A 144,179-nucleotide genomic window follows, 5' to 3' on the forward strand; every position below is an offset into this window, starting at 1 on the left:
GGGTCTAGCCACACCACTACACACTGCCCACTCTCCATTTCTTGGGACCCATCAAGTATGTTGTCTCAACCCATGAATCATCAGGCTTTCCCAACCTTGTAGTCCAAGAACATACGTGCCCTGGTGTGATGGATCGGTATAATGCCTGGAATCCAAAGATTGTGACATTTTTGGGGTGTCCCACAAGGAACGTTCCTGTCTTTGTTCTTTGTTTCTAGATTAGACGTAGACTTAGCGGGTCCACAATGTTTCTCCCACTGGTAGTATCCTGCCTGTGGTTTGGGAAGCAGTGGTTTATTTAGTTTGTTTGTGTGTTTGTATGTTTCACTTATTTGGCTGTGGGGGGGTACTGGTACATGTAACACATATGTTGATCGGGCCCCTCACCCCGATTGGTGGTGCCTGTGGTCATATATGTCATTCTTATCTGCTGTCTCATATCATAGATATATATCTGTGTATATACACACACACACACACACACACACACACACACACACACACACACACACACACACACACACACATATATATATGTGTGTGTGTGTGTGTGTGTGTGTGTGTGTGTGTGTGTGTGTGTGTGTGTATATGTATGCATACATATATACACACACACATATATATATATATATATATATATATATATATATATATATATGTATGTGTATATATATATATATATATATATATATATATATATATATATATATATATATATATATATATATATAGTGCTGTATTCATATCTAACAACATATAGGTGTTTGGATGCCTGCATATGTATATATCTATATGCGGATATTTATATATATGCATGTCTGTATATGTATACATATGTAATACAGGGAGGGAGAGGTATATATCTATTTAGTTATAGATATATATACACACACACATACATCTACATATTTAGCTACATGTCCTGTAATGTTGAATGGTATTGCTGCAACAGGGTTATGTATATCTGCAGTGGCTTAGTGGTAAATCACATTGCCTATGGTGTGAGGCTCTTGGGTTCAGGCCTTACAGGGACTGTTTAATTTGTTGCAGGCCAGAATGAGGACCATTGGGTACGGAGTGGTTAAAGCACTTTTACACTGTTGTCAGTGGGTTTGCGCGATGGTAACTACTGCTAACTTCCGGTGACATCCACTTACACATGGTTAGCCTCTCTATTGCTTACTCTGTGTAAGCACTGCTTCCCGTCATGCAAACAGACTTGCACCTGCTTAGTCGTGCTTATTTATCCTTTCTACTGCTCTATTTTTGACAGTAATAGTCTACTGGTTCTTGGGGGGAGGGGATATGGCAAGTGTATGGGGTTATCATTGATTACACTGCTTCCTACTCCAGTTCACACATATATGTTAATTATTAGGTTATGCAGCTAAATATATTGATCATAACAGTATATGACATGGAAATGGAATGTACTGCAGTGGGACTCGAACCAGGATTAACTGCTCGTGAGGTGAACCCTCTGTCCACTACAATATTGCTGTATTGCTTCCTTTGCACATATCCTGCATTTTATCTTCCTTTAGCTACATTAACCGTAGCTAAGCGATGGACACACCCATGCACCTATGGTTAGCTTTGATCTGTGTTTTAGATGCTATAGATGGGTTTCATCTTTTAATTTATATGTCCTCTTGCTGTTGTATGCATGGGGGACGGTTGGTGGTGATATGGGGACACCTGTGAGCGATCTCACTCATTTCTTAACAGCTACTGCTGTTCGACATTGCAGGGACATGTTTATTCTGAGGGTTCTGCTCTCAGACACGCCCCCTGCACTCGTACATGCTCCATGTAAGCCTAGGAACTTGGCCAGCGTGCCTTCATTACTATGCGTGGCACGCTGCTGTCCTGCTCCTAAATGGGTGCTTTAGTCCTGCGTGGAAGTTTAGTAAATCCAGGGGATTGTTTTTCATATTTTCTGTACTTACTCATAAATGTAAAAAAAAATATTATTTGTATATTGTGCATTGTTTTATTACATTATGATGTAACCTGGGCTGAGCCTGTAATTGGTTATTGTATAATTAGTGTTCTATCCTGGTAAACAAATGTAAATAAAATAAACATTTAAATCAAATAAAAATAACAAAATAACTAGATAATAAAAATGCCATAAGCATATAATTCTATAGCTGCAGTAGACAAGAATTTAAACTTTGAGCAGGATCTAATAATCAAAGTCAGGAAAGCAAACGCTATAATCTGCCCAATTCTAAATAACACATAAAGTCACTCTAGAGAGATTACTGTGTTACTTTTACTTCACTGTTCTGACACATTATTCAATACAGTTTTGAACTTTGTAACCTTTTGTACAAGTTACCTGAAAAAAAAAAAACTGAAAAGGTACAATAATTCATTAGTAGAAATATAACAGGACTGGAAAATAAACCATGCAGGAAGGCTTCAGTATGTATCATATTCTGTTCCTTATAGGTTACTAGAAGGTGACCTCTGCCTGTCTGTAAGGCAAAGTCTGGGTCAGTTCATTTTGAAAGATTACATGTGGAATACACTTCAGGGGTGTTAATATCAAATCAGGAAAACTAATATTGAAACTTTATTCCAGTAATACAAAAGACATGTGACAGATAAGATTATAGAATAACCTTCCACTTACTGATATGACACATTTGTCAGTCAATCCTGTGAGCTGTGATTCTGCACATGTAAGTCAACAGGTTGAAACAAAATTCACATCTGGTTAAGGTTTTGTAATTAAGTATGCATACATGGTTTGTGGATTTTAATGAGCAAAGAGTGATTTAGTCATTACACACGCACAGTCCAGTCTCCAGGTTTACTTGCTTACTTCTTCTTGTTCCCGGTTAGGGGTTGCCACAGCAGATCATCTGTCCACTCATGATTGTCAGTGGGGTTTTACAGTGTCAAGTTGCCAGCCTGGCACCCAACCTTCCACAGAAGGCAAACACACCTAGGGTGAATTTAGAGTGTCCAATCCACCTACTGCATGTCTTTGGGAGGAAACTGAAGCACCCAGAGGAAACCCACATGACCACAGGGAGGACATGCAGACTCCACACAGACGGCATCCCGGCCAAGAATCAAACCAGAGAACATCTTGCTGTGAAGCAGCAACGCTAACCACTGCACCACCATGGCCTTACTATATAAGTCAAAAACAAATTGGTCCCAAAAGTATTTTGTCAATATCTTATTAACTCCTGATAATGCACTGTTTTAGTCTGAAAGCTCAGGTAGCTGTTTTGGAAAACATATGTTGGTCCAATTAGGATAACAGCTCACCTGGGTATTTCTAGTGTTTTTGGAGTAAACTTATAGCAACATTTTAATTGCATTAGTGACAACATCAAAAGCTTGTTTTGTATAAAGAACTAGCAGAGCATAATTAAACTATTCTTGAAAGAATATAGTAGTAAATTTACTCTGAAATGCACAATGACATAGCTAACATCAAACTTTGTTCACTAGTGGACAGCACCATAAGTCAAAACAAAAAATACAGCCCAGTAAACTTACAAGGTAAAATATTAATGGTTTCATCATCTTAACCACCGCACAGACTTATATATCATTATTATAACTGTGGAAGCTTAGGCTAAGACATTGTTATCTACTGGAAACCTCATTTGTCCATTAAATTTTTTTTGGTATTTTGTTCAGGCCTGAACAAAATAAGGTAACATTTACCCAGAAATAAGCAGCATAGTAACCCTGCAGTAGAGGACAATATAGCAAATATCTCAACAGCAACCATATATTTTCCTTGTGTGCTGAGATAAGCAGGAATGAATGAGAACCAAACACTTAGGAAGACAAGCATGCTGAATGTGATGTACTTTGCCTCATTAAAGCTGTCAGGCAGCTTCCGTCCAAGGAAAGCCACCACAAAGCAGACCATGGACAAGAATCCCAAGTAACCCAGCAGGCAGTAAAAGAAAGCTGCTTGCCCTTCATTGCATTGAATAATGATCTTTTTACTCACTGATGTTGTTTTTGGTTCTGGAAAAGGAGGGGCAGTCTCTAACCACCAAGTACATATCACAATTTGAATCAATGAACAACAGGTGACTGTGCAGGATGGAATTTCAGATCCAACCCACTGTTTTAACTTACTGTTTGGATGTGTTGCATTAAAAGCAATTACTACTGTCATGGTCTTAGCAAGCACAGAAGAGACACTAATAGAAAAAATAATGCCAAAAATAGTTTGTCGAAGAATGCATGTGATTTGGGTTGGCTGGCCAATAAATATCAAAGAGCAGAGAAAGCATAGCATAAGGGCAAACAGCAGCAGATAGCTCAATCCACGGTTGTTAGCCTTAACAATTGGTGTATTGCGGTGTTTAATAAATATCAGGAGAACAAATATAGTCTTAATGAGAAAGGCTAATGTGATGACTGTCAGTGAGGAACCCAGTGGCTCTTCATAGCTCAAGAACTCTATTAGCTTTGGAATGCACTTGTCATGTTCGTCATTGGACCAATGGCTTTCTAGGCAGGTCAGGCAGTTATTTGAGTCTAGTATGCAAAAAAGAAAAAAAAAGTTAGATAAATAAAACATCAAAGAGAATTCTTAACATCTGAAACTCTAAAGAAATGACTTCCTTGAATTTGGGTTGTAATACATTCAATGATTGCAGGAAAATAATAAAATGAACATCCTGTTTTAATGAAATATTCTGACAACATATAGAACTATTGCATGAGACCTTTATAGAAAGTGTTAAATCATTGGCTATTATATTATCTGACTGAATAGTTACTCTCAACTAATAACCATTTCCAGGGGAGACTTGCAGTGATACATCAACTAAGATCATGGTACTATATAAGGACAACTGTATGAAGACATTAGAATTAAATGATGATTAATATACTTTTGGATTAAGCAGACACAGTTCTTCTATATTTTAGATAATGGGCCAAATGCACACTGTTACCCTATAGGAAAACAAATGTTCTCCAACAGGGTATTAATAAGCAGGTATTGCCCAGAAAAGAGTCTGCCACTTCATGGCAGTGTGTAACAAATCACCATGAAGTATGGATAAAAAAGGGAAATGAATGTCATCTTCCTTATGTTCACTAACATGTAAAATATTGTAGTTAGTGACCATAAAATATAACAATAAAAAATATGAAAAACTTCACCAAAAAAGGTAACTACAGCAGTAGTTACAAGGGATTTGCATTTTTCTTTTCCCCACTAAGCACAGCTCTTAAAAATTCATGTTAGTTAGCATAAGAAGGGAAAAAATGAACATTAAAAATAACTGTAGTAGCAACAATTACATTGTCGTTTGTGTGTGTGCCTGTGTGTGAGGCAGAAATGATTTGGAGCTCTCTATATCACTACAGTCAGAGAGATATAACAGTTGCAAACAACTGTCTATAGCCATATGAATATTACTGAAAGCAACTTAACAAAATCTGGAGTTTAGGGCAAGAGGTGGTAAAGTTGAAAATGAAGGTTTATGATGTAGTAATCAGAAGACGGGAGAACGTCCACTGGCCTACTATGCTAGAATGATTGTTATTATTTATGCATTTATTTTTCATTTGTATTATCTAAATATGACATCTGAGGTGTACATAGCCAAGAAAGTGGCTACAATTGCTTGGAGTGTGTGTGTGTGTGTGTGTGTGTGTGTGTGTGTGTGTGTGTGTGTGTGTGTGTGTGTGTGTGTGTGTGTGTGTGTGTGTGTGCGTATGTGCATCTATGTGAGTGTATTATTTATGTAACATATATTTTGGGTGTTTAAATACTTCCATTAATGACAACTACATATGCTACAGCAGCTTTAAAACATTGCTCTAGGTATTATTTTAAATCCAAAATATAAGAAGTATATACTAATAAAAAATGCAAAACAAAGAACAACAGCTAGCCCATTATTTAAGTACAATAATACACAGAGTAGGTGTTACAGACAAATAATGGACCTTCCAGTGGTGGTAAGGCCCTCTGCCGGAGGTGTCAGGCCTTATAACACCCATGGGTGGCTCATTATATCCCCTTTAAAGCCTACTTTATGGGACATTTATGTTTGCTTTACCTAGACTCATTTTCACATTAATCCATGGTATTCTCAAGTTATTGACTATGCAATGCAGATTTGTTTATTTTCACTGGCACTGATTATAAAACTACTTCTTTGCATCCCATCTCCAGCACATTTCTTGAATCATTACTTCATGCACTGCATTTTCTATATGTAATGCAGATGTAATACATATGTACACTATATATTACATCACATGGTGCAGTGGTTAGCATTGCCGCCTCACAGCGAGAGGTTCTCTGGTTCAATCCTTGGCTGGAGTGCCTTCTGTGCAGAGTCTGCATGTCCTCCCTGTGGTCACGTGGGCTTCCTCCGGGTGCTCTGGTTTCCTCCCAAAAACATGCTGTAGGTGGATTGGATACTCTAAAGTGGCCCTAGGTGTGAGTGCTTGCATGTGTGTGTGTGCCTTCCATGGAAGGTTTATAGGTTGGTACTAGGCTATCAGCCCTAGAGCCTATACAAGCCTAGCACTAGCAAGTCCCTGGCTATTTCTTCCCACACTATTTACTTCCCATGATCCCTGTCTAGCAGGGTGACTGACGTGATCCCCGGGGTGAATTTCCTTTTTCTCATCCAATCGTCAAGATTCCTTTTGAAGAAGGCCAAAGAGGCGCTCTGCCTGACATATATGGGCAGTCTATTCCAGAGTCTGGGGAGTCTCTGGGTCAGAAACCTATCCCTCCAGCATGTTTTGTTTATTGTGATGATAAGGTTTAGATTCCTGGAGTGTGTGGCTCTGAGTGACTGGGATTTCTTTAAGTATAGCATGTCCAACAGCCCCGGGTTTGACATGGCCTTGTATGTTAAGCAGAGATCGCTTCTGAGTAGACGATATGCGACAGAGTATAGCTGGAGTTTTTTAAGACAGTTAGCATAGGGCATCTGATTTAGGCCTGTGATTCTTTCAGTGAGGTATTTCTGCAGCCTTTCCAGTTGTTGCAGATATCTTGAGAGGTACATACCAAACGGGGCATTGTATTCTATAATGGGTCTAATGAGGGATGAGTACAGTGGGACAATGGCCTCCTTTTTTCTAGATGAAAAGCCCTTAGTGATGAGGTGTGCCACATAGAAGGATTTCCTGACTGTTGTGGTGATGTGGTTATCAAAGGTGAGACAACTGTCCACCTGTGTCACTATGTCTCTTATCACACTTTTGGTGTTTAGTGTACTGCCACCTATGTGGTAATTCACGGGTACATCTTTTCTCCCAAAAGGGATAACTATACATTTCTTGGCATTGAGCTTGAGCCCATGGCTCTGGCACCAAGCATCTGTTTTTGTAAGGCCCTTTTGTAGAGTATCCACATCATTTGGGGATTCAGTAATGGCTCCCAGTTTGCAGTCATCTGCGAACTTTGTAAGCCAGAGTCCCTTAGCATTGGCCTGTACTTCAGAGAAGTAGATGCCAAAAGAGAGCGGTCCCAGGACTGAACCCTGAGGTACTCCACTTGTCACTTGTCTGGAGCTGGATTTGGAGTCAGCTACTTTTACAGTGTGGGTTCTGTCATTAAGCCAGTTGGCAACCCATCGAGTGACGTAGGGGTTAAGTTGGTAAGTCTATCTATGATTCCAGAGTGGGGGATGGTGTCAAAGGCTTTGACGAGGTCCATATAGGCTGTGTTGACTGCCTTACCCTTGTCCATGGCTCTGGAGACTGATTCGAAGAAGTCAATCAGGTTCAGGAGACAAGATTGGCCCTTCAAGAACCCAAACTGGGTGGAGTCCAGTGTTTGAAGTTTACCAATGTCTTTGTTTATAAGTTCCATGATAATACGTTCCATGATCTTGCAGATCTGGCTCGTCAGACTGATGGTACGGTAGTTCCCAGGATCCAAGGTGGATCCGCCTTGTGTAGTGGGATAACTAGCTGTGTGCCACTCAGTGGGCACAAAGCCTGAGGTAAGGCTATGATTAAACATGACACTTAGGTGAGGTGCCAGTTCATTTTGTAGTTCATGTAGTACACAGCCCGGGTTGTCATCTGGTCCCATGGATGCTGTATTCTTAGCTTTGGTGAGTGCGTTTTTTTACCCGTGTGGCCATTATTACCAGAATTTGGCATTCTTCCGGTATTGACATGGGCCGTTTAGGGGGTGAGAGAGGGAGGTGAAGGTGGCACTGAATTGATCTGCCAGGATATTGGCAATATCCTTGGGATCAGTATATTTAATGCCATTCTTTTGTATCTCAGAGCAGATCTGAGCATTGCAATTTAGATTTTTGACATAGTTATAGAATGCTTTGTGGTTGTCTTTGGAATTTTTGGCAATTTTATTTTCGTAACTAGCTTTGGAGGATTTTATGAGGGATCTCAGCTTCTTACTGAGGCTGGTAAGGGAGGTTTTGCATCCTGGGATTTTCCTCTTTTCTGCAACAGTTTCTTCCTTTTGTTGTAAAGTTTGTTTATGGCAGGGGACCACTAGATTGGCTTCCTTTTTTTGGAGGAGAGCATCTTGGCTCTATTAGCGATAGCACGAATCATGCATGAGTGGGTGTGCTTGCACAGTGCCTTAGTGTAGGATTCAGCAATCAACTTTCAGTTCCTGTCTGCATGGGTGTCATAAAGTTTATCACTTCTGACTTGAGCAACATGAAGTTGGCATTAGAGAAGTTTTTATAGAGGTTTCCTTACTGGGGGATGGGGGTGGGATGTGGATGTTAAGGGTGATTAGCTTATGGTCAGACTTGACCAACGAGGGGGTGACCATAGGTTAGGAGCATTGATTTCCCATGTTGGTAATGACCAGGTCTGGGATATTGGATCCCCTTGTGGGACAATGGGTTAATTGAGCCAGGGCATTGGAATTTATGAATTCCAAGAACCATTAGGCAAAGGTGTTTGTTTCAGTAGTTTTCCCAGTTAATGGCAAGGTAGTTGAAATCACCCAGTATTAGGTTGTTTGGTTGTATCTTAATATTTTCCAGTATGTTTAGAAAGGTGTAGTGAGAATCTTGGGGCATGGTGGGGGATCAGTAGCAAGCTAAAATTTGGATTGCAGTCTTACCTAGTGTTAGTTGCACCTGGAGAATTTCAGATGCCTTGTGTTGGGCAACTAGCCTGATGGTGTGAATATCCTTGGTGAATATGGACACTCCTCCACATTTAGTGTTTCGGTCCTGGTTTGGTGGCCAAAAAGTGTGGTAAGAGTTGTAGCCTGGTATTGCAGGGGTGCTCTCTGGAACCTCGAACCAGGTCTCAGTTACTGCACAGATACTGATATTCTCCATTTTTAGGAATACCTCGAGAGAGTGCATTTTGAGGTTTAGACTTCTAGCATTGAGTAGCATTACCTTCAGAACTGGCATGCTTGTATCTGTTACGGTGGTGGTTTTGTCCTTTGAACCTTGCCTAAAAAGGCACTATAGGCTTGGCAAGAGCCTTAGCCAGTAACCTGAATCTCAGGAGCGACAGGTGCAGACCACCTCTGGCAAAGCATCGTGGTCTGTCGATCATGTCGTCTCAGGCAGACAGATACTGAATCCCCTTTGAATGACACCAGAAGCTTAGCCAATTGCTGAAGTCAATCATTTTGTCCTTATATTTTGGTATCATTCTGGGCAAAGGCAGGATGCTACTCAGGGCTAGGGTCATACCTGCCTGAGCCACATGATCCGAGAGCTCTTCCATGTCTCTTTTCATGTAGTCCAGGGAGGTACGTCTCAAGTCATTCACTCCAACATGGACAATGACAGAGTCATATTTGTACTTGTTGTGGAGTGACTTCAGTGTATGCGTTATGTGGAGGATCCTGGCACCCGACAGGCAGCTGACTGTAATTTTCTCCTTGTTCAGCCTGGTGAGTGAGACATCAGTGTGCCTGACTATAGCATCACCTATGACTAAAATGTTAGGTACATTGTCTTGCCTTAGGGGCTGTTGCTGGGTGGCACACTGGTGTTGTGAGTTATGTGATATTTTGGTTGTGATTGGTGTTTGTTTGTGTTTCAGCTTCTGAGGTCCTTGTTGCTTGGGCAAGTTACAGTTAAGAGCCTCAGCATATGTGGATTTAATGTTGCTATGTGTAGGTGTTGGTGGTGTGGGTTTAGAAGGGCTATGTGTTGCTTGAGGTGTATTGTGGGTGTTAACCTTCTCCTCTTGACTGTCTAGCACAATCTTGGGTGGAGAGAGCTTTGCTTCCAGTTTGGCTATGTAAGTGCATCTCTCACAGGTTGTAGTGTTGGGTGGTAGGAGGAGAGGGTTGTCTGTGTTCATGAGGCAATTGCTGCATTACCCCAGTATGCCCAGATTCACCAGGTGGACAGGAGAAATCACCATAAGCTGACCCTTGGACATGCCTGGTTTTGTGCTTTTTTTGTAAAGTACAGGAGCTGTTTTCTCTTGCCTTAGCAAGGTACATTGCAATTATAGGCTGTTTAGTGCCTACGATTAATTTCTCCTTATTAACAAGGAGAGTTGAGTGCTTGTATCAGTTTAAGGCTTCCTAGTGCTTTCCAGGTTAGGTGCCGGGCTGGAAGTTCAACACTGTGAAACTCTATTGCCAATCATAAGTGGACAGGTGACCTTCTGTGGCGACCCCTAACCAAGAAAAGCCAAAAGAAGAAGAAGAAGAATCAACATAGAGACTGCTATATTTACCGGATCTGGAAAATGGACTGCTCAGTGTGGAAATATATCTGTTAGGGTTATATTTGCCTTTAATTGAGAATGTGCTGAGTGAGAGAGAGAGAGAGAGAGAGAGAGAGAGAGAGAGAGAGAGAGTCACTCAAAGCAGGCAAGTAAGTCTATCTATAATCTAACAGGGAACAAGAGCATTGTGGGTGCTATAGTGGCCACTAGGCAATGTACAATGATATTCCTGAATCCTGAGTTGAAAGAAGAAGTCAAGAAGAGTCTCCAGGATGAAATGAATTGAAAGGTATCCCTGAAGTGAGACATTTGGAGCAAATCCCTGAGGCCAAAAGGAGTGAAAGTTGTAATAATATATGCTGCAGAAAGTCTAATTTTTGAACGGCAACATGTAACTGTGGTGCAGAGTGTTGGTAGAACTATGGGTTTTTCTATAAACTGTGTTTTTCCTTCTAAGGTACACAGTAGTGCTCTGTGGGACTTAATTTTCCCACCCCCCCCAAAAAAAATCAGTCTTCCTAAGTGAATTGCTACAGCTTTTGGCTCCTCTCAGTTGGTGCAATAACCCACATGAGTTTTGTGGGAAATATTTGAATCCATATAGGTTCATAGGTTCATAAGTAGGTACTAGGCTATCTGCCCGAAGGCATTTATAAGCCTAGCCAGAATGTGTTGGCTTTCAACGCCCCCTTAGATTAGTTCCCTGTGCCTCTGTCCAGCAGAGCCACTGAAGTGCAAATAGCATGATTTTCTATAATCAAAGTAATCCTTGTGGCAGTAAACTCCTGCGCCTGGATGGGGATTTGTTCTGAAAAATTATCCTCATGGCAGTGTAAATAGTTGCCTCAAAAAAAGAACAGTAGCTGCATTTATTATTTATGAAATGCATGAGGCCAAAACTTGAGTATGATGAACTGTAATTGCTAAATTGGTGTAAAATTAAGAAAATAATTGAAATATTGGTAAACTCCTCATGGCAGTGTGAGTGGTTGCCTTGAAAAAAATGTAGCTGCCTTTTTTATTTGTGAACTTTATGAGACTAACACTTGAGTATGATTAACTACATACATAACTAGTTATAAATCCCCCTCCATGGATCGTGATGCACATGAGGCCTACTTGACCTGACAGAAGTCAATCCAAATATTGCCAAACATTCTGGTCATGGAGTATTTCAATTATCCCACCATCAACTGGGAAACCTACTCTAGCCCTAACTCACTAGTACAAAAGTTCCTTGACTTTGTTAACTGAAATGCCCTGGAACAAATTGTTCAAACCCCAACAAGAGGACCAAACATACTAAAGCTAGTCCTCATTAACATGAAAAACAGATATATCACTACAATTGCTGGACCCACATTCGTTAAATCTGATCACAAATCAGCCACCTTCAAACTGGCACTAACATCAAAACTCATAAAGTGTCAAGTCAGACTAAAAAAATTCACCAAGCCAATCTATACCCTCCTAAATGCATTCCAAGCCTCACCCCCTACTGAAAGTGGTAACTACGTCAAAGCTTACACTAAAGGCCTATACAATTACTTGTATAAGTGTATAGACTTGGCTGTTCCAAAGAGAATCAAAGCCAGAGCCCCAAGTAAAGACAAGCCACCCTGGTGGACATCCAGCATCAACAAACTTTACAAAAATTGCTAAATCATGCTGTCTAAGAAAACTAAGGTGATACCCCAACAATGGAAAAGCACTCTTCTCAGCCTCAATAGATAACTAAGACAACTTGTCAGATCCTGTAAGGGTAACCTTGAGAAAAACTTAGTAATCACAGCCAAGGATAAACAAAACCCCTTTTACAGCTATGCATGCAGTATAAAAGGTAGGACCTAGGCATGAGCTGAAGTAGTGACTGATGGTGTCACACACACTGATCCCACAAAGATAGCAAACCTGCTGGTGGACAGATATGGTGAAAATTTCACTCCCTTATCGTCTCCAAACTTATCACAAAACTTGCCCCCAACTCCTCCCTACCCTACATATCGGAAGACCAGATCATTAAAGCCTTGTCTAATGCAAAAAACACAGCCTCTTTAGGACCAGACGGATTTCAGGTTGTCTCTTAAACAAACTAAAACATGAACTAGCATCACCATTAAGTACCCTATTCAAACACAGCTTAACCACAGGCTATGTTTCTGTGGAATGGAGAACAGCAACAGTTATTCCCCTCCACAAAGGTGGCTTAGCAACAGACCCAGGGAATTTTATACCCATAAGTCTGACCAGCCTTATCTGTAAGGCCATGGAACATATAATGGACCTCATAAATAAAACATAGGAGACCTCCAAACACTGCATCCGACCCAATTCAGCTACATAAAGGGCAAATCCTGCCTGTTAAACCTGGTGGATTTCTTTGAAATTATGACCAGGGCCAATGATGATGGCAAATCTGTGCACACAGCATATCTCGGCTTGGTCAAGGCTTCGATATAATCCCACACTCAGACATTACTAATAAACTTAGCAAACTGAATGTAAACCCTTTTGTTATAAGATGCATTGCCAACTTTCTCACAAATCAGTCACACATGATAAAGTGGGTGACTCCACATCAACCAGTAGACCTGTCACCAGGGGGGTGCCACAGAGGTCAGTGCTGGGCTCCCTATTGTGTCATATATACTTCTAAGAAGATCAGGCCAAAACTAAGGGGCTGTGGCTGACCAAGTTTGTGGATGACTGCAAACTGGGTGCAATTATTGAATCCCCAAATTATGTCAGTATACTTCAGGAGGGTCTTATGTAGACCAGTGACTGGTGTCTTAGTCACGGTCTCAAACTAAATGCAAAGAAATGCATCATCATTCCCTTCAGTAAAAACAATGTCCCTTCACACTATCAAATTAACAGCAACATCCTATGTACCTACAAAGTGGTTAGGGATTTGGGATCACAAGACTACAACCTTAACTTTGACCACCTTGTGTCTACTGCAGTAAGGAATGATTTCTACATAGCACACTTGATTAGTAAAGGCATCTCCTCTAAAGCAAAGGAGGTTATAACCCCTCTATACTCATCATTAATCAGGCCCATAATTGTGTATAACACCCATTTTGGCATGTACCATATAAAGCATCTGCAGCAATTGGACAGACCCAAGAGTTTTCTAACAAAGAAGATTAAGGGGCTCCAGCATTTGCCTTACACAGACTGACTAAAGTCCCTGTCACTATACTCAGTATCATATAGACTTCTTAGGGGAGACTTATGCCTGGCTTACAGAGCAATCTCCAACCCAAACTTAATGAATTTGCTGCACATCTGTAAATCAAACGGGACTAGAAGTACCCATTCCAGGGACCTAAATATGGCCTGCAACTTGAATAGGACATGCTGGAGGGATAGATTTGTCTCCCAGTGACTGCCATGTCTTTGGAATAGGCTACAGAGTCATGTGAAGCAGAGCTTCTCTCTGACACTGTTCAAAAGGAACCTGGACAAGTGGATGGGGCACTGTAAATTTATAGCAGGGATAGCACCCATAACCCCCCTGGACACGGGCAATCATTACTAAATACAATACTGGGTATTGGCTAGAGTATCTATGATATTACATTGGGACAAAACAGCTAGGCTTGAAATGACCTCTGGATCGATGGCCTAGTAACCTATGATCCTATAACTCTAACAAACTTTTGAAGATCTCAACAACAATTCTTCATGAAAGATATGCAGACACTGGTCAATGTCTGCTTAATCTACAACAACATATATCTTCAAGAGTGATCCAACTATCTACCTCATTGAGAATCCTAAAACTCAATGCAGTTCTGAAGAAGTTCAGGCTAGATGATGATAAAGAAGCATATTTAGTGGCTTCTAAATGGTATGCAGAAACAAAAACTTGGCTTCAAGCATTGTAGGCCAGAGTTATGTCATTCCATTAACAATGGACTTGATGAAAGCTTACAGGTTTATATGTTCATAGAATGATACTAGGCTATTGGCCTGGAGGCTTTTATAAGCCTAGCCAAGAATTTTGCCCATGTTCCCTCAAAGTTAGCACCTGTTTCCCCTGTCCAGCAGGGACACAGGTGAGATCCCAGGGCTATATTTTCTGTTTCCCATCCAGTCATCCAGGTTCCTCTTAAAGAGGGCTAGAGATGTACTCTGCTTGACATGGAGAGTTAGTCTATTCCTCAGATGGGGGAATCTTTGGGGCACAAATCTATCCCGCCAACAAGATCTATTGATGTCACATACCAGGTTAAGGCCTTGTGTGTGGGCTGTGCAAGTGGAGTTTGTCTTTTGGGTATGCAGCAACTCCATCAAGGCTGAGTCTGAAATGGCCTTGTATGCCAGATACAGGTCACCTCTGAGCAGTCTGTATGAGACTGAGTAGAGGGACAGGGCTATAACCTATCTGTATAGGATAGGTGTTTGAGACCCTGGATTTTCCTTGTGAAAAACCTCTGTAGTCTCTCTAACTGCTGCATGTGCTTGGCAAGGTACATACCGAAGGAGGCAATGTACTCGATAATGGGTCTGGTAAGGAAGGAGTAGAGGGATGTTATGACCTACTTTTTCCTGGATGAAATACCCTTATTTATGATGTGAGCCATGTAGAAAGCTTTCCATACAATGGAGGCAATGTGGTGGTCAAAAGTCAGGTTGCAATCAACCTGGGTGCCCAAGTCCCTCACGACTGATTGCATGCTTAGTATGGTGATATTAATGTGATAATTAGTGGGGATGACATTTTCCCCAAAGGGGATAATGATGCATTTCTTGGCATTCAGCTTGAGGCCATGCTTATGGCACAAGTCTTTAGTTTGGTTAAGGTCCTCTTGGAGGATGTTCACATCAGTAGGGGAGTTTAAGACAGTGCCCAGCTTACAGTCATCTGCAAACCTGGTCAGCTACAGACCACTGGTTTTGGCTTGCACCTCAGAAAAGTATCCCAGACTGCAGAGGCCCCAAGACTGATCCTTGGGTACACTGTTCATTACGGGTCTACTACTAGAGTTGGGTTCCCCTACTTTGACTGAGTGGGTTCTATCAGTGAGCCAGTTAGCTACCCATCTGGTAACATATGGGTTGATGCCTAACTGGGAGAGTTTATCTATTATGCCCGAGTGGTGAATAGTTTCAAAGGCTTTGGCTAGGTCAAGGTAGGCGGTGTGCGCCATCTTTCCCTCATCCATGGCTTTGGTGACTGTTTCACAGAAGTCAACCAAGTTTAACAGGCATGATCTCCCGTTGACAAAATCAAACTGTGTGGGGTCAAGCATTTGGAGGTTGACAATGTTCTTGTTTATAAGGTCCATGATAATACATTTCATGGCCTTGCAGATCAGGCTAGTTAGGCTGATGGGCCTATAATTGCCTGGTTCAGTGGATGCTAGACCTTGGTGTAGAGGAATGACAGTGGCTGTCCTCCATTCAGTTGGGATGAAGCTGGTGCTCAGGCTTTGTTGAATAGGGTGTCTAATGGAACTGAGAGCTCATGCCTGAGTTCAAGTAAGATACAGCCAGGGATGTTATCAGGTCCCATGGACACTGTACTTTTTTGCCTTTGAGAGGGCATTAAGGACCTGCTCCCTAGTGATGAGGGGAGGGGGACAGGTGCTGTGGGTGTCCTGGTTTGCTGATGGGGAGACAGGAGGCTGAAGTTTTCACTGAACCTGTCTGCCAGCAGGTTGACTATGTCTATGGCGTTTGTGTATGTGGTGTTATTGACCACCAGTTCAGAGCAGATTTGGGTGTTTATATGGACCTTGAAGATGCTGATGAGCATATCCACCAGAAACTGAAACTAGAACATCTGCTAAGGACTGGAGATTCACTTGAGGCACAGTCTCTGAAATTTCACAGCTAGAGTTTGACAGACCATCCATAACCCCTTTCCACATGGAGTCAGGGTATCATTTCAACAGTGGAAATCACCTAGAACCAAGATTTACATTGCTGGGTGGATAGCCCTACCACTGTAGTTCTTCCACATTACACACTTGCATGCACGTTATGGCCAATTTACAGAGCTCAATCCACCTACTGCATATCTTTGTAATGTGGGAGGAAACTCACATGAATACAGGGAAGACATACAGACACCACACATAAGGCAGCCCAGCAAGAACAAAACTCCAAGAAATCTCTTCAGTGAGCCAACAACACTATCTGCCACACCACTGTGCTAAGATCATAAAAAGGTTGACAATGCATGTTTTAAAATGATGGCTAAAACCTCATAGAAGTAATACAAGCAAATTTATTTGCATTTCTTTTTCCAGGGTAGAGCATTAATCTCCATTGTTCTTTTTCAAACTCAGCCCAGGAGAGGTGTCAAGTTATGTGGCTTGCTCAGAGCACGCATTTAGGCAACTGAAGCTAAGGAAATCAACATTTTTACCACTGGACCACTAAAATAGCTCATTAACAACATTTTAGAAATCTTGGCTGTAGATAAATGTAAAAAGTTCCACCTTGGCAACATAAGAAAATGCGTATTCCAGAATCATTCTAAGTCTACCGCACAACTTGTTGTTTTAGTAGAATATCTCCTGTTAACTGATTATTAATTGAAGCACAATATGTATGTAAGCACAAAGCAACTGGTAAATACAAAACTGAAGTAATATGCATTCATGGAGTCAAGAGGGAGTACTCTAAAATATGAGTAGATGCAAAGCCTTTTAGTCAAAGTGTTGCAACCAGTGGCCATAGGTCAAATTTAACATAATACACTAACTGACATAGGCTCTCTCCCCTTTGAAGTGCTACAAAAGATTATGAAAGAAAAAAGTATACAACTAGATGACACAAAAAGAACTAAAATTTAGCTCTGAGTGGACAGGAAGGATAATGGTGACTCTGAGTCTTAACAAAAAAAATACTCCATTGGCTAAAATAATAAAATGGTTATTGTGGAATCTGTCTGACCAGCCTCATATGAAAAGCCGTGGAAAGACTTATCATGGAACTAATCAATCAGGACATAGGGATCCTCCAAACACTAGACTATCTTAGTTTGGATTCATCAAGAGCAGGTCATGCTTACTCAACCTGGTGACATTTTTTGAAAATTTCACTGAAACAATGGATGAAGGCAACATGGTACACATCACATACTTTGACCTGGCCAAAGATGTTGGCACAATTCCCAATCAGGCATAGTATAGAAATGCTAAAAAAGGGAAATTAAACACCTGTGTCACACACTATATTGCCAACTGGCTCACAGATAGGACACAGGAAATCATAATAGAGGAAGTTACCTCTACAAAGAGACATGTCACCAGTGAGTTCTGTGCTGGGACCCCTCCTGTTTAGTATCTACGTTTCTGAACTAAAAGTCAATATCAAAGGGTTCTGGATAGCTACATTTGCAGATGACTGCAAGCTAAGAGTAGCCATTGAATCCCTAAATGACTTAACCTTTTTGCAGGAAGGTTTGTCCCAAATAAATAACTGGTGTCAAAATCACAGACTGAAACTCAATGCCAAAAAATGCATTATTGTAGCTTCTGGGAAATCAACAACCCTAGGGAACTACCAAATTGACAATATGCCCATCTGATTTGACCCAGTTCTTTGGGAATTGTGAACATATGTGGACAATGACCTATCCTTTGACCAGTATTTATCCATTATTGTAAGAAACTCCTTTTATATTGCACACCTTATAAGCAAAGGGATTATGTCCACATCTAAGGATGTCATTGTCCCATTTTACTCAGCCTTCATTAGTCCAGTCATTGACTATAATGACCTCTTCAGCATGTATCTGTCCAGACACATGCAACAATTGGAATATGCACAGAGATTCCTTATTAAAAGGATATAAAGCCTAAACAACATGTCTTACATTGACTGACTCAAAGCCTTGTCACTGTACACAGTATCCTACAGAATGCTAAGAAGTGACATGTGCCTGGCATACAAGGCATCCTCTAACCCTATTCTGATGGATTTACTGCACCTCAGTGACTCAAATGACATCAGAAATACTCAGTCTAGGGATCTAAACCTCTTCTGCAATGTCAACAGAATAGTTTAAAGGGATATGTATATCTCACAGAGGATATTGCAGCTCTGGAACAGACTCTGCATCTAAAAACAAAGTTCATCCCTGCCCATATTCAAGTACAAATTGGATCTATGGATGAGAAGCCAAAAATTTACCACAGGACTGCCCCTCTGTACCACTAATAGACAGAGGCAACTCATAAATATTTTATCCCATGAATGGAGTTCCTCAAATTATCAATGATATGATCCCAGTTATTCTCATTAGAAGTAATACATAATTATTGACCATGGGATGGGTAAGGCTAATTTCTAACCAAATGGGATAGGTTAATTCAAGCACAAAAAGAGAAACTGTTTAGGCATAAAATGGCCCACAAAGGCAGCCAGCCTAATACTTACCTGTGAACTTACATACCTATGGAAAATGACAGGGAAAGATCCACAGTTAGAATACACTAAGCAGAGTAGGTGTAAAAAGCGAGGACAAGTCAGTTGAATCTCATACTGAAATAAAACAGAATGGAGAACCTTAACAGAATCTTAAGTATCTAATGGATACAACAAAGCAGAGAGCCAATTATAAACAGAAGCTTGCTTGCAAGGGAGAAGAAAAACAGAAAAATGCTTAAGAAGAAAAAGGGCAATTTTTGACATCCTCGGGTGGTAGGAAATATTTTTTTTATTGTCTTTTATTGCAGATGAACTTGATGAAGAGAAGACACCTGTGCTTATATTTGTAGGGGAAAAAAAACACATGATCTCTACTTTTCCAGTTCATGTCGGAATACTGATAAAATAATGCTGACTTGGCTGATCTCCAGGTATGGCATGTCAATTTAAAAAAGGTACAGTGAGAAGATTCTACACTAAGTACACTCAAGAGTGAGAGAGAGAGAGTACAGCAAGGTTAGACAGAGAATCAAAGGAACAGGGCAGCTCCCTACCATACCCATGTTCTGAGGTAAGAAGTGACCTTCTCTAAAGGGGAAAAAAGGAAAAAGAAAAGATACTGAAAAAAGTGATTATATACAAGGTCTTTCAAAACATATGGCATGAAACTAGCACATGGCCACATTTTGGATGGTTATTTAGGAATATCAGACAAAAACTAGGGTTTTAGTAGATTCTACTGGTCTAGAATTATGAAGATCATAGATGCCTTTTTGGCAGCTTGCCCAAAATGTCAAAAGACAGTATACAGCTGAAGGATTAAGGGCACTTTGATACTGTTAGCCATTGTGGATGTCCCACTTGAATGAACAACAATGGACATTGTGGGCCCACTTGTAAAACAGAGAAAGGGCTATCAGAAAATTCTTACAATTATTGATTATGAAACAAAATTTCCTGAAGCAGTACTCCTGTGAAGAGTCAATGTAAGCCCATAGTAAAAGAGCTAGCAAAACATTCCCCAGGATTCAAGAAGCTCGGCACAAGGATGGTTTTAGACTTGCGCCGAGCGTCCTCACTACAGATGGCACAGCAGCGCCATATGAATATGTATGAGGGCACGCCGCCGTACCCTCAACGTGCACAGGAAACGTGTGCGAGAGCAAGGGGCATGTACAAGTGCTCTACAGAGGCGTAAACATGTCCTGACAACTGCACAACTTACTATGCCTACTAGTAGAGCCCGCCCCTAATAGTAAGTCAGTAATTCAGTGTCAGTGGATACCGAAATGTATGCTAAGCATACAAGAGTGTCCACGAACAGTGAAATAAAATTGAAGTAGTAAACACACAAGCACGTAGTGGAATGTTGAGCCCTGTCCCTAGAACTTTCACAAATAGATTCCACGTGTCCCTATTATACATTTGAATTGCTGCAATATCGAACGTGTAAGCAAAGCGCAGCATGTTTGCGCATTGCTGCCCTCCGCCGAGCGTAGCTTACACATCAGATTCATTCAAATAGAGAAAAACATGCGGAAGCAACGTAAATGTCAATAGTGTAGTGTTTAGAGCATCCACCTAATGAACAGGCATTCACAGTTCAAGCCCAACAATAGCACATATCATTTTCCATGTGGAATGAATGTCGTTTTGCTGTAAAACCGACATGAGTATCGCATGAGATAGTTAATTTAAATATCATTCAAGCAAAGTGGCACTGTCATAATGAATAAGGCACTAGTAAGCAGGTGTAAGCACAAATAAGAAGCAGTAATCACATATAACTACCAGTAAGCGAGTCCGAGTGTGCTTGTTCAGGTCTAAGCAGTGCCCAGCATAGGAAATGTAACAAAGAAAGAGCAACGTAACAATAAAGTATACAAAAGGAATGAAAAGGGAATCAAAAGCAACCCCAGTATTATATAGCACTATCAGTGTGTGTCATATCAAGCTGGGCAGGAGTGAGCAAAGCACTGCTACTCACACTACAGGCAGGATATTACCAGTGGGAGTAACATTGTTGATCTGCTAAGTCTACTTTACACACAGAGGGTAGTCCCTGGTGGGACTACCCAAAAATTGATAGACTATTTGGCCATCCAACCATTGCACAAGCAAGGGCAGGTATGTTCAAGGACTAAATGGTGGGAGAGCCTGAGAATACATGGGTTGGGATAACATACGTGTAGGACCCCTAACGCTCGGGAGAGGGCAATGTATGAAAGTGTGTCATGGCTGCGATAACAAGTGGACAATGGATGGTATGCATGTATGTTGAACACGGGTGGGGTGGAGGAACTATGGCTATGAAATTATGGAGCCAGGCATGCCAGGGTTGGATGGGCTGGTTATAATTGGACTGCCCCATGGAGGTCAGCGAGTTCATTATAAGTATATATGCATACACACATGCAAACATCAATATGTAGAAGTACATTCTCTGTAACACATTCATTCCATTTGCAGACATAAATAACATGAATGTACCCTTACAAACCTCGACAGTAGATAGAATAATAGTTTGTGAATAAGAGGGAAGGGATGAAACTGCTAAAACGCAGAAGTGTCTACAGTGTCCGAAGTCAGTGCTGAAAAATATCAAATGTGAGGACTTTCCCACACATGGAATCATTCCTGTGATCTGCCTGCTATGGCAACGCCAATTACTAAACTGGTCTATTTGTAAAATAAATACGCCAAACACGTACATAATTAGGCTCTCATGTGTAATGTGTGTGTTACCACATAGTCATACTTATTAATTTATTGGAGTGTCATGTTAACGGGAGTAAGGTGAAATGAAGTATAGAGTCTAATCTTGACATAAACACATGCGTGTCCCATGTGGGACAACCCAAAAATTGAGAATAGTATTCTTTTGGTCGCTCATGTCACCAATGTTTGTGGACTAAAAGTTTGGGAGTTCTGAGGATATGTGGAGTGAGTCAACTGATGGGATGGGTCTATAGGAGTAGGGAGTGGCAATTGAGACTAGATGCTGGTAAGCCACCCGGGCTTAACGACAACATTAACATCAGTAGTGTTCTTAAGCTCAGGATGGCCCGAATGTAGTGTTCCATTCCAGGTCAGATTTATCTACATTAGATACGATTTCATTTGCATTTAGTAGAAGCATTTCTTTCACCCACTTACATACTTATAACTACACCTAGTTTATCACCATCACTATGGTTTAGTTCTGTTGAAGCATGAGGTCCTATGTTTTAGTACTGCTCAAGATTTATTATTGTTTTTTGACACTCATATTTTTGGGTTTTATGAAAGTAAAAGATCTTAAAGGTTTTTATTGCAATATTTATATATATTTATATATATTTATATATATACATTTTCATAGATTTATATATCAATTTTTTATTATTTTTTTAATTTTTTATTATTTTTTTCTGGGAATCAATAGTGGCATTTAATAGCAGGTATTAGTGTATCTACACACACATCCTTATTTTTAATTGTGGAGCTTGGTTTTACTATTTTAATAGTATTTATTGAAATGCATATATAAACTATCAGACAGTTATTCTATTTATTTATTCAGAATTAGGTTTATCACTTATTCATTGATTTATTTATGTTTTCATTTATTATATACTAACATATTTATTATATATGCATATATTTTAAATACATATTTTTCAATGGTTGTTTCTACTTTATTCATGGTTGTCCTTATGTAGTCAACAATTATAATGTGTTTTTATTGTTTGTGGATGAATTTCAAATTTACAATTGTCAGAATGAGTTAAACAAGCTAATTAATTGATTTAACCACGTGGTTTTTAGCGTATGTATATAATTTAGACCACTTGGTTACTAGAATAACTTGAAAAAGCTCGGTATTATACCGAGCGAAAGCGCTTGTTTCTAAGTGTGGTGCCTGTACCTAATAAAGGATTTATTTTGAGCTGTTGGTGTCGCTTCTTGGGTCGGTTTTCCAGTTTTTAGTTTTGGTTTCCTTTTCTCCTTTTTGGATTTCTAGGAGTTGGGAGTGGCCAATGTGTAGTGGTGTGGATACACCATGAATCCAACTGGAGAATGGATAACTGCAGTGTTAGGGAGGCGTTGGGGTGTGTGTTCGCGGAACCAGGAGCCATGGGTATATGGGTATATATGCAAATGAAGCAGCACAGCAATAGTGTATTGGTTAGAGCAACTGCCTAATAAACAGATATTCCCGTACTGAATCCCACTGCATCACATACCATTTACCATCGGTAATCTGTACATGAACATATTGCGACATCTGTCCGCTGTATAACCTGCAAAATAACAATTAAAAGTTAACTGGAGTGAAGTGTCAGTGTCATAATGAATAAGGCACTAGTAAGCAGGTTTAAGCATATATAAACACCAGTAAGCATGTGTAAGTGCATTTGCACGGGGCATGCATTGCTTTACAGACACATATAAATGTATATATATATATATATATATATATATATATATATATATATATATATATATATATATATATATATGTGTGTGTGTGTGTGTGCGTGTGTGTGTGTGTGTAGATATACACAGATATACAACTATGATAGGAAACAGCACACAAGAATGACATATGTTCACAGGCTATGCCAATGGAAGTGAGGGGCCCAAGCAAGAAACATGAAACACGTAGCATGACCTTCCACCCCCCCCCCCCTCGCCGGACACAGGAAACATACACACAAACCTGCAAACAATGTAAATAGTCCACTGCTCCCCAGACCACAGGTAGGATATAACTGGGGGGTACACAATGCACCTGTGAAATCTAATCTTGGATCACAGACAGGTGCGTCACTTGCGGGACACCCCAAAAATTGCCAAAACCAAAAGAAGGTGATACATCAACCATTCTTGCCTTGTATACATACCTGGAATAAAACGGTGGGAAAGCCTGATGACCCATGGGTTGAGACAATTGTATGATATGGGTCCCATGAAGTGGAGAGTGGGCAGTGTGTAGTGGTGTGTTCAGAACCGACCAGGACCCAGAGTAAGGATGGGTGCTGTAGAGGAGGTGCGGGTGGGAGAAGTATGGGTAGCTACTTATGGGTCTAGGTGTGCAGGTGTTGGCTGATGTGGGCCTATATGGTCAGCCCCAGGGATGTAAGCAAATGTGTTAATTGGGCAGAGGCGTTACCCAATGAGCAGCCACACCCACTACAAGTCCCACTGCAGCAAAGTGTAATCTATATGGCAAGGAACAGAATAACCAGGTGTAGATGTATATATGTTGAGGGAAGTGTGTGTATATCTACCTTTAGTGACATAGAGATAAGCCTCTCCCTCTCTGTAGTACAAATGTATACATACAGAGAAAGAATGCATATACATACCCACATCTACGTATATACATATGCAGGCACCCATAGACCCATATATTGTTTTATATATATATATATATATATATATATATATATATATATATATATATATATATATATATATATATATATATTATACATGTATGCATACATATACAGATATATCTGTATATAGTAATGTATATATATATATATATATATATATATATATATATATATATATATATATATATATGACTGTAAATATACACATGTATATAGCTAGGATATGATGCAGCAGTTACAAGTTACATATGTTCACAGGCCATGCATATGGGGGTGAGGGGTCCCATAAACAAATGTGTAACACGTAGCATTAACTCCCCCCACACCTCAGCTAGGCCAGCGAGACAGACACACAATATAAGTAAACACACCACTACTTCCCAGACCACCGGCAGCATACTACCAGTGGGAGAGACCTGCCAGGTCTAATCTTGAAACATAGACATCAATGTCCCTTGTGGGACACCCAAAGATTAATGATCATCGGAGGCAGTCCTGGTAATGATTCATCAAAGCAGGCTGTAGATGTACACAGACCAGTAGGTTGTGCAAGCCTGATAACCCATGGGTCGACACAACATACATGTGTCCCGACATGGGAAGAGTGGGCAGTGTGTAGTGGTGTGTTTATATCCCACCTGCACCCACAGTAAGGATGAGTGCTGTAGAGGAGTGGCAGGTGAGGGAACTATGGGTATGCAATTATGGGCCTAGGCGTGCAGGTGTTGGCTGGCGCAGTCGTAATAGGACTACCCCGGGGATGTAAGTAATATTCCGAAATGGGCATAGCTGATGCCCATACCTCTCAACCCCTAAGAGCAAATCCACTGGACAGGACATAAACCACTGGGGGGACAAATAGGGACCATACCTCTGAACTGTCCCTGATTTCCAGGGACATCCCTGATTTTGACTCAATTTCTAACTCTGTCCCACTTAATCCCTCCTAAAACCTGTGACTTTCGGAGGAAAGGTGGTGAATTACACGTCATGAATAATGACAGCAATTAAGAGTTATAAACATCATTTACCTTGGAAAATGTGCACAAATTCATATGCTCTGAGTCTATCAATGTGTCAGGTTAATAGCACCAATAATTTCAATGTGTCCCTGATGTTGTTATGACGTGTCCCTGATTCGTATGAGAGGTCTGATAGGGACAGAAAGCACATATTCCACTGACAACCTTAGAAAGATGATAGAATATTAGGTATGCAGTAGCATGACTCGGCTGAAGGATGTGGGTTCCAAAACCCAATTACTTGTTTGTACTGAAGAGTGTCAGTTCCCATGTATTAGCCAGACAGGTGCAGATTGTAAGAGGAACACACCAATAACATGAATCAAACTGTGGACAGGCCACGGATTTTGTACAGTCGAACTGCATGCTTTTGCCTAATGGGCAGCCATTCCTGATACTGCAGGCATGTAATCTGATGTAGTAGGCATCACAAGGTAATATCGTAGTGCTCGCTCCCACCTAGGGGTGTGAGTGTCAGATGCAAACACCAAATGCAGTGCATTTGCAAGTGCGGGAGCAAGTGGGTGTAAGCCTGTTTGGCCGCCAGTATGGAAGTATTACAGTGGTGAAGCAATGTAGAGGCTAACTGCGTGTAAGAAAGTATAACCGGAGGTTAGCATTGCTTAGCTTTGCACAAACCCACACACACCCGCTCACAACTGCTTTAATGTGCCTTAATCACTCCTTATCCAATGGCCTTGTTCTGTCCAGCAACAAAATAAATGGCCTCTCCAAGGCTCGAATCCAGGACCCTGCACACACAGCTATTGTGATTTACCACTAAGCCATGACAGATGTACAAACATCTGATGTTATCACAAACATATCATCCAGTGCAATCATTCAACAGTATTAGAAATGTATTCCACCATGTACATGTATGTGTGAGTTTTTATGTCCAGATATAGATACATACAGATATATATATATATGTATATATATATATATATATATATATATATATATATATATATATATATATATATATATTGATATATGAAGACCATCCCATGTGACAACAGAGCATTACAAAGGTATGAAAAGGGAAACACCAGCAACACCAGTGTTATGCAGTGGTGCTGTCCTATGTAATATCAAGAGCCCCTCAGACAGACATGTGTCATTAATGCATGCAAACATTTGTACATTGGCCAAATACATCACTCTGTGCATTTTATTTACATTAACACTACAGTTCCTGTCTAATCATTATGTGAGAACAGTACTCATGCAAGGTGTTGTGTGTGACATCATCATCATGATAAAGGTAAATGGGGTAACCATAGAGGGACCGATAGTGTTGTGTGTACAATGGGGTCATCTGCATCACATGTACCTGGAACCTTTAGGAGTCATGTGTATACCAGGATTATGTGCCTGAGAGACAGGGGTGAGGACAACTGGAGTATGTTGTGATGCATATTAAAAGGGTTGCATGTGTCCAGTGGGCACGTGTGTGAAATGGACAGCTATGTGTGGGGAAAATGTTCTAGGAACCAATTGGCCTTTTGTTTCCATAGGGTGAGAGTGGGATGTGGGGGAAGGAGAGTAGGTATGCTCGTGGAGGATAGGTTGGGTAGGATGACTGACAAGACAGCATACAGGGTCGGTATATGACACATGTGGGGGGATACATCTTGGACGGGGGGGGATGTTCGGCAGTCACAAGCCCATGAGCCCCCAGATGGAAACAGTGGGATGGAGGCCCCCAGCCATGGACAGCCACCACTGCTCTGAAACAGCCGCAAAGGTGGCAGTGCTGGGGGCTGTCTAGGAGGGGCAGGCTCACCCTGTAAATGTGACACTCTGCCCTCAAGCTGGTGTATCTGACCTCAAAACCCCTTATTGAGCCCCCTACGCACCACGTACAGACTGTACGACAGTGGACATGTTCCTGTCTGGACCTGCTCCCAGGGGGGGACAAGCCCCATTCTCAGTGGCAGTTCCACCAGAAGGTAGTGCAGAGCCAACAGACGTCCAAGGCTGGGCCCCAGATGTGCTGGTGCTTGGTACCATGGCCAGCTGAAGTGGGACAGGAGGTGCTGCCAGGACCTCCAATCCCATACAGCCTATGGTGTTGCAGTTTAAACACAGATATGGCTTAGCAATAGTCAACAGCATTCAGGATTACGTATAACAGCATGCATAGATATGACCATCAACCCAATACAACTGATGGTATACATTTGCAGTGGGAGCACAACACATGCATATATACTGCATGACATCTGTACAAAGTGTAGAAGACTTGTGACTGCAGCTATGAACAGTGGCCCATTATTGGCATGTCACTGAGAACCCCAGACAGTGTCTGCCATACCACTGTTTCATATGACAATGTCCAGTCAGGGATACGATGGCAGTAACTCATCACTATCACCATGTACTGACTGCAATCCTCACACTATGCTCCTGCAGTTTACAGATGTATGTTCAATGAGTAACATAGGAAACAAATGGTTCCACACACTGACCAGTCCACAGATGGCCCTACAGATGGGGGTCCCTCACAAACAGAGCACTGTCTTGTCAGTTTTAAAAAATGCAGAATAGCCATTGCCACACATAACTTGCTAAACAGGCAGTAGTCTCAATGAAGCATAGCTACACTTACATGCTGTAGTCATGTCTGGCACATCAACCTCCTGTCTTTAGGCTATTTCCCACTGTGTATGTTGTTTGAGGAACATCCAGATATCATCTGTGATGCCGTTTACCAAACACCAGATCCAGGTACCACTCACAGCAACTGTCGTGGGCAAACACCAACATGATGTTCTTAGATATTGTACTGTGTTTCCATGTGATTGGCTATGGGAACATCATCACAGCTGTTCCACATGCAATCAGCTAGAGGAGGACTGCAATAGGTGCAGAGGCCATCACCTGATCATGATCATCACTTACAAAATGCAAGCTGCTGCTGAGCAGGTGTACAACTCCACATCCACCAGAGAGTGTGTGGGAGGGACAGACGGAGGCAAAGTACATCAGAGAAGGGCTTGGAGACTAAAACCTAAGCATCGTCTGTCATACACCTTCCAGTACAGGGGTTCAAGTCCCTGGCTGACTAGTCATTAATTATTACAAGTGCATGCAGTTACTCCATGTACCACAAAGCTGACATGTTGGTGTGCTGTAAGAACATATATGTGTGCTGGCGAGTATTCCCCCTCCATATTTCTTTATCCCATTCCTAACGCATGCATGCTCCTTCCTTTCACCAACAGGATTTTCCCCTACATGGCTCTCTGTTGTACTAATTTGACTGCACACTAGGTGGCGCTTTTCCACCTTCCTGTTATCTCTAGCTTCTTTCCCACTTCTCTCCTTATCTCACCCATTTACTTCTTAGATAACTCTTTTTCTGATCCCAGTCTCTCTATCCTCCTTGATATACCTTGTCCTCTTTCCCACTCTATACTTACCCATCTTTATCCCTCACACACCCCTGACCTTCTTCTACTGTTATTTCTCTCTCACTTCCCAACCTCAACCCTAACTTGCTGTCAGGCTTTTTACTTTAGCATAACTGTCCAAACTTACCCTTTGGCTCTCACACTCCACTGATAGTTTTCTTCACATTTTCTCCTTCCTCTGGCTCTGCCCCGCTCCGTTCGCCCTACGGGCTCACTCCGCTCCCCTACCCTGCCCCCAAATCTCACACGCCCCCAGCACCCCTACATTTATCCCTACCTAATCCCCTCCCATCAAAATCACTTATCTAATCACCTTCCTCTCCAAAAAACCACTCCCTTCCCAACTCCTTCCTACCCCACATGACCCATCCCATCCTCCTTACTCAGTCTCTCTCTCTCCCTGTAAAGACTTGAAACCACTTCTACCTCCTCTACCTCTTCTCCTCCTTTACCTATAAAACGTCCTCACATCTCTCCCTTCATTTCCAGTACATTCTCCAACTATGTTTTCACACACCATTAATACTATCCTTGTCCCATACTCCCTTCTTGTGCTATTAATTCCTCTTTACTTTGCTACTTCTTACTCTTTCAAACCTCCCCTATGCCTACCTCCTACACAAACCATCCCATGCACTCACCCTCAACCTCTCCTTGCATCTCACTTCCATACAATAACATCCTCTGTTATCTCCCCCAGCATACTGCAATTATTCCACCCAAAACTCTTCTCCACCACAATAAATACCATCACTCTTAAATCTACACTAGCCCCAAACTACTTCCTTCTCAACAAACGCAAAAGGCTAAAGGTTATTCCCAATAATAACCTAGCCTTATCTGGAGATATCCATCCTAACCCTAGCCCTTGCCACACTACAAACTCCTCCCCACTCCCACCTCATCCACTACAACCATCCTATATTCCCTCTTCCTCCCCTTTTCCTACATCCACTCACAATACCCTTAAGTTCTTCACCATAAATGCCCAAAGCCTTAATAACAAAATACACCAAATACAAGCTTGGATTTCCCATAACCAACCTGACATCCTAGCCATCTCAGAAACCTGGCTAAAACACCATATAGCTGACTCCGAAATCCTTCCCCCTGGATTCCAAATCCATAGAAGCGACCGTTTAAACAGAAAAGGTGGAGGTTCCGCTGTAATCTACTCCAACCGGCTCTCACTAATCCCTCTACAAACTCCAATTCCAAAATTCAAAAACACTGAACTAACTGCCAGTCTCCTACAACTAAATAAACATAAAAATATATGCATTATCTCCCTATATATTTCCCCAGGTGATAACATCTCTACCCTTGAAAATATCCTTCACTGGGCTTCAACTAAAATAAAATTCGAAACCTACATTCTAGTTGATGTCAGTATTGATTGGAATAAAATCAACTCACCTTGCCCCTCCTTATTCATCAACCTCTACAGTTTCTCCCAAGTAATTCATACAACTACACGCCCAAACAAACACCATCCCCCAGGATCCATCATCGACTGGATCCTAGTCTCCCATCCTGATAAAATAACTCTCTCTGGTACTATCCCAGACACATTCAGTGACCATCTCCCTGCTTTCATACATCGCTCAACCAACAACAGTAAACACCAACATCACTATATCCACACTCACAATCTCAGCAACTTCAACCCCACACAATTCTCAAACACTTTTAAATATATAAACTGGCAAATCCTTTATACTCTTCCCCTTGACAATGCAGTAGAATATTTCAACTCTATCTTCCTAAAAACCCTCAACTCCCAAGCCCCTCCAAGAAACAAATGAATCAAGACTAATTCTGCTCCTTGGCTATCCAAGGAAACTAAACAAATCATGCACTACAGGGACAAATCCTGGAAGCTATACCAAAAAAATAAGATACCCTCTACCTTACTTCAATACACCCAACTCCGCAACGAAGTAAAGAAACTAATAACCTCTGACAAAAAAAACTACTACAACAAACTTCAATCTAACAACAAGAACCCAAAACAATTCTGGAAAGGTATAAATTCCTTACTCCACCAAGGATCTAGGAACAATCCCTGCCCTGACCCTAGCTTAACTGACTCAGAACTAAGCTCTCACTTCAACACATTTTTTACAGGATCCATAACTACTCTAACCAAATCTTTTCCCAACAACAATCCAACCATCTCTCTCCTCTACTCACAACACCCCTAATAACAGTACGCTTAATTTCCAACTCAAACCTGTACCAACTACTTTCATAAAAAGACTTCCATCAAAACTAAAGCCTTGCTCAAATGCCCCTGACAACTTACCCTCCTCCTTCCTCAAATCTGCTGCTGATGGTATTGCTCTCCCTATCAGCATCCTAATTAACAGATCTTTAAAAGAATCGTATGTACCCAGACTCTGGAGATCTGCCTTCATTCTACCTCTCCACAAAGGAGGCAAAAACTACAATACCTCAAATTTCCGCCCAATTGCCCTTCTCTCTCCACTTTCAAAAATACTTGAAAAATGTGTCCATCACCAACTCATGCCTTTTTTAACTCAGAATCACCTAATAACTCCTACCCAGCATGGCTTCCGCCCTGACCACAGCACCACTACCACCTTACTATCCTTCTTAGACACAGTAAACCGAGCACGTGACTCTGGATTACTTGTATCCACAATACTGTTAGACCTTTCCAAAGCCTTTGATACCATTTCCCACAGGCATCTTCTCTTTCATCTCTCCAACCTTCATCTCTCCCCTGACACCCTCTTCTGGTTCTCCAGCTACCTATCTGACAGATCTCAAGCTGTCAGATGGAAGAACTCTACTTCCTCCTTTTTGCCAACACCCACCGGTGTTCCCCAGGGGTCTATCCTTGGACCCATGCTTTTCAACATTTTCATTAACAACCTTCACTCAGTCATCCCTGACACAACAGTTATCCAATATGCAGATGACTCTACCTTAGTCTGTACCACCTCCAACCTACCTGAACTCCTGACTAAAACTCAAACAGCTTTTTCTACTACCGAAAAGTGGATGCACCACAACCATCTCTCTCTCAACTCCAATAAATCCAAAATACTTCTCTTTCTTCCCTCTAGAAATTACTCCCTTGACAAGAATGCTTTTACAGTCCTTAGCCAAAACAACTCTGCCATAGAAGTGGTTCCTTCTGCAAAACTCTTCGGCATTACCATAGATGAACACCTTAAATTTGATATCCACATCCAACAAAACATAAAGAAAACCCATCAAAAACTAGGCATGCTGTATAGAAATAACCACTTTCTCTCAAACTCCGCAAGGCAAACTATTGCTAATACCTACCTCCTACTCTCTTTACTATATGAAGCCCCTCTACTAACTAACCTTTCTTCTACCAACACCTCTAAACTTGAAACTTGCTATAATAAAATCTCTAAATTCGCAACTAAATCCAAAACCTCCACTCACCACTGCCTAACCCTACAATCTCTGAACTGGCTTTAACTCTCAAACCTCCTTGACTTTCTCCAACTAACCACCGCACACAAACCAATATTCTTTCCAGAAAAATGCCCAGCCTTAACAAACATCCTTCCCCCATACATCCCAACCAGATCTCTGAAATCTGAACGCCAAAATGTAATCTCTGTCCACAAACCCAAACACCCTGCAGGCCAACTCCTTCTCTCCTTCACTATAGGCAAAAAATGGAACTCTCTCCCTCCTTTACTCAGGACCACACCTAACCCTGAAACCTTCAAAACCCTACTTTTCTCTTACCTATCCACTAAACGTAAATGTTCCTGCTTTCACCCTACTTAAAATCTCACAATTTTACCCTTTGAGCTTTCCATACTCCGGCTTTTCTCTACACTATTACCTCTTTTCTATTCTCCTAACTAATCTAGCTAACTTTCTCAGACTAAACAATCTCTCTCTCTCAACTCCAAGTATTGTATATATTGTAAATATCAAGTAATTCACTGATGCTTATTGCCCAGCGAGTCTAAACTTACTGTTCTGAATGTAAATACCTACTAACTGTTCTACCTAGGTCCAAATTGCATTTCAGTGTTATTCTATCCACCTGTACCTGTCTGCATGACCTCATATATGTATTTAGTAACACTTTATGTAACCTTCGTAACCATGTTTGTATGTATTTCCATTGCAGTATGTAAACCTTTGTAACCATATTGCTTATTGGAGCTTTTCTCCCCGGGCCTCCACTGAAAATGGGCACAACACTGGCCCAGTGGACTTCCCCGGTAATCAAACTGAAATAAATAAATAAATAAATAAATAAATAAATAAATAAATCTGCAACAGAGATATAGTAGACATACATTAGGTGTAGCACAAATGGCTGTTCACATGAACGGATGTCATTGTCAACACAACCACACTCTCTAGAGGACTCACACTGACACTATTTGCCAGGCTCACAAATACACTTCCTAACTACTTACTTTACCACACTGCAGTAATGCACAGGTACTACATGCACCACAGGGGATATCCAGAGGTTCCATGGGCTAGGGCATGTAAATGTGTTTGACATCTGCCGGTATGCCAATGGGAGTTATACTGGGAGTGACTGTGGTTGGGAGCATCATACTCCACATGCAGACACAAGGTGCCATTACTGACATGCATGTGTGCATTTCTTCATGGGTGTGTAGTGGTTGGCTGTGCAAGATGGCTGTACAAGGCTGGGTGAGGGGTAATCCTTGGCATCACACCACCTGACAATGGTGTGCAGTGTGGTACAGGGGTGTAGTGTCTGCAATGTCCCACACAGATGGGTATTGTATGAACTGTCCTGACATCCTGGTTACCATTGTGTATGGCCATAGCTTTGCAATGCATGCCATGTCTGTGCTTGATAGTCCTTGACATAGATATTGCCTGGGATGTGTGCGTCCCAAAATAATGTACAGTGACATGTACAAGTGTACCTGGTTTGGCTGGCACATGTGTACACAGAGAGTTATCCTCAGATATGCCAATACTGGCCTGGTGTGGCAGGACCTGCTTATAGACAGCAGGTTGACCCTGCACCTGCATTGATAGCATGATACAGGTATTCCTGGTGTCAGTGTCATCAGTCCATACAGGGCACATTTGTAAGTCATTGTATGGCCTCTGTGGATCACATGTGATTGCACCACATATGTTGCAGGCATCCAGTGGGGAACATAGTGAAGGCACATTGTCTGCAATTATGTGCCTATTGTACTGCTGTACAAAGTGCCATGCCATCTGTAGCCCACTGCGGTCACACCATGCCTACTATGTGTCATCAATGTGCAGGGTACTAGCAACATAGTGGGATATTCTAGGCAAGTGTGTTTGTGTATGACACATGGGTTCAGAACGTATTCCGGGTAATAGTTTGGTTGCATACTTTGTTCACCAGGCCTTTTGCCAGATGTAGGGGTATGGCTTGCTAACACAGTCCCTTGGCTGACTGACATCTGTACTCCCCGTGAGGTTGACATTGTGACATATACTCACAGACACCATATAGGAAAACTACAAAATCTGCTCCCCAACATGTCCAGTGGTTAGACATTCACAGCCACCTCCACACAAGCTCTGACTGTCAAACATGCACACACACCAGAAATGGCTTGGAATAAAACCCCTACCTAACTACAGTATTACATTACAGTGTTACGCAGTTACAGCGCACGCTATGGAGATTACCGGATTATAGCATTCCCAGAGGTGTATTACTAGGTGGGTGACAACAGCAGGATTGCAAAGGTGGTTATGTGAATTGTAAAGAGTATGCATACTCTAAAAAGTATTATTCCTGTCTCAGACAGATAGTGATACACACACAGTTGGCCTTTCTTGGAATAGGCCCCCTACTTAATGAGTTTTTAATTCTACAGCAATACGCAGTTATAGCACGTGCTACAGAGGATACTGAGTTACAGTAGTCCAGGAGGTATATTTCTAGGTGGGTAACATCAGCAGGATTGCCAAAGGTGGCCATGTGAATTGTAAAGAGTGTGCATACTATAAAAGGCATTGTTACTTTCTCAGGCAGACACACAGTTGGCCTCTCTTGGAATAGAATCCCTACTTAACTAGGTTATCACACATCAGCAATACGCAGTTACAGCACATGCTGTGGAAAATGCTGGATTACAGCAGTCCCAGAGGTGTATTTCTAGGTAGGTGACATCAGTAGGATTGCCAAAGGTGGTCATGTGAATTGTAATGAGTGTGCATACTCTAAAAGCATCGTTTCTTTCACAGGCAGGCAGACAGACACACACAGTTGACCTGTCTGGGATTAGAACACCTACCAAACTAGTTTAACACACTATGGCATTACACAGTCACAGCACGAACCATGGAGATTACTGGGTTGCAGCAGTCCCAGAAGTGAATTCGTAGTTGGGTGACATCAGCAGGATTGCTAAAGAAGGACATTCCAAGTGTACTTTGAGTTGTACATGTCTGTTACCTGCGTGTACCCACTGCTTATTGTCATAAACACACATTTACACCTGCCTTATGCTGTCCTAATTGACAATATCAACAAGGCTTGTAGGTCTGGAACCCTGGACCATGCACACTGAAATCACTGGATGTATTACTAAGCCATCTGGGTTGTATATATGCTCTATGGAGTCTATAATGCACATCTTACTACAGGTATTCCACAGTACTGAAAACAAATGGGACAGTCACTTTGTGCACATATGTACAGTACCCTTGAATGTACTGTACTCTGTGAAACAACAAAGACGTCTACATCTGTACAACTGTCATAAATACACACATATATATATATATATATATATATATATATATATATATATATATATATATATATATATATATGCACCTACAGGATGTGTACACACATATAAGCATATACACAGACACAGCTGTAGCTATATATATATATATATATATATATATATATATATATATATATATATATATATATATATATATATATATATATATAGACATATATATATATATATATATATATATATATATATATATATATATATATATATATATATATATATATATATATATATATATATATATATATATATATATATATATATATATATATATACATACACATATATATATATATATATATATATATATATATATATATATTTGAACACCCTTTGTGACACAGAAGGGTTCCAAAGCAACTGACGTGTACACAAAACAGAGGTATCTCTTGTGTTATAACATTTAAATCATAAGCAGTTCACCAGAGAAGAGATGGTTGTTGTGTATGTGGAGTTTGGGGTGGGGAATGATGGCTAATGTAATCTACCCTGGTGATTGTGGAGTTAGGGTGGGGGAATGATGGGTATGGACTTACACCCCAGTGACCACTTCTGTGTAATTGCTCGACAGTGGCACAGGAAAATAACATACCCAACTGTAGTCGCGCTTGACTGTGTATTCTTTACCATTCCTATGTAATACTTTGTAGACACCGGTCACCAGAGATGACTACCATGGTGTGCTAAAAGACATTACACATGTGTATGCCTGGTTACAGGGTAGTCACACACACAAACATGCACACACTTGCCAGTATTGTGCATACAAGTCTTGCCTATGTAAAGGTAACTAGTACAGTGGTATACAGTTGGGGTATGTGCCATAGAATGCATACAATTACACTTACTCTGATTTCACTTCTGAGCTGGGTGACATCACAGGACCGATTACTTGCAGTGTGGAGGTGGGAAGAGAGAGGTTTAGCAGTTGACAAGGATAAAGGCCAGTGCAAAAGGTGGTATCTCTTTGGAATGCAGCAAAACCCATTGTCATAACAGGATGCAGACACAAATACACACACTCAGCCACACTCAGGCATTTGCTGTCACACACACAAACAGTTGCCAGTGGTGCGAGAAGAACTCCTGCCTATCTACAGATCACTATTACAGTACTACCCAGTTACAAGATGCGCCGCAGAGATTACACATTCCAAAGCACTCAGACTGCCCTTCTAAGATTGAGGACAACAACAGGGAGACTGACAGTCATGAAGTACATAGCTGTAAACCTGTGTGTTTAAAGTAGGTGTCCATTACAACCTGTATACACAAGCAAGACACATCATCTGCAGGTAGGCCTGAGAGGTATAGTTGTAGCACAACAGAAACCTGAACTGGAGTATGGCCATCTGTGGACTGGACAACTACTATCACTATACAGGGTTACAGTGGGCATGCTCATACACTTAGTAGCACAGGGCCGTTTGGGATGCACTATGACTACAACTACACAAGGTTATACTGAGCATGCTCATACACTTAGTAACAAAGGGCTTGTTGGATGCACTGACTCAAATTACACAATGTGGCAGTGGGTACGCTCATGCACTTAGCAGCACAGGGCTGTTTGGGATGCACTCCGATTCTAACCACTGAAGGCCACAGTGTGCATTCTCAAACACTTACATGTACAGAACACGTTATAATGGACTCCTATTGTAAACTCACAGGTTTACAGCTAGGTTCATCTTACCTGTCAGTATATATGCACATCATACTGGTTTACTACCTGATACCTGTATGTGGCCTGTAAATGATATATCTGTGTATGTGCTGTGTGATACACATGCATACATGTACATGAAGTACTGACATATATATGTTAAGTATACACATTCATGCATGTGTGGACATGACAGACAATAGGTTACCTGGGTCACACAGGCAGATGCTACCTACCTGTCACTCACCTTGCTGCCCTGAAAGGCATACATTGACAGCAGGTTGTGGACAGTGATATTTTATGTGGAACAGTAACTTGTGCAAGCATAATGTGTGAGACACCTTGTGTAATGGTACTGAGGTGCAGATGTCAAGATGACCTCTCCTGGCTGTGTTAGTAGTTGTCATTATTAGCAGGACTGCTACCTTAAGTATATCTCACATTGGTCATATACACAAGTTCTGCTGCTGTCCATCACCTTACATGAGGCATTTTCTACCAAGCACATTAATGCCATGCGTAGTGATGTCACGGTATGAGTGGCAACTGCTAGACCAAAACAATGAGCCTATGTCTTGCTGTTATTTTGAGGGTGTCCAGTGTCTGTCATGCTGGCCTGTCATGAATGAATGATGACCCTTCAACACAGAGCACATGCATCCGTGTTTCATGTGTGTGTGGATAATACCTAGGTCGCATTTACCCATATAGCTGCATTCCAAGGCATATGTCTACACCCAAAAGTAACACTCTGACACCTACATGACAATTGCATTGGATGTTTATGCTAACCAGTGCTATATGTGTGGCTTTAGTAATCCATTTGTTGAATGTAGAACCTACAATGGGGAATACTGACATATGTGCAGTGAGGAACACCTGGCTAAAGGCTCTCTAGTGCACAATTGCACTCAGATCCAGACATGTGGGCCATAACAGTGGTATGGACCATTCCAGTTGGTAGTGTACACATATCCATAAAGGCTACTCACATTTAAAGGCCACTATTCCGACATAACGCATCACAGATGAGTCAGGTACAGGTGACAGTGGCAAATGCTGCATTCTAGGGTGTATCTTCATATACATCCACCACCTTGTCCCCAGACTACCAACACACATCCATATGTGGTATGACATAGTATGGTAGACCACCAGATAACCCTCGATTGGTGGACTATACCTAGGCCTACATCAACTGTGCAAAGTACCCATGTGCAGACACAACTGCATAATGTGTTATGTAATGCAATAATACCACTGTTTGTAACCAGCTCAGTTGTACACATACCAGGGTCCCTCGGATGTTGTCAGCATTAACATGGTTGACTGTTGCTGTACACCAGTAAACAACACCCTCTTGGTTGAATATCACCTAACCGTACCTGCCCTGGATATGTACATCCCACACTCATACAACATAAATGACATTACCATAGCTTTTGTTATCCTTTCTACATATAGGTGGCTACAGTCATTACACACATGCACATGGCAGATAGCATGCTAACAGTACATAAGGTTTGATATCTATGTTAACAGAGGTGATATTCCCTCTCTACTAGTCACCCATGACACCTATCATATCATACAACACCCTATGTGGCATGTATGTCTTTAGACATGTCCACCAAATGCAATGCCTACAAACATACCCAAATAACAGGACCATAGTACCTACACAAGGCCTGTATTGACAGACTCAGGGAAATCCAGCTCTGCTCTGTATGTTCCTGAGTAGTCACAGGTGATATGTTTATGACAGCCATGTGTGGCCACAGCTCCTACATATATCGCATGTCAACAATTGCAAGCCATGCATGCTGTGTGCTATCTGGACATTAGCCTTAGTACCACAAAAGCCAGTACATGCTGTGGTGAGATGTTTACAAGCCACAGACCTTGCACATGCTTGAATGAGTGTACTAACTAGCTCTAACAGAGCACATTGCTGGCACTCTTCCAGTAAACATGAGGTGTGTGTGGCAAATACAATGTGCTCACTGTTGACTATTATAGTGCTCTGGCTTCACCATGGCACTGTCAAGTAACAGTTTGTAGGAGAATGACAAGGAATAATGCTGTGTGTGTCTCGCTGATATGTGCTGTTGTAATATATGTACACTTGGCTACTCGGTGAAGGTGGTGGTGTCCTACCAGTACATGACTACAACATCCATTACGATGTAATGCTTGACTATGTTTCACACATGACGTGGGAAGGTGTGGAATGCATTCTCTTGACCTGCTAGTGCACTTACTGATGTAGACCACATATGTATACATGTATTGATGTTTGTGTAGATTCCATGTGTGTGCAGTGTCTGGTGTCTGAAGGTGACTGTTGTTTTAGTACATCATGCTGTTGCAATACAGCCTCAATATTGCCAACTGTATATGGTGATATGCTCTAAGTACAGTAAGCTGTACATGAGGTATGGACAGATGTTTGGACATGACTACTAAGTGGTGGGGCTTCTTTGCAGATGAATGATTACTGAGGACAGCTCACTGGTGTGCTACAACCAGTCCTACAATAATCTGTGTAACTGCTAAGGTCAGTTTTTTTTTAATTGAAGTGGAAGACAGACAATGTGGAATGCTCTAAGGGTGACACTGAAGGCAAACCTCATGACACCTGTAACAATAATACCTCCCCTGTGCATATATTGTGCATATAGCAGCACAGTTGGCAAAGGAAAGAGTCAATTAGCATTGTGCCAGATGCAATGGTGCTGTACTTATGTAGTACCTATCATGAGATAGGGAGGTGTTTGATTCACAGTACTGGCACGTGTGGGTGTGTGGGTCCATATATGTCACATATGGTTGGGAATACATTCCACATGTTATCACTCTCCTGAACACTTGTTGACACCAGTACAGAGTGAAGTATAGAAAGAAAGGCATAGGCAGGTGGTTAAACCTTACACATGTAAAGTGTTTGTATGTGTATGACATAGGTGTATATCTTTGTGAATGCCACAGCGTGTTTGTGTGTGTGTGTGTGTGTGTGTGTGTGTGTGTGTGTGTGTGTGTGTGTGTGTGTGTGTGTGTATGTGTGTGTATGGCTGTCCATGTGTATGGCTGTCCAGTCCCTGGAGTGAGGCTGTATTTTACCATAGTGAAATGTTAATGCCCCCCCCCATTCACTCAATGCAATCTAGCATCCCTGATGATATCATCAATCACTGACAGGCATTCTAACCACCTGTTAACATGCACACCCTAGGGTGTGACCTGTTGTTACATTGCCTACTGATGGACCCCCTCCCCATATACACTCCCTGCACTGTAGTATCCCTGTCGATGTCCTCGATCTTAGGCCATTACAACTACCTGTACATGTGTAATCTCTGTTGTGCATCTTGTAATTGCATAGTACTATAATGATGATATGCACATAGGCAGGGGTTCTCATCCGAACACTGCCAACTGTGTGTGTCAGAGTGTGTGTTACTGTGTCTGTGAATCCCTGAGTGTGTGGGTGTGTCAATGTTTGCATGCTGTCATGGCAGTGGGTATTACTGCTTCCCAATGAGTAGCCAATATTTCCACTAGCCTTTACCCTTGTCATCCGGAATACTACTCTTTTACCTCCTCCGCACTACAGGTAACTATACTTGTGATGTCACCCACTATGGATGTGACGGCTCTGAACACAGTAGCTTACTACACAACTATCATGCTCTTGGATCATTAGAACAGTAAACATAATTGAAACATGGGAGAATATAACTGTGATGTGGGAGCTACAAAATGCATGCAGGTATTCTCATACTGACCTGTGGGTAGTCAACAACACTAACCGCAAACACCGACACCCCCCGGCACATGCAACTACACCTGAAAGACGAAAGCAGAACATCAAGATCAACATGCTGTTAGTGTTGTTGCACATGATACATACTGTTAAATGTACAAAATGCATTCTAAAACTGTACTACGTGGTATGTCTGCTGTCTGTCAACACTATTCAACAATATTAATCTACAATTGTCTACCTAGTATGTTGACCCTGTGCATCAGACCATATGAACATGTCCCTGCACCGATGGTGTGGATGACAGGGATGCGGCACAGGCATCATCATATGCACAGGGTGATAATGTTTGCCAGAGGCCTAGGCTGCACCATTGGATGACATCATGTGTGTGTGTTAGGGTCTGTGATATCATTGGGCATGTGTGGATGTTATGCGTGTGTGTGTTGAGGTGATCTACATTTGTTTCCAGTGTGTGTGTATGCATGCACACAGGTCTGGCATGTGGCTGACCTACACATGGGTATTATTGACAGCTGCAGACTGTACAAGGCAGGTTTCACAGTTCACGGTGTCCGGCCATGGCCAAGTGACCTGCGCCTGCCAGGGGTTGCATGGGCACTACCAGGCAGAGGTCCAGATTGGGTACTGTCTGATGACCCTTGTCCACTGGAATCATGTTGCTGTTGGGACCATCCAGGACCATATGCACATGGCCTGCTGTGTCCTGGTGTGGACTGCACAGCACCAGCTGCTGCTACCACCACTATGGGAGTGGGCATGTGCAGTAGCATGTTCACATAGACCTTCAACAGGTGATGTAGCTGACCTACGTCCACATGCCTGACATCTCATTCCCACCAGATGTTCCTGCATGGACATTTCATGCTCAGGGATTGACATGCCACAGTCAAGGGCTCCCACCATGTCACCCAATCATCTATCCAAAACATCTGCAAGATGACGGTGAGCATTTGCAAGTGCTTGGATGTTGTCACTTAATGATCGGACAGCAGCCCTCTGAATCCTCAGACCTTCTCTGTTGTGCCATTCAGCACATGCCTGTGCTTCCATTACTGCTTGAAACATGCGCCTGGTGACTCCAGCTGATGTGCTTTGTCTCGCAGGGGCATGTTGGCCAGTGGTCCTCCTTTGAGAGGAACTGGGCACATGCCTGTGTGGGACATCACCAGTCAGTTGACTTTGATCATGGTGTGCAGGCACACCTTCCATAGTCACCACACTTCCCTGTTCCATGCTACCACCCACCAACTATCCTTCCTCTATGGCCAGTGGTGATGGAGTATGTGCAGGCAGGGGAACTGTATGTGAGGATGAGACAGGTGGAATAGCAACCAATGACAACCCTGCCTGTGCCGCAATCATACTATCATCATGACTGCTAGAGTTTGTGGCGACACTAACATCAGGCGGACCGCAGGAGGGCAACACACCTACATCAACCCCTGTGAGGAGAAGACAAGAACTGTACATTACAAGTTATACCAGACAAAAACAGACAGACAGAAAGAGACACACACAGACAGATAGAGACACACACAGACAAAGACACACACACACACACACACACACACACACACACACACACACACACACACACACACACACACACACAGACACACACACACACAGGCAGACACACACACACAAATTAATATAGCACACCAGAGGGTAGACAGTTATATAGAAGAATGTTTAATTGATGGTAGAATAGATAAAGATATTTACAAGTTTATCAAAGTAAAGAGTCCTAGGTTGGCTACCATAGTGGGCATACCAAAAATTCATAAAAATACATTAGACCCACCCTTCCGACCAATACTTTCCGGAAGTAAATCGAAAACATATTTTATGGGCAAATATATAGACATCAAATTGAAACATATTTACAAATACGTACCCCATTTAGCAAAATACTCCTGGGATTTCCTGAGAAATTACCCTAAACAAAAATGGAATGATGATTACATGTTTGTTACCATTGATGTCATTGACCTCTTCTCCTGTATACCAAAAATCGAAAGTTTAGAGGCTTTTGCTAACAGTATTAGGAAATATGCTGGAATTCAGTGGGCTGAAGTGAGTTTGTTAATAGAAATGTTGGATATCATTTTGGATTATAATTTCATTTATTTTGAGGGAGAGAATTTTCGGCAGACCAGGGGGGTAGCTATGGGAGCAGCTTGTGCTCCCATATATGCCAACCTGGTCATGCTTGACTGGGAAGACACAAACCTTTTTACAAGTCCATATTCTCAACACATTGTACATTACGTTCGATTTTTGGATGATATTTACATTATATGGAAATCGGATGAAGAGGAACTACTAGAGTTTATTCACTATCTCAATCAGAGCAGTGACTTTTTGAAATTTACATATGCTTACAATAAGATTGGCTTACCCTATTTGGATACTTTAGTTTATAAAGAAGGGGGTGTATTGCATTCTAGAATTTATAGAAAAGACACCTTTTCTAATGATTATTTATCATATTCAAGCTGCCATCCTGAAAAATTAAAGAGGAATATATATAAAGGCCAACGTATAAGAGCTATAAGAATGACAACTGCGTTCAATACATTAGAAGAGGAGATCAAATTTATACACAAGATGTTTTCAGACAGGGGATATCCATCAAGGTTATTGAATGACGTTGACACATATGTTAAAAGTCTTTGGAATAATACTTACAAGCCATTATTAGGTTTAGGAAACAACAACATAAATCCAACTCAGCAAGAAATGGCTAAATTGAGTGAACAAAATGAAAGCAAGAGCAGGGCTTTGATTTTAACTTACAGTCCACATGTTAATTATATTATACAAAGCATTAAGAATCATTGGCACATTATGTACAACGATGTGACAATAAACAATGTAATAGGAGAAAAAACAGGTTTTGTATTCAAGATGGGTGCTAATATGAAAAGAATTATGGAAAAGGGAACTTTGTATAACAAGGCGGTATCTACATATAGTAACGAACACACATCCAAGTGTGGTGCGTGTAGTCATTGTAGGTACATTATTGAGAACAAAGAACTAGTGTTAAACAATGCAATGAGATCCAATATTAGATTTATTAAGGGCAATTGTAACACTAGAATGTTAACATATATTGCAATATGTCAAATATGCTTGTGGGAAAAACAGAGAGAAGGTTAAAAAAGCGAATTTATGAACATATATATTGTATAAAGAAAAAGGACAACAGAAATGCACTGTATAAACACATAGAAATTAGAGGTGAGGAACATCATTTCAAATTTGGCCTGTTGGACAGTGTTAGACATGATCCCAGGGGAGGAGACAACAAAAAAGTACTAAGTTATAGAGAAGCATGGTGGCAAATATTTGTAGATGCCACCACTCCACCAGGTTTAAATGATAACATTTCTCTAAAGGCCATATTAGAAGTCAATACATAGCACAAATATGTTTAAACATTCACGCATGCATAAATTCTAAGGATGTTTCACAGTCCACTAGATAGTATCAAATTAGAATGGTGTATATGTTGAAATTATAGTAGTTTCAAACAGAATTATGAGCCATTAAACATATGAGCATGTAAAACTATTGCTATGGGAATGCATTTTTACCTACTTTCATTTTTATTTTTATATTTTTATTTATATTTACTCAATATACATCATTTCATTATTTTATTGTATATAAATTGGATAGTATGGTTGGTTAGGAACGTATATTGTTGAGTAGTAATTGTTATACATGTATTTTTATAAGTATAGATAATCATTTTTGAAAACACATTGTAGCTTTAAGTTGTGACCTGGTTTGAAATTGGCGCCAAAAAAAGTTTTAAAAGACGGAGGTTTTTACAATGGGATGTTTTGAAGAAGCTCAAGATCTATTGAGTGAAAGCGCTTAACCGAAGTTCATTGGATTATTAGTAGCATTCCAGGTAATTTTTTATGGACAATTCATCAAGTTAGCGTATTTTGAATTGATATGTTTGACACACAGCATACGCTAAACTTTAGTGCATCAATAAGTTTTCATTTATTTATTATTTTACGTTATAGTACGTTTTTGTGTTTAGTTGGCTGAACCTCCGTGCCTTAGGAGGTACAAGCATTTTATTGATTGTTTTGTGCAACAATAAATAATTCAAGCCATTTATAGTCGTTGGAAGTCCTTGAAAAATAACATTCAGTTTAGAGGCAAAGACAGCTGGTCACAATATTTGTGAGAGGAGATTCAAGTTTTGTTTGCTTCATAGTATATTGGAGCGGTCAGCAAGATTCACTTCTTTGTGCCTTGGGGCACAAACACTAATATACGTTGGCTGTTATGCTCAATGAAATAAAGTTTGTTTGGAAGTGTTTGGTGGAAATTTGTGAAAGGAACTGTTTGTTCAACAGAAGGACAGCTGGTTGTATTCCAACAAAGGAGGTAACAACGAGTGGCTGATGCAATTATACTCCTTGATATTGTTTATTTGGAAAATGTTGTATATTTGGTTGTGGTAGTCATCTATTAGCAGACCTAAGAGGTAGATCACTCATTGGAGCTCCGTGATTTCAGACACACACTCAGACAGACCCACACACAGACACACACAGTCACACACACACACACACACACACACACACACACACACACACACACACACACACACACACACACAGACACATACACACACAGACACACACAGACACACAGACAGAGACACATACAGACAGAGACACACACAGACACACATGCACAGGCACACACCAACACACCCACACACACAGACACATGCTACATGCAGGTGATATGGCAGATGGCATTCATCTTAGACAATTATAGTTTCAGCTTAGACAATTATAGTGGTAGTTATCATACATCCCTGAGTTGCACACAACAGCATGCATGTGTTGTAGCAGATGGCATGCAACTTACACAATTATAGTGGTGGTTAGCATACATATCGGTATTGCACCATTTGTGTTAGTAGCCTATGCCCCATGCCTGCAACACAATACATGCACTTTGCACCATTGCACCATACTGCCATGGTGTGTGCAACACACACCACATGTTAACAGACCATCGCTGACCTTTGTACATCTGCCACTGATGCTTTGTGTTGGCCATCACCCCTATGTATGAGGACATGAGCAGTAGGGTATGTCGACTGCATACTATGTTTGCCTGAGCCCTAGCTTGCATATCTCCCCCAAAGCAGTGCATGTCTGTTCCACATTATTCCGCCTACCCCTGAGCTTAGTCTAGACATTGTGCATGTGGCTGTACACACATTTTTGACATGGCTGTCCCTACTTTGCAATGGTGCCACAGACCAGCGCAGGTTTACAGTACACCAGCCTGCTGTGGAGCATATGACCTTGTTAATCACATGTAGTATGACATGTCTTCTGCTGACATGTTGAATGACATGCATACATGTGTAACACAATGGTGTCCTTTCCAATCTACAGTACGGTAATGGTGTCCCAATGCAGGGATGTGTTATACTAATATGGGCCTTCAACTGATGCAATGTTGTCTGTCCACCCTACAAATATGCAGGGACATACTGCACATTGAGCTGATGTGCATAGCCATTGCAGGGCATCATGTGGCTTCACAATTGCTATACAGTGTGAGCTACTGACACAGTCCATAGCCATGACTAAGTTCATATACAATACATATCTAATGTGGAATGTGACCCACATCACTGAGGTGTACACACAATAAACCCTAATGAGGAATATGTGACACAGGTCACAGAAGGGTATACGGATGACACCTCTGCACATCTGCAGCCATATTAATGATGCCTGGCAACTATGCCCACACATGGCTAACTTAGCAGTACTCTATGTCCCACATGCCATCTGTGTACCTCACACACATGAGACGCATGCATGACAGTGATGTCTGACACCAGCAAGGTGAATGTACTGTATCTATGGCTTGATGTATTTGTATGTGTATGTTGTGCAACACATGTATGTATTTGGATACTGTATAAGTGAATGCTTCCATGTCGTGACACACTCAAGATGTTCAAGACATGTTATGTGGTGGCTTCATGTTATGCCTACACAAGCTGTGCACAGGCCTGTATGATGTTTAGTGTTTCACATCTGCAATATCACCATTACACAAAGGCCATAGTTGTATTGTGTTGAGCCAATATACGACAGGGTGTACACACATATACATCGCATCTACTGTGTGTGTTGCTTCATGTGTCTGGCCATCCTCCATGGCCATGTGTACACATGTTCTGTCCAATGGTTGTGAAGGCCATCTTATTTCACATATCAGTGTTATCCCATATGACATACACCCATAGATGTCATATGCTCCACTGAGGACAGGGTTATGCAGGCAAAGGGTGGTATGTATGGGATGTGAGACATGTTTTGCAGGATAGTTGAGCAGTGTTGCAGTCAACCTACTACATGTCATGGACATGTCAGATAGCACATGACATTGTGTGACATTAATAGCAAGGGTATACTCCACAAGGGTATATCCTTTGGACCGGTCATACTCCAGCTCTAACACATTTAGAGTGTGTGCACACATATGCTCTCTGTACAGTCCTGTTGGTATTCCCAACATGTGTAATGCTGATATGTAGTACCTGTCCCTACAGTAGAACACCCCTCCACCATTGTATTTACTGTTGTCCATACATCTGGCAATGACAGGTTGGAAGGTTTAGTGTAGGTGTTTCATATAGTCTTCAGCTGTTTCACAAAGGTAAACAGTGTGATGCATTGCAGGTCTGACCAGTGTCCGTTAACAGGACCACCATACATTATGTGTACGTGTGTTATGGCAGATAGCATGCAATTAATATGTTCCGTGCATTATCAAGCATGGCAAATAATAACAATCTCACCTGACACAGGCTGCTATTGCTGCAAAATGCCAGAGGTACCTAAACAGGAGTGCCACAGCAGTAAGATCAATATCCACACCTGTGTGATAGCTACAGGGTGCAATGTCCATGTTAGCACTTAAGCCAGTACAATACGCTATACTATGGAGTATGCACATCTGTGCATACATAGAGTAGCAGACTATAGTATGTGGCATGTGTGCATACATACCTTGCATATGATGTTACATTACATATTGTACAGTAACACATGTAACTTTGTGAAATATAGTTGTGTTTTATGTGCAGTAGTGACTTACCAGACAACTCCAGGCTCGGTGGTTGAGAGAGACCCACCTCCACAATACCAGCTAAAGCTTGTGGATGGAGGTCTGTAGGTGTCCCCAGGTTGGCCAGTAGCTCCTCGGTAAATATGATTGGGAGCTGGGTGAGTGGCCCCCCACCTGTTGCACCTTGTTCCCTGGTGATTGCATTAGCACGCTGTTTTGCCCATCTTATGAGGTCAGTGCAGTATCAGCACACCTGCTGATAGGTGCAATTGTGACTGCCAACATCATTTACCCTCCTGCAGAGTTCTTCCCACAGGGCATCCTGCTGCTGTGCATTCTGTGGCACACGGCTGAAGAGCATTGTGTAGTTCTCGATTAGGTATGGGACGAGGACCTCATCCTCCAAGCGGCTGTATGCTGGCAGTCTGCTACATGGCATACCTGAAAGACATAATGATGGAGGCAGGTCACAGTAACTCACAGAGAAGTATAGCAGTAATGCTGAACAGACATGTTTATCACATTTATTAAGATTACAAATATGTCTTTGCAAATCTACATGGCACTAACTCAACTGACATGTATAAGTCACACACATTTGACACCTACTGCTGATGTGACATTATCACCATATATGTGTGTGTCATGTGATGACATTGCTCATACACCATGTGGATGTTGTCTTGTCGTGGGCATGTCTGTTTGCCTGTACTGGTGTTTTTACCTATCAGCACATGCCTGGATGTGTTCACATTAATGCAATCGACCTTAATGCTGTGTATTTGTCACATATATAGTCATACCTAGCCATTAGGGACATGACCTGTGACCCAGCAGACATGCACGTTTGTATGTGTTTTGCCATATACATCTACATGGCACTGTACAGCTGTGTAGCATCCTGCCATGTATTGCCTGTGCTGCACATGTGTAACACATGGGACAATAGCTAGCCTGATGGTATTTGCACAGTTGGATATCAACTATAGCATGTATGGTCATAGTGATCTAGTAGACTATATGCCCTGGGCCATTTATGAGCCTAAGCCAACAGGTTACTTAGCTGTAGGAAACAGACAGGTAAGTTTCAGTGCCTAGTTCAAACAGTGCCACAAAACTGATCCACAGGTTACTGATATATTTGGCATGCGGTCATCACACCATGTCACACAGAGGGACGATGTGCAGCTTCGCTGGACAGGGATGCATAGTATGGCAAGAGCATGGTAAGTGTACGGGACAGAGATCTGTCAGGCTTGTAGTGATCCTTGTACTAGAAAGGTGGATGTTCATGATGTATGTGTTTATTTGGGATCAGGATGTGTTAAGTGTAGCATGTCCAACACCTCTGGGTTGGACATGGCTTTATTCAGGGTAGGCTGCATGCTACATAGTGCAGCTAGGGATTGGGAAGGGCAGTGTAGGCCATCTACACATGGACAATAACCCTTAAAGGAAATATGTGATCTATTATGGGTCACATGGGTGCTGAGTATGGCTGAGAAATTATCTCTATATTTCTGAATGGCACCCTGTCATGATTAGGGGTACCACATACGACTAACTGTCTGGTGTAGTGAAGTAACTATCAAAGGAAAGTACTGTCCAGCTGCATCCCATACACACAGTTGCCATTATGTTGAGTGCTGCATAGGTGGTAGTTAATGGGTACAGGGTTTGTAACATAGGGGATGACAACGCAATACTTAGCTGTCAGATTGTGGACATACATCACACACCACACATCTGACACACTAAGGCTCTTCTGTATGCTGAATGCAGCACTCATTGAGTTTACTATTTGCTCCTAGTTCATAGTCATTTGCAAACATCAATAGGCTGATGCGTTCTGTGTTAATCTGTGTGGTATAGATAACAAAGAGGGGGAATACCAGGAATGACCCCTGCATTACTGTGGCTGGCACTGGTTTGATGTGCGTGTATTAGTCAGACACCTTCTGTAGTGTTGGTTCTGCCAGCAGTCCAGTTGCCAACCACTCCTGTGACATAGGAATATACACCTAGTTTACTGAGTGTAGCTGGAACACAGTATGCATGATGGTGTCCTACGACCTGGCAAGGTCATGATATGCAGTGTGACTCAACCCTACTGTCATCTATATCTGTACCGGGTACATCAAATATGTTGATCACGGTTCATGTCCGTACAGACCAGACTCAGCAGTGTAGTTGTGCACTATGTCCCATTATCAATGGTGTCTCCCCCTTTGTGGGGTGTGATAACTGTTACTGTGCAACATTCAGTGTGTACAAAGCCTGGCATGGAGCTATGATTGGGCATGATGTGTATGTGGATAGCTGACTGTTCTTACATTTGTGTAGGATACACCCTAGGATGTTGACAAGTCCCATGAAAGCTGTATGTATGGCTTTAGAGAGTGCAGCTTGTACCTGCATAGTTGTTAGTACAGCTGCCCTGTAGTGCACATGGATATATTACTACGTTTACCTGTTGAGGGGGGTGGGAATGGGTTTAGGTTCTCCAAGACCCTATCTGGATGAACGGGTGCTATTTCTGTAAGTGCAGTACTTCTCATGCCATAGTGCTGTGCAGCACAGCATGTCTTGTCATTACCATTACAATTAATGACACAGCTATAGAATGCTCTGTGCTTGGCCTCATAATATGTGGCTGATTAGTTTCACAGTAACTTTGTGTGGTTTTATATGATGTATCTGCATCTTACTGAGACTGACCAGGGATCACCTACACTCATGTGTGTTCACTCTTGCAACAGTTACTACCTTCTGTGGAACAGTTTAAAGCATGGTACCACCAGTTTGCCTTCTTGTTTGTGTTGGGTTGAATCCTGGTTCTGTTTCAATGACACAATCACTGCACATATGTGACTGCTTAAGGTTCATTTGTGTAGGATTCAGCATTTGCACATGCATTGTCCATCTGCATGGGTGCCATGACAGTCACCACTCTGCTCTTAGGAAACATTACATTGGCATTGGAGACTAACTATGTGTAGCATACTGTTAGCCCTGTTTGTGTGACTACTGTGATCCAAGTCAGTGGGGTCGATGGAATCCAACATGCATTGAGCACAGGTGTTGGTACATGAGAAGTTTTCCCAGTTCATAATGGAATATTGAGAGTAGCCATTATTATGGTTCTGTCTCAGAGATAATCTTCCGCATTACAGCACATTATGACAGTTGGGAAGTCCGCGGGCTGGTGGGTAGTCTGTCTCAAGGTGCATTTTGAATTCCACTTTGGCAAAAAGGTAGTTTCTCAGCATAATGCATCTGAAGTTATGCAAGTGCAACTAGCGTGGGGGTGTACATATCCTTCAGGAATATGGACACACCTGTGGCCCGTGTGTTCCAATAAAGGATAATGGGCAAGAGGTGGGGTATGTGTTATAACATGGTCATGCAGGCTCTCTGGAGCATTGAAACATGTCTCAGCCACTGCACAGATATGTTCTCCATGTTAGGGATTGACATATGTGTGTCCGTATAGTGTTTCTGACATGTATCATTGTATTGCTTGGCTGTCCCTGTAACAGCAGTGGACCTTCACTTGAACCATGCATGATGAAGGCACTGTAGGGGAAGCATGAGCCCTAGGCAGTATCCAGATTCCCAGGGATGACAGGTGCAGGCCCTGTCTGGCAAAGCATCATGGTTTGTCAACAAAGTTATCCCAGGATGACAGATACTGGATACCCTTTGACTTGCACCACTACACTAGACAATTGTGGAATACAATCCTTTTGTCCCTGTACTGCAATATCATTCTGGCCAATGGCTGAATGCTACCCAGGCCTTGGGACATACCTGCATGGGCTACAAGACCAAACAGTTCCTATATGTATTTCCATGCAGTCCAGGCTGCTGCATCACAGGTCCTGCACAACAACATGGAATATGCCAGAGCCATGTGTATAGTTCAAAAGGTGGTCTGAGTGTATTGGTATGTGGCTAATCATAGCAGACAGGCTGCTGACAGTATGTATGCCCTCGTATAAGTTGGTGTGTAATATAGTGCTAGAGTTTACATTCACAAATGAGTATTGTTGGGCATGTTTATGGTCACGTGTTCTGAGGTGTGGCACAATTATGCAAACTATGTCATACAGTTTGTGTATTTCGGTGTCTGTCTCTTCCTGCTTGGGGGGGGGGTCACTTTTTTGGCAAGATACTTATACGCGTCTGTGAATGTGTGTGATTTTTGGTAGTGTGTGTGGGTGTCCTTACTGTGTTCTCATAAGGGTATGTGTTGGTTGTGCTGATGAGCTGCATGTGTTAACCTACACCTCATGACTGTCCACTCATGGCTGTAGACTGGGCTGCATTCCAGCTCACCCCTGTAGCTGCATCCCAAACAATGTGTGGGGCATGGTGTTAGGTGGGTTTGGCAGTGTGCATGGCATAGAGATTACATTCCCCCAGGATGGCCACATATACAAAGCTGACATTGGTAAACACTAATAGCTGACTAGTGGACATGCCTGTATGAGCATTCAGTACTACAAGTACCAAGTACTGTATTTCATTTACATATTGCTTATGAAGATGTTGTAGACAGTGATGCTCACATGTAAATATTTGTGTTATGGACATGACAACACTGGCTATTACGGAAACATTGTAGCTACCTTTAGCAGCAATCCTCCTCTGAGGAGCACATCACACCCTATTAGTTGATTACAGATGATGCAAGTGTCTACAGGTCGGTTTCCTTTTCTGGGTATATACTCATATATCCACCAGGACCATGAGCTCTGATGGGCACAGACACCTACTCTCCAAACAGAGTCATGCATCAATAGATTCTGCTGCCACTATCAACATGATCAGGATATAATCAGATAGTCTGAGCCATCATCTATGAAGTGGCAATTACATATGGGCAGCTGTCTCCTACATCTTACACTCCTACTGCAGATGTTACACTGGAGTTAATGATGATATGCAACCTGTTTCATTACCAGTGCTGTGCACTACCTTACATACAGTATGTGCAATCGGCTGTTAGGTTGGCAATGAGAGGTTGGGCTACACAAACCTGGTAGTTCAACCAGTGTGTCTGTACTCTCACTATCCACTCTATGTAGGTGTGCACATAGCCATTTGGCTCAGCCCTGTAACAAGGGTCACTACACATTTGCATAACATGTACACATGCACAGCTGTTATTGCTTGCAAACAAGACTAGAAAGGTGGATATTACATGTGTCATGTGCATGGATAGTTACCTGGCTCTTCCAATTATCTTTGCTATCATGTTGCTAAACTGTCAGATGAATACAAATGATATGTATCCTGTCATTGAGTATTGCAATTGCCAATAGACATAACTACTGTTTGCATAACATAACAGAACTGCTATGTAGAATAGAATACAGATCTGCCTAGAATACTGTACATTACACAGTTATTGGCGCAATATCCCACAATGCACACCATATTTGCACGGTAAGCCCACCTTTAACATGTTCGTCTTACTTATATACCAATACATATGTCAACTGTTACAATATATCGACATATACTATCCCCTGTTATAGCACATACTTGTTGGATCAATCCTGACACTGACAGTGCCTGGAAACTAATTTGTAGGTTCCAAGCCCATATCATCCCTTGTGGTGTATGCGGATTTTGCCGTGTGACCTACAGCAGTACGCACATAGAATACTACAAGCATTACTATTGCTCAACAATACATCACTAGAAAATAGCTATTTCCGCTATATGCATTGATTACAATGTAATTCTTACAGTACAGGTACTACATACACAGACATACTACATGTTATACATACCATCTTAGTAATCGGAGGTGTTATTGACTAGTATAATACTCGTTTTCAGTTCGTCTTTCGGTGTTTTGTACTGTCCTACAGGTAGATACAGATGGTTTGAATGTGTGACAAGGCAACCTTTTATAGTTACAGATCAGTAACATGTGCTATCCCGATGACCAATTGGTGTTCCTAAGTAGCTAATTACATGCACATCAGCTGCGCTGCTACTGCTTAGCCAATACCATGGCTACAGTGGAGTATAACTGAGTACTCCACTTGGGTGTTGTCCCTTTGCCTTATTTGTGAGGAAGACAGCGTGGAAGTGTTGTTTGGAATTTATTGCAACAGCTGTATGGAGATGAACAGTAATATAGTGTGTGTAATGCCTAGAGGATTTGGGCTAAATGTGAGTACTGCTGTTATATTTCAGAACATTGCTACTTGTGCAGGGTTTGTCTGTACCTAATATTTCTGCATATGTTTCAGTCTGGCCAGGTTGTTTGACCAGCTCAAGGCTGCATATCTATGCATATAATGTTAGGGGGTTTACAGAGTGCTTACCAGACATATTTAGTTTGGTGTTACTGTATATCATACTGTGCTGATAATCAGTACTCGGTAACACTTCCTGGTGTACGAACCTTTCAACCCTCTGAAACGGGATTAGTTCATACAAACCCTGTTACATCAGCAGCTGTTCAATTATATATATATATATATATATATATATATATATATATATATATATATATATATATATATATATGTATATATATATATACATATATGGATTCCTATTACAAGAATTAAAGTTCACTACTTTGAACTTGTAATAGGAAGCCTCACTTCTGCGAAAGTTCACTTTAACGAAAGTGAACTTTTGCATAAGTGCACTTCACCGAAAACACAGCAGCACAGTGGATGACATGAAAAAACAAGCTATGTCCTCCAATATGGTGCGATAGTCACGGACCTTACGGTTAGGGCACGGGTTAGGATAAGGTGATAGTTAGGGCTATCCCCTTACTATGACCGGTGCCCTAACCCTAAGGTCCGTGAGTACTGCACAGAAGTTCAGTATAACACCCGTTCATTGTACTGAACTTCGTGTAAGTGCACTTTCGATTAAGTGCACTTTCGCTGCAGTGAGCAATCCATGCACTATTTCAAATTAGTGAAAATTCGATCTAGTGTACAGAACCTATATATATATATATATATATATATATATATATATATATATATATATATATATATATGTATATACACACACACACACACACACACATATATATATATATATATATATATATATATATATATATATACATATTATTGCATATTGCAAATGTTTATCTGTACCTCCATAGATGTGTAGATGTTTTTTAACCTATCTATATATCTACATATATATATATATATATATATATATATATATATGTAGACCTGTATATATCGACATGTCTCTATGTACCTCTCTCTCTCTATATATGTAAATATATGAGCATACACCTTTAATTAGGTACATGGCGGGTTATGCTATTTCAACACATTCCTCCCTTTTGTGTTTTAACCTGTCTGCATACACAGCTGGGATTGGTACATCCCAGGTAGCTTAATGTTAGGTTACTCTGAAGATGGAGTACATGGTTGCGGGTTCTACTCCTGGAAGGTGTTATTATTTTACCTCTCAGAGTAGGCACTGGTAGGGAAAGTGTGAATAATGCACATTTACGTGGTTGTAAGCAGGTTTGCCCGTGGTCTGCATGACGTTAAACAAAGGTTACACCTGTAAAGCGCTTCTCCGTTTATCATGTTTCAGTGCCGCTTACCATCGCGCAAACCCATGGAAACCCACTTACAACTGCTTAAGAGTGCTTTAATCCACCTGCATCCAACAGCCCTTATTCTGGAACTCAAATTAACCTAACAGTCCTTGAACCCGGGACCATGAACACCACAGTCATTGACATTACCACTAAGGCATCGGAGATATGTACAAATGTTATGGTGTTTAGCATATACATTGTACTACAGACATTCTGTGACAGTCAGTTGGTGTACATATGTCTGATACATGTTAATGTTCATATGTTTGTGAAATTAGGTGTTGCAATATGACATGACAGGGTGTATTATGAATGAGAAAAGTTCATGCTTTGTGTCCTTTTTATATTGCCCCCATACTCCATGTACACCCCACCAGTTCATTTACTGGACATCCGACCCAGGCCATCCTTGATGCATGATTGCATTACCCATCGTTCCTCCCCCACCCAAATCTTCACATACACAACAACCACCCCTTCTATGGTGAATTAGGTTAATATTAAGTGTTATCATAACAGAGCTGCTGCACGTGTTTTGTGTACACTCCAATTCCTTTGAAGTGCTTCTGTTTCACAAAGTGTGTTCATAGCTGTTCATATATATGGCTATTGATGTAACTGTATAATATATATATATATATATATATATATATATATATATATATATATATATATATATGTGCAGACATCACTGACATGCATATATATATATATATTTCATATTAGTTTGTAACAGTAATAGATATGTAGACTGGAATGTGTTGGTTCACAAACTACAGTACATTACAATGTACTGTACATATGTTCACAAGGCCACTGTCCCATTTGTGATCATTACAATGAAATGCATATGGTATAAGGTGTAGTCTCAAGACCATGAAACATGTGTACACCTCGGATGGCTTAGTGGCATGTCCCATGACTATAGTGTGCATGGTCCAGGATTCAACACCTGTGATGCTTTACAAATGTTTTTTACTGCAGAATAAGACTCATTTAAGCAGTTGTAAGCATGTTTAAAAGTGTTTGTGTGACATTATAGCAGCAGTTAAACACAGTTAAACAGACTTTGTAACGTATAACCTGTGCACGTAAACACGGCCACATCCTCTGACTACTCAGGATATATACATGTCAGTGAAGTAACATCTCACTATGTGCTGACATGACATTACATTCTCTGTTGACTGTACTCTCCTGTACACATGGGTTTATATGGGTGATTCAAATGTTTATTATACAGACGATTACTACCTATATATGCAAGCTGTGGTTAAGGTATACTTTTGCACATGATAAACATCCCTGCCTTTATTAGGATTGTAACCTCGAATGTACAGATACTATGCAGATGCTGTAACCATTACACTGTTGACATTAATGTTGCTACTGTCTATTTCCTATTTAGATGATTTCTATGTGTAAGAGAGGCTAAGCAAAGGGCGGAGGCCCCCAAACTCATTGAGCTTCATGTACTCTTGAAATAACAACATATAACAAATGTAATGTGAGACAATACATTACATTCCTAACTACATTAGTCATAGCCCCTCACTGACACACTTCAAAGGAAACCTTGTTGTGTGAATGGGTAACAGACTATACACCCCTGGGATCATGTGTCCCAGAACCATACAGCCAGGGGGTGGGGGAGCCTGTCCAGTCTGATAGCTGCGAGATCTGTTGGGGAATTGAATGGTGTTGAATTGTCACATTAACATGCCCTCTTTAGATCACTAATTGCCCCTATCACCCTCAACAACTCCAGTCTTCAACTGTTTCCAGCAACTCTGCCTGGAATTGCTTCATTGGCTATGCTTGACAAAGGCTCAGTTGCTTCATCAATGGTACGGGGAAAGCCAACACGTTGTAGCTATGCTTCTAATTGCTCTTGGGCTGGTAGGTAGTAGGCTATCTGTGAACCTCTAACCTGCAGGTCATCACAGCCATAATATGTGACTAAACAGACCTTCAGATCACAATATATAGAGAGAAATCACCATGTAGTCAGGAAACAGATAAGTACAGCAAGAACATACTGAACACTTATATGTAGTCACTCCAAAAGCCTATCTTGGAAGCTAGAAGACTTGTATACATTTAAGGCTTTCTATTGCTTACCAGTAGGTAACCTACAGGGGAGATGAAAAACAAGCACAGATGGGGAACATGCATGCAATGATACCATACCGGCCTATGTGTCAGCCTTAGGCTTTGGAATACTGGCCAAGGCTATTGGCGCCCCCATGGTGTCTTATTTAGGAGAGTCTCGAAGGTGAATACCAGCTCCATAAACAGCACAATAGCAGATTAAATGAGGGTTATGCTGCTCAACACTAGGGGCTGTGATCACAACATGCATGCACTCACAGCACTCCTCAGGATGGACAACATCAACATCTGTGCAGTAACTGACATCTGTCTTAAGGCTCCTGAAAGCACATCAGCACTACCAGACTACAACCCATACAGCACATTTCCTCTACAGAACATGGACTGACAGACATGGAGGGGCTGTATCCATATTCATCAAGGATACCTACACCTCCAGGTTAGTGGGGCAGCATGATACCTCTGAGATCATCCATGTGCAACTAACATCAGCCACAACTGCAATGTAAACTGAGGCCTGCTACGGATCACCCTCCATGACCCAGGACCTCCACTCCACCTACCGGGAGACAGTGGAGAACATGACAGTCCTAACACACACCCTGGCATTGGTCGATGTCAACTACCATGCCATTAATTGGGAAACTTAATCCGGTACTCACTTTCAGGCCCAGTGCTTCCTGGAATTTATCACCTCATATGCCCTGTATCAGGTGGTAACCTCCCTAACATGGGGTGGAAGCTCCTAGAAGTGGTAATCACCAACATGGGCAACAGGTGCACCACAGCAGTGGATAACTGGTCGCTGGTTAGATCTGACCATGAGCTATTCACTGTTTCCACACCTAAGCATCTCCCCCACCCATGGATACCACAGTGTATACCTTTCCTACAGCTAAATTTACACTACTAGTGACAGGGTTGGGGTTTCACAGCCCCCACGCTAAGGGAAAACACTGCTCAAGATACAGGCATATTTACAAATGCAGTCTATAAGCACCTACGTGAATGGATCGTGCCATCCCTGGTAAACCAAGACTCACTCCTCCTAGACAAGGACACACATCTGGTGGACCTCTGCAATAAACAGGCTATACTACAGAAGTAGGACAGTGTTCCAGACACACAGCAAATCCCACAAAGGGCAGACATTCATGACAACTATAAGTATGATATGTAGGTCCCTCATAACATCATCCAAGGCTAACATCAGCAGGAGAATACGCAAGGATTCGAAAGATAACCACAAAGCCTTCTTTGGCTATGTCAATGATCTACGTGGTGACACACAGATTTGCACTGTGCCGGTGAAATATAGCACAAATTATGCTGACCCTGCTGATATCACCAACAGCATACTTCACCCCCTAAAGAGCCCACAACACTACCCGAAAGGTACAGTATCCCACACATCAGAGACACACAGGTGGAAATTGCCCTCTCTAACAGCAAAACACAGTATCAATGGAGGCAGATATTGTCCCAGACTGCATCTTGCAAACTGTACAAGACAACCTGCCCCCCACCTAATTACGCTTTCCTCCCTCAGCCTCTCCACAAGCTACATGCCCATACAATGGCACGTAGCAATGGTTATTCCACTCCATCAAGGTGGAATCACAACTGACCATGGTAACTACCACCCCATAGGCCTGACTAGCCTGGTCTGCAATGGTATGGTTCACATCCTCATGGTACTCATTAACAAAGACATTGGTAACCTCCGAACACATGACCCTACTAGGTCAGCTTGGTTGAGTGCAGTTCATGCCTACTGAACCTGTTTGACATCTTACATACAGTCACCAAGACATTAGATGACAGGGGGAGGTGGTTCACACATACTACCTTGACCTTGCCAAGGCTTTTGACACCATACCCCACTCAGGTTTTATTGATAAACACACCAGCCTGTACATACACCCATACATCACAGGTTGGGTTGCCAACGGGCTGACACACAGAACCCACATGGTACAACTAGTGGTCTCCAGGTCCAACTCTTGACCAGTCACAACTGGTGTTCCACAGGTCTCAGTCCTGGGAGCCCTACTGTTTGGCATATACATCTCAGATGTACAGGCAAACACAGGTAGACTATGGCAGACCATGTTTGGCAATGACTGCAGACTGGGAGCCTTGATTGATAGTCCAGCTGACACAGACACCCCTCAAGGGGCCTTACGTAGAACGTCATTGGGTGCCAACAACATGGCCTCCAGCCAAGTGCCACTAACTGCATGGTCATTCTATTATGGAATTAGCACCCACATATTAACACATAAGTGGCAGCCACTCTAATACAGATGCGGTAATGGGGTATCTGGGGACTAAGGATGATAGTGATCTCCCCTTTGACAATCATATCTCCACAGTAGTTAGGACATCCTTCTATGTAGGCCATCTGATTACTAAAGTATTCCCATCTAGACATACTGGGGTTATAGTGCCCCTTTACCCATTACTCATCAGTCCCATCACAGGGTATAATACCCATGTGGGATGTACCTCAGAAGACACTTCCAACAGCTGGGGGGTCTACAAATGTACCTTGCTAAGGGGAGTACTGGCCTCCAGCATATGGCCTATGCAGCCAGACTGACTAAACTCCTACTTTACTCAGTGGCATCTCATTTACCCAGAGATGATCTCCGCTGGCCAACACAGCCATGTTGAACTCAGGCTTGATGGATATGCTCCACCTATGAGAATCCATGTCACAGTGAACCACACACTGTAGTGAGCTGAACCTTGCCACAACAATAACTGGAAGATGCTGGAGGAATGCTTCCTGTCACAGACACTCCCCATACTTTGGAACAACATCCGTAACTACATTATACAGAGCCCCTCACTAACACTCTGCAAGAGAAACCTTGAAGAGTGGATGGGGAACAGTAGATGCACCCCAGGGATCCCACCATTGGCTCTGCTCTACAGAGGGACAGTTAATGAATCCATGGGGTGGCAAAAGCTGACACATTTTGGCTGGGCTTATGAATGGCCTCTGGCAGTTGGCCAAGTACCTACCTATGAATCTATACATACAGTATCTGCATATGCTGATAGCCTACTTTACTGTTCAGGTGTTGACTTACCTTGTGCCAATGGCAGTTGTGTGTGCAATAGTTGAGGGCTGCCTATGTTGGATACAAACAGTAGACTGCCTATACATGACAATTTACAGGTAGTCTTGTGTGTGTGCCATCCATTTTTACTGTGTGTGCATGTGGAGAAAGGTGTCAGTCCCTAGGTGCCTACACTGTCAGTGTGTGTGCTATATGTTCCCTCTTTGCCAAGGCATGGGCATACTGGGCACGTCTCTGTCTGCCTACTGGGATTGGCTCAGAGTGTTCATGGTCTGAGTACCTCTGTGCCTGTGGGGACCTTGACAATGGTGGTGGGCTGTGAGGGCCTTCACCATTTTGTCCCTGCTGCAGCTGTTTCTGCAGGACCATATTGTTTTGCATGGCACACACTATGAAGATATGGGCACATGTGCCTGGAGAGTACTGCAAGGTTCCACCAGATATGTCCAAGCAATGGAACCGTGATTTCAGCATCCCAAGCACATGCTCTATGATTATTCTGGTTTGTGCGTGTGCCTCATTATGGCGTTCCTGCATGGGTGTGTGTGCATTTCTGATGAGAATCATCATCCACGGTTCCAGGGCATAGCCAGCATCCCCCACCAGGTGGCCAGTTGGGATGTCCCCCCTGGCAAATGACCGATACAGCTGTGAGGCATGCCAGATGTGGAAGTCGTAATAGCTTCCAGGGCTGCCACCACACACATCCATGATAATGCCCTGGGCATTGCAGTTGATGGAGGGGTATCCCTTGCGGTTTATGTAGTGCCTACCCTGCTTGCCGGGTGGTGACTTGATGTGTATGTGCGTGCAGTCTATTGCACCCACCACCTCTGGGTATTCTGCCACATGGTGGAAGAGACGCACATTGCTGGCCAACTACTCCTGCATTTGGGGGAAGTATATGTGCTCATTGGCATGTGCTAACATGGCATCCAGGAACTGGTGTAGTACCTTGGATGCTGATGCCTGTGAGATCCCAATGATATCCCCGGTTGGTCTTTGAAAGGTACCTGTAGCTAGTATTCTCAGGCTTACACATGCCTTCATATCCACTGAGATGGGTTCCCCTCTGTTTGTTCTGGCTTTGAGGTGTAGCCGGCATAGCTCCACAAGTTGCTGTAGGATGTCCCTGTCCACCCTGTAATGCTCTACTATCTCCATATCATGTAGCCCCTGGTAGATTAGCCTGGGTCTGAACACTCTCCTCCTCCTCTGGTGCCTGCGGTGGTCATGTGCATCATCCTCCACACCATCTTTAGTCTCCAACACATGCTGGTAGATCAAAGCTATGGCAGCCCCTAACATGTACATAATAAAAGTTCCCCGTCTGTATACACCACTGGTGCAGTGTGTATGGGAATACACAAATGTGTGTGATGTGCTTTCACACTTTATAGTATTGTGCTATGGATGCTGGTGATGTAAGCGGGTGTGTATGAGCTATTCCAGCTGCAGCATGTCTTAATTATGCATTTTGCAATGAGTACTGCAAGTGTGGGGCCTTTACTGTGGTGATCTACTTGCCTGCCTTGATTAATCTGTTACCCTTTAGTTCACCTTTAGACCTGGATCCCCTCCCATTATCAGGCATACATCCACCTGACATCTTTCTTGTTTTGTACTTTCCCTACCCAGTCATGGCAAAATGTGCCTTGTAGCTGATATACTGCATATCGGCTTTGTTCTGCTTTGACACTTTACTGTTTTATTTGCAGTACAGCCCCTCCCCTTCCCTGTTCTGCAGGTAGCTGCTTTCAGCCTTGTTTACTGATGTCAATAGCCCACTGTAGGTTCCTAGGTGTTAGTTAGTCATTTGTACTCCAATTTCACTGCTGCAGCATTTCCTTATTTCTTTCCTATATCCTTCCTGTTTCAGCTGCGGTGCATGCTGTGTATACCCATTTACCGGATTTATGTGCATTTTCATCTCTGTTTACATGCATACTCGGTTACCTTGTGTACTCTCAAAGAAATGAACAGAATATGTAACCCCACAAAAGGGCACAGCAAAATTGCAAAAAATAACGAAGGGCAACAACAGGAAACAGAACACCAGGACCAACAATAAAAAACCTGGAAAATTTAATCACCAATACATCCACCTTGTGTACTCTCAGCTAAGCATAGCTATGGCCAATTCGACACACCCCTATCCTGCAACTTTGCCTAGCTAGAGGCAGACTGGTTTAGCAATGCTCCAATGTGTTTACAGCAATGGCAACACACCCCTCACTTGATGTCATCTTTATCTCAAGGGCACACCTCGGTGTTATAACGCTATGCTGTAAGGTACATCCTTACATCAGCGGAGAATCTGCGATTCACTATTACTCTTCTCATTTGCATGGCATTGCCTACTAATTCCTAGCTATTGTGCATAACACTGTCACTGCCCCTTAGCAACCCTTGCGCCATGAGTATGGTGTAGCATGCCTGCCATTGACTATTATGGGGAAATCCTGATATGTGTTTCATTGCGGTTGTATTCTATATTTTTATATATTCCTTGCAATCCCCTTTGCACACCGCTGCCCTGCGCTTCCATGTTGCGATAGTGCGACTATATATATTAAATGTTAATTTAATATTTTGTACATTTTTTATGCCAATGGCTATATATTTAGCCATTGGCATATATTAACAATATAATATATGTGTTTGGTTGGCTGTCATGACTCCGATTTTATGTTTGCAAAAATGTACACCATTTTCTACGGTTTACATTTCTGCATGCTTACACTATGCCTGCACCACTTCCTGAATTGCTACATAACTTCATTTGCATGCTACACTGCTGCACATGCGGTAATTAGCATACAAGGCTCAGGAGTTGTGCGGGAGTAGCGTATGCAGTTAGTGCACATGGAAACAGCTCGTACCTGAATCGCCCGGTGGCCATCTTTGGTGTTAGAACGCCGACGCTATGCCTGCACATGGCACAAGCTTCATGAATCCCGGAGATTTTCTAGGGTAGAACTTTCACAAGAAATTCTTACTGAACAATGCACCCAATTCATAACAGGAAAATGCATGAACTTATTTTCAAATAGGAAAACAGCTAATGATATCAGTATATCAACTTCAGATGGACAATCTAGTTTAGCACTTTACTAACCCTTCAAAGTATGTTAAAAAAGACTGTAGAACTGGTAGGGAGAAATTCAGGTCATTTGATTTCATATATTCTTTTTGTTGTAAAGGAAGAGCCCTGAACTTCATTTCGATTCACACTACCTGAACTGCTGTTTGACAGACATTCCAGAATTTTGCAAAAAAAAAAAAGACTGAAAGAGAAAAACAACTCCTTTTAAACATGTGATAGAGAATTTTCAGACTTGCAGGACAGGGTAAAAAACATAATGCCCTTGGAAAGAGAACATATGGATAAAGCACAGGAGAGATAAAAGAGACAAAACAGCAAAAAAAGGGCCCTTACATATTATTGCAACCAAATTCCGACAGGGCAAACGACTTATTTCCAAGCCGTACTCCTACCGAGATATATAGTGAATAAAGGGGCCAAAATAGGGACAGGTTTTAAATATTGCTCTTACAAGTTTGCTAGAATAACAGGGCTTATGTCATCATACATTTTCTGGAGGAAATAAAGTCTGAAATGTATGTCATTTAGAGACAGCATTCCTCAGTGATTTGCCAGAAAGACACAACTTTTAAGAGGAACGGACAAAAAATACGAGGCATAAATCTGGACATTCTGCAAAAATCTAGACAGTTGAGAGGCATGACACTGACCTTTCAGGCCTGTCAGATAATGTTTCTGCCATCAAACTAATTGCAATGTTACTGGTCTGTGATTCACTCTGTGATGTTAAGAACAACATCAGACAGTCTCAATCCTTGGCTGATGTAAAACCATCCCGTTTAGTTTTCTCTCCCTCTAATGATATTTTACTGTTGAAATGACATTTTATTTGAAGGATGCTTCATGCTTCCTTCAGTTTTGCTGTCTTCATGGTGTTTATTTTGGATGTGCAAGCAGCTTTTGTACTTGTACATTAATCAGTAGAAACCAAAACATAAATTTTGGTCTATTTCCACTTTAGTATTATGGGTACTTATGTAAACACTATGAGGACAGCAAAACTGAAGGAAGGATGAAGCAGCCTTCAAATAAAACATTTCAAGACTAAAACATCATTAGAGAGAGAAAACTAAACAGCTTGGAAATGAGCCGTTTACCCTGTTTGGAATGTGGTTACGATAATACATAAGTACCCAAAAATGTCCATATTACAGAACTTAAGCTAGTACTTACATTAGTGTCCACTGCAGAAAATAAGTTTCCTGCAAAGTGAGAGGTATCTTTAGAAATTTTAGAAAAATAAATGAAGTACAGTATAAAGTGAAACAACCAGGGAAAAGAAACCAGAATATTTATACCACATATATGTTTTAAAACCTTGGAGAAAAACTTTATTCTGTAGTATATCTGCAGAATAAGTTAAGGTGTCCACAACTTGTCCCAAAGTTAAAAAAGGGAAGATCAATTTCTCAGAAACAAGACATACAAAATTGTACTCAGGAATAAGCACGCCTTCTCAGAGTTGCCAGGAAGAACCATTTTAATCCAGCACGATACAGAAATCATGTCTGATTTGTAAAGAACATTTGGAACTGTGCTGAATACTGGAATCTCAATGCCAAACAGTTAAGAGATACAGAAAATGGCTATACTTGGAATCACAGATGAATCCTAAAGTGAATGAAATTGTCCCACCTTACTGGTCCCACAGTTTGATGAGTCTGTAAGGTTCTACAGCAACTTTAGAAATTTAAATAGCATATCTAAATGTGATTCATGCAACATGCCTGAGTGGATGAAGTTATTGAGAAACTGGGCTAGGCTAGGACATGACCAGAGGGTATTGAAAAATTCCACTGACCTCAGATGTTAAGAAAACATGATTTTGTTCACAACAAATGGACTCTTCTATTGCTATTTATTAAACATTTTGGATTTACTGGCATTGTTGTTTTTTGTCTTCCATTAGAAAGTCCTGTTTTTTTTGCTCTCCACAGAGCACCTGCAATATTCCATAATCTGATAGACAAAATTTTTAGACCCTATACCAGATATGCAGCAGTTAACCTGGATGGTGTGGAAATATTTTCTGAGGACTTTGAAAGTCATCAGTATAGACTGAAAGCCATTTAAGATTACTGGCATCAAGCTGAGTTAACCACTAACCCAACTAAATGCAGGTTAAGGCTTGACAGAGAACCAGTACTGGAGTTATACAGTTTGAAGCAATGAATAATTAACCCATGTCAACCAATAAAAAACAGGTTAAGGCTTTTCTTAGAACTGACTAGCTATTTTTGTAATTTTCTTCCAGACTTTGTTACCATTGCTTGTCCCCATAAGAGAACTGAACAAAAGATAGTTTTTATTTAACTTTAAGTAGATAGTTGAAGCAGAACAACCTTTTAGGCATCTAGAAGCTATGATGTGCTCAGAAACAATACTTATATCTCCAGATGTTTCCAAGCAACGTGCACTTTAACACCTCCGAAGTAGACATTAGCACAGTCTTGCCTCGGACTAGATTTGTATGAACATCTCATCTGCTATACAAGTAAAAATCTCAGTAATGCTAATAGATGCTATTAGGTGAGAAAGAGAGAGAAAGGTCTTTTCATAAAGTGGGTTCTCACCACCTTCAAGTACTTCCACTTCAAGATACAGCATGGTCTAGGCTGCAATTACTTAAAAATGGGTGAGTTGTCTTAGGCCTACACCCCATCGATGCCTGATTGGTGGCTCTTTGCTGGGCAGCCATATTCTACACATCATTACAATATGTCAATTTCAGATCAAACCAAGCCATAATAACTGTCATTTCAAAATGCAGTTAAACCTCTTTTGGCATTGATGACTTTGTCATTTATACATACTTAGTTTAGCAGTTTATCCTAACAATAAACAACAGACTAGTAATACAACAATTGGCTTTATAGGAATTATCATATTTGACAATATGACATTAACTACTACTGTCCATTTGACAGTCCAGGGCCTAGTGCAATGTGAGCTCCTTTCAAAATCATACATGTGGTTGGTGAAATATGGAATAACCTTGAAGGTTTCCATACTGATTGTATGCAAATAGGGTTCTGGTTTGTAATACATTAAATATCTTGTGCTAAATGTTATGAACTTCATTAAGTGAGTTAACTCATCCCATAGCAAAATATGTTCTATTTATCTTACACTCCAGATCCCCTTATATTCCACTTATCTATTTTTCCGGTATTTTTATGTTAGTGCTTCCCACTTACTTAAGTGATATCTCCACTGCCTAAGTTTCATAGTTTTATATGAATTAAATGTCTTGTGAAGGGCTTTGAAATCAAAATCTAGTTCTAAACTAAACTTTATTTTTTTAAGTGGCAATTCACTGATTTGATACATTTTTGGTAGTTTAATAAACTTTATGTTAAGATTTGTTAAGCTTTACATTTTTTTTTACTTTTTATTTATATTCTGGTTATTTTAAATAATTAGTGGGGCAGATTCAATAAAGCCTACATAGTCCGCTAAAACCATGACAGCACAGTGTTTTGTATTCAGTAAGTGGCTTTATTCTCTGTATAGAGCCATGCAAACATGTTAAATATCGTGGGATGCTAATTACAGCATAAGCAGCTGAATTGTATGATAATCAGCCAATCCAGGATGTAGGAACTATTCAACAAGCTATAAAGCAACCATGTAGACTCAGTGCTGGTTTTTCCTGCAAATTCCAAAACCTGTTGAAATACAGCCATGGAAACTAGGCTACATGGAAAGAATGTTAAGAGATGCTGTTGCTGTTATTCATGTATGTGCAACAGGCCCAAGTCCATGCTTCTGCTGTTGCTAATAGATCACAGTCATGAAGGAGAAGGGTAGTTAAACCTCATTTAACTTTTCACAGTCTGCATGAGGTGAAAATAGAGCACTACAGAGTGGATAGAGACACGCTACAGGAACCCTGCAACCTCTGTCATCCTCAACTGAGAGCAAAGGTAAAATGAGGGGAACCAGTCTCAGTGAAGACTAAAGTATGTGTGGTACTTAGAATTTTAGCTACAGGAAACTTCTAGAGACCAACAAGGGACATGTTGGGGTGTCACAGGCACTGGCATCCAGGATCCTTCATCAATTCCTTAATGCTATACTACAACATGCTAGTAAGTGCATATATTTTCCTCGTACACTTGATGGCAGAGCTAGAACTACCATGGCAAGGCTAGCCAGCTGGTGGTGTAAACCTTGGTTCAAGATGATTGTCACTGTTAAAGTGATACCTGGACCCCATATGGAAAATGGGAAAAAAGGGAGTTGAGGATAGATGGATGGACTTGAGGACAGAGCTAGAACTATGCAGGAGTTCTATCCTGTAGCCCAGTACCCTGAAGCCGTGGGTGCCATAGACTGTACACATGTAGAAATCAAAGCACCACCTGGGTAACAGGGAAGGGTGTACATAATTAGAAAGGGCTTCCACTTCATTAACTGCCAGGTTGTGTGTAATGCTAAGGGAATCACCCTGAATGAGTGTGCTGGAAACCCAGGTTATTACCATGACTCACATATCTGACACAACTGTCAACTATATGTGATTTTTAATAGGGAGAATATCCTAAAGGGTTATTTACTGAGGGATGCATGTTATGCACTGGAATCATGGCTGATGTGCTGATGATGCACATCAGAAATGCACACACACCAACTGAAAAGCATTATAATAAAGCACACATTCAAACATCAAAATATCATAGAGTGTGTGTTTGGGTTGCTAAAGTCACAGTTCAAGTGCTAGATACATCTGGGGAAGCCCTGCAGTAGAATCCCCTAATTTGTGGTGAAATATTCACTGTCTATGCAATGCTTCACAATATTATCCTGAGAAAACAGCTTCAGTAGGAACAGCAAGGGGAAGGCCACAAATCCCACCACCACTGGCAAGATCACTATAGCCACACATAGGTGAGGAGTCAGAGGGGGAACTAGCAGCTGTTGTGGATGTAGGTGGACATACGCATGAACTGTATGCCCTCACACTGGCCAAGAGGCAATGGATAGTACACATGCTCACCACCTAAGGGGCTAAAACCTACATCCTATGCACATACATACAGTAACATTGATGCCAGGCAATGTTTATAACCTTTACTTACCCATATAAGTGCTCTGTCCTGCTAGCATCAGGCAGAATCAGCCCTGAACTAAACCTCTTGCAACTGTTGGATTTCTAAGGTAAGTACTGAACCTGAAATAGAAAAATAAATGTCTAAAAATGCACATTATTTCTAATAAAGAACATGCTTTTAAATTTATCATCATTGATCAAGCCAAGTATGATAGTAGGGGTGGCCCTAGACCACTCAAACTTGAAGAACTTGAATTAGCCTGGCAAGTGAGGCTGAATGCCTACAATTTTCCTAGGTTGAATGATTCATGCTCAATTAGTAGCATTCTCAAATTAAAGAGCTTGCAGAGATGAGTCACATTTTGTTAAAAACATATATTATTTCTGCCAATGGTTGAGTTACACAAAACAACTTTTAATTTTTTTTTTTACTTTTGTGTATTGTGGTCATTGTTGTAGACGTTCACATACTTTAATGTGTTTATATACCTTAAAGTTGTTTTATTACTGGTTATCAGCAGTTGTCACTTTAGTTTTAAAGTGTATTTGCTTAAATAGAACAAAGTGATGCAATTGGTGAATGCTGATCACCTGTCTTAGTTATAAGGAAGTTTTTTTATTGCTGTAACTGTTTCTGAAGAAGTTTGCTATCAGGCTGACGAAAAGCACTTAAAACAATGGAATAAATAGTGTTAACTGACCCTTCTTGGACTGTGTTGCTGGTTTTTCAAACCTGTTTTTGGATTTATTTAGTTTCTTGCCTTGTTTGTGTTCCCAGTTTGTTATGGCAACTAGTTTGCGATCCAGCAATAGTCCATTTGATCCATGTGATACTCCGGAGGTCTTTAGACCTAACATCATTGCTGCTGGAGACTTATTGGATTCCCAAAAGGGTCCGGTTCCCAACAGCATGTTGGGCTCTCTCTACAGTAAAATTGATTCTATTTTTTCACGACTGGAGCAGTTGGATGCTGATCAACATGAACTCTGTCAATCCCTTCCTGCAGTTATCATAGCATCACAGCAACAGCCTGTTTTAAATATCAGCCGTTCAGACGTCAGGACGGCTACACAAGTTGAGGTGTTGAGCGGAACCGTTTCACCTGCCTCAAATAATAAACTTGATAATTCTACAGTTTCTAACTTGAAGCAATTAAATAAAACCCAGGAAGTGAGCGAGACTGTTGTACCGGGTAATACAGAGGTTACCAATGCTCACTTACCGGCTGCTTTGTCTACCCCATTTCTGCCTACTGTTAACTTGCACCCGAATGTTCATATTCACTCATCGGTTTCAAGCAGTCAAAATTTACCGGGCTTGCCAATTTGAGGTCATCCTGCCAATATTCCATCTACTTCACCCTCGGGCCAACATGGGGCAGCTGTACTGAATGAATATGAAGGTAACACCACTAGTCTGCCTTTAGCAGTGTGGTTGGCTAATGGATTTTGTTTATCAAGTGAATACAACATTGACAACTTTGGTAAACAACCTGAGCAAGGTAATAACTTCATTTCTGACAATATTATTGAAAAATTAAAATCATTTGATGTATGTCTTGTAAAACTGAGGAAGTTACAACTGGAGATCTCATACTTTCATGAATGCCTTACTCGGAAAGTAGTCCCGAAAGGTCTAAGGTGTACTTCCTACCCTACGGGGTTGGAGGCTGGTTCTGTTTTCCATACTGAATTGGTCAGGTTATTTGACTGCCAGGGTCTCGAGCTGCTAGAAATTATGGTGAAACACTACAGTTTATGGGTAGAGGAGCTATCTCTGTTTGTGACTGAACTAGATAAAAGTATACAATCATATCTGGAGTTTGGGAGATACAAGTATGAGTATGGTCTGGTCTTCACCAGTATCGACCAGTACATGCTTAAATTAAAGTCTATCAAGCTTAAAAAACTGGAAAGGGACTGTAAAGCGTACCATTTAGGTATTGCATACCCCGATCCTTCACCGGCTCAAGTCTGGAGAAAAGGTAACGTTCTTCCAGGCCAGTCTGATAATTCTGGCGTTAATTATAATGCCATTGCTAATGAGAATGATAATAACGTGAATGATGTTGTTAACTGTAGTGACAATAGGATCAGTCCTAATCTGCATGCTAATCACAGCTCCACTAGTAACTTGAGTGACCCAGTTGAATCCAGGGGGGGGTCCTTTGGAATGAGAGACTGCGGAGTGACCATCCTGGCCAAAATAATTCTCACAAGCAGGAGAATTTTCGGCAGGGCCCCTATTCAGGGGCCAGGTCCAAACAGAGGAACTATCAACAGACCCAATACAAGGGCAAGCAGAAATTCAACAAAAACAGGACCTAATTGCCCGTGACCAGTCTGATTTACCATCTTTTCTAGCTCTTTCAAATGATGTTGCTCCTGGCTGTCATCAGGAAACTGTATCACATGACAATCAGGCTTCTTTTATTATGACTGCCATACAATTATTGTCACCCAAATTGGTCAACAACATCCGGAGATTAACTTGAATAAATCAGGTGACTTAAGCTCTACAATTTCACTTCTACAGAGTTCAGCACGGACATTGTTGACTTTCTGTCTAAAGGTTTGACCTTTGTTCCTTCTCAAGCATTGAACATAGTAGACACTATTGTGGACATTAAAACATATACTAGGAAGTTAAATTTTAACTTAATTATGGGTGATGTATTGACTACTGGTAACCCTGACAATTTCTATATTCCTAGTACGTATAATCCCCCATTGCACCCTGTATTGGACTTGTTTGAGAAGCTTTGTGAATTGGATATTAGAAACAAATTGGATATTAGGCATGCCATAAAGGTCGGGTTTAAACATAGAGCTGCTAATAACACTAATAGGGATGAATGCCAATATTTACAATTCATTAAGTCACAAGGACTGCGTTTTTGTAAACCAGACAAAGGTGGAGGGCTGGTTGTATTTAATAATTTAGACTACCAGCAACGTATGAATGCATTGCTGAATACTGATGCATACATTACTAGTTCACATTTAGAGGTAAATAAGGCTTATAGTTCAATCAAGAACTGTATAAAGGACTTATTTATTGAAGGTAGAATTGACCAGAAGATCTACAATTACTTGACAACTTTGTACCCTAGATACCCGTGTATATTTGGCATCCCCAAGATCCATAAGTGTATTGAGAATCCTCCTTTGAGACCACTAGTGGATAGCAGAGGTTCACCAACATACTCATGTGCTAAAGTGGTAGATTCCATTTTACAAAAGTTCTTATGCCATGAGACTCAAATATGTAAAGACTCATGGTCATTCTTGAAAAAGATCGAAGCCTTAGACTTCAACATGAACTTTCATTTTCTCACTATTGACATGAGAGACCTCTACACTTGTATCCCCCATGAGGTAGCTATAGAATGGGTAGCACTTATGTTAAAGAAACACAATGCTACAGCCACGGAAATTAGTTTGGTCATGGAACTTATTGATCTGGTACTCTCCAACAATTATTTTATGTCCCAAGACCAGTTTTTCTGCAAAAAGTAGGGGTAGCAATGGGGTCACCGTGCAGAGCTAGTGTCGCAAATCTGGTCATGGCTTACTGGGAATTGGAATATGTGTTTAACAACAATACATGTTGTGATTCCTTTGTTTTCTATATGAGATACCTGGACGACATCTTCATTCTCATCAATGGAGATGAGCGAGATAGTGAGTATGTGCTGGAATATTTCAACAGCACTACGTATTTCCTACAAGTCACTTCTACATTCAACACTGATACTATAGCATATCTAGATATTTGCCTAGTGGAAAATTACACTATTAATAGTTATGTAGCAAGGATATTCAGAAAAAAACACGTACTCCAATATGTTCCTCCATTTCATCAGTAGCCATCCCTTTCACCAAAAGAGGTCAGTCATAAAGGGCCAGTTAGTGAGGGCCTCCAGAATGACCAGTTTGGACGAAGATTTTTCTGATGAATGTGCTGTTTTAAAAAGCATGTTTTTGCATCGTGAATACCCAGAGCCCCTTTTGGATGGCCTTATCCAAGAGGTTACAACTAAGAGAGTGGATAGGGTATACATCCCTTTACTTAGTGCTAAACCCCTACTGACACTGTCTAGTACACACAGTGTAGTGGATGAATATTCAGACACCACTAGTAGAGCATTGGTTAGTGAGGGCAAGAATGCCACATTGTCCTTCATCACTACATTCAGTTCACACAGTTACTCATGTTTGGATATCTTACAGAAAAATTGGGACCTGTTTAAGATGTACCCTAACATTTACGTTAAAGTAGGTGCGACCCCTAGAGTGACATTTAGAAGAGGGAAGAACCTTAAAACCCTCTTAGAACAGCAACACACCCCAGTATCATGGAATACTGGGATGAATAAATGTCAAAACTGCAATTATTGTAAACTTGTAGAAGTCACTAATTCGTTTAAGGTTAATGGTACAACTTATAAATTGAAAGGCAGATTCAACTGTAATTCGTCTTTTGTAGTTTACCTGGCTAGGTGTACACTCTGTCCTGCTTTCTATATAGGAAAGACGGAGCAGAGGCTCCGTAACAGAATTTATGAAGACCGATATGCTATGAATAAATGTAAACTGGAGAATGTGCTAGCTAAGCACATTATTTCTAATAAAGAACATGCTTTTAAATTTATCATCATTGATCAAGCCAAGTATGATATGATAGTAGGGGTGGCCCTAGAACACTCAAACTTGAAGAACTTGAATTAGCCTGGCAAGTAAGGCTGAATGCCTACAATTTTCCTGGGTTGAATGATTCATGCTCAATTAGTAGCATTCTCAAATTAAAGAGCTTGCAGAGATGAGTCACATTTTGTTAAAAACATATACTATTTCTGCCAATGGTTGAGTTATACAAAACAACTTTTAATATTTTTTTTACTTTTGTGTATTGTGGTCATTGTTGTAGACATGTTCACATACTTTAATGTGTTTATATACTTTAATGTTGTCTTATTACTGGTTATCAGCAGTTGTCACTTTAATTTTAAAGTGTGTTTGCTTAAGTAGAACAAAGTGATGTAATTGGTGAACGCAGATCACCTGTCTTAGTTATAAGGAAGGTTTTTTATTGCTGTAACTGTTTCTGAAGAAGTTTGCTATCAGGCTGACGAAAAGCACTTAAAACAGTGGAATAAATAGTGTTAACAGACCCTTCTTGGACTGTATTGCTGGTTTGTCAAACCTGTTTCTCTTTGCATCTCTGACAGTGGACATGACCTCTTCATTTGGTGTCAGTGGTCGCTCTGTAGCAGGCCCACCTGGGTAGTCAGCTGTCCACAGGGCACTGCAGATACTCTGTTCCAGGCTGAGGAAATCATGTCATTGGTTTCATGATGCACCTTATCATATGTCTTGCTGAGCCCCCCCCCCAACAGCATTGACATTGTTCACTGTCTGGTTCCAAACTTGCATTCTTCCAGATATATCCCCATGTCTTCTCTCAAGCAGAAAGGCACCATGTAGATGAAAGACTTGGACAATGACATCATTCTCAGAGTCACTGCAAGGATTGGGATACTTCGGTGCCATAGCCTTAGGTGACATAAAACACAAAAGGATACTACACATAAATATCACATAAATAAAAGTCCTGCTTAGATACAAAATATATTATTCATTTTTCAATATTACCCACTGGAGAAATAAAAAACTTCATTCAAATACAAAAAAAAAGCTTATGTGGTTGTAATGGATCCCCTTCTGAAGCTTGAAATCTCATATAATCAAAACTTATTTTCACAAGACGAAAATTCCATAACTTTGAATTCCTGAATGGCGATAGCTCCCCCACCTAGGTGGGTTTTATTTACTATGGTGTGTTTTTTGTTTAATTTTGGCTAAGTGTTTACTTACAGAGGGGAAAATGTTGCCATTCAGGAATTCAAGGTTTCTATATATGGGATTTTGAGGTTTAGAAGTAGATCCAGTTGTGACATATCACAGTTACAGACAAACCAAAGTTTGATCCAAAACAATTTCTTAGAATAGCAAAGCAGACCTCTGTAAAAACATTTTTTGATTGTGGCAACACAGAAATGGAACTTGGCTCTCTCACCCCCAAAACAACAGGCAAATGACATTTTGTACTAAACAAGGAATAACACATTAGTCAACTGTTATAAGTGCTTTCAAACAAACAGTCCCAAAAACATGAGTACACATTTAATACAGGGCAGTCATTTTTATGCAATTGCCAAACATGTTTACCACAGAGCAGTAACTTTTATGCAATTGCCAGTCACCTGTGCCCAGCACTCTCCTAGTGATGTATGTGGGTTATCCTAGAAGGCTAACATCCTTGTGTCATTGACAATATTGGACATTTATACTTCACTGAAATAACACAGAAGAGTGTAAAGAGAAACAGTTGTAAAAGTAACACTTGTGATGAAACTTAATAAGGCTGAGTATCTGAGAAAGCAAAATTCCCTGACTAAAATGCCTGTGCCATCAGTAATTTTCTAAGAAGTGCATGCAGATAAAAGTTGCATTTGCTAATATCTATATCCATATCTATATCCATATCTATAGCTATATCTATATAACTAGATATAAAATATTTTTCATAGTTACATGTGAACAAATCCAGTATATAACTGAAAAATTCAAGCATACATTATCAAGATCAGTAGTCTTCTGTGCGGATAAATCCAAACTAATAGCAATCTTCTTCTATGTTATCCACATAAACAGCTCTCCTCACCTTCAGGTTCCCCATCTACAAAGTTACCTTATTATAGTGTGGCTCACACCTTTCAACTGTCCAGATTTCTGCAGAATATCCAGATTTTTCTCTCATATTTTTGTCTATTCCTCATACAATTTGTGGTTTTGTGGCAAATTGCTGAGGATTGAAGTCACTTAATAATGACAGACATTTGCATTTTAGACATTATATCCTTCAGAAAATGTATGCTAACATGCAAACTGTTATTCTAACAACATTCTAAGTTTATAAGAGCAATATTTAAAATCTGTACTTATTTTGGGGCCTTTGTCCTCCCATTATTTTAGGCTTAGTCCAGACTTCTTGCACTGAGAGGGTGGGAGGTATGGTGTAGATTTAGGCCTGTGAGTGCGGTGAAAATGCAAATGAGGTGTGAACTCATTAGAATTGTTAATTCCCAAATTTTTGGCTCAGTGTAGCAGGTATAAACATTGCAGGCACTTTCTCAGTGTGCATTGCTAATGGATTGCAAAAGTGAATTATTACTGGTAGGGAGAAAAAAAACACCACAGCAATTCAAAATGCCTTACCTCCAGTGGGTGCATCAGCCAGGTTACACTTACAAAGTGTATAAATAATTGTATCAAGGTTTAAATGTAAGTAAGCAGTACACATTTCTCAGTTTCTTTTCAGTAATATCCAACCAACCCTGTCTTTGTTGAAAATTGTATATTACTGTAATTTCATTTTCTCATGCATTTTAAGGGCAATGATACAAAATGCCTTACAGACTGCACATCACTGATTGCTGCTCAGATAAAAGAGGAATGAACACCATGCAAAGGTAAGACAGAGCTACATTGCTGCAAGCAATAGTCATAAATGTTTGTGTGATCAGTCATTGCACTACATCTGAAATTAACATATGTACAAACATCTCAAAAGTATACAAGTGCCATATGTCTTGTTGATATTATGGGTGATCTGGGACATGCTTGTAGGTACAATCCCCCAGATTCAATAAACTCCGTGTAGAAATAGTGGTATTCCTACACGGAGTGAATGGTGTCCAGATCCGCATCCCCTCTCAGCAGTGTGCCTTTCATATTAATGAAGGCATGCTACTGAGATGGATCTTCAGACATGGATACTGAATCAGTGCAGGGGGCATGTTGCAGTAGTGCTCACGGATCTGTAACAGGCCCCTTGCACTGTCAAAGTGTCGTATGGCACTTTATAAAATCCTTTCAGTGTCCATGGACACTGAAAGAGGATTTAGTATGGAATGCAATGCAGGGGGTGTGGTGACAGGAACTGTAACACACCCCCTGCATTGTCAAAGTGCCACACAGCACTTTAGAGTCCTAACAGTGTCCACAGACGCTGAAAAGGAGACCTGTGAATGAAATGCAATGCAGGGGGTGTGTGACAGGAACTGTAACACACCCCTGCATTGTCAAAGTGCTGTACGGCACTTTAGAATCTTAACAGTGTCCATGGACACTGAAAAGGAGAACTGTGAATGAAATGCAATGCAGTGGAGTGTGTGACAGCAACTGTAACACACACCCTGTATTGTCAAAGTGCCATATGGCACTTTATAGTTAAATAGTGTCCTTGAACACACACCTGTCAACCCCCTAGAGCAAGAAATCTAGTCAAAGCCTTGAAATAAAAGTAGGACAAAGGGACAACAATAGGGGAACATTTTAAATATTGCCCTTACAAACTTAGAAAGTTGATAGACTAACAGTTTTTGCATTACATTTTCATGAAGAGTATGTGATCTAAGACTGACATGTTGATATGTAAATAGTGGGAAATATTTATTTAAAATACTTGTATTTATTTATTTTTTAATTTATATGTGAAGTTTAAGCATAGCTGAATGAGTTTGCACACAGCAGCACTTTGTTCAGCAGTACTTAAATGTCTTCTAAGAGCTATATAAAAATGTATAGGAGAAATCCTCAATGCTGACTTAGTGTAGAAGTTAGAGTCTTGGCTTTGTGTGCAGTAGTTCACAGTTCAATTATCTAGGCAGACCATTCAGCCTTTACATGGGAAAACATTGTGAAATAACATTTTTATTTATTTAATAATGTAGTAATTGATATTTGTTAATCAGGGTAGTGTAGTTTGTCCAAAATTGCAGTGCCAGTGGATAAATGATGTAAAATCCACCATGTAAATACAAGTGCCCCATACAGTACAGTCACACCCCAAAGTAATGTAATTAAAGCCCATATACACAGAATAATATGTCCGTAATGAATAATTAATGTCCAATATGTGACTATTCATTACATGAAGAGTGAGCAATGCTCAGCAGTACTTAGCACCACTTAGCTGGTCTGAGCATTGCTAAGAAAGTATAATTCTAAGCACCATTCAGCTCAGCTAAGCCGATTTATGCACTGCTAAGCACCGTTTAGCATTTGCCACTTTAAATGCAGCTCATCTCAGCTTAGATGGTTTGTGCATTGCTCAACTTAGCTCAGCATTTTTGAAAATGGTCCAATGATGGCAAAGGGTGGGAATATGGCTTTATTTAACCACACAGGCAGGAATACAGGCATAATCTGTTGTAGTTTGATCACTGCAGGAGCTATGTCTGGAGTTGGAGAGGGAGCACACTTGCAGGCACAGCATTGGGACATTTTGGAGTCCAGGGTCATTGCTGGGCTCTTTGTGCAACACCATGATGACAGACTGCTGCAGGACCAGTACCAAGGCTCCCAATACTAATGTGAGGCCTGGGACCATCTGGCACGCAACCTCACCAGTGCCACTGGAATCCCCTAAAATGGTGAGCAGGTATGACATCACTATGCCAACCTAAAGCAGAGGAAGGGGGAGCTCCTGGCCCAATGGATCCAAGATGCCCGAGACAGCAATGCCCCAGTAGTTTGTAAGCATTTCACACATAGCTGTACCAAATTCTAGCATGAGTATGTGATAGCAGGTATGCATAATGTTTCCCCCCCCCCTACAGCTGCAGAGATGAGAGCTAGCAATGTGGAGGCCCATGCAGACAGACTGGTGATGCCCCAATGAGACTCTGGTGAGTACAGATCTATCTTGCAGTATATAGTGCAATAAATAAGAAGGAGTACAATGTTTACTGCCAGTAGGTATAGTGTGTTCTGAGTGTAGTGAATAAATAAAGTTTGCCAGACCAATATTGATCTACAGGATATGCAGTAGTACTGAATGTAGAATCTGAACTGTAATAAAGCACTATGTCATGTTACACAAATAAAGATGTATACCACAAATTGTTGTGTTTAATCTGATATGTTGCTGATGAAATAGAATTTGCACAGGTGCTTTACAGTAAATATGTCTTTGACAGTATGCATTGACTGAGGTTGTTCTGATAACAAGCTGTTATGCAAAACTGTAGATTGTGGAGCTGTAAATCAATATACAAATATGTCCTGCACTAAGATCTGAACCTTGAATAGTAAAGTGTAATGTATTATAGTGTGTCAAAAAATACACCAATATTCCAAGCAGATAGGAACATCAAATGCAGAGATGGTAAAAGAAGGTTTCCTTTGATAAGTCCTGGTACCTCGGCAATTCGCCTTCAGTGGAACACATCACCATACAAAAACCATCTCCTTATATATTCTTTCAACAAATACTCATTAATCAATTAAATCATTAATCAATTAAAACATTATTTAAAGTACAATAGCTCTGTTTTAACTTGCATTGTTTTTAGAATTCATAACAATGTTGCAATATAGCAGTAAGAAAGCACTTATAAAAAGAATTCACGCTTGCATATCCATACAACTTATGACTTGATACATAGTCAGTAATACTAACAATATGAGATTTTCATACTAGAATGCCACTATCTAAATTCATGCCCCTCGGATATAGTCTTATACCTTATATCCGAGGGGCATGAATTTAGATAGTGGCATTCTAGTATGAAAATCTCATATTGTTAATATTGCTGACTATGTATCAAGTCATAAGTTGTATGGATATGCAAGCGTGAATTCTTTTTATAAGTGCTTTCGTATTGCTATATCGCAACATTGTTATAAATTCTAAAAACAATGCAAGTTAAAACAGTGCTGTTGTACTTTAAATTCTGTTTTAATTGATTAATGATTTAATTGATTAATGAGTATTTGTTGAAAGAATATATAAGGAGATGGTTTTTGTATGGTGATGTGTTCCACTGAAGGCGAATTGCCGAGGTACCAGGACTTGTTATCAAAGGAAACCTTCTTTTACCATCTCTGCATTTGATGTTCCTATCTGCTTGGAATATTGGTGTATTTTTTTGCTTCTAAGGTTTCATGACATTTGGTGTTTTTTATTATAGTTTGTCCCCTGCACCATTACCTTGTGTTAACCTTTGCATTCTGGATCTTATTATTTCAATGGATTAATTCACAGTACACTAACTATCTGTCATGCGTGAATCTTAAGCATGTATGTTCAAATGTAACCTCCATCTTTGGTGACACTGCACTTAGATTACAAGGTCAGACACTCTACTCAAGATAGTATTAGGCTGAATTCAGTCAAGCAAACAACATCAGTTCCCCAGTAGCTCTGTGTGATGAGAAATAGTTGTGTTCATTTTTGCACACCCAGACCATAGTTTGAATCCAGGGAATGGTACTAAAATGTGTGAATATTTAGACTCAAGTAATCTTGAATATTTGTAGAAGCAGTCAGGTAGTGTTAACAGATATGTTATCCACAGGTCTTACAAATAAGGAAATGTTTGTAGTAGCTGTATGAAGAGTACGCTAATAAACCGTGTACAACTGTTCCACTGTCCAACCCCATTGCTGCAAATGACAGCAGGATAGGTACATACACCATGCACTCTTCCTGGTACATGTCTCTCAGGTGTCATGCTGTCATGGCTAGTGGCCACTGCTGCCAATAACCTTGGACACAGATATGAATCCAGGTGAAGTATGCCAGTAGCACACTCACACATCAGTGCAAGGTACACCTTCTTCGTCCTTTATGTAACCCTGACATGTACAAGTCCCCTCTAGCCATGTACCCAGAGTTGTCACAGTTTACCCCATACCATTCCAGGTTGACAGTTTAACAGTTATGTATGTGCTACAGAAGCTATGGGCCATAGGTAGATGTAAAGTGAGGGCAGACCTGTAGAGTACTGAGCAGTACTGTTGTGAAAAATAGAAGCCTAAACAGTTGTTAATGGAGTTTTTTTTCTCTCCCCCACCCCTCAACTGCATCAATAATTATTATTCATATACTACAGGTATATTGTTCTCAAAACCTAATGTTAGGACTTCTGTTCTATTACTGTTCATATATTTAATTGGTTGCATATTAACATACCTTCTTCAAATACCATTGTTGGTGGCCTGTTGCCATAAATGTAACTGGCATGCTGTTACAATGCTGACTGTTATTCCATTTATGCATGTTTTCTGTTTGCTATGCAATTGTTTCATTTCTATTGTTCTTGGTTAATTGGAACACCCACGCATGCTGTTATAACTAATCTTGAAATGTTTTGCTCATGACTAACCGATACATTTTGAAAAACCTCAACATCATACCACATTTGGTAAGACAGATCCCAGCGGATCCACTTGTTCTGCCTCATCTGGCCATGGCACCGGGCCCTAGCACGTTTGGGATCCAACCCAGAACTGCCTCCTCTTATGGTCTTGCACCATCCTCTGGTAGAACCACCTCAGGGGACAGGGCCTGTCCCCTCAAGACACGGGCACAGAGAGGAACCTATCACCTCCAAGCAGTTCCGAGGTAAGGTCATCAAGACAGATTTGAATGGATGCCTGAGCCAGATCAAGGGCAGACTGGCACACCTAAAGGGGCAGGCTGCCTCTGTTGTCCAGCCCCCAGCACAACCACCTTTGGGGCCGTGAAGGGTCAGTGGTGACTGCCCATTGGTGGGGACCTCAGTCCCACCATTTCCATCTCGGGGATCATAGACCTCTGATTCCCAACCACCCTCTCCATCTGAGGTGTTTACCCCCCACATGTGTCATTCACCAACCCTGTCTGCTGTCTTGTCTATCTTGTCTGTCTGCAAAAGCAACCTCTCCTACCTAACTTGCCTCCCCAAATGTACCTACAACTTTTCCCCAGCATCCCACTCTCAAGTTAAAAAAGAGGCATCTATCCCCAGAAAAAGGGGGCACCTGTCCAAAAAAAAAAAAAAAAAAAAACACATCCCATACATAGCTCTCCATTTCACCCCCAAGTACACCGATGTCAGTCAATTTACCCCTGAATCACCCCTCCTTGTGTGGCATGAGGCACTAAATTCCAAATTGTCCACATCATTCACAGCTGTTGCTGCAGAAGAAATGGAGAGTTATGGCCCTTTTCTACACCAATCCTGCACATCCTTAGCTGCCCTTCACATTGTTTTTTCCCCCTGCTTACCCCCATTTCACCACTTTCCTATCACTCTTTTTTCTTGTTGGGGTTTAGGCAGGAATAAGCATTGCTAAGCATCTCTTGGCACTGCTTAGCATCACACAAGCCCACTTAAAAATGTTTTAATTACTCTAACTCATTCAGCCACTGTTCTTCCCAGCAACAAATTGACCAGCCCTGCCAGGTCTTAAACCCATGACTCTGTACATTACAGTCACAGTGATGTATCACTACTCCATACGAGCTGTGAATTTTACGTATGCTTTTGTAAATATATCATGCATTATGGTAATTTAACATTAGGGGAAAAAATAATCACTATCAAGCCTTGAACCCAGGACCCTGTACACTACAGTCATAGCAATATACCACTACAACATATGAAATGCACCATCGCCTTATGCTTTTGTGAATATATCATGCATTACAGTCATTTAACATTAGGGAAAAAATCATCACACCCAGTTCTCCAACCCACAACAGTCAGAGCAATGGACCACTAAGGCAAACCAGCTCTGGAGATTTAGCAATGCTTTTGTAAAGATATCATGCATTATAGTCATGTAACAGGACAAAATTTAAACACATGCAGATTACTGATCCTAGGACCTTCTGCTATACAGTCACAGCAACACACCAGTAAACCAAACAGCTGTAGGTAATCACTGATGCTTTTGTAAAGATATCAGGCACTACAGGGATGTGACTGTAGGGAAAGAAAAAATACATCACTGCCAATGTTTGGACACAGAACTCTGAATTACAGTCAGAGGAACATACCAGTACACCAATTGACCTCTGAAGTATAACAATTTTCACAAACATATCCTTATTGCCAGTGGCACAGTACTCCAATATATAGTGGCCCAAATCACACTGTACTTGGCTCTCTGACACAGATACTGAACCAGTACACAGACAAATAAATGCTGCCAGATGTATGGGAGGTCTACAATATCAGGTAGAGTCAACAACTGCACAGACTGTTGCTGAATATCTACAGTTGTGATCCCTATTTATGGAATGGTTGTCATAGCACCTACCTTGCCTGCCTACATACTGGCAAGCCAGTGCAGATTGGGGTTATGAAACCATGACAGACAGATCTGTGTCAACATCATACCCATCAGAATACACATATTCATGCAAATTCTCTGTTACACAGTGTATGAATGCACATATGTCTTACAAATACACATGCCAGATTAATGGCTCGCTAGCTCTATCTTTAACATTTCTAGCATCTGCCAATATGTAGACAACCACAGTCCTGGAATGCACAACAGTTTGTGGCATGATAGCTACAGGCATGTCAATACTACATAGGAATAATTGAGCCCTGCAATGTCCTGTGAAACTGGTTGCCCCTACCTCAGTCAATGCCACCCACAGTAGCACTTTAAAGGCCTGCAGGGTGGGACACATCTCTCAACTATGAATATGTGTAGCAAATGTTCATTACCACTCTCTGGATGGCACTATTATGTAACATATGCACCACAGCTACATACCTCACATGGACTGTTGTGGGTACCCTCAACCAGGCCATGCTGGGACACAACAGCTGACACCACACCCTCACTGACAGTAGCAGCTTGCTCTACACCAATGTCTTCACAATCCCTAGACTGACTCCTGGCCAGAATGCAGCAGTTGTGGCCTGCTACATATGCAGTAGTATGTCCAACACCTGCTACAGACCTGACCTTCCCACAAACACCTACGGCAGGGCATCCACCCAAAAGCCAGCCATAAGGTGTGTGTTGAGGGTGTTGAGGTTTTAAGGGACACATGTCACAGTCTTCCCCTACAAACATACCCAGCTGATAGACCAGCATCAACTGGAGCAGCATGCACAGTCAGAAAAGGATGTATCACACTCTCAGCTGCCTGTCTCCTCACTCACCCCAACACACATTTACACAGCACACTGCTACACAATCTGAAAGTCTGTTAACAATAACCAGATATGCATATCTCTCAACTGTACAGATTTACACAGAATGTCCAGATTCTTACATCAGATTTTTGTTCCATTTTCTCATAAACTTGTATGTTTCTGGCAAATTGTTGCCAAATCATTGAGGGTTGATGTAAAAAAATAATGACATAAGTTTCAGTTGCAGACTTCATACCCTTCAGAATATTTATGCTAATGCAAAACCTGTTATTTTATCAACTGTACATTTGTAAGAGTAATATTTCAAAAGTGTCCCTATTTTGAGGCCTTTGTCCCCCCATTATTTGTGGCTTTGTAAAGAGTTCTTGCTCTAAGAGGTTGAGAGGTATAGCTACAGATGTTAGCCATACCTGTGACCTCTACATATGTCTGCAGATTGTCCTGATGTTTGACAGATACTTTCTTTCCATCTGTCACAAACTTGTGGTTTTCTGGCCAATGTTTTGGATAACCAGAACAGACTGAAATTGCAGATTAGTGACATATATTGCCATGTAACAACACATACCTTTTGGAAAGTGCATTCAAATGCACAACCTGTTCTGGTATCTACTTTCCATGTGTGTGTCACAGCAATATGTGAAGGTTGTGGTCAATGTATGATGTTTGCCCTAGTTTTCCATATGGCTTTAACCAGATGACTTTCTGTGAGTGGTTGAGAGGTATGCTGGTGGCTTTAACAGAGGTAGACTGCTGCAAAGGGATGTACATACATACATACATACATAAATACATACATACATACATACAGACACACACACACACACACACACACACACACACACACACACACACACACACACACACACACACACACACACACACACACACACACACACACGCACTCGCTCACTCACTCACTCACTCACTCATGACCTTCCCTTGCTGATAGCAGAACATTTAGCTGCCTAGTTTTACAAACAATAGTGTTAGTTACATAACACAAACACTAGAGCTACTGTAGTGTTGCAGTGTCTGCCAGTACTATTCAAGTGAGTGACAACTGCAGGGGCTGTTAGGATTGCCAATAGTAAGTTCACAGGCCCCTAACATGGTAGAGCCATATGGAACACACACACACACACACACACACACACACTGCTGCACAGTAACGTGCATTGAAATACACATGCACACAGTTGACACTTTTCATATTAGATGACCTACCTATCTAGTTATGTACAATACACATTGATAAGACTATTGCATGCACCACAGTGTCTTTGTGTTAGAAAATGTATAACTGTGCTTGTAAGGTGGATGACATCTGTAGGGGCTGTGACTAACTGGCAATGGGGGAGGTAACAGGGGGGAAGAGACACACAAAATGGTATAGCCATCACATACACACAGGAAAAACAGCCACAGGGAATACACGCACACAGCTGGCAACACTCAGATTAGAACACCTACCTATCCACTTGTATGTACTATAATGTTACGTACACATTACATGTACCACAGAGACTATATGCCTGAGACATAACGTACTACCTCTTACAACAATTAATGTTGGGAATGGTTTCATGGATAGCGGGATATACCACCCAAAATAGCAACTGGTCTCACATATTGCTCTTACAAACCTGGACAAGTGATGGAGTAACAGACTTTGCATCAGCATGATGTTTCAGACAGGTATGAAGTCTGATGCTGCCATGTGTGTCACTACAGCAACTGTCACATATTTGGCAACGATTTGTCATAAATGCCCATTGTTAGGGACACAAACCATATATATGTTGCAAACAGCTGGATATTTTGTATACGTTTGTACAGATGACTGGTATGGCCTGTAGAGTTTAACATAGTGCATGTAAGACAGATGCCATTAACAGGCACTTTAAATTAATGCCGTGGGGAGGGGCTAAATAGGCCTTAAAATAGTACAACTAACACACACAGCAGCCACAGGGGATATGCTTCACACACAAACACACCCAGTGCTATAGGTGACTGCACTGAGATTCAAATGCCTATCTATCTACTTGTATGTACTAAAGTGCTGTCTACTTATCATACACACCACAAAGCTTATAGGGTTGAAAAGTGTCCAAAGGTACTTCTAAGGTAAATGACATCAGCAGCCATTGTAAAACAGGGCAATGGGAAGTGTACTGGGTGGAACAAGCCTCAAAATGGTATAACCAACACACAAACTCACAGTTACCAGTGCTGAGATTACAACTCTTACCTAGCTAGTGATTTTTACTATAGCATCATGCTGTTATTGCATGCGCCATTGAGATTATAGGGCTGAAATCTGTCCAAAGGTACTTCTAAGGTGAATGACATCAGCAGGCCTTCTTATGTAGGGCAATGGAAAGTGTACTGGGTGAGAATGGGCTCAAAATACTTTAGCCTACAAAATACATATACAAACACATTTGCGAGAGCTGAGATTAGAACTCATTCCTATTTAGTTATTGGTACTAAAGTGTTACACAGTTATCGTACATGGCACAGAGCTGAAGGCTTTTCAAAGGTACTTCTAAGGTGAATTACATCAGCAGCCCTTGTAAAGTATGACAATGGGAAGTGTACTGGGTGGGAAAGGCCTCAAAATACTTCATCCTACAAGCATACATTTGCCAGAATTGAGATTAGAATCCCCTCCTACCTAGATATTTGTACTATAAAATTACACAGTTACAGCACATGCCATGGAGTTTATAGGGCTGTAAGCTATCCAAAGGTGCTAAGGTGATTGACATCAGCAGGCCTGCTAAAGTAGGGCAATGGGAAGTGTACTGGATAGGAATGGCCTAAAAATCTTTAATCTACAAACACAAACACACACACACACACATTCTGGTGTTGTGAGATTACTACCCCTAACTCACTACTATTACACAATATTGCTCACCTTCATGCTGGCACATGCCATTAGTTACAACTGGTGTGCAACTGTCTGCAACAGGACATCACTCTATGCCTTTCAAGGTGTCTATGTGTATGACTCTCTCTCTCTCTATCTGTCTCCCGCTCTCTCTTTCTCTATCACTTTCTGTATATCTCTTCCCCCTATGTCTATGTGCGTGATTGCTTGAAATATATTCATATGTTGCCCATATATATGTATGTGTATCACACTCCAAAGATGCAGATATAACACATATAGGCCACGTAGAGATAGCTGGGGGTAATCCTGTGTGATGGGTGTGGGTAGAGACAGTTAAGGTGTACATAGCTGTCTGTATGCAAAGACATATCTGCACAATACAGTTGTTTAGTCCAATGTGGGCTTAGACATGGGCTGTAATTCTCTAAATGTAGGAGCAGGCCCAGTATGACCTTCTATAATTAGAGTGGGAGTCCATTCCAGAGATATCTGTACTCCAGTCTAGGGTTTTGTGTGCTACAGCCATGCCTGTCAACCTGTTAGTGCAAGAACTCTGGTGATAACCTGCCAACATGGGTGGACAATGGGCCAAACACAAGTAGATGCTTTAAATATTGCTCTTATAGACTTGGAAAGTTGCTAGAGTAACAGAGTTTGTTTAGCAGATATTTTCTGACATATATGATGCCTGACACTGAAATGTATGTCATTACTTACTGACATAAATCCTCAGAACATCACAATGATTTACCAGAGGCATACAAGATTTATGATGAGCAGATCAAAATTTATGAGCCAAAGTATAGACATTCTGGCAAAATTCGGCCAGTTGAGAGGTGTGGTTACAGCCGATTGGCTGATTAAGCTGTGTAAACAGTCCAGAACCTCAGTCATATACTGGCCAGTGATCTCCTGGTTGTGTGGTAGCCTTCTTAACTGAAAATTCATATACTGGGCTGGGTACAGAGTGCGTTGTACTGAACAGAGATTTCCATAATATGTGCAGTATATTCTACACAGCACTGTGGTTTCCTGGTATGTCAGTGGCAGAGCACTATAAAGTTATATTTTGAACCACTAACAGACATTTGTTTATAGGTTCATAGATTAAAAGGAGGTTGCTATGGTACTGACCCTGAAGCCCTTATAACCCTAGCAGATGAGAGTGTAGCCCATGTTAGGATATCTACACCCAGAGCCCCTGTACAGCAGGGACAAAGGTAGAATCACAGGACTGTATTTTCTTTTTCCCACACAGTTATCCAGGGTGCACTTCACAAGGGGTATTGAGGTATTCAGTTGATGTGGACAGGTAGTGTATTCCACAGATGCGGGAGTCTGTGGGACACATATCTGTCACACCAAGTCCTATTGATATCACAGACAAAGTTGATGCTGCACCTACAGGTTGCTTGCATGGGACTTGACTTGCAGATGTGCAGCAGTCCCATCAAAGTAGGGTCTGGATTGCTTTGTATGGCAGACAGAGGTCACCTCTGAAGAGTCTGTATGGAACTGAGTAGAGGGACAGTACTTTTAGCCTATCTGTGTGGGGTATGTGTTTGAGGGGCTGGATTCTCTCAGTGAGGAACCTCTGCAGTCTCTCCAGCTGCTGCATGTGCTTTGTGAGGTACATACCAAAGGGGGGGGAGTACACAATAATTGGCCTTATAAGGGTAGGATACATGGATCTTATGACCTCTTTGTCCCTGGATGAGATACCCACCTTTGTGAAAAGGGATGACAGTGGCTGTCCTCCACTCAGCTGGGGCAAAGCCAGTACTCAGGCTTTGGTTGACTAGGGTGCCTAATGGTGCTACCAGTTTATGCCTGAGTTCATGTAGGATGCAGCCTGGGATGTATTCATGTCCCATGGAGGCTGTCTTTTTGCCTTTGAGAAAGCAGTGATACCCTGTTCTGTAGTGATAAGGGGTAGGTTGGCAGGTACTGGGGATGTCATGATTTACTGATGATGGGGCCAGACAGGAGACGTTTCCACTGAATCTGCCAGTCAATAGATTGGTCATATCTACAGCTTTTGTGTATGTGCTGTCTTTGACCACCAGTTCCGAACAGATCTGGGAGCTTCCTTTGAGACTGCAGACATATGTGAAGAAGGCCTTCTGATTGTCTGTCTTAGATGAGGGCAACTTGGTGTCAGACTTGCCAGTAAAGGATTTCAGTACTGCTGTTAATTGTTTGTTCAGGCTAAGGAGAGATTTCTTCCAGTTGTGCACCTGCTCCTTCTTGGTCCTGGACAGCAATGTTATCCTTGTGTTATATAGTTCCTTTATCACAGATGTTTCCAGACAGGTGTACTTTCCCTTGCGGAGGATACTGTTGTCCTGTCATGTATTCCATGTATCTATATATATATATGCTGGTATAGTATTTTGTTGGACATTGGTGCCTGTTCCTCTAGTGGGAGAGGGGGTTGTGCAGCTGTTTATACCATCCCTCATTTGGTTGTGATCAGCTAGAGAGACATACTCATTTTACCATAACTAGAGGGTAGTCAGAGGCGATGGTGATATTGAACATGACCGCTTTTTTGTCGGATCTGGCTAGGGAGGGTGATACCATAGGGGTGCTGCAGTGATTACTCATGTTGGCTACCACCACTTCCAACATATGTATCACATCCTGTGGGGGGTATCAAGTAGCTGTTCAAAGGATTTAGCATTGAGAAGATGGGGGAATCTCTGTGCATTTCTGTTCTGGCATGGTTGGTATTTCCAATCTATGGTTGGGTAATTAAAGTTGCATCCTGTGGGGGTATCAAGTAACTGTCCAAAGGAGTTTGCACTGAGAAGATGGGGGAATCTCTGTGCATTTCTGTTCAGCATGGTTGGTATTTCCAATCTATGGTTGGGTAATTAAAGTCAGCCAGGATCAGGGTAAAGGGTTGAATCTTCATAGATTTTTATTGGCACAGATAGGTGGGGTGGCCATCCTGAGTGGAATATGTTGGCCTGTAGCTGCCTATAATTTGAATAGGGGTCTTATCAATGGTTGCATTTTTGCTGGAGTCTCTCATGTGCATCTGTCTATTGGACCAGCCTGGAGGTGTGTGTCTGTTTTATATTATATTTATAGTCCGCCTCCTTTGGCTTTTCTGGCCACATTTTGGGGTCTGGCTGTGTGCTAGGATGAGTGACCAGATAAGGATAGTTTGCTCTCTACAGCTGTGGGTCAGGTTTACATGACTGCACAAATATCAGCATCGTCCAGGGTTAAGAATGCTTGCAATGAGTGCATTTTCATGTTTAGACTCCTAGCGTTTAGCAGCATGATCTTTAATTTGCATTTTGATGTGAGTTTCATGTTGATAGTATTGACCTCATGACTTTCTCTAAAACAGCCACTATGAGGTAGGCAAGGGCCTTTGCCAGATGCTTAAATCCCTAGTAAGAGATATGCAAGCCATCTGTAGCAAAGCAGTGTGGTCTGTCACTCATATGTTCCCCCCTGGGACAACACCACAAAGTAAGCCACTCATTAATGTCACTCATTTTCTGTTTGTATTGTGGCATCATTTTGTGTGATGGTAGAATACTGCTTAAACCTATGGACATGGGACACATATTTAGCATGCTCAATCATGTCTGTCTTCCTATAGTCCAAGGAGGTATGTCTGAAGTCATTCACACCAACAATCTAAAAATTCCTATATGTAAAAATCTATTAGTGTTCATCACTGCTAGTTTGTTCTTATAATACTGTTTAAAACATGTATTATGGTTATAATTCTGTATAAAACATGTATTATTGTTATAACTGTGGAGCTTTTCTCCCTGGGCCTCCATTGTAAATGGATCTAGTCCAGTCGGACTTTCCCAGTAAACAAATGTAAAATAAAGTAAATAAATAAAATAAAAACATGGACTGGGGCACACTCATAACAGTACCTGTTGTAGAGAGACTTCAGTGCAGGTGTCATATGGCAGATGATGGCACGTGACAAAGAAGTAACCATTACAGTCTCCTTATGCAGCCTGGTGAGAGGCGCATCTATGTGTCTCACAATAGAGCCTCCTATGGAGCAATATGTTGGGTTTATGGTTGGGCCTTACTAGTTGCCAAACAAGCTGTGTGGACTTTGTCTAGTATGTGGTTTGGAGGTTTGTGGAGTTCTCATGTGTGTTTGGCACTGAGGTGTGCTTTGTTTGGGCTTGTATTTGTTGAGGACCACCACATATGTGGGTGTGTGTTGTGTAGTTGTGGGTGATGTTTACTACCTACATACAGTGCAGGGAACCTATGTTACTGCACAATTTGTTCTCGATTGCACATTCTCCATTTGTCTGGCCAGTGGGTGCCCTTAACCTTATATGTGTCTCTTTGTCTTTCTGTAGTACAGTCATGGGCTTTGTCCACACTTGCTGCTGTTATGTATTTTTATATCTGGTGTGAATGGGGTAGACATCATAACATCACACACCGGGTTATGGACTTCACACCTCTGAGTGTACCTGTTGATAGGATCACAGGAGATTACTAGACTAATGGCTCTGGGGCCCTTACAAGCCTAGCCCAGAGTATATCACCAGAAAAGACTCCACAATAAGCAGCTGTCAGCCCTGTCAATGAGAGACACAGGTGGCACCCCGGGTACAAATGTTTGGTTGGCCATCCACTCATCAAAGTTGTGCTTGAACAGGATCAGTGACATACTTAGTTTGATATCTATAGGGAGTGTATTCCAGAGACAGGTCAGACTGTGGGTGACAAATCTGTCTCTCCGGGAGGGTTTGTTAATGTAACATATTAGATATAAGTAAATAAATTAAACCAAACCAGATCCACAAAATGATGACAAAACTTTTAATTCAACACATCCACAGTAAGCTATTTCATCCACCAAGGACTTCTTCAGACTGTATATTGTGTTACAAAAAATACAATCATTAAATACACATGATCTAGGATGTCACATGACATAAATTTTCCCTTTAAAGGAAAGCAATGAACTCCTTCCTGTCGTTCAAACCAGGTGGATGGCAAGCGTTCAGTTTTATTTGCCATTCATACTCCTTCTAACTCAATTCTTCTTCTGCATCAAAATTTTTATCTGCTTCCAAAACTTCACCTAAAACACAAAACTTTAAATTTACTTTGCACTTGTTATCCTTATAATGCTTACATAAAGCATTTTTATCATCTTGCACACTTACAGCATACTTGTGCTCATACATTCTTTTATTTAATTCTCTTGTTGTTCACCCTACATAAAATGCAGTACATGACATATAAACAATCAAATGCACTACAAATCTTGATTTGCAAGTGTATCTGCCTTTTATATGCACCCATGCAGTACCCACATTAATATCTTTGACATCGGTCAACAGTAAATCACATAAACTGCACATTAAACATTTCTACATTCCTGGATTGCTGCATTTTAACACTTTACTTCTTAACTGACCCTGAAATAATTTTTTAAGGTTTTTACCTTTTTTCTGCACAAAGACTAGGGCATCTCCCACCATTTGACCTACTTCAGTACTGCACTTTAAAAATTTCCAATTCTCTTTTATAATATTTTTTATGGTATGAGCATCAACACTGTTAGTAACTTGCATAAAGGTTTTGAAATCCTTTATTTCCTTCTTTTTTGCTATTACTATTCCATCACTCCTGTTCTTAACAATTTCTCTGTAGCAGAGTTCTACATCATTTTTGGGATACCCTCTGCTGATAAACTTATCACACAGACTCATACATTCCTTACTAAAAGTATGATATTCATCATTTAAATGGTGTACTTTAGTCAGTTGACCTTTGACAATATTTGTTTTTGGTATTTTTGGGGTGCATACTATCATAATGCAAAAAAGAATTGTTTTGAACCTCCTTCTTATAAATAGCTGTAACCGACTTGCCATTAACCTTGGTAATATTAAGGTCTAAAAAATTAATAGTCACCCCATTATAGATAGAAGTAAATTTAAGAAAAGAACAAACATTGTTAAGATAACTCAAGAATTCTTCCAATAATTTAACATCACCCCTCAAAATTAAAAAAGCATCATCAGTAAAACACTTACAAAATGCAATATATCTCATATAATTACTTTCAAACACATGACACTTTTCCCATCCATGCATAAAAATATTGGTGTAGCTAGGTGCCATGGTGGTACCCATCACTACACCATTTACTTGTTTAAACAACTTACCATTAAACTCAAAAAAATTATAATTGAGAATAATGTCTAACATCTCCATAAGGAGACCAACCATATTGGAAGAAAACGTCTTAGAATTCAAAATGTCAAGCCTAACAGCCTCCATACCCTCACCATTGGGAATAATGGTATACAATGATTTTACATCAAGGGTGGCATGAACATCATTGTCTTCCACTGCAAAATTACCCAATAAATTCTTAAATTGAAATGAATCTTTTATATAAGATGAACCCATGGTGGTAACTACTTGTAAATGCCTATCCACAAAAATAGCCAAGGCTTCAGTTTTTCTACCATTGCTGGCAACAACAGGGCGAATAGGTGGCTTCTCCAAATTTTTATGTATCTTGGAAGGCCAAAAATACAACTCATTTTAGAAGAATGAACATGCAAAAACTTCCTAGTATCATCAGTAATGCGCCCAGTTAGAAACCACTCTTCTATTTGGCCATGAATAAAAGAAAAACATGTGTTTTACTTCTGCGAAAACTGTATTTTTATAAAAAGACATGTCAGATAACATATTTTCCATTTCAATATTCTAATCATTCTTGTTCAGAATTACCAAAGCATTCCCTTTGTCAGCTTTTGTGACCAGAATGGCATCATTGTTTAATAAATCATATAACTTCCTCTGGGTCCAACTAAGGTTGACAAATTTGAACTTGGGCTTGTTGTCAAACATCTCAATTATTTGCTGCTCACAAACCATTTTGAACACCTCTAATTCCTTAATTAATGGGGGATTATACACACTAGGCCTATAGAACATCCTAGAATCAACAGCATTGTTAGGGAATAACAGCTTTAATTTCAACTTCCTAACATAATCCCTTAAACAATTAATGGTGTCATACTTATCCGCCCTTTTTGAGGGAACGAAAGTCCAACCTTTTTTTAATACATTACACATTTCATCTGTCAGTACAAGGCTGGATAGATTTACAATTACAAAAGCAGTATCAACAGTACCTTGGCTATTTATTTGGGAAAGTTTTTATTTTTCCAGTTCTTTTTGTACTGAAAGTTCTTTCTTGGTGCCAACACTACTTCTACCCAGGTCCTGCTTGGATTGCCTTGCCACTGATAGACTTCCACTGGCTGGACATTCCCTTATCCCCGAAAATCCTTATTAGTGTTTCTGTCCATATTGCTAGTAGTTTTGCTGCTAGCCATTGTATTTGGTTCTACAACACCCGTTGCAGTATTAAAAAGCTCATTTCTCTGAGCCAAATGCTTGGATTTTCTAATGGTGTTACCTTCTGTTTGGATTCTCTCTGCTGCCTCGTTCCTCACATTCTCTGATGTTCGTTGTTGCATATTAGCCACGCCCCCTTCTGCTCCATCACTGCTGAAATCAGTAGACTCATAGTCCACCTTATCTCTTAAAAACTTCTTCATTTTCCATTTTTTTAAATTTCCTTTTCTTTGTTAAGTTTTTCTTGTATTAATGAAAACTTAGCATTGAAATTATCAGAAGTAAGACTGTCTTTTTACTTGAAAAAAACTGACTTAATGTTGCTATTTAGCTCATTCATTCGACTAGCATTGAGCTCAAATAGCATTTCCACATACTGTAGCCCAGTTTTCTGGTTAAGAGCTACCCATTTATTAAAAAAAATCAGCCGGTATATCAGTTCCTACAGGCATTATTGATATTCGTAGCCCCTTAGGCACTCTTTGTGTATTTAGGCAACTTTGAAAATACACATTGTCCCACTGCAGTCTCTTTAATTTTAAAAGATACTTTTCAAGCTGATTAAACATATTATAAAAGTTGGGGCTTGTTGAAAAATTTACCACTGGCTGATCTCTGATGCTTTCAAATGGATCAGCTGGAGGTGCTAACCATCCATTAAGCGCCTCATCAAATCTTCCAAAACCTCCTTCACTACTGGCAGCTCCCAAAACATTCTGAGCAGCATACCTATTCATAGGTCCTTCTTGATTCAAAATTATTGAACCACTAGGTGTATCCTTTAAAATTCCACCTGGAATCACGGTCATAAAGCTGGAAGTCATCTGGCTCTCCATGTATTCCAAAACAAAAAACAAAAAACAAACAAAAAATCCAGAACAACTAATGAAAATAAATTAAACCGAACCAGAGCCACAAAATGATGACAAAACTTTTAATTCAACACATCCACAGTAAGCGCTTTCATCCACCAAGGACTTCGTCAGACTATATAATGTGTTACAAAAAATACAATCATTAAATACACATGATCTATGATGTCACATGACACAATTTTTTTCCTTTTAAGGAAAGCAATGAACTCCTTCCTATCCTTCAAACCAGGTGGATGGCAAGTGTTCAGCTTTACTTGCCATTCATATTCTTTCCAACTCAATTCTTCTTCTGCATCAAATTTTTTATCTGCTTCCAAAACTTCATCCAAAACACAAAACTTAAAATTTACTTTGCACTTGTTGTCCTTATAATGCTTACTTAAAGCATTTTTATCATCTTGCACACTTACAGCATACTTGTGCTCATTCTTTTAATTCTCTTGTTGTTCGCCCTACATAAAATGCAGTACATGACATACAAACAATCAAATACACTACAAATCTTGATTTGCAAGTGTATCTGCCTTTTATATGCACCCATTCAGTACCCACTTTAATATCTTTGACCTCAGTCAACAGCAAATCACAATTTAATATAAAGATCTAGTAAGAACTGTTTTGTGTCTTTAAGGATGCAAGAATTCTTATCAACTACAGGCCTTAATGCTTTTTCAATATAGATTGAAATGGGTTCAGTGACCCATCCCCTACCAGCCACAATCGGTCTCATGGAAAGTTGGTTACAGCTATTCATAAGAAGGAGGTTCAAAACAATTTTTTTTTGCATTATAATAGTATGCACCCCAAAAAGACCAAAATGAATATTGTCAAAGTCAACTGACTAGAGTACACCATCTAACTGATGAAGATCGTACATTTAGTAAGGAATGTATGAGTCTGTGTGATAAGTTTATCAGCAGAGGGTATCCCAAAAATGATGTAGAACTCTGCTACAGAGAAATTGTTAAGAACAGGAGTGATGGAATAGTAATAGCAAAAAAGAAGGAAATACGATTTCAAAACTTCTGTGCAAGTTACTAGCAGTGCTAATGCTCATACCATAAAAAATATTATAAAAGACAATTGGAATTTTTAAAGTGCAGTACTGAAGTAGGTCAAAAGGTGGGAGATGCCCCAGTCTTTATGCAGAAAAAAGGTAAAAGCCTTAAAAATTTATTGCAGAGTAAGTTAAGAAGTAAAGTGTTAAAATGCAGCAATCCAGGAATGTACAATTGTTTAATGTGCAATTTATATGATTTGCTGTTCACTGAGGTCAAAGATATTAAAGTTGGTACTGCATGGGTGCATATAAAAAGCAGATATTCTTGCAATTCAAGATTTGTAGTGTATTTGATTGTTTGTATGTCATGTACTGCATTTTATGTGGGGCGAACAACAAGAGAATTAAATAAAAGCATGTATGAGCACAAGTATGCTGTAAGTGCGCAAGATGATAAAAATCCTTTAAGTAAGCATTATAAGGACAACAAGTGCAAAGTAAATTTTAAGTTTTGTGTTTTGGATGAAATTTTGGAAGCAGATAAAAAATTTGATGCAGAAGAAGAATTGAGTTGGAAGGAGTATGAATGGCAAGTAAAACTGAACGCTTGCCATCCACCTGGTTTGAATGATAGGAAGGAGTTCATTGCTTTCCTTAAAAGGAATAAATTATGTCATGTGACATCATAGATCATCCCTGGATTCTCAAAATCTTTCATGGCGTGCATGATTATTGTTAGATGAAATTTTGCCAATATGGTGGCTGAGCGATTCACGTACATGCACGTTTGACGTGCGCGAACGCTGTAGCACTAGTGCTGCACATCCCCAGCCCCCATATGCAAATCACCCCATTTGCAAGTGAAAACCATGCAAATGAGGCAAATTTGCCATCCAGGAAGCAGGAATCAGGGTGTGCAGGACTAGCGTAATATGCAAAAATATACTCGATTAGTAACCGAGTATGGCACTGCAAACTGCAAAACAGAGCTATGACAGCTCCAAATAAAGGCTGCATAGCACTGAGGAAGCATGCCAATGGCCAAGTAGAAGGCCAGTGGTATTGCAAACAATGCCGAATGTACAAAGTACAATTTTTATGATATGTCCGCTGATCACATCTGTTGAAGCATAGGGCAGCAGAGTGCAAACGGGACCGGTGGGGAAATAAGAAAATAAACCTAAAAACAACAGTCTAGCTAAAATCAGTATTCCGCCATGCAAGTCAATGGTAGGCAGAAGACAACCTGGGCAGTGAGTAGTGGTTGATAAGGGGGAGGCACAGTGTGACACATGTAACTATGCGTTAGCAGGCAATTCTATGCAAATGAGGGGAAGGATAGTGAATTCCGGTTTTCTCCAGCATGTGAGGCAGGTCTGAACAGTGTATGAGTATGCATAGCTGAGTGCAAGACTAGGAGGTAGGTGACATCATGTGTGGGAGTGTCAGGCATACTGTCAGTGGATTGGAGCCCTGTGGCTTGGTGTTGCATCCAGCTTAGCACAGCAGAGCCAGGAGGTGTATCTAAACCTGCCCAGCACGTATGACACAGTGTAAGCGGGTGTGCACGCTGCACTGCGCAACGGGATCTATAGGAAGAAAAAGGAAGTGAGGCCAGGAAATAGTGGCAATGTGCACATTGCAGTACACTGATTGCGAGGCACACCCCCGGGTTGAAGCAGAAGTGCAATGGGAAGGGAAAGCAGCAGTAGGAAGTTAATCAAGGGGTACTGGGTTCGCTGCCAGGTGAAATAGATCAAAACCAGCCAATTACACAGGCAGCAGACCAGCCCAGCCCAGAATGTCACTATAAACTATGCAAACACCTACCCCTCTGTTTTTTCCCACACCTTACACCACCAGTGTAAACAAATGGGGAACTTTTAACACTCACAACAGCAAAATGTTAGGGTCTGCAATAGCTATTATACAACTTGTGGAAGAGGCTGAGGGTGGCGAAGATGGAAATGCTGCCAAACAACCCACAGTGAGGAGATGGAGAAGAGTGTACAGACCCAGGGTCACCTACCAAGTGCTACATGAGCTGGAGATAGCGAAGTGCTATAGGTTGGACAGGGACCTCCTACAGCAGATTGTTGAGCTGTGCCGGCCATGCCTGATACACAGAACTGACAGAGGGGAACCCATCCCAGTAGAAACAAAGGTATGTGTAGGCCTAAGAATGCTAGCTACAGGTACCTTCCAAAGGCCAACTGGGGATACGATGTGGATCTCACAGGCATCAGCATCCTGGGTACATCAGCAGTTTCTGGATGCCATGGCAGCACATGTCGGTGAGCACGTATATTTCCCCCATACCCGTGAGGCGTTGGCCAGCAGTATGCGTCTCTTCCACCAAATAGCAGAATACCCTGAGGTAGTGGGTGCAATAGACTGCATGCACATATGCATCAAAGCACCACCCGGTGAGCAGAGTAGGGTTTACATCAACTGCAAGTGCTTCCCCTCCATCAACTGCCAGGTCATGTGTGATGCCCAGGGCATAATACTGAACATGTGTGCTGGCTACCCTGGAAGTTATCACGATTCCCACATCTGGCATCTGATGCAGCTATAGCAGAAATTTGCCAATGGGGACATCCCACATCATCACCTAGTGGAGGATGCTGGATACGCACTGGAGCCGTGGCTGATGACACCCATCAGAAATGCACACACATCCAAACAAGAACTCCATAATGAGGCACATGCACAAACAAGAATCATAATAGAGCATGTGTTTGGGATGCTCAAGTCACAGTTCAGGTGCTTGAACACATCCGGTGGAGCCTTGCAGTACTCACCAACTATATGTACCCAAATCATCCTTGTATGTGCCATGCTACACAATATGATTCTACGGAAACAGCTGCAACAGGAGCAGCAAGTGGCAGGGCCATATAGCCCCCCACCAATGCCAAGGCCTGCACAGCCACAGAGTGACTCGGAATACGAGCAACCTGAGCCTGCCCCAGTAGGCAGAAGGAGGTGTGCCCAGTATGCCCTGGCCCTGGCAAAGAGGCAATGCATAGTACATACACTGACATGGGAGGGACCCAGGATATAGTACCTCTCTCTGTCTCTCACATACAGTAAAAGGGATGTCAAACATTACACTACCTTTGGCTAACCATGCGTAGGCAGTGTACTACGTGCATCCAACACAGGCAGCTCTGCAGCATCACCTGCAATACTGGGACACCTACAGGATAAGTGACTCACACATGCCAGTTAGGAGGGGGGGGTCACATACCCAACAACAGTCACAGCCAGCAGAACAGGTGTAGACAAACACAAACAAATGCCATACTATGGCCTCTGAATGAGGGGTATGGCTGACCCCCACCCAGGCCTACACAGACAGACCACAGCAGGCCAGGTAGTGGAATGTCAGTTGTGACAGGTAGGAAGTCTGAAACCAATGTGTATGCAATCAAAAGATAGAAATGGAAGTACACCGGCATGGCATAGCCAGCATGATGGGTAAGACCACTGACAGAATCGGACTGCAGGACATACCAGTACAATCCTGTCAAATGTGTACAACTGTCAGGTGTGCCCCCTCCACCTCACACAGAAATACAGTAACAGTCAGGTGCGCCCCCCCCACTCCTCTGTAGAAACATATAAATAGTCAGGTGTACCCCCTGCTATGCAGACATGTTGCAACAGTCAATGCCAAATGATCAGTGGATACCCTGCAGACACAGTATGCTACCTGTTGGTGTACAACACAAAGGTCAGCTGTGCAGTACAAACCACCGGACATGCTACACACACATAACAGACGGCTTTACTAGGCATGCTCACACACTTAGAGTAATGAAGGCAATGTCAGTCATCAACATCCTGAAAGGTCATACTGGGCATGCTCACACACTTAAACACATGAAGAACATGTAAGCAAACACCAGTGGACCAGACATATCCAGCGGTTGCAATAGTTACTGCAGACACATGTGAGTATGGACCACTCATGTCTTGCACACACAGTGGATAGGAATGCAGACATATATGTAAGGACAACACACCATAATACACCAAAGGTAGATGGATATAGATGTGTGGAAGAGGGTAACCATGACAAGGAGCCATCCAAGCCTGACCCACCAAGCACGCAGCCAAAGGGCCCCAAACACATCAGTTGCTGATGTCACACACTGCAGTTACTAGCGATCAGTACCTGTCAGCACCATAGACTATGTGGTCCATGTCCCAGCTGTGCAACATGGCTGTACAAGGACATAGTCAGCTACTTGCCCTAGACATGCACCTGTGACATATGGCCCCATGTGTGGCTGCATGTGGCATGTCACCCCTACATGAATGGTGTATGGGCCATGCACACACAGACCACCCAATAATGGTACCCTGACAAGCCTGCTGAGGTTATCCAATGTGTAATACACCTTTGGGAGACTTGTTGGCCAGTAATCGCTGTGGCGCATCACATAACTGCGTCCTGCTGTAGTGTGATAGAGTAGCTAGATAGGAGTTGTCACTCCAGCCATGGCAACTGAGAGTGTATGTCATTGTTCGTGTGTGTGTCAATCTCTCACTGACTGTGTAGAGAGCAATGCTTTTAGGTTACTCACACCCCTTACATTTCACATACCCAACTTTGGCAAGGCTGCTGATGTCATCCACCTAGAAATACTCCCCTGGGAGAGCTGTAGCCCAGTAATCTCTGTAGCACATGCTGTATCTGTGTACTGCTGTAGTGTGATAATCTAGTTAGGTAAGAGGTCAAACCTCAGATGTGGTGGTTGTGCATGTGTGTGTCTGTCTGTCACTGACTGTATCAAGAGCAATGCTTTTTAGGCCACTCACACCTCTTATAAGTCGAATACCCTCCTTTTGCAAGACTGCTGATGTCACACAACTTGAAATACAACTCTGGGACAATCATAGCCAAGTAATCTCCATAGTACGCCCCGTAACATCATATAGCCATAGTGTGAGTAAGGAGTTAGTTGGGAGTTATAGATGCCGACTGTGTGTGTATGTGTGCATGTCTGACTGTGTAGAGAGCAATGCTTTTAGGTAACTCACACACTGTACAATTCACATACCCACCTTTGGCAAGACAGCTGATGTCACCCACCTAGAAATACTCCCCTGGGAGAGCTGTAGCCCAGTAATCTCCGTAGCGCATGCTGTAACTGTGTACTGCTGCAGTGTGATAATGTAGTTAGGTAGGACGTTGAACCTTAGATGTGGCAACTGCTCATGTGTGTGCGTGTCTGTCTATCACTGACTGTGTAGAGAGTGATGCTTTTTAAGCCACTCACACCCCTTACAAGTCAAATACCCTCCTTTGGCAAGGCTGCTGATGTCATGCAACTTGAAATACACAATCCATTTCACATACCCACCTTTGGCAAGGCTGCTGATGTCACCCACCTAGAAATACTCCTCTGGGAGAACTGCAGCCCAGTAATTTCCATAGCGCATGCTGTAACTGGGTACTGCTATAGTGTGATAATGTAGTTAGGTAGGAGGTCAAACCCCAGATTTGACAACTGTGCATGTGTAAGTCTGTGTGTGTCTGTCTGTCACTGACTGTGTAGACAGCAATGCTTTTTAGGCCACTCACACCCCTGCAAGTCGAATACCCTCCTTTGGCAAGGCTGCTAATGTCACGCAATGTGAAATACACCTCTGGGACAATGGTAGCCAAGTAATCTCCATTGCATGTCCCATAACATCATATAGCCATAGTATGAGTAAGGAGTTAATTGGGAGTTCTAGCCCCGACCTGCCAACTGTGTGTGCATGTGTGTATGTCCGACTGTGTAGAGGGCAATGCTTTTAGGTAACTCACACCCCGTACATTTCACATACCCACCTTTGTCAAGGCTGCTGATGCCAACCACCTAGAAATACTCCCCTGGGAGAGCTGTAGCCCAGTAATCTCTGTAGCGAATGCTGTAAATGTGTACTGCTGTAGTGATAATCTAGTCAGGCAGGAGGTCGAACCCCAGATGTGGCAACTGTGTGTGTGAGTCTGTGTGTGCATGTCTGTCTGTCACTGACTGTGTAGAGAGCAATGCTTTTTAGGCCACTCACACCTCTTACAAGTCGAATACCCTCCTTTGGCAAGGCTGCTGATGTCACGCAACTTGAAATACACCTCTGGGACAATCGTAACTGAGCAATCTCTGTAGCATGTCCCATCACATCATATGGCCATAGTGTGAATAAGGAGTTAGTTAGGAGTTCTAGACCCCGACCTGCTGTGAGTGTATGCATGCCTGTCCGACTGTGTAGACAGCATGCAGTTAGGTAACTCATTCTCTGTACATTTCACATACCCACCTTTGGTAAGACTGGTGATGTCACCAACCTAGAAATTCTCACCTGGGAGGGCTGCAGCCCAGTAATCTCCATAGTACATGCTGTAACTGCATAGTGCTGTAGCGTGAATTAAACGTGCGGTTGGATTCCATCCCCACACATGGCAGTTCCGGATGTATTGTGTGTGTCACTGTCTGTGTAGGGAGCAATGCATTTTAGGCTAGTGTCATGCAGTCATTTCAAAGCCCTACTTTGGCAATCCTGCTGATGTCAGTCAGTGTGAAATACACTTATGGGCAAGGGCTACCTCAGTAATATCCATTGCACTTACTATAACTGTGTAGTGCTGTAGTGTCATACACTAGTTAGGTAGGGGTTCTACTCCCAAACATGACAGGTGAGAGTGTGTGTGTAACCTGTGTACAGGTAGTTGTGACTGTGTGGCCAATGTGGAGTGGGTTTTGCATTTTCCTATATGGTGGTCATACTATATATCACAATGTCCACTGTACAGGAATAACACATGTGATATGGCTGAGAGGCCAGGGTGCAGAGCCATACCAAGACATGTGACATTAAGGCCAGGCAATCACAGTTAGCAACCCCAGTATTACTTAGTGCACACTCTCACCTCATGTGTCATACACACACACACATGCCTAGGTAACAGCCAATATTTGAGTAGTACACTGCACATTGGCCACCGATAGTAACTATGGAGTGACAGCGGTGGGCCACAGAGGACATGACACTCAGTCCATCTGTCCAATATGCACATATGTGGAGACAGTGCACCTCCCCCATGTTCTCCAATGGACAACTGCACCACCTGTGGTGCCATCACATGTGACTCACAATGGACATACTATGCCTGACAAAATGCCCGAATGGACAGATGCCACTAACACCAAAGAATGCTGATAGCATGCACACCATGTAGGGGCAGGGTAAAGCTGCTGGTCATTACCAACCCCCACCACAAGTGGGCAAGACTGACACCATCTGATGATAATCTGTGTTCACAACATGGGCTGGACACCCCAGGTACAGTTACACATGTCATTGTACATGTATGTGGGAGATGTGCACATCCCAACGCAGTCCATGTCATGGACAAAGGAACACACACATGGCAAGTGATGCACAGCAATGCCTACACACAGTAGTCACCCAGGTGACTGGATGGGGGATACAATATCAGCCTGTGTGGGCAAATGCAGACACTACATCCCTGAGCCACAATGCAGACCATCATGTGGCCTGATGCCAAGGTACACCCATCGCCTAGCCATGGACAGCCATCTGGCACAGTCGAACACCACACACCTGTGCAGACATGCACACATACATGTCAGTAGTGGCACCCTGTGTGTTTGTGTGTCTGTTGCATGCTGCAGATGTTCACATCCACACTCCCTATAACCCCCATGGGCATACTGCAGCATGCTATCAGACACCTTCCCATACCCTTTGCCCATACAGCCCCTATATGACCTGTGTGGTGCATGGGATACCTGCACAATGATGTGATGTGATGTGGCAATCCCACAATCGATGAGTTGTACACCGGGCCCTGCCACATGTGTCAATGTGTGTGTGTCCTTGTGAGAGTGCAACTGTGTTGATGCTGGCACCTGTTCATGCCGACAGGCATGTGTATGTCCCCTACTGTACAGTTACTGTATCCCTTTTGCAGATGTCACTCCCCATCACATATATGTTCTGAGTGCTCCACAACAGGTAACCCATGTGGTTCATCCAATAATTGCAGCTGACTGTGCTAGCACTACATAGTCGTCAGGGGTTTGATACACTGTGCTTCTAGGTGTGTGACACAAACATGCTTCAGTTTTACCCTCCCACCCCTCCCTGCCACATATTAGCCTCTGACTGTGTCTCCCACCCCTCTCAGGTGGACATGGAGACCTACACCTGCCTTGCTTAGACAGCAGCATGTGTAATGTAGGTAATGTTCATGATCAGCTGATGGCCTCTGCACGAATTGCAGCCCTCCTCTAGCTGATTGCATGTGAAACAGCTGTGGTAACATCCCCATCACCAATTGTATGGAAACACACTCCAATATCTAGGAACATCATAGTGGTGTTTGCCCTTGTCACCCACTGTGAGCAGGAACTAGATCTGGTGTGTGCCAAACAGCATCCCAGATGGATTACAGTGTACCTCTAACAACATACACTGTGGAAACAGTGCATCAAATGGGAGGTGGATTTGCCTGACTTGACTACAGCCTGTAGGTGCCGCTATACCACATTTGGAGTAATATTGCTTTCACAGTGTTTGTGTTGATATGGCTGGTGTACATGTCTCAATACCTGCCATGTCAGTTCCATGTTGATGGGGAATCACCCTCTGAAGGGTCATCTGCAGCGTGGGCAGTGTTGTGTCTGTGGCTGCATGTGCCACCCATGGAGCATCTAGATGTCGACTGCTGAAGGTAGTGTGAGGATTGCAGTCAGTAGATGGAGAAAGCTATGGTAGTCACAGATGTCATATCCCTCAAAGGACATATGTTGCAACAACCCTGTAACAACAGTAAATGTATGTGGTCATCACAACAGCATGTCAATATTGGTCCTGTGTATGTGCTCCCAGCCACACCTCTGTCAACCTTTGCACATATGTCGTGCATGAAGTGGTGCATATGTGCTGTACACCATACTTTTTGACATCATATCTGAGAACAAGCCACGGATATATCTGACTGCTACACATGTTATGTACAGTAGGGGTTACATTACATTACATTACCTGCACATTCTGAGGATGGTCATACAGTACTGAGGTCTGTGTACCTATGGTGAATGTTGACAGTGTGTGTAGTGTTGATATGTACCTTAGCCTGTGTACAGACTGTGGTAGATTACATTGTTCTAGTTCCCCTACTTGCAGATGTTACATGCTGCCCCACTATATGGTACTGTAGTGGCGTACATATTTGTAGGGCCATAAATACACATGTCCCATACCACAAGACACCCACCAGACCAAACTGTGTAGCAGGCCAGTACATGTAGGGAAGTCTGTGAGTGGCACATATGAGGATGGTGTCAAACACATAGTCCATATACTGTCATACCATGCCAGCTAACCATGTGTGGTCGTGGTTGTGTGCACAGTGGTTGTGGATATGCACTGTCACACAGGTGTATCCTAGCCTGTGCTGTGACATGCCTGTGGAACCTGCTGTATATGCAGGTACATGTGCATTTTCCTTTGGGAGGTGTAGGCCAGTGTTGAGCCAGTCTGCCTGCAGCCTGCACAGTGCATTGTGACATGCCTAGCAGCTGAGTGTAGCTACACAGGGATTACATTACATTACATTACCTGCACATTCTGAGGATGTTCGTACAGTACTGAGTTCTGTGTACCTATGGTAAATGTTGACAGTGTGTGTAGTGTTGATATATACCTTAGCCTGTGTACAGACTGTGGTAGATGACATTGTTCTAGTTCCCCTACTTGCAGATGTTGCATGCTGCCCCACTATATGGTACTGTAGTGGCGTACATGTTTGTAGGGCCATAAATACACGTGTCCCATACCACAGACATCCACCAGACCAAACTGTGTAGCAGGCCAGTATATGTAGAGAAGTCTGTGAGTGGCACATATGAGGATGGTGTCAAACACATAGTTCTTATACTGTCATACCATGCCAGCTAACCATGTGTGGCCGTGGCTGTGTTCACAGTGGTTGTGGATATGCACTGTCACACAGGTGTATCCTAGCCTGTGCTGTGACATGCCTGTGGAGCCTGCTGTATATGCAGGTACATGTGCATTCCCCTTTGGGAGGTGTAGGCCAGTGTTGAGCCAGTCTGCCTGCAGCCTGCACAGTGAACTGTGACATGCCTAGCAGCTGAGCGTAGCTACCCAGTGGGATGTCATGCTCAGATACTAGTTAGATGTCCCACTGCTGGGCCTCCCCTAACAGTCATGTAGGTCAGACAGGGCAGTGGGATGCAGTGTGGATGTATGTCAATACCTATTGTGTAGTATATGGTCATGGTACCCCTGTACCAGTGGTCATACCGTTACAGGCTAGGCAGGGGTGTGTGAATGTATGACCTATGGTGGACATTATATACCTGTCGTCATGTGTTATACCCATCTACATGGCCATCCACATCCATATTGTGAGGCATGGTTTACATGTGTAGCACTAAGGGCATATGTGTACACCTCTGGAATGTACAGACTGTGTCAGACCCTCACATATATTGGCCAATACCTCTGCTGCAGTCCACAGTGGCATTACATGCTAGCAGCAGTAGTGTACACTGATTTCCTTTGGATGTTGTTCAGTAACCAATAGCACACATCTTATGAGCAGATGTGACTTGTCACACACACCATGTCTGTGAAGACAACCCCAATGGCAGTAGCAATAGCCTACTAGTATACCTGCTAGAGATACCTGACATTACCTGCAACTATGACAGTGGGAACATACGGGCTAGGGTGGCTTACACTTTATGTCCAGGAACTATGGTGGGAATTTATGTAAATTTACATATCAAGATAGCCAGATATATGAATACACATGTATACTACACCCATTTAACACTGTCATGGCAACCAACTACTATTGATCCCCACATCATGTGTGCGTGGTCCCATTACATCTCCTGTGTGATGGGCATCTTTCCCTTTGTGTGGGCAGCAGTGCTACCAACAGCATGTAGCAATACCCCATACAGGAGAAGTGGCACACTCTGGGCAGCCACATATTCATTGGAAGAGCAGGATGTACAGACAAACTGTGAGTGGAGTTGTGTTATGCATTGTACAGTACTGGTGTTACAGGGTGTGGGTGTACACAACATGGGCCGGACACCCTATGGAATGCAGTCCATCTGCATAGCACACAACTGTGGGCCTACCCTCATGCCAGCCAGAGCTGTGCCTATTACATCTTGTCAGTCCACCACACAGGTCTTGTGTCAGATAATACACTGGCACTGTGTGTGTTGCATGTTACCAGTACATGGCTACATCCATGGCAGTCCATGCCAGCAATTCCCTGATTAAGGGTATGTTATGGACTATCCTGTAACACCTGCACCTTGCATAAGGTATGGCAATAGTTGTCCACATATGTGCCTGTATTCCAGCCTCTGTCCATCACCTACATGCCAAGCTGTGCACATATGTCATGTTGATGGTGGTTGATCCATAGTGGGCTGGTAGTATAACACACTGCTATGTCTGCCATCAGTCCATTGCCGTTGTAACGCCCACACATATGGTGGGGCTGGGGCCATATATGTGTGGGTGCCACCTACACAATACATGTGTGCCCTCATGCACTGCAGGGCTCAGTGTATGTAACAGTGGTATATGGCCCTGTATAATTTAGTCCAGGGGGGGCACCAGAAAAGACCTAGGCTGCTACAAAATGTGGGGATATCAGGGCTGAGCTGCCTTAAAGTATCTGGATGTATAGTACCATATACTTCACCTATATACACATTACTGTCATGGATCTGGATACTGCAGGACTACTACCCCCACCATACAAACTGTTCTGTGTGTTGGTGTGCACGTGATGGTGTCAGTTTTGCCAAGTTATGTAGCAGTTTTAACCCATGTGGTCATAAGACGTCCATACCACCTACTGTGTTTGTACAGTGTGTAGATAGAGGCTGCTGAACTACACACCTGGAGTACATACTGTCAATATTTAGGTATCCTGTGGCCCAGTGTGTCTTTCCTATTGTACAATGTGAATGACTTGGCCTGGACAGCAACAGCTGTGAACCTTTCTACCTACTGTATGAGTGTAACTGGTCCACTGTAACATCACTCTGTTGATATAGTTGTCAGTATCTGAACAGCTTTATGGCATGGCATGTGGAACAGTAATAGTACACGATAACAGGTTACCATGTCAGCAAACCTGTGGGTGTTGTTTTGTCTATGGCCTCTCTGTGGATGTATATTACAGGCAACTATTCTCATTTGTATGGGTGGCACATACAGTGTCCAGTCATTCAGGGGTCAACTGTAGGCATAGTGGCTGTTCCATACTGTGTACACCTACCGCTTATGTTTCGTACTATACATATAATTGCATGTGTATATGTAGTCACATGTATATATACAAAAATAATCATGTATATGTATACCTGTATCTGCATATCTGTGTCTGTGTATCTGAAGCCTGGTAATGTTGATGGCATCCACATAATACATTCCCCATGGGAACCAGAACGTACTGCATGATATGTTACCAATAACAGCCTGACATCATACAGGTGGGATGTAGTACAGATAACATTGTGTGCCCATGTTGCCACTGGCCCTGGTTATGGGATCGCCAACACTTGGTAGTGTATTGCAGGGTGGACGTGTTTGGCTGGTGGGCATACCTATTTGTACGACCCGTATAGTGTGTGGTGCCTCTCAACCCCATTAATGTAACATGTAGCCTGTTACACTCCACTCCCTAACAGCTACATGTGCCTTGCAGTACCAGCATAACAGTGTTGCACCAATGGGTCGGTAGGCATAGGAATCCCATTGAGGTCTGCCACGTCTGTATATGTGCATGTGTGCATATCTGTATGGTACACCGGTCCGAGTCCACATACTCCTATTACAATACACATTGCCACAGAGTAGTATGGATAATGTTGTTGTCACCCATAGGTGTGGCAACGCAATGCAACACCCCAATATGCCTGTGACATATTCATCACATACATATCCCTGTGTTACCACTGTTGTGATATGCAATGGGTTGTTTTTGCGTCATGGCCACTGTGTGATAGTGGGTATGTCAAAGTATCTAGATGGGTCTAGTGTGTACAATACCCAGTGGGGTATGTGGGTGCTGTGTACACTGTCTTTACACCATGGTACACCTGGTATATGGCCCACATTCCACTCTCAAGTGGCCAATGTCACCATCACCCATACAGGTAACAGAAAACAGGATACGGCCCAGTTACACATGTGTTGTGTGCATCCTACCTGTAACACATTGGACATATGGACTAGTTAGTTATCAACTATACAACCAGGTCTCTGAGATGTTTGTCTACTCGTTATGTGTCAGTCAGTGTATATATGATGGTATGACACATTATGTATTCACCATATACAAACATTACATCTCCCATTACCATATTGTACATGACTGTGGATGGTCTGCATGTTGCACATGACCTAGTACACACCTCACCCTACAGATGGTGTTGTGTGTGCAATGACAGCCACACAGTTCAGTAGCACTACATACCCGGGTTGGTGTCTAGACACAGTGTTGTCAAGTCAGGATGTGTGTGTATGTGGATGGGTTGACATAAGGGTGCAAATCATACCTGTACCAGCAGGCCACTGGTCATGTGTGCATGGCCAATAGCTGTTATACATACCTGTAGCATGTGTGCAGCAGTATACCACATATGTCATGGCCATGGTGTCAACACACTGACATACCCCTGTGGAATATGACTGCAGACCATCCTCTGGATAAGAGTATGGGAATATCAATTGGTGTTACCAACAGCTGGGATGCATTCTAGCTGCATGACTAAACTACCTGACATGTATGCAGTACACATTACCCCTGTTTACATTCTACACTGCAGTACATTGTGGCACTTTATCACAGTCACCGTGTGCATCAGAACCATGTTAGCCTGTCCCTGCATCAATGTTAGGGATGGCAGGGATATGGCACAGGTAACATCATATGCACAGGGTGTGTGACTGTCATCCTAGCTGCATGACTACACTACCTGACATGTATGCAGTAGACATTACCTCTGACTACATTCTACACTGCAGTACATTAAGGCACCCCATTACAGTCACCGTGTGCATCAGAACCATGTAAGCCTGTCCCTGCATCGATGTTATGGATGACAGGGATATGGCACAGGTATCATCATATGCACAGGGTGTGTGACTGTCATCCTAGCTGCATGGCTACACTACCTGACATGTATGCAGTAAACATTACCCCTGACTGCATTCTAAACTGCAGTACTTTGCGGCACCCCATTACAGTCACTGTGTGCATCAGAACCATGTTTGCCTGTCCCTGCATCAATGTTATGGATGACAGAGATGTGGCACAGGTATCATCACATGCACAGGGTGTGTTGCAGGTGTGCCAGAGGTCGAGGGTGGTCCAAACATGTGTCACCATGTGTGTGGGTGAGGGGTGTGGTTCATTGATTGAGGTGTGGTGATGTGTGCCATTATAGAGACGCCCTAGGTGTGGTTGCATAGTGTTTGGGTATGCATACACACAGTTCTGCCATGGGGCTGCTCCACACGGGTAATGTTGAACAGCTGCAGACCATACCTGGCAGGATGTGCAGTTCAGTGCCTATGGCCATAGACATGCTGACTGTGCCTGCCAGGGGTTCCATGGGCATGTTCAGGTACAGATTTTGAGGTGCTACTCTCCCCTGATGATGACATATGTCCGCTGGAACCATGTCCCACCTGGGCCTGTCCAGGGCTACGTGCACATGGCGTGCTGTGGTGTGGTGTGGACAGCAGTCCCTATGGTGTGCTGGGGCTGGTACTGCCACTATGAGAGTGGCTGTGCATCCTGGCATGTTCACATTGACTGCCAGCTGCTGGTGTCTCTGGCCTACGTTCATGCAGATATTGCACCACTCCCACCACACATTCTAGTACAGACATACCACAGTCATGGAAGCCAACCATCTCACCCCACCGTCTATCCATGACCTCAGAATATTCACGGAAGGCAACAGGGAGTTCATGGAGGTTGCCACTTACATCTGAAAAAGGAGACCTCTGCAACCTCTGAACCTGTCTGCAGTGCATTTCCATACATGACTGTGTCTCCATTACAGCCTGAAACATGCTCCTGGTTGTACCAGTTGTGGCACCTCTGCCAGGGGCAGGATGACCTGTGGTCCTCCCATGGGCACCATGGTACATCTGCCAATTTGGTGGCCTTCCAGACATCTGGCTGTGCTGACTGTGACCCGATACGGTCGGCATGGACACCACACTTTCCTGGCCATTGCCACCAAGTGTCAACTGTCCCTCTGCTATGGCCACATGTGATGGGATTTGTAGGGACACTGTAACTGTGTGTGGGCTTGGGGTGGCAAGGAGGGAGATGACACATGTTGCAGGACATCATTACAGGGACAACTACAGATGGCACATATCAAACATTCTACAACATACATCCTATTAATCTATATCACATCCTACATTAAATTACATACAGTTGTGTTTTACATACCTTTTAGTGTTGGGACAGATGTGACATCTTCCCAGTTATGGCCTGTAGTACTGTGTTCCCCATTGTGTAAGTTCCGTGGTATACATATGTTTTCAATATCCTTTTTTCCTTGGTTGGTTTTCTCTTCTTTTTTCTTTTCTTTTTTTCTCTCTCTCTCTCTCTCTCTCACTCTCCCTCTCCAGTAGAGCCAATAAGTTGGTTTGAAAGGATTACAGCATGGCTTTTGTAGGTGATGCACATGATCAGGTGATGGGCTCTGTACCAATCAGTGTGCAACAGTTGCTGACTGCATGCAGCCTGCTGTGTAGTGATTCTGTTAACCATCGTCATGGCAACCCAGTACTATAAAATGCTTACTCATGTGGGCATTGTCCCTTCACCTTTCCACTATGGAGGACATCCTTCCTGTATGTTGGCAGCAGTGTTACAGACGGCAGGTTGCGGTACCTACTACAGTGGGGGCTTGCAGACACATGACAACAACACATTCTTAGGTTGTTCCAGACCTACAGACAGAGTGAGTGGTGGTGTTATATGCTTTGTATATTGCTGGTCTTGCAGTGTTTGCGAATACATAGTAGTTTAGGATGGAATGCAGTCTGTCTGCATAGCACTCAACAGTGGACCTATCCACATGATGACCAGTGGATTGTCTGTTTGCTTTTGTCTGTGCACCACACAGGGCTTGTCCTATATATATCCCTGGCAATCTGTCTGTTGCATGCTATCAGTACATGGCTACTTCCAGTTCTGTTCCTGATGTGTTATTCCTGCATAAAGGTATGTTGCATTGAATTCTGTAACACCAGCAATGTGCAGGGTGTGTAACTGCAATATTATGGGTATGGCCCTGTGTTCCTGCCTCCGTCCTTCACATATATGGCTGGCTTTGTCCTGCTGTGATATGGTTAGGGTTGTTCATTATTGGCCTATCATAATATACTGCTGGCATTCCTGCTATCATCCCAGTCATATCGTGGACATCCATGACATTTGTTGGTCAGGGTCCATACATGTGACAGATACATAGACATTATCACAAGTAATAATTGTCCCCCTAGGCCTTGACTACAGGGTGCAACTGGTGGCTGCTGACCTACATCAGTTATTGTTTATTGTTACCTATATTGATGGCAAATCCTTTGGCCACAGTAGTATGAATTGGTGGGCCTGTACTGGACAGCATAGTATGTTATATATCCGCACTGTCTGCATCTACTTTTCTATGTGGGCCTTGCATTCCTCACTGATTACATAAGTGCAGATCTATTTGCTGCCGGTAATGCCATACATTATTATAAAACACAGCATTACAAGTTGTCTATGTATACATATCTGTGTGTTGTCTCATGTCCTATGAATAGTGAGTGGTCTATGTGTAGTTCTGTACTCCTGTTCAAGTGTAAATGTCATTTAGTAGGTTATACAGCAAAACGATTATGTCATACCGATTTTTCATGGGAAATGGAATGTGCTGCAGTGAGACCCGAACCAAGAATGTGTACACGATAGGCGAATGCTCTGCCCACTACACTATTGCAGCTCTGTGTAAGTTGAATATTCCTACATTAATGTCATACCCATGCTCCCTTTCCCTGGCACCTGAGCTTCACGTACTCAGCATCCATCCATTCTGCAGTTGCTAGCCCTGCCATACCACTCCTCCACACATTTTCCTCTGTGCACGTCTCGGTATTCCTCCATATTACTGTCTCAATGCAACCTTCTGCAAGCTCTTCATCAGTTTAGTCTGCATACATTCGAGCCTTCCCTTCATCCACCTCCGATACTGGTGGGAACATTATTGTGACCCATAACATCTGGTGTGTCCCAGCAGGAACAGACCTGTTGTTGTGTCACGAGAACACTTTGCTGGACTACACTGTTTCTCCCACTGGTAGCATCCTACCAGGGTTTTCAGATGCAGCAGTTTCCTCACACACCAGACCAGCCTCATCTCCAATCTCTGCGGATGAAACACGCCCCCATGCCGTGGCCCATTTTCCATTCCTCTCTTCAGTATTATACGACACTACTGTTCTCACAATATGCGTGGACAGGCACTGTTCATTGGTACTCATAGATTGCTCGGAATACTGTGACTGAGCACTGTGCACATGTTGGCTGGTATTAATGTACATACTTACATACATTTCCTATACTGTTGACTGACTGTGCCGGATGATATGTTTGTGATAACAGCAGCTGATTGTATATCTGCCATGCCTTCGTGGTAACTCACTTGGACTATAGTGTGCAGGGGGGGACCTGGGAGTGCTGATTATGTTGTTACTGGCCACGATGAGAATTGTGGGCTACAGTGCACCTAAGGCATTGCGGGGGAAGTGTAGGCGGGTATGCACTGCTGTGCGCTAGGCTCGGACTTGCTGACCTCCTGTTACAGCGTCTTACACTGGGTTGGCCTCCACATTGCTTAACCAGTGTGGGCATTGCTTACCACCACCCACACAGGCATACTCCTGCTTGCTGCCATATACCCCCATGCTACTTCATGTACATGTCGTTATTATACATGCTTACATCAGGTGTACATGTCAGGTATGACTGTTCATGAAGGTCAGTGTAAGGTTAAGTGGAATTCCAGTTTAGCATTTCTTGTTAGGCTACACTCAGGTATTCGGGTTAGGTTTAGTTATGCCATACCTGTGTTGTAGAGTAGATGTGGGTAGTGAAGGTGTAGGTGGGTAGGTGGAGGGGGGGGCATTTTAACTGTATAGTAGGCTGTTCGACTGATTGGTGGAGGAACGGTAGTGCAGGTTTGCAGGGTGTTGGGATATGTATGCGAGGCAGGACAGGAGGTGTAAGTGTCAGTCGTTGGTGTAGGGGTCTGGAGTGTTGGGGGTGATGGACTTCGCAAGGTGGTGATCCAAGTGTGCTTGGGTTTTCCCTTCATGTGTTATTTACATGTGTAGTCTGGGACAGCTGCTGTAATACACCTGGGTTGGGGTTTCCAGATTCTGACAATATAGTTGTGTGGAGGGTGTCACCTACCTGTGACTGTGAACATTACAACGAATGCAACAGGGGTCAATATGTAAGTGGTGTTATTGGGCCACGTAGAAGGGCTGATAGTAGAGACATGTCCAGGGATGTGCAGGATGGCTGACAGGAAGGTCCACAGCTGGCCATTTCTTCTACAGCGACAGCTGTGTATATACCCTACATTTGGGGGTAGGTCTGGACAATCACACCTCTGGGTGGGGGTGAGGACAGCAACATAGCTTTCAACCGATCAGAGACAAATCTCAACAGACTCAGGGACAAATCCTCAAATAATCAGGGACAATCATTAAATATTTGTACTATTAACTTGAAACATTTGAAAATTAAGAGACTGTGGTGTAATATAGATATTCTGACGTAAAACGTCTATAACTCTAGATTACTATCATTATTTATTAAGGGCGACTCACCACCTTTTCTTTAGCAGTCACCAGTTTTAAGAGGTATTAAGAGGGACAGACCTACAATCGGAGTCTATATCAGGGATGTCCCTGAAGATTGGGGACAATTGAGAGGTCTGGACAGCAATCATACCTTGTGATGCTAATTAGTTTGGCTTACATGCCCACAGTGGCGTGTTGCGACCATGTGTTCTTTGGTGTCATTTAGTGGGTTTGCAACAACACATCTGGTTATACTGTCCTTTGCCATGTAAACTAGACTTTACTGCAGTGGAGCTCGTACCGGGCATGGCTGCTCGTTAGGCGTCAGCTCTGCCCAATGCACACTATTGCTTACATCCCTGGAGTGGTCTACATAGAGCCGCTCCAGCCAACACCTGCACAGCTAGGCCCATAATGTCATACACGTAGTTCCCAGACTGCACTTACTCTTCAGCAGTCTTGCTTACTCCGGGTGCAGGTTGGGTCTAAACACACCACTACACACTGCAAACTCTCCACTTCTCGGGATCCATCACGTACGTTGTCTCGCCCCATGGGTCATCAGGCTTCCCCAACCTTGTAGTGCGGGAACATGCGTGCCCTGCATAGGTTATCCGTGTAATGGTTGGAAGCCCGAATAGCCATTAAATGTTTGGCTTGTCCCGCAAGGGACATTCTTGTCTTTGTTTCAAGATTAGACTTGGCGGGTCTCTCCCACTAGTAGTATCCTACCTGTAGTCTGGGAAGCAGTGATTTGTTGACTTTTATTGTGTGTTTGTATGTTTCACCTGGCTAGCTGGGGGGGGGGGGGTTGATGCTACATGTTACATGTTTGTTGATTGGGCCCCTCACCCCCATTGGCACGACCTGTGAACACGTAATTCTTAACTGCTGTATTATATCCTACCTATATATATGTGTATATTTACACACACACACACATATATACATACACATATATGTATATATATATATATATATATATATATATATATATATATATATATCTATATATATATATATATATATATATATATATATATATATATATATATATATATATACATCTACATATATATATATATATATATATTGCTGTACATATATATCTAACGACATATGGATATATGGGTGTCTGCAGATGTATATATCTATATGTGGGTATTTATATATATGTCTGTCTATAGCAATAACCCACGCCTGGGTGTGGGTAATGCTAAATTTACCCATGGTTGGCGTGGTTTGGTCCCAAGGGCGAAGCCCGAGGGACCAAACAAAGCCAACCGTGGGTAAATTTAGCATTACCCACCCAGAAGTGGGTTATTGCTATTATACCATGACATTATTTAAGAAAAGAAACTATTACTTTTCTTAAATAATGGCATAGTATAATGCCTGTTTACTGCCCTTCCGCAGATGTCTGGCATCCGCGGCAGTTCTGATGTACTGCGCGCCTATGCAGTACATCAGAGCTGTGGGCAAAAGCAACGGAGAAAGCAAGATCTCCGTTGCTTTTTTTTAGTGTTTCACTATGTTAAATGAGTTTAACATAGCGAGACAATTTTAAAATAAGCAACGGACATCTCCGTTGCTTATTTTAAAGCTGTCTCGCTATGTTAAACCCATTTAACATAGCGAGACAGTGTTTTAAAAAAACGAGTTATACTAATGGAAAAAAGTCCGGGCGACCGGACCTTTTTCCATTAGTATAACTCGATTTACAACGGGCACGCTGGCCAATCAGCGTGCACATTTTGGGGGGGGTCATGGTATAATATGTATGTATACATGTGTACCGGAGAGAGGGAGTGGTATATCTCCATGCAGCTGTGGGTATATACACACACACACATACCTCTACATATTTACATCTACATCTGGTTATACCATTCTTTGCCATGTAAAATACAATGTGCTGCAGTGGGACTCGTAGCGTGAATGTCTGGCCGTTGGGTGACAGCTCTACCCAATAAACACTATTGCTTACATCCTTGGGGTGGTCCACATAGACCGACTCCAGCAAACAGCTGCACGCCAAGACCCATAATTACATACCCGTAGTTCCCCCACCCGTGTCTTCTCTACAGCACTCATTCTTACTCTGGGTGCATGCTAGGTCTAAACACACCACTACACACTGCCCACTCTCCACTTCACGGAACCATTCTCATACATTGTCTCGTCCCATGGGTCATCAGTCTTTCCCACCCTTGTAGTCTGGATACGTACATGCCCCGCCTTGATAGGTCATCGCACAGCTTCCTCCTATAGCAAGACATTTTTGGGGTGTCCCGCAAGGGACGCGCCTATCTCTGTTTCAAGACCAGACTTCTCAGGTCCACTATGCCCCCCTGTTGTATTCTCCCTGTGGTCTGGGGAGAAGTGGATCATTTACATTGTTTGTGGGTTTGTTTGTATGTTTCCCCTGTCTGGCTGAGGAGGGGGAGTTCATGCTACATGTTACACGTTTCTTGCTTGGGTGCCTCACCTGCATTGGCATGGTCTGTGAACATTTGTCATTCTTAAGTGCTGTATCTTATCATAGCTATATATCTGTGTACATATACACGTCTGTATATATATATATATATATATATATATATATATATATATATATATATATATGTATATGTCTGCATACACACACACACACACACACACATATATATATATATATATATGTTGCTTTATATATATATATATATATATATATATATATATATATATATATATATATATAGATAGATAGATAGATATATCTGACGACATGTGGATGCATGAGTGTCTGCATATGTATATATGTATATGTGGGTATTTATTTACATGTCTATCTATGTATGTATACATATGTATTACAGAGAGGGGGAGGTATATATCTATTTCGTTATGGGTATTTATACTAACACATATACCTGTAAATCTTTAGCTACATATCCGGTAATGTTGACTGGTATTGCTGGATACTGTGTTTCGTGTGCATACCGGCCAACCTTGTGTGCCATGTATGCTTTGCGATACCTGCCACTACATCCATTGGTGTACATAGAGTCACACGTGACATCTATTCTTAGTACCAGGAATACATTCGTCCCATGTGAGACAACCCAAACATTGGGTATTCAACCTTCGTCTACACCTAGGGTTACATAGGTACCCCTGGCTATGTGCATGGTCTCTGGCGTGTGCCACACCTAGGATACTTGGGTCGGGACATCATACGGGATTAGTCCCAAGGGGGGGCAATGTGTGATGGTGTGGTAGCTATGGGTCAGTAAACAGGATGGGGTGGTGGCTACATGTGTGCTGCGGGTGAGGGGAAGCAGAACTGTGGGTTATGCATGTATGGGTTGGGTATGGCCTAGGTTGGATGGGCTTTAACTGATTTGCCTGCCTAGTGGGTGGGAGAGAGGGGTAAGTGACGCATAACAGAAGGCTGATTTAATGATTTAATTCCCTAGTTCAATGACAGACATACAATACTATGAGTTTGGTAGTGTATTGCAGGGCGGATGTGTTTGGCTGGACGGGAGGGTATGCAAATTTGTACGTGATGTATATTGTTTGGAGCCTCTCAGGCCCATTGATGGTGCATGTGGACATATATGTTTCTGTTCATTTACCATTGGTATCTACAGATGTCTGGCCATATATATACCTCTGTGGGTATATATATTTGCTTACATATGTCTAACTATGTTGGAATATATTTATGGAGACATATATCTGCATACATATGTCACTTGATGTGTATATGTGAACATATAGATGTTACATATATATGTGTAGTTGTCAGCATTTGCATGTATATCTGTTCATATATTTGTGTTTATATGTGTATATCTCTGGATATTTATATATATGTATATGTATGTGACTACATCTATAGATATGTTGTATCCGTTTAGTTAGTGATATATTTGCAGACACATGCCCATCTAGCTGTAGGTATACATTTTCTGTACTGTCGCATGACTGGGCTGGGGTTATGCTTCTGTGTGTTTGGCATGGCTTAGTGGCAAATCATTGTGTATATGGTATGCATGGTCCTGGGTTCTGGCCTTGCAGAGGCTGTTTGTTTTGTTGTTGGGCAGAACACTGACCATTGGTTACGGTGTGCTTAAGGCACTTTCAAGCATTTGTTAGTGGGTTTGCACAGAGGTAAGCACTGCTGACTTCCAGACACAGTGTCTTACACGTAGTTAGCTTCTCCTTTGCTTAATCTGTGTCGTCAGTACTTCACCCCACCCCCACGCACTTCCACACACTCACTAGTGCTTACATATGCTTACTACTGCTTATCTGTGCTTACGCCTGCTTACTGCTGACTTATCCATTATGGTACTGACTCTTCACATGTGAATTTAATGCAGTACTCCAGTTCACATTTAAATGTTATTTAGTAGGTTATACAGCAATAAAAAGTAAATATATGTTTGCATACAGATTTCACATGGAAAATGGTATGTGCTGCAGTGGGACTCAAAGCAGGAATGCCTGCTTGTTAGGCAGATGCTGTGACCACTACACTATTGCAGTGCTGTTTTATTTATGTCTTCCTTGTTATCCTCTTCAGCCTTTTAAGCTGCTTTAACCGTAGCTAAGCGATGGGCACACCCACGCACATACGGTTAGCTGTACTTGGAGTTTTAGAAATAAATACAGGGGTTACTTCTTTTTATTTTTATGTCCTGTTGCTGTGTTACACATGGGGGACTGTTGGTGGGGATATGCAAACACCTATGAGCGGTCTCGCTCATTTATTTACAGTTTCTGCTGTTCTACTTTGCAGGGGCATAGCTCTCAGACACGCCCCCTGCACTCGTCCATGCTCCATGTTGGATTAGGTGGTCAGGCAGAGTGCCTTCATTAATATGTTTGGCATGCTGCTGTCCTCCTCCTAAACAGCCACTTCCATGCAGGACTAGACTAGTCCTGCACGGAAGATTAGTGAATCCGGGGGCATGTGTATTTAATGATTGCATTTTTTGTAACACATTATACAGTCTGAAGAAGTCCTTGGTGGATGAAAGTGCTTACTGTGGATGCGTTGAATTAAAAGTTTTGTCATCATTTTGTGGCTCTGGTTCAGTTTAATTTATTTTCATTAGTTGTTCTGGATTTTTTGTTTCTTTTTGATATTAGATATAAGACTTTTGAGTAAGTACTATGTGAGGAATTAGACTTACGGATATGGAGCATCTGTACTAGAGCAGGGTCTGAGATTGCCTTGTAGGTGAGACATGGCTCATCTCTGAGCAATCTGTATGATACTGAGTACAGTGAAGCTGATTTGAGCCTCTCTGCATAGACAGCTGTTGGAAGCCATGGATTCTGTTTGTGAGGTATTTTTGTGTCCTTTCCAGTTGGTGCAGGTATTTGTAGAGGTACATACCAAATGGGCCGTTGTACTCAATTATTGGCCTAATGAGAGAGGAGTACAGAGAGGTAATAACTTTTTTTTTTCTGGATGTGATCCCTTTACTTATGACATGAACCAAGTAAAAGCCTTTTCGGACCACTGCCACTACATGATGGTCAAACGTGACATTGTTGCTGACTTGTGTACCCACGTCTCTGAACACATGCTGTGAGCTTAGGGGTTTGCTGCTGATGTGGTAATCAGTAGGGGCTGTGTTTTTGATGAATGGTATGATAATGCACTGTGCTGCATTTAACATTAGGCCATGAGTTGGACACCAGTCATTTGTTGTTGTGAGTCCCTCTTGAACTATTTTAACATCATTTGGGGAGTCAATGACAGCACCGAATTACAGTTGTCCACAATCTTGGTCAGTCACAGGCCATTTGTCTTTTCCTGGACCTCTGAGAAGTAGATAGCAAACAACAGGGGTCCTGGGACAGATCCCTGGTGGACACCAGTAGTGACAGGTCTGCTATTGGAGGTAGTGGCACCTATTTTGACCTTGTGGTTTATATCAGTGAGCCAGTTGGGCATCCACATGACAACATAATGAATGACACCAAGTTTTGTCAGCTTTTTGATGATGCCCAAGTGGGAAATTATGTCAAAGGCCTTGGCCAAGTCCAGGTAAGCTGCATGCACTGATTTTTTCTCATCAAGTGTCTTGGTGACAGTCTCAAAGAGATCAACCAGATTCAACAGACAAGATCTGCTATTGACGAATCCGACCTGGGTTGGGTCAAGTGCTTGGAGATTGCCTATGTCCTTGCTTATGAGGTTTATAATATGCTCCATGGCCTTACAAATCAGAATTGTCAAGCTAATGGGGTGATAGTTTCCAGGGTCAGTAGTGGCATCACCTTTGTGCAAAGGGATGACAATGTCAGTTCTCCACTCTTCTGGAATGAAGCCTGAACTTTGGCTGTGGTTGAGTAGGGTACACAATGATGGGGCTAGTTCTCACTGGAGATGTTGCAGAATACAGTCTGGGATACTATCAGGTCCCATGGCAGCTGTGTTGTTTGGCTTGGATAGGGACTTTAATCTACAGAGATGTGAGGTGCAGGGCAAGTATCATGGATGTGGAATGTGTCTTTGGAGGGGGCAACAAGGGGGTGATGTTTTCATGGACCTATCTGCCAGCAGGTTGGCTAAGTCAACAGGATCAGTGTAAATGGCACTGTTAAGAAGTAATTCAGAACAGACTTGCCCTTAGCCATGGAGGTTTCTGACATAATTAAAAAATGCTTTGCGGTTAACCTTTCAGAGACTAGCTTCGATTCATAATTGGCTTTGGAGGATTTCACTAGTGATCTACTTTGCTTGTTGAGCCTAAGGTGGGAGTTTTTCCAATTGGGAATTTGTGCCTTTTTACCATTGGACAACAGTTGCTTCCTTTTGTTGTAAAGCCTGTTCATAGAAGATGTCCAACACATAGGTTTGTGTCTCCTTGAGAAGCAGGCTTTAGTTGTGTTGACTATGGCTCAGTCCATGCAGTTGTAGAGGTACTTGTATACTGCACTGGCATATTGTTCAGCATATATGTCTGCATTCTCTGAGGGGTGATGGTGGTGGTGTGTAGCTACTGATACCTTCCCATTGAAGGCTGTAGTCATTTTTTGAGAGGTAGAAGTCAAAAGAACAGAACTTGTTCAGCAGGTTGTCTATCATTGCAGCCCTATATCTGCTGTGGTCCTCAGACAGTTTGTGTTGCAATGTTATTATAAGGCTACATGTGAGCCATAGCTGTCAAACCATCACAGACTGACATCTGGACAGGCCCATATATAACAGTCAGACACAGGCCCACACATGGGGACAGGGTGTAAATATTGCTCTGCCAAATGTAGACAGTTGGGAGAACGTTTTGGTATTAGCTTGATTTTTGTTATGGGTATGCCGTCTGCTTCTCCACTGTCTGGCATTGATGTTTTAACATCAACCTTTATTGTTTTAGAAGTAGTTTTGCAGGCAAATGCAATGTTATGACAAGCAGAACAGATATACAAGGTATACTTGTGGTTCTTCAGTGACACCCTGGCATTCCAGGGGTATGGCTGGTACCCAGTGACTTGTTGTCAGTACTGACATGGTAAGGATGCAGCCATTTTTAACCTGGCACTACAATGACTTTCAGAAACCTGCTGTCCTACTAGGTACTGTGTAGGTTACTTCAAACTGTGTACTATCCAAATGTGTGGCCCACTGTCCCTGAATGGTCAAGCTTTCCTGCAGTAATGCATACTGACTTCTGGACAGTGTATACTACTCCTACCATAGGTGTAGCTGACATGCAACATAGTTTGCACAGACAATCTTGAAACATGGACCCTGTCAACCACAGTACTGTACTTACACCACTAAGCCACAACAGCCAACAGTAAGTGCTACCTACTTCTTGACAGTATCAAGCATGCATATATAGAATTCATTGACCTCTGCATATTGTAGACATGCTACAAGTTAACAAGCTGACTGGGACAGACCTGGGAATGTGTGCTCTGCTGCTATTACCCTACAAACATAAATGCTCCTGCATTTCTATGGGGAAACGGGTGTGGTGGGGGGAGGGGGGCATACCTCTCAACTGTACACATTCTCACAGACTGTGCAGATGTTTGCTTGACATTTTGGTTCCATTTAGCATAGTATTGTGCTTATCTTGGAGAATACTGGCATATCACTAGAGACCAAAGGTTAGACAGTTATGACAGACATTTGAGTTTTAGACTTCTTACCCTTTGGAGACTTAAGGCAACTGCAAGACCTGCTGTGATATCAGTGTGCAAGTTTGTAAGTGTCATATTTCATCATTGCCCCTATTTGTGGGCCTTTGCCACACATTTCTTTATGGCTTTGTACAGCTGACTTGCTGTGGGAGGCTGAGAAATTTGTATGGGACTCCAACATTGGCATCCATACATATGACCTATGACCCCGCAGTTTGTTAGTCCTCCACATATACTGCACTGAGTTTTGTCACCTAGGGAACTACTGCATATTCTGGGTAAGCCAGCATTTGGTGGACATTTCTTGTTGTCCCACATAGCTGTCAATTGTCTGTCCACCCCATTCCCTTGCATACATGCAGCAATACCATAGATATGCGGGCACAACATTATACAGTATTAAGTTGTTGTTAAGACAAATGACTTACCTTGTGTCTGCATCAGTTGTGAGGATAGTGCTTGAGGGCTGCCTGTGTCAGATGCACACAATACACAACTTATACATGGTAAGGTACAGGTAGTGTGATGTGTATGGCATCCTTTTTACTGTGTGTGCAAATCAGAGAGAGGTGTCAGTCCCTGGGTCACTAGGGTGTCAGTGTATGTGCTGTGCATTGCCTCCTTGCCAAGGCCAGTGGGAACTGGGCACAGCTACATCTGCTTTACAGGAAGAGGCTCAGGGGGTTCATCTTCTGAGTCCCTCTGTGCCTGTGGGGACCTTAGCAATGGTGGTGAGCTGTGTCCCCATTCCCTGTGCTGTTCCTACCGCAGCTGTTTCTGCAGGATCATATTGTGTAGCATGGCAGACACTATGAACATGTGCGCACATGTGGCTAGAAAGTACTGCAGGGCTCCTCCAGATATGTCAAGGCAGCGGAACTGTGACTTGAGCAGCCCAATTACATGCTCTGTGATGTTTCCAGTTTGTGCATGTGCCTCATTATGGCATTCTTCAGTGAGTGTGTGTGCGTGTTTCTGATGGGTGTCAACATACATGGTTCCAATGCGTAGCCAGCATCTCCCATGAGATGGCCGTATGGGATGTCCCGCCTGGCAAATGCCTGGTGCAGCTGTGAGGCATGCCAGATGTGGGAGTTGTGATAACTGCCAGGGCTGCCAGCACACACATTGATGATCTTGCCCTGGGCATTGCACACGACCTGGCAGTTGATGGAGTGAAAGCCCTTGTGGTTGACGTAGACTTTACCCTCTTTACCAGGTGGTGTATTGATGTGGACATGGGTGCAGTGTACAGCACCCAGTACCTCTGGGTAGTCTGCTACATGGTGAAAGAGATGCATATTGCTGGTCTTCTCCTTAGGGGTGGTGGGGAAATAAATGTGCTCACTGGCATGTTTTAGCATTGCATCCAGGAACTGGTGGAGGACCCTGGATGCAGATGCCTGTGAGACAGCCATGATGTCCCCAGTAGGTCTTTGGAAAGTACCTGTAGCTAGTATTCTTAAGGCTACAGCTACCTTTGTTTTGACTGGGATGAGTTCCCCTCTTTTGGCTCTGGGTTTGAGGTGAGGCCGGCAGAGCTCGGTGAGTTGCTGAAGTATGTCCCAGTCCACCTTGTAGCACTCTACAATCTCCAGCTCATGTAGGCCCTGAAAGGTTACCCTGGGTCTGAACACTCTTCTCCTCCTCGGTCTTGGCCAGTTGTCAGCATCATCTTCATCACTGCCCTCAGTCTGTAGCATGTAGAGATATAGCAAAGCAGCAGCAGCCCCTATCATTTTGTCAGTTAAAATTCCAAAGTGTGTACTCCGATGCTGCAGAGTTTGTGGGAAAAGCCAGACCATTATTCCCACCTTTTCTGTGCTAATCAATGAATCTCTTGATTTATTAGGATGCAAAAAGAGTAGAATATTAGTTATCTTCTTTATCATTTTTTTGGTGTAGATAGTACTAAAGATTGTAAGGCAAACAATATTTTAGGGAGAATTACTGTCTTAATAAGCATTAATCATTCTCCCATGGTAAAGAAGAATTTGTTCCCAATTTATGACAAAGCTTATAATTTTATCAACAACCTGTTGAACGTTTGTATCATTTCCTTACTATTAGACATAATGGTTATACCAAGATACTTTATTTGATTGCTATTCCAATTAAAGTTCGAATATCTTTATATGATTTTTTAATTTTTTATTAATTTATAATATACTTGCTTATTTACATAGTCTATTAATGTATATATTCTTATTATGCTATCCTGTACTCGTCAATTTAAAATAAATCCAGTTTGATTGTTGTTAATTAGTTTAGGTATAAGTAGATCAATTCTGTTAGCTAAAATGGACATGAACATCTTATAGTCCACATTTAAAAGTGAAATGGGTCTGTAAGATGAACATTTTGTAGGATCCTTCTCTTGTTTTAAAATAGGTGATATAAGTGAATATTTCCATGATAGGGGGACTTCAGCAGTTGTTTTTATTTCTCTATAGACCTTATATAATAATTTAACTGCATCATCCAGTACTATCTAAGCCCTTCACCTTATTATTTTTTAACTTTTTTGTTTGATCTTTTGTTTCTGTTAAAGTGAATGGTCTATCATTTTTATTTTTATTTGTTCAATTGTAATTTTACTGTTTATATTTTCCATTACAAAAGTTTGAATTATATCATCATTATCTAGATTATTTATATTATTATTATTATTTATATTTTCATAAAATATTTTAAAGCCTTCAAGAGTACTTTTAATATCTGCTATTCTGTCTTTCTTCTTTCTCTTATTTATATCTGTTATAATTTCTTTTCTATGATTTACTTTATTAATTTTCTTTCATAAGAGCAAGTTTATGCAAGCTTAAAGGGTTTACTAGAATATACCTGAAGTTTAAGTTTTTCAGGTTTATTGAAACTTTATGATTTAGAATTTCAACATATTTTGTATTTGTTTAAAATTCATACTAAATGATAATGTCATTTAGTTTTAGATTTAACTTTAGTGTGTCTATTTTGTCCTGTAGTATATTCAATTATTTGATCCCAATCTCTTGTTTTACTAATGTACTAGCTCATAACTCTTCCATTTAAGTAAAGTTTAATGAATCCCACAAGACAATGTCAGATACTTCACCATTCATGTTTACTTCTAGGAAATTGTTGATCTCTTTTAACATACCAATCTTTGAATCCTTTTATTTTAATAATGTATGCTTATAATCTCCTGTGATGTATTAAACTGCCAATTTTTAAAATAATAGTAAAGATTATAGTGTTATGGCCCAATAATGGACATGAAACTTTTGAAATTTCTCTGATATGTGATAACAGATTGTTTCAGACAAAAATGTTATCAATATTTGTTTGTGTTCTATAGCTATATGAATAATGGATATATTGAAGTTTGTTCTCCTTAGCTCATATATATCCTTTAAATTCATTAGATTTACAAAATTCATTATCTGTTTGGCTGAAGATGTCATTCTTAGCTTTCTATCTAAAGTGGAATCTTTGTCTGATAAAATACAATTAAAATCATCAACCATTATGACTTCACCTTTCATGTAATAGGCTATAGTGTCTAAGTAATTTTTTGCATCATTAGCTCCAACCCCTGGAATCCAATAAGAGTTCACCAATGGATATACTTTTCTGTTCCATTCAATTATAACAATGCTTAACATACCATACCTATCTATGTTTGGTTGGATTTCCATCCTTGTTTGGCTACTAAAGGCTTCTGCTAACCTAAGCAAAGAGGTAATCTTAGACTTATTTTGTTCATGTTTTAGAGCTTTCAATATATTTGGATCTGATGATGTCAATAAATATGTATGCAAACCCAAAATCACTAACTTATAAGTATAGTTGACTTCAAGGAGGCCTATGCCTCCTTTAGACCAAAGAATATGTAATCTTGGCAAACACTGGTTGCTGCATTGATTTGACAGGCATTAAGCAGTATTCTTATTTTCATATCAAGCTTATTGGCTCTATTTGTAGCCAACCAGTCCAAAGCTGTAAGTTAAAACAGGAAGTGCAAGTAGATTTATAGCTTGAAATGTATTCTAAGATGTGTAAATCAATATGTATGTATACCTTTAAGAAGCTTTCTTGGGACTTGCACAAGTGTACAAATACTGAGCATGTGCTAACCTGACTGCCATTTTGTAGTAAGCTGCTGACATGTAAGCATGTATGTCTGTGTAGTCTGTCAGTTAATCAGTTTGTTTATATTTTGTAATGCTGCTACCCATCCTGATGTGTTTCTATGTAATGTCATATAAATTAACTATAATCAGAACTACCCCACCTGTTCATCGTCTGTACTAGAAAGAGAGAGAGAGAGAGACAAGATGTATTAATTTTAATTTTCTAAAATATTCCTTACTGAGCTTTGCTCTTATTTTGTCATGTTGTATTGCTGCCCGTTAATCTATTCCAAGATACCTGTGCACTTCTTCTTGTTCCAAATCTTTTATATCATATTCCTAACAAAGTTTTATATTTTCTCAATTCTTCAGCTTTCCTCTTTCAAATGCTTGTTTTGCACATTTCTCTAGCCCAGATAACATTCTTATCTCATCTGAGAAGGTTTTAATGACTGCTTTTCAAAGTGTTTGTCTGATGAGCTATACAATTTTATTGGTCTATTCTTGGTGGTATCTCATTTTTTGCTGATTTCTTTCCTAGCTACTTGTAGAATTTAATTTGGTGATCCCTGAACTTTTTTTGGTATCCTTTCTTTATATTTTGCAGTGTATTTCCTAAGTTTTTCAGTCTGTGTAGAGATTTTTAATTTGTTAATTTGTTAGCAACAGTGTAGCTCAAATTGTGATCTGTTTTGATGTTGTGTTTTTGTTTTAGCTCACTTTTCAAATAGTTATTATATTGATTTACTTTTCTGTATTCTTCCTTTTCTTATCTGTTTTACAGTTGTTTCTACTCAGTGCTTATGTGGTGGTGATCTATTTGCTCCTTTATTTTCCTTTACTAATTTGTGATATCTTCATATGTCTGTTATTAATTTGTTTGCACAAGAATGTATTCTGTTAATTTCTGTTATAACATGTGGATCTCACTTTTTAGTTCTAATTACTTTATTAATTTGGATTATTAATTTTTTGACAATTCATGTCTTATTCACCTATGGCAACTGCATTTATTCATCATATTAAAATTGTTCTTATACTACAATACTTATGCTAATGAAGTAATTCGTTGAGAATGTTTCTGAATCACAGCAATTACACAAGACATTATCAGTCATTGCCATGCTTGTATTATGTGTTTCTGGGCTGGGAGATCATGTGTTTAGTGTGATTGTGCATATCCAGTGAAAAGCCCATATCACTGCCTAGCCTTGTTGGCGTTTTTATTTTTAGATTATGCAACCATCCTGCCCAAAGATGTGCATCATGTGGTATCCATGTACTTTAGACAGCCACTTTTCTCCTTATTCTAACCTGCAATATGAAAATGGCCTCTTCTAGTGCTGATTTCTGCAGAGTTTCCATCTGATGCAGCCAGGAAAGCATGATCTTCCTTCACCTGCTGCATAGTGACCATAGGGAGCACTTGCTGGGTGAGTATGATGGCCCCTCTATAAAACTGATACCTGACATTAATTTGCCAGGGTGCTGAGTAATGCCACTGACATTACTTATACTGGTGAACAGTGCAGGCACAGATGCAGTGACCTGCAGATGTGTCACCCTGATCTGCTACACCCATGGGAGACAGAATATAGGGGAACAGATGACAAATGATTATTATACACATTCTGTACTTGGTTTGGTATAGTGCTATTTGGCTATCACCTGAAGCTATAATTGCTCTACTGATTAGTGTTTGCTTTATATTTTACAGTGACTGAGGAGACTGAAGCCAACTGTATGGCCTGTCTAAGGAGATGAGACCAGCTGTCCTGACAACAGGGTAAGTGCAGATTATTGCAGTCTGTACTGTGCTATTTTAATCTTCTTCTTCTTCTTCTTTCGGCTGCTCCCGTTAGGGGTCGCCACAGCTGATCACCTGTTTCCATTTCTTCCTGTCCTCTGCATTTCTCTCTATCACACCAACCACCTGCATGTCCTCTCTCACCACATCCATAAACCTTATCTTAGGCCTTCCTCTTTTCCTCTTACCTGGCAGCTTCATCCTTAACATCTTTTTCCCAATATACTCTGCATCCCTCCTCAGCACATGTCCAAACCAATGTAATCTTGCCTCTCTGGCTTTGTCTCCAAACCTTCCAACCTGGGCTGACCCTCTAATATACTTATTCCTAATCCTGTCCACCCTCATCACACCCAGTGCAAATCTTAACATTTTTAACTCTGCCATGTCCAGCTCTGACTCCTGCCTTTTTGTCAATGCCACTGACTCCAAACCATATAACATAGCTGGTCTCACTACCCTCTTGTAGATCTTCCCTTTCACTCTTACTGGTACTCGTCTGTCACAAATCACTCCTGACACTCTTCTCCACCCACTCCATCCTGCCTGTACTTTCTTCTTCATCTCTCTTCCACACTCACCATTGCTCTGAAATGTTGATCCCAACTATTTAAACTCATCCACCTTCACCACCTCTATTCCCTGCATCCTCACCATTCCTCTATCCTCCCTCTCATTCACAGATATATTCTGTCTTAATCCTGCTGACCATCATTCCTCTTCTCTCTAGAGCATATCTCCATCTCTCCAGGGTCTCCTCCACCTGTTCCCTACTCTCACTACAGATCACAATGTCATCTGCAAACATCATAGTCCACGGAGACTCCTGTCTGATCTCGTCTGTCAACCTGTCCATCACCACTGCAAATAAGAAAGGGCTCAGAGTTGATCCTTGATGTAGTCTCACCTCCACCTTAAACGCATCCATCACTCCCACTGAAGACCTCACTGCTGTCACATTATCCTCGTATATATCCTGTACCACTCTTACATACTTCTCTGACACTCCTGACTTCCTCATACAATACCACAACTCCTCTCTAGGCACCCTGTTATATGCTTTCTCTAAGTCCACAAAGACACAATGCAACTCCTTCTGACCTTCTCTGTACTTCTCCATCAACACTCTCAGAGCAAATGTTGCATCTGTAGTGTTCTTTCCTGGCATGAAACCATACTGCTGATCACTAATCATCACCTCCCTTTTTAACCTAGCTTGCACTACTCTTTCCCATAACTTCATGCTGTGACTGATCAATTTAATCCCTCTGTAGTTACTACAGCTCTGCACATCACCCTTATTCTTAACAATTGGTACCAAAACAGTTTTTCTCCATTCCTCTGGCATCCTCTAAATTTCCAAGATTTCATTAAACAATCTAGTTAAAATCTCCACTGTCATTTCACCTAAACACCTCCATGCTTCCACAGGTATGTCATCTGGACCAATAGCCTTTCCATTCTTCATCTTCTTCATAGCTATCCTTACTTTCTCCTTGCTAATCTACTGCACTTCATGATTCACTATCCGCACATCATCCAACCTTCTCTCCCTCTCATTCTCTTCATTCATCAGCCCTTCAGAGTACTCTTTCCATCTGCTCAACACACTCTCCTCACTTGTGAGTACGTTTCCCCCATTATCCTTTATCACTCTTACCTGCTGCACATCTTTACTAGCTTGGTCCCTCTGTCTAGCCAATCTGTACATCCTTTTCTCCCTCCTTAGTGTCCAACCTTTCATACAACTCTTCATATGCCTTATCCTTAGCCTTTGCCACCTCTCTCTTTGCCATGCACCTCATCTCCTTATACTCCTGTCTACTTTCTTCATCTCTCTGACAATCTCACTTCTTCTCCGCCAACCTCTTTCGCGGTATACTCTTCTGTACTTCCTAATTCCACCACCAGGTCTCCTTGTCCTCCTTCCTCTTTCCAGATTTCACACCAAGCACCTTTCTACCCATCTCCCTTACTAGCTCTGCTGTAGTTACCCAGCTATTTGGTAACTCTTCACTGCCACCCAGTGCCTGTCTTAACTCTTCCCTGAACTCCACCTCACAATTACCCTTTTTCAATTTCCACCATTTGATCCTTGGTGCTACCCTCACACTCCTCCTCCTCTTCTTGATCATCAATGTCATCCTACAAACCACCATCCTATGCTGCCTAACTACACTTTCCCCTGCCACCACTTTACTTAATCTATTGTATTTGATTTGCTATTGTTTTCTGTTGATTTTCTCTTTCTACATGGTCAGTTGTGGTGCAGACAAAGATGAGACATGAGACACTGAGCTCTGCACCAGTCACTGTGCCTGCTGCTGGTTCCTCAGCAGTCATTAGGTTTGCCTGTCTGCAGGGAGATCATGGTCCCTTTGTGGAAGGTAACCGGGAGGGCTTAGTGGTTGCCTTTGTGACCACCTATCTGAAGGGGGGAGTGAAGGTCCCTTTTTGGTTTGTGGTCCAGAAGAGGTCTTCCTGAAATACCCAGCATTAAGTTCAGCCAGTGAGATCTGAGGTGAACTGACAGCTAAATGCTTGTATTGACATCTTGAAGCATCTCCTTGTGTGGCTGACTGAGTTACATGGTCAGCCTCCCCTGTCCATCTGGCCTAAAGAAGCAGTACTCATCCATGATGTTAGCCATGGAGGTGACTGACATCTGGGTGGAACCCCTCTTTTCTGGTTGGAGAGACACTATGTATCCACTGTCACTGAGTTTTGGTTTGAGTGTCACTCTCTGTCCCCTTTTGTTGTCCAATTCTCTCCACCAGCAGTTTTAACTTTCTTCTGATAGTCTGCATTTCTCCATGGTCACCTCCTTCTTGTATTCACATCTCCACTGTTAGTTTTTTCTACGCTATGTGTTTATTTGCATATTCTACTTCCTTATCTAGCCTCTCCTTCGTCTTTAGTCATGCTCTCTGCTATCACCCCCTTCTACCCTTCTTAAAGAAATTAAAAACGTGTGTTTGTCCCACATAAAATGTATAAAGTACAGTTGTGTAAATTGAACTTATCATAACAGTATATGTTTGAATAATCACTGCTGCAGCAGCCTTAGTTACATGGCTTATATCTTGCCAAGGATATAATGGCCAGCCAGCTTCCAGAGCTTAAGGGTACTTATCATGTGCCCAAACTGTTAAGCAGCTTGAGCAGAGATGACTAAATGACAAGTTTGGGTACAGAGCCCTTTGGAGCTTTTCTATCAGCAGAAAGATGGAGGCTGAACCCTGCAATGACTATTCTAGGAACAATAAAATATAAACTTCCATGGGGGATGAAGGGATGGAGCAGCTACTGCAGCAGTGATCATTCAAACATCTACTGTTATTGTAAGTTGAACTGATACAACTGTTCTATGCTCATTATATTGATCACTGTTGCTGTCACCTTAGCATTATGGTTAGTTTACCACAGCTGACTACATTTTGGAGGTGAAAAGAGAAGAGTCCAGGAACCCCTGGATAATGTGCCTAGCAAAGCTTGACTTGGTCCTAGAGAAGGATGAAGCTTATAGTGCTTTTAAAAGTATGTACAAAGGAAGAAGTAGCAGGTGCTTGGACATTTTCAGAAATCAGCTCTTTCCAAAAAGCCATCGATGAAGCCAAAGCCTTGGTAGGGAGAGCCTTGACCCTTCTTGGAATAGATTTGTTATGGTGAGAATAACAAAAGGTAATAGCCTTAGACAACCATTTGGAAATAGTCTGTTTTGACATAGGTTGTACCTTCTTCTTACCTTAACAGGAAATAAAAAAATGATATCTCTGAGAGATATATATCTGTCACGACAGTACCTGAGTTGTCTGTTGACTTCCAAGGTATGGTGCATCGTTTCTCCATCATTTTTAGATTCAGTAAAGAAAATGGGGAGATGGGTAGTTTGACTTAAAGTAAACTTGGATACCACTTTGGGCATAAAAGAATGATTAGTTTTCAAAGAAACCTTGTTATTATGGAAAATGAGGTAGGGTTGACTTACCAGATGCCCTTCTTGCAGAGGTCAGAGCAAACAATAAAAATGTTTTCCATGTTGAGGGTTTCAAGATGGGTGTATTAGCTGGTTCAAATGGAGCAAGTCTTAGCTCCTCTAGCACAAAATTGAGATTCCCAAGGAGGGGTCACAGGTTTACTTGGCAGCCACCTATGCAAAAGACATTTCATTAATATTTTGACATGAGACTGCATTGAAAGAGGAGAAGCTTTAGGAAGACACATTGAAAGTGCTGAAAAATGAATCTTATAGAGAAATGAGAAAGGCTGTAGGATAGTAACACACACATACTGTAAAACCTGAGAACAGCTATCTCTGAATGGGTGTTGGATATGTTGTTGGCAACAACTAGAAACATTTTTTCCATTTGCTAATAAATTATTTTCTATTAGCAGGCTTTCTTGCCTCCATTAGTACTTGCTGCCCATCCTCATTAAACAGGTACCTAAAAGGAATTAATACCTTATCATCCAGGTAGTCAGTTGAAAATGATTGATATTGGAGTGTATCAAAACTCCTGTTCTTGTGTGACTAGATCCAGTCTGTGAGGAAGCTTGTGGTAACTGCCCTTGACCATTTTTGAAAGAAGGGAGAATCACAGTTGCCTAGGCCAGAAGAGAGTCACCACAATGCTTTTGGGGAATTTGTTCTGAATTTTCAGCATTACCCTGGATATTAGTGAAAAAGATGTAAAAGCATACATGAACATTCCTATCCATGGAAAAGAAAAGACATTTGTCTTCCTGGCCTTCTTGCATAGAGTCCTCAAACAGAGTCTTGGCAATTGATTTTTCAAAGTGGAAGTAAAAAGCTCTACTTGAGGAACTCCCAACAGATAGATCAAATGTTGGAAGATCCCTGATCGAGTTTCTATTTGTGAGGGTTTACCCTGGATCAGCTCAACTTGTCTGCCACACAATTTTGCTTTGATGAAATGTAGGATACCTGTAGAGTAGGACTATGCTGTGAAGCTATATCTCAAGCTAACATGGTTAGTCTGCAAAGGAGGTACAGTCTGGTTCCCCCTTGCTTTTTGATGTACCACAGGACTCTGGTATTGTCTGAAACCATTTTGAAAAGATAGCGGGGTCAAAGATGGTTCAGAGAGTTGAGTGCCTCAGTTAGAGTAAGCATCACCTAGATATTTATGTGCTTGTATCTGTCCTTGGTGTTCCACACCTCTGCACTTTTATCCCTCATGACACTGCTCTCCAAGCAAATCCCAATAAGTCTATGGTGACTAACTGCTTTGGAGCTGGAAGGGAGTAGTGGAGACCTGGATTTAAGGATATCTGTTGTCTCCACCAAAATATTTCTCTTCTGACAAATCCCAGCACTGAGATTTGAAAAGATAAAGGGTGTTGATGCTAGGACCAAAGATATTTCAGATATCAATGTATCTTTCTCATTTCCAGGCATATCATGAGAATCGTAGATGTCATGAGATAAAAAATCCAGAGGTATTCCCTTACAGTGACCAAAGTCTGAGTGGAAAATCTTAGAAACCGGTCTTAATAAAGATCTATGTTTTCCTGTGGAAGAAAACTTCTTTGAACTGAGGTGTCCAGCTGATATCCCAGGAACACAATCCTGTGTAAGTGAGTCAAGAAAGACTTTTGACTTTTCTCTTGGAACTGCAGCTTATATAAGAGATCTTACACCCAAGAGAGAGATTCCTCTCACTTTGAAAAAATATTCTGCAAAGATAATCAAGTAATTTAAATATGGAAAAATATGGATACGCTGTAGCCTGCAATGAGCTATAACTGGAGCTAGACATTTTGTGAACACGTTGGTACAGTGGATAGTTCAAATATTAAGTTAGAGAAGTGATAATGTGATCCAGACATACAAAATCTTAAGATACATATGATGTCTGGATGAATAGGGGTGTGATGATAAGCATCTAATAAGTCTAGAATTACCAGGAAACGACATTGGAAGAAGAGGTAACAGGTTGTGAAGTGACATAATTTTAAATAGGGCACTATCACAAACAGATTCAGTAAAGAAATATCCATAGCTTGTCTCCAAGCATTTTCTTTCTTTGGCACTAGGAACATCCTTGAATAAAAACCTTCTCTACTTGGGAAGGAAGAACTGGTTCTATCAGTATTTGTACCTGGGACAGCATGTGATGAAGAACAGATGTAAAGATAAAAATTTGATCTGGAGGATGAGGAATGACCCCCTGGAAAGGAGGAATATCCTCCCACTGGCATCTGTAATCTTGATGAATGATATTTAGAACCCATTTGTCTTAAGCAATCTGTTGCCAAAGAGGAAAAATGGAGATTAAGACTTTCTGGAAGAAAAAGGGGGCCAGGGTAGGAGCAGGTCACAAGGTCTCTTGAACAGTCATTCAAGCATATTAGACAGTCCTTGATTTTGGGAAGTTAGGGACTTGTTTTCGGAACTCCTTTGCCATTCCTTATTAAACATCTGTTTACCAGAATTTTGTTGAGACTGTTTACTTTGATTTCTGCCAAAAATGGAACAGGAGAAAGAAAATCTCTTGGACAATCTGGAAAAGGACTGCTGAAAAATCTTAAGAGATTCCATGGATCAGCTTACTCCTTTCATCACACTTTTTGATCACCTTTGCAACAGAGGAGCCAAACACAAAATCTCTGTCCAAGGGAGAATTTAAAATCACATTTCTGGCATCATCTGGAAGGTTCTGAGAATGCAGCCATGCAAACCTTCTTAAACAGGACCAGTGACAAAAGCCGTAGAAGAAGTATCAACAGAATCATACACATGCTAGAAACAATGAGTAGTGATCAGTGCAAAATAAACTAAGTTATGTAAATCAGATTTTTCCTCACAAGAAGGAACTGCAAATAAAACATTACTCATACTTTTACAATTTGGCAGAACAAACTTTAAAATATGAATCTGACAGTTAAAAATTCTGAAAACCAAAGTTGTGGAAGTATGTACTCTTCCCCATACTTATCAATAAATTCCCCATCCTTATCAGAAAGAGTAGAATTTGAATTAACTAAGTGCTTAGCAGCAGTGGGATCAACTAAGACTATAACTTCTGAATCATTTTTGGGAATAGTGTAGATAAATTTAAAAGAATGAGGAATTTTATGCATCCTATCTGCCTTTTTAGGGGCATCTGGCTGACTAACAGGAAAATTATTCATAGTAACACCCACATCCTCTAAGGCTGACAGAACAGGAGCAATGGCTGTAGGTTCTGAGAACAAGAGTAATGGGTGTAGGTTCTGAGAACAGGAGCAATGGGTGTAGGTTCTGAGAACAGGGGCAATGGGTGTAGATTCTGAGAACAGGAGTAATGGGTGTAGGTTCTGAGAACAGGAATAATGGGTGTAGGTTCTGAGAACAGGAGTAATGGGTGTAGGTTCTGAAAACAGGAGCAATGGGTGTAGATTCTGAGAACAGGATTAATGGGTGTAGGTTCTGAGAACAGGAGCGATGGGTGTAGGTTCTGAGAACAAGAGTAATGGGTGTAGGTTCTGAGAACAGGAGTAATGGGTGTAGGTTCTGAGAACAGGAGCAATGGGTGTAGATTCTGAGAACAGGAGTAATGGGTGTAGGTTCTGAGAACAGGAATAATGGGTGTAGGTTCTGAGAACAGGAGTAATGGGTGTAGGTTCTGAGAACAGGAGCAATGGGTGTAGATTCTGAGAACAGGATTAATGGGTGTAGGTTCTGAGAACAGGAGCGATGGGTGTAGGTTCTGAGAACAAGAGCGATGGGTGTAGGTTCTGAGAACAGGAGCAATGGATGTAGATTCTGAGAACAGAAGTGATGGGTGTAGGTTCTGAGAACAGGAGCAATGGGTGTAGATTTTGAAAAATCCTTTTACAAAGCTAATATTATTTTCGGAGGGACATGAGAAATCTCAGTGTTCTTCCACTGAAAATACTGGGACATTCTAGCAATAGTCTCAGAGAAAACGAAACCCCCCCAAAGGGAGAATACGAAACTATGCTTTCATCTGAGACTGAATTAAAAATCTGAGGGGGAAAAAAATGAATCTGTTCTGCATCATTCTGTTCAGATTCAGAATCTTTAATCTCTTCAGGAAAAAAGGAATCCCTTTTTCTTTTACCAGAAATTATTTTAAAAGAAAGATCAATAGCTTCAATTAAACCCTGAGCCAGACCCAATAAACTACTTCTGTCTAAAGAAATTTGAGGAGGAGGAGACACATGCTTGGTTTTATTTCTTTTTGATAGGAAAATGGGACAAACCATGTTATTAAAGGCAGGGGAGCAGTTGTTTCCCCAGGGATGGGCACAGGATTCTGGCACAACAGGAAAACTTCCTTGTTCCATTTCCAGGGACCAACAAGAGTGTTTCTTCTTTGTTCACTGAGGGGACTCCAACAGCCGCAGAGGATGTGACTATCCACCAGTCCATAGTTGCTGTAGGTGCTACACCAGAGGGATCCAGAGTAAAAGATAAGTGATCTGAGGTACAACAAATGACCACAGCAGAGTCATTTACCTGTGGCTAAGGCAAATTGCTAGCCTACTGTGGTGGCAAAGGCTGTTTGCTTAACTTTTTCTTTTTGTGGCTGGAAGAAGGACTAACTGTGGGACCACTAGTGTGTTCCATGGTCAAGCCAAAAATGGTGTCTCATTCCAGAGAAAGACAAGTGGCAAATGCCAGTAAAACTACCAGTCTATAAAAGTTACCTTTTTTGACAGAAAAATACAGTAAAAGGCATGTCAAAATGCTATGCTAGCCTTGCCAAGGAAATGTAAGCACAATTTTTATACAGAAAATATGTTCTAAGTTAGTTAACACTACTTTTAAAGTTACAGAAGAAAAAACAAGTTATCCGTTTAAAAGTACATTACAGTCTCGAGACAGTCCATCAAAACACAACACTCCTAGCTTTAAAATAACTTTCCCAAACATAAAAGTAAAAAAACATCAACAGCTTAAGAAAATGGGAGGCTTTTCCCCAAAGGCAACTTATCTGCCTTGCAAAGGAAAGAACAAGCAGAACATCAATTCCCAAAACCCTCAGAGGAGTGTACTCTTTGGAAGCAGTAAAGCTCTGAAGGGTATCATGCCCAAACTTGTCTTTAAGTGAGCTCAGCACAAGCTGCTTGACAGTTTGGTCATGTGGAAGGTGTCCTGAAACTTTGGAAGCTGTCTGGTTGTTAATATCCTTGGCAAGATTAACCCATGCAGCTAAGACTACAGCAGCAGTGATAAATTTGATGAACATCTTTCTTCTCCTCACCAATCTACCTTCATGTTGTCCTCTGTGTTCCGCTGCTTGTTTTTCTCATTTATGCCTCTACTATCCCCCTCCTTCATCCACAGTTATATAAAGAAATGACTTTGCACTTTGACGTAGTGACTTTGTATGGGCTGCTACCAGTTATGGAGCAGTTCATTATGTGTGTTGAATCCACAGAGCAGTGGGCACATCACCTGCCTGATACTTTCCCATGGGTCATGCGACTACCATATCATGGCCTTTCCAGCAGTGTAGCTACTGACATTCAGATAGCTCTGGTGTTTATTATGCAATCTGGCATGGCTGTGCAATGCCAGTACTTATGCATTCCTAATTAGCAATGGACCATACCATGCTACATACTCCATGCTGTTTAGTGTTACACAGTGGTGTTATGTTTTTTCACAGTTAGGGTTCTGTTATTTTTGCCTCCTCATTTAATGTTTTATGTTCATACAACCTGTAGCTGAACAAATCTGGACTGGCCAATATGCAAATGTCATCATGCTTGGGACTACTGTGACATGCTTAAAAGACCAGAAAGCTCTCCTACATTTTATGAATTAACTACAGGATTTACTTCTGCAGTTGGAAGTCAGTATCTCGTTTAATACTAATAAGTGCAGAGTAATGCATTTGGCTATAAAAACAGGTAATACCCATCCTTCTCTGACTACCAAACTCCAGTTAAAACTAATCTAATTAAAGATCATGCATTATTTTGATTATAATTTTGATTTTGGGGCTAACAGATGTCTTTTATAAGAAGGTGTTTTATGTTATTAGAAACATATACATTACATCATCTAGGAAACCATCAATTATAATACCCCCTTTTAAAAAAAATGTAATGTGCACTGACTTTTGGATATGGATAGTAAGATACAAGATTACGGCAATATGTGTGCTTCCAACGTAGCATGTATTAGAATGATAGGAAAGTTTCAGAGAGTTTACAGTAAAAAAAATGAACACTTTATCTATGTTATCAAACTATGAATATTTATCGACTTTGTAATTATGTCTGGTTTATTGCAAGTTATTTAGGGGAGACCTGATTATGATGTTTAAGTATCAGAATTAATTACTTTATTCAGCTGTTTGTATTAAATTCACTTTTTACCATGTGCAGACTACAAGCAGTTCATTACTGTTTACTACTGAAAGATTTTTAATACAGAATTAAAGAATTTATTTATTTTTTCATTTCTCCAAATGTTTTGGGTTTCCTAATACAGTGACAGGAATGGACCTCATTCCCAAATCAGAATATGATTAGAGTTCATGAAATTACTACTGTGTCAGTCTTTGATGTTTGCAAAGGATGCTCTTCACAGGTTTTAAGTATTTTCAAGATATAAAATTAATGAAAATAAAACAAAGGCTACTATAATCATAAATTATGTACCCACAGACAAATTTGTTCAGCATATCCTATATTTATGAGGACACAGTAAGATGAAATATTTAAAAAGTCTGTTATGACAGCTAAGGTTATCTGGGAAGATACTAAACAAAAGAAAATACAAAAACTGAGAATCTGGAAGCTCACTTTCATGGATTTGAAAGTGACATTTCATTGGTTTGTAGGTTTGTATTGTCATTATGATAAACAGGTAATTTTATTAACTGATGAGAAAATTAGGAGTTTTGTTGGTGACAGACCAAGTTCTTGTTTTAAAAATAGTAAATCACTCAAACGACAGGTATGTTATCACTCCAAAAAGACATCCAGCAGTCTATCTGTATGGATTTGCACATTTCCCTGTTATTCTTGCACTCCCTGTAAATATATTTTACCATGGAATCATTTTATACATCCTGTTACCAGTGTACAATATACACTGAAGCTGTTTGTATCTTGCAAAAGCATTGATTTAGTGTATTTATCATTTTGTGAGGCATGGTCATGTTTTTATGTAGGAAAGACTAGTAGATTATTTTGAGTGAGTTCTTGAACACATAAATGATGGACAAATAGTGGCTACTCCAATGATTTGATTTGTCTTTTGTGTTCTTTACTTGGATTAGTGTTAGAATATAATGTTTTCATGTTTGAAGAACATTTTTATTTGCAAAAACTTGGAGTCGCAATGGGCACTATTTGTGCCATCAGTTATACAAATACTGTATTAGCTTATTGGGAGACTATGTAGGTGTTAAAGAATAGTCAGATTGTATACACTTCTACAGACATTTTGTAGATGATATTTTTCTATTATGGGTGGGTTCTCTTTCTGCCTTAAAGCAGCTTCTATCTTATTTAGAAGAAACTACTTTGTTTGAAGTTTACATCTAATTATTCATTAACTACCATTGATTTTTTTGGATGTCACTGTGACAAAAACATCTGATGGATGTATTAGAACTAGTGCGTTTTCAAAATAGTGCAAGAAGAATAACTTATTGCCTCATACTAGTATGCATCCTAATTATAGCTATAAAATGTACTTAAGGGACAATATATGAGATACTACAGACTTAATAGTGATGAAGAGTGCCTGCAGCAAGATTTTCATTCTCTGACTAGTGACTTTATTCAGTCAGGCTATTCAGCCAATGAAGTTAGTTCTACCTTTAGACAGGTCTATCAGTAAAGAATGGAAAGAGCCAAACCTTATTTTAATACTCTTAGTGGATTGGATGTTGCACCCACTGGTACTTCCAGATCAACCAGTAATGCTGTTCGGCTACCCCTTACTTACTCAAGTGATATTTCATTGGTTTGTAATGTCATTAAGAAAAACTGATTGATTTTATTAATGGATGAGAAAATTAGGAGTTTTATTGATGATAGACCTAGTTTTTGTTGTAAAAATAGTAAAGCACTCCAGGGGCGGCCAGTGCTATTGGACTGCCGGACTGCAGCTCCCCCCCCCCAGCTGTAAAATTAAAGAAAATAAAAGATAAAACAAAAAATTAAAATTCACAGACTTTCAACTAGTCTGGACTGCTGCTGAGACAGTCTGGAGCATGCGCAGACTGTTTCAGCAGCAGTTCAGACTGGGAAACATGGAAGAGCAGAGATCCCAGAAGTCTATGCAGTTGTAACTGCATAGACTGTTACTGGAAACGGATCGGACCCGGACTGCAACATCGGCAGGCTGGAGTCTTGTCAGGGGAAGAACATCTCATGTGGTGGATGTGCTCCAACGGACATAATGCACAGGGCAGGTTTTGTAGTGCACTAACAGCTATCGGATCACGGACAGCTATGGATTTATTTAATGGCACAGGATCCACATTGCTCCAGGAAAGAGTGTGGGTGTGTGTGTATGCCCCAGTTGCTATATTCTGGTGGCTAGAACAAACTCATGGTGGTGTGGTAGGGAATACCTCAGGCTTGAACCCTGTACCTTGTATGCAGGTATTAAAGACCTGAATTCCCTACCTACCACCATTTGTAAAAGAAATTGCAGATTTTTGCCTTATATTTGATCTGATCTGTTCCTCATAATATCTGTGGTTTCTAAAGAGTGCAATGCTTGATATTTGATGGTGCAGTGGTAGCATTGTTGCCTCACAGCTGCAGGTTCTCAGGTTTGATTCTTGGCTGGGGTGCCTTCTGTGTGGGGTTTGCATCTTCTCCCTATGTTTGTGTGGGTTTGGTTTTGTGTCCTCCCATGTTACAAAGACATGCCTGCATTATTTCTTCCTGGGCCTCTGATGAAAATTGTTTTTTTGTTCCAAGTCAGACTGTCCTGATTAACAAATGTTAAATAAAACTGACAGGAATTTGAATTGCAGACTTCAGGTTTCTGAATGTTTAATTCCTTACATATTTGATGGTGCAGTGGTAGCATTGTTGCCTCACAGCTATAGGTTTTCTGGTTTGATTCTTGGCTGGGGTACCTTTTGTCTGGAGTCTGCATCTCATCCCTGTGTTTGTGTGGATTTGCTCTGGTGTTCTGCCATTTTACAAAGACATGTGTCTGCAGTATTTCTCCCTGGGCCTCTGCTGAAAATTGTTTTTGTTCCATCAGAAGTAAAATTGACAAGCATTTGAATTTCAGACTTCATATTCTTCAGAAAATACATAGTAACACAACCTTTTATTCTAGCAATTTTCTAAGTTTATAAGATGAATATTTGAAATTTGTCCTTATTTTTGGGACTGTATTACCCCATTATTGGCTTTGTCCAGGTTTTTTGTGCTAAGGTTGACAGCTGTGGCAATAACTAAATTCACTGATCATGTTTGAAGGCTGTATCCCCTCATTACTGGGTTTGTCCAGGTGTTTTGTGCTAAGAGGTTGACAGCTATAGTGAGAAATGAATTCATTAAATGATAGCCATTTAATTTTCAGTCTTCCACTCTTTCACAAAGCAGCTGATTTGGCGTAGTGGTATGTTGCTCTGACTGTTTTGCACAGGGACCTTGGCAGTAAAATGTATGGTGGTAACACAGCATTTTTCTTTCACAAAGCAGGTGATTTGGCATAGTAGTATGTTGCTCTGACTGTTTTGCACAGGGACATTGGTAGTAAAATGTATGGTGGTAACACAGGATTTTTCTTTCACAAAGCAGCTGGTTTGGCATAGTGGTATGTTGTGCTGACTCTGTTGCACAGGGACCTTGGCAGTAAAATGTATGGTGGTAACACAGCATTTTATTCTAGCAACTTTCCAAGATTATACAAGCAATGTTTAATGTGTCCCTGTTTTTGGGCTTTTGACCCCTCCCTCCCAATAAATTTGGCTTTTTCCAGATTTCTTGTGCTGCGAAGTTGAGATGCAGTTGAGTATTGAGTAGATTTTACAAGGAGCTGAGAGCTGCAGGGGAAGAGAAGTTTAGTGCTGCTTATGCTAAGTCTCCTTGCCTTGTTAATAGCACAACAGGTTGTGTACTTGCTTTTGATGCAGAAGGTTATTGGTTCTACTCCCACAAGGGGTGAATGCTGCCGTACTGAAAAAGTTAAGATAATAACTATGAGCCTGTTATCAGTTTGCCATCCATTTCCTATTGCAATATTACTAGCTTATCATTTTAAATGTAATATAGGCAATTTATTCCTCAGGGGCATCAGACACTTTATTTTTCGATGTAACCATGAAATATAAAGGTGTTTGCTAGCAGCAACCTCTTCATTAGTTACAGATTTATTTAATGTGGAATTATTTAGATGACTTTTTTACTTCTTCAGAGATTGTGCATATGTACTGATAATGGTGGACTGTAGAATTGTGCATATTTACTGATAATGGTGGACTGTAGAATTGTGCATATTTACTGATAATGATGGACTGTAGAAAATGAGTAGACTTTTTTATGATAGAAATGTTCTGAAGTGGGCAGTTTTGTCATTATGAGTGCATGCATTTTGTTTCATTGTTTACTGGAAAGATGTTCTGAATTGGGCAGTTTTGTCATTATTGGTGCATGCGTTTTGTTTCATAGTTTACTGGAAAAATGTTCAAAACAATAGGAAGGTGTATCAAATAGCACATGCATGTTTCATATGCAAGGGGCCTATG

General features: G+C 41.5%; 1 protein-coding gene across 1 annotated transcript; it reads right to left on the reverse strand.

Annotated features, from left to right (window-relative positions):
• Nucleotides 1-3,096: 3,096 nt before the first annotated feature.
• On the reverse strand, nucleotides 3,097-69,281 carry LOC122810679 (vomeronasal type-2 receptor 26-like). The gene is made up of 2 exons (XM_044082249.1): nucleotides 69,278-69,281; nucleotides 3,097-4,524 (listed from the first exon to the last, which is right to left on the reverse strand). The coding sequence occupies exons 1-2, from the start codon at nucleotides 69,279-69,281 to the stop codon at nucleotides 3,629-3,631; spliced, it is 900 nt and encodes a 299-aa protein (XP_043938184.1). The 3' UTR covers nucleotides 3,097-3,628.
• Nucleotides 69,282-144,179: the final 74,898 nt, after the last annotated feature.

The sequence above is a fragment of the Protopterus annectens genome, chromosome 9.part0 (genome assembly GCF_019279795.1).
Source record: "Protopterus annectens isolate FY-2018-M chromosome 9.part0, PAN1.0, whole genome shotgun sequence".
In the NCBI taxonomy this organism is placed as follows: domain Eukaryota; kingdom Metazoa; phylum Chordata; order Ceratodontiformes; family Protopteridae; genus Protopterus; species Protopterus annectens.